Source organism: Erythrolamprus reginae, chromosome 1 (genome assembly GCF_031021105.1).
Source record: "Erythrolamprus reginae isolate rEryReg1 chromosome 1, rEryReg1.hap1, whole genome shotgun sequence".
Lineage (NCBI taxonomy): Eukaryota > Metazoa > Chordata > Lepidosauria > Squamata > Dipsadidae > Erythrolamprus > Erythrolamprus reginae.
In genome coordinates, this window is record NC_091950.1 from 201,012,481 (window position 1) to 201,138,018 (window position 125,538).

Below are 125,538 nucleotides of genomic sequence, written 5' to 3' on the forward strand. Positions count from 1 at the left end.
GAAGTTTTGTAGTAGTGTGTAGTATGGTGCTAATTTTGCTGACCATTTGTTGTTGGATAAGGTCTTCCTATCCAGTTTTATGATTAAGTGTCATGGGTAACTTATTCATGTTGAGTGCACACACCAATCAGTTTAACTTCCAGTCAAGCTTGACCTCTACCAAATGTACGGCACACCTTCACAGCCAGTATTAATAGTTGTAGAATCTCCTCCAATGGCCTTCAAGCTTTTGTCAATGCCTTTCTTCTTCATGAAATACACCAGATTATCTACAAGTCCTTGAGCACGTTTTCCTTTTACAACTGGGGTGACAAAAGAACTGTTTGCTCATTCCCATTTTTTAAGCTCTTTTGGATATGTGTCTCTTGCAAGACAAGACTCAATGGTGGGTTGCTCCTGGTTCAGCCCAGTTCTAAAAATCAGTAGCATCAGTGGAGGGAGGCTCCATCCACCCATGATGTTTCTGTGCATGCAGAGAAGTGCCACGCATGAGCACAAACCAGTAGTAAAGGATTTTGGAATCCACTACAGGCAAGACGAACTGCGGTGTAGCTACTAGCATCATCACTACTTTGTTGTCGTAACAGTAGGTCATATCTGAGAATGTCTCATAGTGTTGGAAGCTCAGACAGAAGCAAGTCTCTGACAGCCCCAATTGGGTTGCTCATATGAATGAATGATCTCAGTCTTGTTCTTTTTTGAGAAGCCATTACAGATCAATTATCATACTCATAGGAAATGAGGCCAGCAGTATTAACACTCTCAGACAAAATATAATTTAACCAAAGGAGAAAGACAGTTGAACTTGTGAAATGAAAGAAACAAAATGTTTAAAAGTTATGATATTTATATAGTTATTTTCCAAGCATACCTAAATTATATTAAAGTAACCAAACTAACTTTACAATTCCCAACACATGTCATAACTTTTGAGCACCCCTAATATTTGGAAATTGAAAATTAGCAGTAGTCAAAATCTTAAATAGTTTCTTAGAAATTTAGTTATCTAGCTCACATTTTATCCTCATAGATCCAATCAGTTTTTGGTCATTTCATCAGGATAGAAAAATGATTTGACTTCTTTAAAAATCTTCTGGAAAAGGAAACCAGCCTGTTGTGAGCTATCTTAACTAAACTCTTTATTCACAGGAATTGATTATATATATATCGGATCACCATGGTATATTGAAGGAACGTCACAGCTCCTTTTTGCCTCTAGGCCCAACCCAGGACCATTTCAAGGCAGTTAATTTATTCATAGCCGACAACTATATTCTATATGTATCAAATGTTTTTAGCTGAATTTTTTAAAAAATTAAGGGAGACTAGAATGGTACCATTTCGGCCTTGTTCTGGCCTCATCAGCTAGCCACACCCTTCCTTACTGGGATTCGATCTGGCAGCCTCTGCCTTGTATACCAGGGTGATCTGACATAAAAAACAAAAAACAAAAAACATATAGCCCCTCCCTGGTACAGAGCTGGAGGGATCAGGTCTGGTGGCTCAACTGCTAATTCTCTGCCTTACAAGGCAGAGGCTGCCAGATCGAATCCCAGTAAGGAATGGTGTGGCTAGCTGATGAGGCCAGAACAAGGCCGAAATGGTACCATCCTAGTCTCCCTTAATTTTAAAAAATTTCAGCTAAAAACATACATACATACATACATACATACATACATACATACATACATACATACATATAAATATATGTATATAATGGTCTTGGTATATTCGGGTTTCTTCCCATGTAGAAGAAACCCGAATATACCAAGACCATTATATATATATATATTTGTATGTATGTATGTATGTATGTATGTATGTATGTATGTATGTGTGTATGTATGTATAGAAGAAACCCGAATATACCAAGACCATCATACCTGTACCCGTGAAAATCTACGAAAACAAAGATATATATATATGTGTGTGTGTGTGTGTGTGTGTGTGTGTGTGTCACATGTTTAAGCTGAATTTGAAAATTAAGGGAGACTAGGATAGATCTATTTCGGCCTTATTTTGGCCTCATCAGCTAGCCATACCCACTGGGACTTGAACCTGCAACCTTTGCCTTGTAAGGCAGAGAATTATCCTCTAGGCTACAGTATCCAATCCCTTCAGCTATATGTATATATATGTAGATTGTTCTGAGTTCGGGTTTTGCCCTGTGTAATATTTTGCATGTCTATGCGACGTTTCGGTGAAATCACATTCACCATCATCAGGCTGAAGTTTCAAGCTTCGTGCTGTTGTAACTTCAGCCTGATGATGGTGAATGTGATTTCACCGAAACGTCGCATAGACATGCAAAATATTACACAGGGCAAAACCCGAACTCAGAACAATCTACATACATATACCCGTGAAAATTTACGAAAACAAATTATATATATATATATATATATATATATATATATATATATATATATAGATAGATAGATAGATAGATAGATAGATAGAGAGAGAGAGAGAGAGAGAGAGAGAGAGAGAGAGAAATATTCATCAGCTCATCTTCTGCAGTTATAAGTAATATTTCTAATCAATGAAACATTAATTAATAGAGTTTTGCTCATCAATTTAGATTTATTTACAAATACACATTTGTAAGTGCATTTTCTTAATTTTTTAAAGTACACTTTGCTATGGCTTTTAAAGCAATAGTAACATTGCACAATGCAGGGAATGTGGCAATAACAAGTATTTTGATTTTCAGATTAATTCAAATATTGTGGATAAGATTGATCCCATTCAAAATACTGAACAAATGAAATCATTAAATATTGCTACTAAGCCAAGTGTGTATTCAACATATCCAATAATTGAAAGGTTGTACATTTTTCTCTAATGTAGCAAGTGGATTAGAGTGTTGGGAATATATTATGGATAGATAATGTGAATTGTAAACACCGCCTTATGAGTGGAGTATATAACTACATATATTTATTAAAATTCTTTTGCAAGTTTTGAACAATTTACAGATCAGAGCAAGGCCTTATAACCAACAAAGTAGGATACTAGAAGATTAGAGTTATCCTTTGAAATCAGATAGTTCTCAAATTTTTAGTGTAATAAGAAATAAGAATTTTACACAAAATTTATTTGTGTAAACTAAATAGTGATATTTAATCTTGATCATTTAAGCCATATCTACTACTGACCATAGTTTATCTATGATAATTTTGGGATCCAATATGATAGGATGATAGAAAAGCAGAATAAATTTGTAACAGCTACAAACATTCGTTGGAACTTTTCCAATTTCTGAATAATTCTGGTTCCTTCCCAGCTGTAATTCTACTGCAAATATACCACTTTGTAATCTGTGTTGCCAAAGCAACCAGTTTTTAAAATACATCTGGTTTGATTTAATCTGAAGTTCCAATTAGATCTGTTCAATCAGTTTAGAATTTTGTCAAGCAGCTCTTAGTAACACTCAAACTTTGTATAATATGACTATCCAATTATAGTCAAGGGAACAATTGAGTAAAATTGCAGGCTAATCCAAATGTTCCAGACCCTGTCCTGGAAGCCTTTCCTATCAGCAGCCATGCACAGCTACATCCTATTTAAACTTCAGCAGCTGTAGGATTCTTCAAACTGACATCCTCACATATCAGGAATGGATTCTGGTTTCCTTTACTGCCGGTTTGCTCAGGGATGCGCCAAGTGGGGGTGCACATGCGCATGCTCAGTACTTAAGAAAAGCTTCTGTGCATGCACAGCAAAAACCAAGATGACGATGCCATAGAGAACTGCCTTGGGGGCATGGCTGGCTCTAGTGACCTAGTCCATCAAGTTACTATCGGGTCCATAGAAATGGTCTGAACAGGGAGGAACCCACATCTATCACATACCAAGAATATTATGGGGATTGTGTTCTGTGTATGAGGAGAAATATTTCATCTATTTGCTGAATGCAGGACTAGTGAAGTGCAGGTCAAATACATTTCAGGGGCTGTGACTCTCTCTCTCTTATGCAATGACACATGTTGTAATTTAATTCTAACCATCTACTTCTTCAACTCAGACTCCAGCATAGTCAGAATTTTATTCTCATAGCTGTACCCATTCTGAAACCTCAAAGTGCTTGAGTAAAAAGATAATGAATGACTGTGAAGTTATTCAGAATTTGCAGTCCCCACCTTACCATTACAGATTTTGATGAAATTTAGCACATAGTTTCTTTATGATATAAAACTATGCTGTGCAAAAATTTTAGTTCAAAAGACTAAAAAATGGGAGTTCTAGTAGACTTCAAGTAAAGGGTTGCAAAATTCTGAGTCAGCAAAAATGACATTTTGGGCCAACTTACAGAAGTGCAGAAATCACAGGCTGCCCACAAACAGTTGAGGACATTTTTCCAATCTTTATATGAAGAGACACCAAAATTAAAACAATATATTCTTAAAGAAGAAAATCTGCTCTTTCTCATGGTGCTAAATGGAAGAGGATTGAAGCTGTCCCATAAGATCAAACAGGGCATCACAAACTTTGAATTCTTATATGTTTTCAACAACTTGAAGGAAAGTGCTGCAAATTGGAAATCCTCATTGGAGCTGTGTACTGAGCACACCTGACAAAAGATCAAGTAGTTTTGAAACTACAGCAGCCTGAAGATTGCTGTAAATTCATTTTTAGGGGGTTTTTTGCAAAGTTTGAGCCTGAACCATGTAAAAAGTAAGAGGACTAGGTATATGGGGTTTTGCCAGTTTATAAAACCATACAAGGTGTGCAGGTTCTCCAAATATCTCCAACATACTACTGAAACTGCCACGTTTACAGCTTCTGGAATTTGGCCCAAAATGTCATTTTTGCTGACTCAGCATTTTGCAACCCTTTAGAACTCCCAATTTTTAGTCTTTTTAACTAAAGACTTTTAGTTTTATATCATAAAGAAACTATGTGCCAAATTTCATCAAAATCTGATATGATGAGGTGGGAATGATCTTTAAAATTGGTCCACTTGACATGGAATGACTCTTTAGCTCCATCAGATCAACTTCCTCCTTGGGACTTTAGAGCAGCCTTTCGTAAGCTACTTAAAACCCACCTCTGCCGCCAGGCATGGGGGAATTGAGATACTCTTTCCCCCTAGGCCTTTACAATTTTATGCATGGTATGTCTGTATGCATGTTTGGTTTTTATATTAATGGGTTTTTAATCGTTTTTATTATTGGATTATTATTGTACGCTGTCTTATTATTGCTGTTAGCTGCCCCGAGTCTCCGGAGAGGGGCGGCATACAAATCCAATAAATAAAAATAAAATAAATAAATAAAAATATATCATCCTCTGATTAACTAATTTGGGGAAAGACTTCATATAACCCAAACCAATTTTTAATTTCTATATCTCTGTATTCTCTGCTTGGCTACCTATCTTTCTATCGTCTGACTCTCTATCTATTTCAGGGGTGTCAAACCAGATTTCTTTGAGGGCCATATCAGCATTGTAGTTCTCCTCTGTGAGCTGATCTGGTGGGGAGAGATAGGATGGCTACCTCCTGCAGCACTCTGCTGGCCAAAATGGGACAAAGGGGGTCATATGGCTTGCAGAGTGGTGCAGGAGGCCATCCAGGCTGAAAATGGGGTGCCTCATTTTGGCTACCAGAAGCACAGGGGACCAGTACTTTGCTATTTCCAGGCTGGCCCTGCAGGCCAGATTTAAGATCCTGTGGGGAAAATTCAACCCATGAGCCTTGAGTTTGACACCCCTGATCTACATTGTTTAATTAACATTGCCTATTATTCCCATAGTACAATCATTTCTGAAAATTGAAATGTAATTATCAAATCTTAAATGAGTTGACTATATAAATAAAAGGGAAATGCATGAGGCTGTTGTAGTTGTTAAAAAAAGAACCTTGAATTTACTCCAGCAAAATTTGATACAGTAATACCTCATGATACGAACATAATTGGTTCCAGGACGAAGTTCGTAAGGTGAAAAGTTTGTAAGATGAAACAATGTATACCATAGGAATCAATGGGAAAGCGAATAATGCGTGCAAGCATTATGCGTGGGGAGGGGGAGAAGTTTTAGCTGACGGCAAAGGAGAATCCCGGCGCTTCAGCTTCAGACAAGGCTCCCTTGACTAGATGCCCCCTTCCTTATCATCCTCTGGAGCCCGTGGGGACAGTCACATGCTCCCCTTTTTCTCCCCGGACAAGGAAGTGGCGCCCAATTGAAGTAATGATCCGGAGTCCTAATCCGGCTGCTGCTTCTCCTCCCTCTAATCCTGAGCAGCTCCGTCTAGGAGAAACCGTTCTGAGTCCTCTTCACCCTTCCTGCCCATCGGAAAGAGAAAGAAAAGGAGAAAGAGAGGAAGGGAAAAAGAGGTGTGTGTGTGTGTGAGAGAGAGAGAGAGAGAGAGAGAGAGAGAGAGTCTGACTGCCTCTCCGTTGCAATGACACCAGAAGCTGCCTGTCAGCTGTGCTGGGCTCGCCCCCTGCATGTGGCTTTGCCTGAGGACGAGAGAGCAGTGAACACGGGTTTCTTTATTTCTCCCCCTTTCAACCTTCTCCTCAGAGGCTTCCTCCCATATGTGCCTCATGCAGCTTCGCAGCCTCGTGTTTCCCTGGAGGGGTTTGTGTGTGGATGGGGGGGGCTTTCCTGTCTTTCCCGGAGCTGTTCGCCCCCCTCTGACTGAGCGTGTTTCCGTGGTGTGCTGGGCTGGCAATATGCTGGTCCTCACGAAACCCGGGTGGGGGCTTTCTTTCTTTCTTTCTTTCTTTTTCTTTCTATCTATCTATCTATCTATCTATCTATCTATTTACCTATCATCTCTTTCTTTCTTTCTTTCTTTCTATCCATCCATTATCTATCTATCTCTCTATCTCTATCAATATCTCTCTCTCTCTTTCTCTCTATCTATCTATCTATCTATCTATCTTTTTCTATCTATCTATCTATCTATCTATCTATCTATCTGTCTGTCTGTCTGTCTGTCTGTCTGTCTGTCTGTCTGTCTATCCATCCATCCATCCATCCATCCACCCATCTATTTATCCATCCATTTATTCATCCATCCAGGCTTGCCTGAGAAGAAAACTGAAACAGTTGCCAGTCCTGGATACCTAACGAAAATTGGGGGGGAGGACGAACTTTCACCTAGGCAGCTTACGCTACCATTGCAAAGGAGAGGCAGCCCAGCTGCCGAAGATCAAACTGTTTCTATTCCGTTCTAAGGCAAGGCTCAGGATTCCTTAAAGGGGCAGTGCTGGCAACTTTTCTTTTTAGCACTGGGGAGAAGCAGAAGGGCCGGCTTGCCTTCCTCCCCAGTGCTTTGCCCAGGGAGACAGGGACAGCAAAGGGGGGGGGGCGGGGGGGCGGCGCCCAGCGGAGTGCCATTTTGCGATCTCCGGTGGGTTCGTAAGGTGAAAAAAGTTCGTAAAAAGAGGCAAAATTTTTCTGAACCTCGGGTTCGTATCTCGAACTGTTCGTATCATGAGGGGTTCGAATCATAAGGTACCACTGTATTTTGGTCTGATTTCAAATTTATGGCTTTCATAAAGACTCAGAAGCAATTTTGCCAATGCTATGTCCTATCAACTTTTATGTTCATATCTCACAACAACATATCAGAAAGAATTTTATGATTGTATCTACATGGAGATACTCCTGGAATTCTAAATAGTGATCTTCCACCTACTTTTCAAAATACACAAATCTGGTAATCTGGGTTGTCTCATTGTCTCAATCACTGGAAAAATCATAACTAGGTTATAGCCGCCCTGAGTGCCTAGGGAGTTGGGCAGCATAGAAATAGAATAAATAAATAAATAAATAAATAAATAAATAAATAAATAAATAAATAAATAAATAAATAGCCTTCATGGATTCTGTACTCAGTCCATATGTTTTCAGCTCTCCCAGTTTTGTTAAAAGATATCAGAAGCTTAAGAAGTCTGAACAGCATTGGCCTTTAATGGCACCATTTTAGCTAACATGGATACTGAGGCACTATGCACCAGCATCCTATAAGCATGGATTTTAAGCAATCAGGAATATGACATGATGCCACCAAATTGTGATTTTGTATTCACACATAACTATTTTAATTCTTTACAACTCATATTTACAAGCCACATATATGCCAGCTTCTCCATGACTGACCTAGAACAATGTTTCCTCAACTCTTACTCCTTAGAACTGTTGCAACTGAATGAGTTCACCAGTTTCGGGAATGAAGACCACAAAGGGATGGAGCAACAGAGGTTTAATGTTGCACACAGGTTCAGAGTATTCTCAAGACAAAGTCTGAATGTTGGGTTACACCCAAAATAGTACTCTTATACCTTACACCAGCGTTTCCCAACCGGTGAGACACGGTCAGGTGTGCCGCGAAGCTCCTAGGGAAGCTCCAGCTGGACAGGGCACTGCCGGTGCCTCTGACCTGGAGCTCCCACTTGCAGCTGTCCCCCGGCTCCTGCCCGATGCCGCTGTTTTCGGTGCTCTCCTGTTGGGCCCCAAAGAAGGAAGGCGGGAAAAAGGAGAGCTTCATTCTTCGCGCCTCCTTTTTCCTGCCTTCCTTCTTTGGGGCCCAGCAGGAGAGCACCGAAAACAGCGGCATCGGACAGGAGCCAGGGGACAGCTGTGAGTGGGAGCTCCAGGTCGGAGGCACCAGCACCGGCAGCGCCCCAGCCAGTTGGAGCTTCCCTGGCGTCGGTGGGCAAAGTGTCCTTTGGGGCCCGGCGGGAGGGCACTGGCGGTGGGAGCGGGAGGGTGCCGGCTGCAGCGGCCCCAGGCAGTCGCAGGGAGATGGCGGCAGCGAGAGGGAGCTCCAGGGTGGGGCACCAACGGTAGCAGTTGGACGTGCTGCTGGAGACGTACATGCTGGCGCTGCGGGTCTGGCACTGGCTCGCTGGCTGGGCCGGAGGTGCCAGCCCCACGCCCATGCCCAACGCAGTGCCAGCATATACGGCGTCCAGCAGCACATCCAGCTGCCACCGTCTGGGCTCCTGCTCGCAGTCAGCCACTCTGCCGCCACCCTTGGCTACTGCCTGATGCCACTGTTGTTGGCGTGGTAGAAAGAGACAGAGAGAGAGAGAGAGAAAGAAAGAAAGAAAGAAAGAAAGAAAGAGAGACATAGCAAGAGAGAGAGAGAAAGAGAAAGAAAGAGAGATAGCAAGAGAGAGAGAGAGAGAAAGAAAGAGATAGCAAGAGAGAGAGAGAGAGAAAGAGATAGCAAGAGAGAGAGAGAAAGAAAGAAAAAGATAGCAACAGAGAGAGAGAGAGAGAGAGAAAGAGACATAGCAAGAGAGACACAGAGAGAGAGAGAGAGAGAAAGAGACAGAAAGAGAAAGAGAGACATAGCAAGAGAGGCAAAGAGAGAGAGAGAGAGAGAAAGAAAGCGGGATAGCAAGAGAGAGAGAGAGAAAGAAAGAAAGAGAGACAGAGAGAAAGAGAAAGAGATTTCAAGAGAGACAGACAGAGAGAGAGAGAGAGAGACATAGCAAGAGAGACAGAGAGAAAGAAAGATAACAAGAGAGACACAGAGAGAGAGAAAGAAAGAGACAGCAAGAGAGACAGAGAGAGAGAGAGAGAAAGAAAGAAAGAGACATAGCAAGAGAGGCAGAGAGAGAGAGAAATAGAGAGATAGCAAGAGACAGAGAAAGAGAGAGAAAGAGAGATAGCAAGAGAGACACAGACAGAGAGAGCAAGAGAGAGGAAAAAAAGCAGAGAGAACATTTTGGACAGAGAGGACCACTGGTTTGGAAGAAGGGTCAGAGTCCATCTATGTCAACAGAGAGTGGGGGATACAACATCATCTATCTCCAGTCTACAATACAGTCCTTTCAACAGTTCCAAGAAGCCTCCACACCCATTTATACTACTCAGAGGATCCTGAGAATATAAAGAAACTTCCAAATAGCCTCAACAATTCTATAAAAGAATGCAATTGATCAGCTGTCATTGCCCACCATCCAGTCAGAGCTGAAGAAGCTTCTTGGATGAGGAACCTTTAAAAAACACTCACCAGAAAGTCCAGTTGCCTCTTGAAAAAGCACCTATAGGGGAACCTGGATGACTGAGAGTCTCCATAGATGTAGATTTTTTAAAGTTGTAATACCATATGCAGCTATTAATATAATTTGATATTAATATCAAATATATCAGGTATAAGTTCATATTCAAATTCTACGCAGATATAAATTGCCTCTGACTTCTGTTTGCTATGTTAAAATGTAAGCTTTTTATCTGCCATGCTATTAATAGACCTGCAGATGAGATACCACATATTCAATATTGAATTGAATTCATAATGTTCTTTCTAGCAGTATTCTGTATGACTGATACCCCAACCATCAGATTATTCCAAACCAATAGCTTCAAACAGCTCAAACCAAAAATGCTGATTTCTGCAAAAAATCTTGAGGTTGCAATTTTCTCCCAAAGGCTGCATATAATTAGAATGTTTGTCTTTCTTCTTTTCTTTTGGTTCATTAAAATTTTGGGGTCTTTCTTAACTTACCTTATAATTTAAAATCATTCAGAGATGATTCAAACGGAATGTATCCAAAATTGTCCATAGCCAAAACCAATCTTGGCGCTTATGTTAAAAATACAGACTCAGGATTTTTGCTATTAGATAAATTATTTAAAATAGAATCCTGTCCTCTGTTCTGCTGAGACCAACTTTGTCTTTTCAGTCATTTGTGTTCTCAGTACAAGAACGCAACGCAGTTGAGGACTGCATGGCCAACTCCAAAGAAAAATAATATTTTTAAAAGTGGGTTTTGTTCATTTATAAAAGTCTTACATTGGATTTACCAGGATAGAACTCAGCTGAGTGTTGGGCAGCAGTGCGGTGGCCAGAGTATTCAGCTGGGAACTGCAGAAGGCTCAAGTCACATCCCAGCACACCCACACCCACAGATACGGTGAGCCCATGGAACGAGCTTGACAGAAGGCAGCTTTATTTCGCTGCATGCCTGAACTCAGAATAGGAAAGACTAGAGTAGGCCAGGCCTCTGTTGGTTGAAAATGAGTAAATGGAACAGTAAATGTAGGAGAACAATTTGAGAGAAGGGAGCAGTATGAGTTATCAGAGATGGGATGATGGAAATTTTCATCTAATGGCATTTAGAAAGTAGTAAGTTCGTTATCTTGGCCTCGGTTTTTTCATATTTTATAAAATATGCTCTCTGTTCTTCATCTGCATACTTGTTATTGCTCAGTTGTTACATTCCCAAGCACTGTTGTAAAACAGTAGGGCTGCATACTCAGTAGGGGTGCTCAGATGATGAAATCTCCCACCCTTGGGCAGGCTATATCACTGCCTCCCTCCTGTATCTTGTTGCAGATCCAGAGTGTATCAGAGTAATGGAGATCATAACCAAACGCTGGTTCTTAATAGCAAGAAAAGAAATTGTCTTTTTGGAGTTAATAGGAAGACAGGAAAGCAAATGACCTACGTATTTTTTACAAAAAGGAAAAACTCTACAGAAGGACTTAACAAAGATCATACATACAAGATTACACCTGGACATACAAAAGAATTTAAAAGGATAAGGCTACTAGGTGGAGGAAAATTGGGACAATTGAAGATAGAAAAGATGACTTAGATAATGATAAAATTATAAAAGGATAATTGGTTTTACTTCTTGCTTCTGAAGATTTGATACTCATTTTGAATTATTGTTTTTTAATTACTTTTTGTTTTTGTATTATTTGAAAGAAAAGAAGGGGGAAAGAAACAGAAGGAGGGTGAAGTAGTAGTTAAACTGGGAAATAGTAGATCAGGCAATATAAATTGATTCATAAATTTTAAATAATCCTAAGCATTTAAAATAAAATAAAAGAGTATCGAAAAAATTAATAAATAGAGTAAGATCATAAATAATATATTTATTGATGATGATGGAATATTAAGGTACAGCAATAATGAATAATAAAGGGATTTGGAAAATAAATAGGGTCAGATGAATGCACACTGAAAATATAAATAGATTAGGGATGATTACACTGGGTATACAATGATGATTACACTGGGTTTGCAGAGAAAAGTTATTAATATAGGGTATTATATTGTAACAGTGTGAGAACAGATTGATTCATAGATAAATTGGGAACAATTATGGTAAGAAATAAAAACCTATATGGATAATATATTTCTAATTATAAATTAAATGATGTGATTTTAAGCTGATTATTTTAAGATTTCCTAAATACCGTGTTTCCACGAAAGTAAGACAGTGTCTTACTTTCTTTTTATCCCCAAAAGCCCCACTACGTCTTACTTTCGGGGTATGTCTTATATTGGAAAAAAATTGAAAGGGTCGCGTTCCCGAAGGCGGCATCTCCCCAGAGTCCAGAAGGGCAGCCGCGGGACAGGAGCCTCGTGAGCCCTTTTCCAAGTTCAACCTCAGGGCTCCAGGGCAGCCTCCTCAAGGGCGACAGCCGCCCTCGTTCTCCTCCTCTTCCTCCTCCTCCATCACCGCCGCCACGCCGTGCTGCTCACCCAGAGCGAGGGGAGGAGGATCTGAAGAGAGCGCCAATGGGAAGGAAGCGCCCCGACCTCCTCTCAGGTGACAAGGGGTGGAAAGGGGGGGTCCTTTCAAGGGCTCCGAGAGCCTGTCCCCTGCTTCTCCCCCAGGAGGGACTGTTATTTCCCTCAAAAGCCCCATGGAAGTGAAGGAGACAAGCGGTTTCGAGTCTTCCTCACTTATCTCGCACCCCCCCAACACCATCACCACAGTCCCTTCTCTTCCCCTCTTCGAGACGTGGGCAAAGGATGGGTGGGGACTTTCCTACCTCTGGCCGGGTGGCTTCCCTTGCAGGGCCGTTTCTGAGGAGCCCGCCGGGTTCATAACGGTGGCAACCCGCGGCCGCCAAGGCAGGGCCCTCGCCCACCTCGACTGCCGCGGAGAGGCTGCGCCGTGACCCCTCGACGCCACCTCTTTCCTCCCTGCGGTTAACTCGGCTCCGCCAGCAAGTTTCACTGGCTCTCGAGGAGGCGAAAGCGAAGGCAGGAGCAGGTCGCTTGCTGCAGCAAGCCCCGCCGTCTCCGGCCGACAGCTCCCTCTAACGAGCCAAAGCTTAGCAGTCTGGCTTCGTCCCTCCGTCAGCCAAACTCCCCAGCGGGCTGGGCCTCAGCAGGCCGCCTCCCTCACAGCTCCCCTCCCCGGTCCCGGAAGAAGGCAGCGAAAGCGCGCCCTTCTTCCTGCTTAAAAAAGGAAGGCAGCTAGATGAGAGGGAGGCAGCAATACCCCTGTGTTTCCCCGAAAGTAAGACATATGTCTTACTTTCGGGGTACGGCTTATATTAGCCGACCCCCCTGAAACCCCCGATACGTCTTACAATCGGGGGTGTCTTACTATCGGGAAAACACGGTAAGACTATAAAAATGAATTTATTGATGGCCATGAAAGATTAAGCCACCATATTGAAATAAAGGGACTAGGAAAAGATAAATATGATGAGATTGATTACATACTGAAAATATAAATAGATTAGGGATGATTACACTGGGAATACAGTGAAGATTACACTGGGTTTGTAGTGAAAGACTATTAGTATAGGATATTACAATATAACAGTGTGAAAATAGATTGAATGAAGGATGAATAGGGAATTATTATGGTAAAGATCTTTCTACATAAAAAAACTTATATTGATACTATTTTTTTATTGTTGATTAAATGATCTGGTTGTAAATTGACTAGACTATTAATATGTAATAATATAAATTTGAATTGATTGATGTTTAAGGATCTGTTATGGTTTGGTCTTCACTCTTCAGTAAGGTTATACTTATGAAGATACTTTGCAAGATTTAGTTGATATGAATGGATGATATATGCTTAGGAACAAGTAATTTGTTTTTTTCTTTTTTCTTTTTTATGTTAATGTTTTTTTTTCTGTTAAAAAGAGCAATTAAGCTAAGAAAATAATTTAGAGATGTACATGAAACAAACAAGGATATATGAAAATTGAAAATTATCATTATTAAATGTCTTTTTTGCCCCAAATTTACTAGATGTGTAAAAGTGGTTGATGAGATGTATAGTAGTACCTTTACTTACGAACTTAATTCATTCCATGACCAGGTTCTTAAGTAGAAAAGTTTGTAAGAAATAGCAATTTTTCCCATAGGAATCAATGTAAAAGCAAATAATGCATGCAATTGGGGAAACCCTGTTTCCTCCCAGGAGATTCCTAGACAGGCTCCACAGCGGCTTCTCCCCTCCTTTTCCGGTTACAGTTTCGGAGGCTCAGGTTTGTAAGTGGAAAATCGTTCTTGAAAAGAGGCAAAAAATCTTGAAGACACAGTTCTTATCTAGAAAAATTTGTAAGTTGAGGTGTTTGTAGGTAGACGTACCACTGTTAACTGGCATCACAGATTTTAATAAAGATATTGGAAAATTTTATGTTTGATTTTTTTAGATGACAAAAGAAACGGAGGGAGCATTTATGAGAAGATAAATACCAAAAGTAAATGGATAATTATTGTATTGTAATACAGATGGAAGGTATATGTTATTATTGAGTGGGGGAAAAAAAACCTTAATCCCAAAATACTTCTTTAGATGGCTGAATTTCAGAGAACAATGGAACATATTCATCTCTATGTGTATACCTTCAAATTTTCTAATACCAGAGGTGACAGGTTTTCCCACCTGTGTGTCTTCATTCAGATTCATCAGACTCCTTTCATTTGCAATTACAGGTTCATCAAACTTCTTTCATTTTTTTTTAAAAAAAATTGCAGCAAGCCCCCTATCTTGGTCTTTTCATATTTTATAAAATATTGTCTCTGTTCTTTATTGGCATGCTTGTTATTGCTCAACTGTTGCATTCCTCAGCACTGTTGTAAAAACATTCTCAGTATGGGTGCTCAGATAATGAAATCTTCCTGCTTTGGGCAGGAGATATCACTGCCTCCCACATGTATCTTGTGACAGATCCAAAACAGAACTTTAACCCATTGGGATATTGATAATTAAATATGCATATTTGATTTGATCTCTTCTTTGGCTTTTGCACCTGACTTATGTTTGCTTTGGAAAGATGCTTTAACAAAAAGAGGGGATAAAAATTAAAATGTATTATTACTATTGCTGTTATTCTATGAACATTGTTTGGACATTCTATAACTAAAATGGGCATCAAAATAAAATATGAGATGCCAACAACGACATAAAGAGAGTACTGCGGGTACAAGGCATTTAGCCATTAGCCCTGTTCTCTCTCAATTAATTGCCTATTTGACCAGGAATGTTTCTTTCTGCTGTATTTATTTATTTATTTATTTATTTGTTTGTTTGTTTGTTTGTTTGTTTATTATTATTATTTTATTATTTTATTATTTTATTTTATTTGACTTCTATGCCAGAATAAGATGTTTCACTGAATAAGAATAAGGTTATTTTATTTCCCTGATTGTTCAGTCTCAGTTGAAACAGGATAGCCATCACTGTATATTCTTTGAATTGCAGATTGAGCCTACACCCTATATCCCCACCCTCTCAGAAGGTGGTGTGCATGTAGATAGAGTAAATATGACTTTTATTCACCACCATTTCTTTGCCTTCTGTGGTAGCTGCACCCATTCATGGATTGGCATGACCTAGTAATCATAATGGATTACTGTACTGTAATGTGCTCCATATGGGGCTGCCTTGAAGAGTATCTGGAAGCTTCCGCTGGTACAGAATGCAGTAATAGAAACATAGAAACATAGAAGACTGACGGCAGAAAAAGACCCCATGGTCCATCTAGTCTGCCCTTTTACTATTTCCTGTATTTTATCTTACAATGGATATATGTTTATCCCAGGCATGTTTAAATTTGGTTACTGTGGATTTACCAACCACGTCTGCTGGAAGTTTGTTCCAAGGATCTACTATTCTTTCATTAAAATAATACTTTCTCATGTTGCCTTTGATCTTTCCCCCAACTAACTTCAGATTGTGTCCCCTTTGTGGGCGGTTACAGAAACATAGAAACATAGAAGACTGATGGCAAAAAAAGACCTCATGGTCCATCTAGTCTGCCCTTATACTATTTCCTGTCATTTGTGCATGCCCCTAAGGCAGCTTATGTTCCATAAGCTGCACTGTTTGCCAATTTGCTTCTGGTTCCCATTGAAAGTAACAATTTTAATCTTTTAAGCCCCTCATGGCATAGAATTCAGCTACCTAAGGGACTGCCTTACTCAGTTACATTACCTCTCCCCCTTAAATCTCAAGATAAGGCATGTTGTAGGTACTATCAGTTAGGGACCTACATCTCTTGGGTCACAGGAGATATGTTTTCTCTGCTGTGGTGCCCACTTTATGGAACATTTCCCCTGGCAATAGATTTTTTTCCTCATCCCTTTTCACTTCTCAAAAGGCCCTCAATGTATGGCTATGGTGCCAGGCCTGGAGCTTCCAGGGAACCATTTGTCTCAGTAGCTCCATTGCTGAGTGGGGGTGGGTATTTTTATCCTCGCTTCCCCCATGCTAGTACGCTTGCTTATATGTTATTTATTACTATGAGGCTTTCTTTTATATTTTACCCCTTTTATATTGCCTATTTTATTTATCATTGTGCATCACTCAGAATCATCTTTGGTAGGAAAAGAGAGACTGCATGAATGTGTATACATTAATAAATAAATAAATAAATATCTTTTATAGGTTGAACTGAGTTGAACACAAATAGCCTCATTAAATGTTTCTTTCCATTTGAAGAAAAACTTAATGTATGGCTTCTCTGCATTTCTCCATGGAAAAGAGAAAAAAAATCCAGCAACTTCTCAAGGGAAGAGCTCTTTTACAATGTCGAGAGTAACACCATTGCTTGCTTCCAAGCCTGAGAGGAGAAATTTCTCTATAATGGTGGGAAGCTGGGGAGACTGTATACTGTTGGAGAGATCACTGTATAATAGAAGGTAAGACATTTACTTACAGTATATCTTTCATCCAGCTTCTAACTAAATAAGAAAAAGAACAGCACATTACATGCTTTACTTTTGAACAAGGTTTTAAAGCAAATTCTTGTTCTTCAGGATGAAAGAAGACTAGTAGAAAAAGAAATACAGGAAAATTTGTGCTGAAAGGTCTATGCTGAACTTAAGGATGGGAATATGCTTCTCAGAAAAATCTATCAGTGGTAAAAGCCTGGCACAGAACACACTAGTATCAAGGTCAGAGAGGTGATTGGTTGGTTGATGTGCCATCTGGATAATATAAACTATTAGCAACCACATAGCTAGATTTTCTTCAGGATGAACTATCCCCAATCTGGTCATTCAAGTACTCCAATAGTGACTCACTCCATCACTTCTGTAACTGACTCTGCTCATCCTTTTCCCAGCGCTATAGACTTTTCCAGAGGTCTAGACTTTTATATAATGCATCCAAAATCTAATTTTCTCAAAAATTGGTCAGATTTCATATCAATAATTAAAAAAATACTGGCAAAACACAAGAAGTGAAATGTTGGAACTCCTATTTTTTAAATCTGTTTTCCATGGCACACATTTCCAGTTTAATTCCAGGGATATTATCAAAACTAAACTGAAGCCAAGTAGAAGAAACATTGGAAAATTATTCTCCAAGGATCCATTTTTTTATTTTGAGTGAAGAATAATTTTGACAAACAAGTAAGATAATTTTGATTGAAATGATTATTTATTTTTCCTTGCTTATTCCATTCTGTTAAGACAGCTTGAGACATATATTCAATGTTGTTAAGGCAATTCAGGACACATCCCAACATAGAATCTGAAAATAATATTTGTTGGCAGTAGAGTTGGCCAATCTGGGGGATTCCATAGCCACACACAAATCTCCAGATTCCTTATTATGGTCTCTGGAGCTGTCATCCCTCCCAGGCAAACCAGACAGGAAATATGACAAGATAAACTAATTCTACTTAATTAACAGAGTTTTACAAGTCTGAAACCGCAAACATCCCACCACCCTTTTAAATGTTTGATCCATTAGAGCAGGTCTTTTCTAGATTTATTTCTCTGATCAATAAGCCAATGGAATCTCCTGCCTCTCTTGTCTGATTGTTTCCTATCCAACATCTCTTCCCTGCTTCTCCAATGTGTATCCACACATTCCTTTACATCAGCCCTAATGACCAAATTGTTTAATTTCAGTGGCACAGCTGCAGAAAACTATCAGAACTTAAATTCATAATCTCTAAAGAGATAATAAATTCCAAATACTGGATATATAGTTGAAGAACAGATCTATTTTAATCTGCAACAATTGTTTCAGTAATCTTAACTACTTTATTGATACAATCCAAAACAAAGAAATAATATAACAAAGTGGCACAAAACTGATTTATACCTGTAGAAACAAGACAGTTAAGAAACACACTCTGGGGAACTCATTTTCTTCAAAAGAAGCTTATTTGATGTATTATTGATGCTTTTGAACTTTGGTATTGGAAAAGACTCTTCAGAATATCATGGATAGCAAAAAAATGAACAAATGAATTGTTGAACAAATCAATCCATAGTCAATCAAGTAAAGGCATAAATTATCAAGTTTTGAACATATTATATGAGAATATTTTGGTGTCTGGATAATGTCTGCTGCCAAAAGAAGCTACTTAATATTCTATAGATTTCTGTGAATTATAAGAAGGAGCTCACTGTTGCTATTCATTCTCTTCATGGATATTCTCATGAAAGAACTGCAACAAGACATCCCCTGGACTATACCATTAATGCCATACACAACTGCCATAAAAGAAGAACTGCAGCAATATGTACAAACATGGAACAACCACCTTTGCCAATTTGGCCTACACCTCAACATGAGCACCTCCACCATGCAAGTCAGCAATGAAGATCTAATGAAGACCAATACCTTTGGCTACTTAGGATGCGATCTACAAAGGGATGCCAGCATTAAGGTTGCAGTGTACGCAAAAGTGAATAAAGCATGGCTAGGATGGAAGGAGATCACTAAAGTGTTCTGCAATCAACATATGCCAGTCTATCTAAAATCAAAGGTGTATAAAACCATGGTAGCTTTATATGGTGTTGAGTGCTGGCCAACCATCAAATGCACTGAACGCTCTTTATATGCCATGGAGATGCACTTGCTTCATTACTTTGGGTGTGTCTTGTCTTGAACATGTCAGTAATGTATGGCAGTAATGTAGGATGCGATCTACAAAGTGATGCCAGCATTAAGGTTGCAGTGTACGCAAAAGTGAATAAAGCATGGCTAGGATGGAAGGAGATCACTAAAGTGTTCTGCAATCAACATATGCCAGTCTATCTAAAATCAAAGGTGTATAAAACCATGGTAGCTTTATATGGTGTTGAGTGCTGGCCAACCATCAAATGCACTGAACGCTCTTTATATGCCATGGAGATGCACTTGCTTCATTACTTTGGGTGTGTCTTGTCTTGAACATGTCAGTAATGTATGGCAGCAAATGGGCATTGCACCAATACCTGAAAAAATGCAGGAAAATGCCTAGAGTGGTATAGCAATGTCCTATAAGCAGCATCTCACACCATTGTCTGTACTTACTTTGATTTTAACACAGAAGTAAGCACTCACATAGAAGACCAAAACAAAGATGACAAGAAACAATAAATACAGAAATGAAAATTGCCAGCTGGACATGGATGCTTCATTTGATTATGCAAGATGGCATCCATCAATCTGAAAAGTAGATCCTGCATCTGATTTGTTTACAAATCGTGATGAATGATTTGCAAAATAAGCAGTATCTAATGTTTCCCTTCCAATTTGTAATAATAATAGATTCCAATACCAAATTAAACAACAACAACAAAAATAGGTAGTATATAGGTACATTTGTTGTTAGTTGTGAAGTCATGTCCAACTCATCACAACCCCATGCACAACATTTCTCCAGGCCTTCCTGCCCTCTACCATTCCCTGGAGTCCATTTTAGCTTATGCAGACTACTTCAGTGACTCCACCCAACCACCTCATTCTCTATCTTCCCAGTCTTCTTTTGCCCTCCATCTTTCCCAACATTAGACTTTTTTCCAGTGAATCCTTACTTCTCATTAGGTGGCCAAAGTAATTGAGCTTCATCTTCAGGATCTGGCCTTCTAAAGAGCAGTCAAGGTTGATCTCCTCTAGGACTGACTAGTTTGATAGTCTTGCAGTCCAAGGGACTTGCAGGAGTCTTCTCCAGCATCAAAGTTCAAAGACCTCAAATCTTTGGCACTCAGCCATTCTTAAGGTCCAACTTTCAAAGCCATACACTTGGCATATACTATTACATTAATTTAACTAAGTCAAACACATACCATAAGTATTTACATGTGATTTAGTTGTTAAATAAAGCATGTCAGAAGAGAGTCAACCCAATGAATCAAAATCTACTTCCAAAGAAACTATGTTACCATTCCAAAGAAACTATGTTACCATCTAAAGTGATACGCTCTGTCCTCAATTCTATCTATGCTAAATTAAAGGAAGCACTAAATCAAAATGTTAATATTTTCAAAATCTTGATGGCCTCTTATAAATCTATCAGGAGATTTTATTTGTAAAACTTTTAAAATCCTAGCAGCCTTGTTTATCAACAAGATAGCATTATAATTGTAACCCAAAGTAACCCTGATCAAATTTCAGTCTTCCCCCTTGTGTTGCTCTGCCTCAGATCTAATGAATATAGTGCAGCTCTTCTAAAGTTATATGGAAATCTGGTCCAAAGTTCCAGACAATGACTTTGGGTTAATATTAGCAATATTGTATTATGTGGTGGAGATAATTTTGAATATTGAAAGTTCTCAATCTCTAAGGAACTCTCTTACTTTTCCCTTTTACTACTCAGAAATGGGAAAAGAAGTAGTCAGAACATAGACTCAAAGAGTTGGTAGATCTTCTTGAAGATCTTTTAATACAACCCTATGATCATGCAGGTATTGAATTATGGGTGTGGGCACTCGTGCATGCATGATAGTATGCACGATAGCATGCACAGATGCTCTTTCGGCACCCAAGGGGAAAAAAAGGTTCACCATCACTGCACTATACCATTCTGGACAAATGGTTATCCAATCTTTTCTTGAAAACTTCCAGTGAATCCCTGGCCTTTCTTACTGTCAGGAAATTTCTCCTTAATTCTATTAATTTCCATTTGTTGCTCCTTGTCCTGACTTTGTAGAACTGCCCTCTTCTTTGCGATAGCCCGTCAAATATTGGAAGGCTGCTATCATGTTGCCCTGAGTCCTTCTCTTCAGGCTAATTGTACCTAACTGTTCATTGTATGGTTTACAGAACAACATAGTTTGAAGTTTTTAGTCCATATTAAGCAAGAGAAAAAACTCTGCCATCTAACCTACTTTATACATGGTTGGAACAGCAGCAATAAAAGTATCCAAACACATGAATATTTATCCAAAGCACTTAAAACAAGGCAGGAGGTTCTCAGCAAGGAGATTGCAACAGTAACAACAGTATCTTGTATTGTTTATTGGGCTTTAAAGTAATACAAATATACAAATACAATATTTAAGATGTTCTTTTCACTGTTGTGGCTGTTATTTCAATCTGCTAGGTAAATATTCAGACTAGGAACTTGTTCTTTTGATTGGAGGCCCTTTATTTTTTAAAAAAATGACCATAGAAGCATAGTGATGTTGCACAACTGTCTTTGGAATGAATAGGTTTGACTTATATTGTATGGTGGGAAGTTTTCTGAGGGTAAAAATCAATCAAAATCGATCATAGATCAGCAGATTAAGATTTTTAAAAAATGGATCTGTGACTGCCTAGAAACCTTGGACAATCGCTTACCCTCTCTCTCCCCCTCACCCAATTAAATTTTCAACAGTTTCTATACTAAAGTCATAATAATAAGTATAAAGGAATTAAAACAGGGCCTTGATTCCTATGTCCTGGATTAACTTGGTTGGGAATGGGACTGTGATTACAATAACTGTACCCAAGATCCCTGAATAGGATGTAAAATTTGGATTCTTATTAAAGTTTCTCAGTAGCCTTAACTAATGTTATTTCCTGTTTTGCTCAAATCGAAGGTTGTGCCTTACAATTAATAATATGCTACAAAGAAAGCTTGCAACAATTCATTGAAATATACTAACATTTTATTGCCATTTTCATCTCTCAGTATAATACTTTTTCATATTTTAAATGATTAGCAAGTGACGAGAGAAATGTGCTGAGTAATAACTTTTGATTAAGAGGTGATTTATGCATTAAGCAGCTGCAGACTCTTTATTTATAATAGTATCTGAAATCATGTGAGGTTCCTCTTTTTTAAAAAAAAAAAAATCCATTTTATTTCAGTGCAAGGGGAAAGCAAAATGGCCAAATTAATGGAATCTGAATACCTTGGCTGCATTAACAATCTAGAGCAGGGGTATCAAACTGGATTTCTTCAATGTCTGGATCAGCGTTGTAGTTCTCTTCTATGAGCCAGCTGGTGGGGGAAATGGGAGTGACACTTCCTGCAGCACCCTGCCAGCCAAAAATGAGGTGTAGGGTGTATGTGGCCTCCCTCTGCTCCATTTTGGCTGCCAGATGCACTGTGGGCCATTTCTTGTTATTTCCAGGCCTATGGGCCAAATTTAAGCACCCCATAGAATAGATCTGACACATGGGCCTTGAGTTTGGCTGCTGGGATCTACAGCATTTGCTCATCACATGAAGGGTCTTTCCAGAGGTGCTTTTTGGGCCAATTCAAACAAACTGATACTGGCAATTTTAACTTGTTCACCAAACTGGCAAATACCACTTCTGTTCGCCTGCCCACCCACTTGCCACTCACTCACCCAGAGCTGCCACCTCTTCGCTGCCCACCTCGGCCAGGTTGGGGAATGCACCATTCCCTGGCTCCAGCCTTGCCTCAGAGCTTCCGCCTGCTCACCATCCACCTTGGTCAGATTGGGGAATGTGGCATTCCCCAGCTCCAGCCTTCTTGTTGACCATGCATGTGCATCATAGAACAGGGTAACAACAGTGGCGATGACTGAAGCTCTTTTTTGGCATGTTTGAGAAGCAGAGGCCAGTAGTTATGACTATGAGACAAGAAGCCTGCAGCCGCCACCTCTTTTTTGGCTTCTTGCAACAAAGTGGGCGAAAAAATATGGACTGGCGGGGAGCCCAGCAGTGACATTTCAACCCTGGCTTGCCTTCCCTGGCAATTAGCTGCAGGAGTAAAATAAGGTCATGGGATGAAGAAAGAAGCAGGGAGATTGAGTAAACGCTGGGGGCTCTGAAGAAGGAGAAATGATGTGACATATGGCAAAGGGAGAGCAGGTGGCATGCAGGAGGAGACTATTGACAGAGTCTGAATGTAGCCACCTCAGACCCTGGGCAGAAAATAATAGGTAGAAAAAGGCTGCAATAGCTGTAAGTTCAATTATTATTATTATTATTATTATTATTATTATTATTATTATTATTATTATTATTTACTATCAGGTTCTGTGACAGTGGCTTGGTGGGGGTCATATGACTGAACGGACATGGCCAACTCAATGTCATTCATTGCAAGGTGCCGCCCCACCAAGCCACACTCATTTAAACGTAAAACTATTTTGCTTCTCATCCTTTTTGGCCAATGGCATCTGCAGTTATCAAAGAATGATTTGCCATTAGCTTCTTCTTAGAACTGAGAGTGACTCAGGATCACCAGTAGGCTATGTGCTTCACTGTCTCCTGGTTTCTACCCTAGTGCATTAACCACCGCATCATGCTGGCTTATGGATATATTCAAATACTCTGGTTGTATTTATAAAAGTGCTCTGGTCCTGAAGAGTTGATATGATTGGAAGAGAGAAGGAACGGACTCCTTGTTCGCCCTTTCTTCTTCAGCTGCTGACACATATCTTGAGCTGCAGACTAGAGAGAGGATCAATCAAACTTCTTCCCTTCCCATTAAGAACAATTGCTGAATAAGATATTACAGCATGCAAATCACTAACATAAATTTAATCAGCCCAGTGCTTTTGATATATTTTTTTTTACTAAAACCCCATTCATGCAAAATGGGAAATTGACTGCAACACTTCTATTTTTAAAAAGTGTGTGGTTATGTTGATGATGATTGGAAACATATTTGAAGATTAAAAATAACTTGAGAAAACTCACATATTAATGAAATTAAAACAAAGTATTTTTCGGAAGTGATTTTTTTAAAGTGAATCACATGAATAGCCAAATGCAGTAATAAAATTAATGAAATCTGAGAAAATCCAAGTTGACACATTTTTCCTGCATTTATTCATTTCTCTCTGCACCTTCCCCAAAATTAAAAGTGCTGAAACATGCTCACGTCAAGTTAAATTATAGTAAAAATTAGGAAAAGAAGGCCAAAGAAAATGAATTCATCCTATTCAGAATGGTATAATTACAAGTTGGCTTCAGCTACTTCACTAACTCTCCTGGTACGAACAATAGTTTTATAATTTTAAAAACATCTTTTATGTTTGTTAGTTAATCCATCAGCTTAACTGCTTCTTGGATAACTTGACATTTTTGAATAATTATTCCAACAGTCTTTAAGGTTTTTCTTGAGCTTTTAAATATAAAATATGTCTTTAAATCATTTTTACAGGCAAAAAGTGTACTCTTTTTACTAAATATTAATTCTATTATGGGTTAAAACAGTCAAAAGTCATGTAAAAAGATTACGAAGCTACCATACCATAGTGTCACTTTCTTTTTTTAATAGATCACTCCTTTTTATAATATAATATAAAATACAACAATACAAAAACAAATAATAGGAAAAATAAGGGGAGAAAGAGGAAGAGAAAAGTGTAGAGAAGAAGGGAAAAAGAAAGAAAAAGCATTGACTTTCAACACCCTTTGGTATAGTAGAATAACATCAAAACTTTTTACTTTTACCTAATAGTATAAACTAGTTATTTTATAACAATAGATCTAGTTAATCAGTAAAATCCAAAATCAAAGTTTCATATTCTTTCCGCCTCAAGCAGAAAGTCCAGAAATGGTTTCCAAGTAGAAACAAAAGTGTGTGTGTGTGTGTGTGTGTGTGTGTGTGTTTAAATCAAAGCAGTCAATTTAGCCATCTCTACTAACTCCTCCAGCTTTTGCAAACCATTCATCTATTTTGGGGATTAAAGTGTCCTTTCATTTTTGTGCATAAAGTAATCTTGCTGCCGTCAACATATATAACATCAAAGTTCCAAGTCTTTTTCCCTTAAACCCACAAGAAAAGTTTCTGATTTTATCTTTATGTTCTCTTTGAGAATCTTCTGTATTAGAATATAAATCCTACTCCAATATTTCTTTCCTTAACCATGATGTCACTTCCAAGTAACATTTCAAAAGCTTGTAAAGTATATTGCCTAACAAGTGTATCTACATCTGAAGTATATTGCCTAACAAGTGTATCTACATGAACTACTGAGGTGTCCCTTTCAAATAAACTAAATGGTCTTCAACGTGAGTTCTTTTAATCTAATACTGTATTTAATTGATTGGTCATTGATCATGTTTTTTAGGTATTGTATCAGATTATCTGGACTTAAATACTTGACAAACATGGTATACTGTATAAACAATATTATTTTCTTGCCTAAATTGTTAAATACAGTTTTGTCAAACATTTTATCATCTAAAACACGATCTAAGTATTGCCCACAAGATCATATGCTGCAACGTTCTACCTGTCAGTGACTACTCCAGTTTCAATCTCAACAACACAAGAGCACGCAACAGATTCAAACTTAATATTAACCGCTCCAAACTTGACTGTAAAAAATATGACTTCAGCAACCGAGTTGTCGAATCGTGGAACTCATTACCTGACTCAGTAGTGTCAACCCCTAACCCCAAACATTTTTCCCTTAGACTATCCACAATTGACCTCTCCAGGTTCCTTAGAGGTCAGTAAGGGGCGAGCATAAGTGTGCCTTCCGTCCCCTGTCCAATTGTCTCTCCTTATCTCATTTATCTTTTCTTCCTTTCAAATATGTTCACCTATACTTTTATATCTTTTCTTCTATTCTTTTCTTTACTTATATTATTACATATCTTTCTCTTCAATGTGTATTATGTATTGGACAAAATAAATGAATGAATGAATGAATGAATGAATGAATGAATGAATGAATGAATGTATTTCCATGAGTTAGTTTTACATGGATTTAACCATACATCTTATACTTGTGCAAAGTATTTTCTAATACATCTTTAGTTTCTTAGCTGATTTAGAGTGGGCACTTTAAATCAGATGATTATGAAATATAATATGCTATATTCTCAAGAGCAGGATCGTGGCTTATATCAGATACTACCGGAAATGCTTTTCTAAGCATAGGAAATATGTAAATAAATAGAATTCTTTATTGGCCAAGTGTGATTGGACACACAAGGAATTTGTCATTGGTGCATTTTCTCCTAGTGTACATAAAAGATACATTTATCAAGAATCAAGAGGTAAAATACTTAATGATTGTTATAGGATACATAAAAGCAATCAGGAAACAATATTAATATAAATTGTAAGGATACAAGCAACAAGTTAGTCATACAGTCATAAGTGGAAGGAGATGAGTGATAGGAATCATGAGAAGACTAATAGTAATAGTAATGCAGCTTTAGTGAATAGTTTGACAGTGGTGAGGGAATTATTTGTTTAGCAGAGTAATGCCATTTGGGAAAAAACTGTTCTTGTATCTATAGATAGATACAGCATAGATACGGAATAGTGTTATATATTTAATGTTTTAGATCAGACAGCTTTCAGAAGAAAAATAAAATAAACAGCCCAATCCAACTGTAGTTATACATAACTAAATCTTCACCATGTCATTTGTCCAAATATCCCCTTTTGGCTAGACATGGTTTGGCGAGCAAGAAATACAATGCACCATCATGTAGTGATAGGCAAATCAGGCCAGATTGTGACTTTACTCACAATTGCAATCAATTGCAATCTCCTCACCTTCACAATTTGCTTGCAATTGCAATCTCCTCACCTTCCTCTGGCTTATTCAGCACATCATAGGGGTTCCACTTTGGTAACCAAGCCAATAGACACTGCTCTTATCAATGGCAGCTGATGATGATCAAACACATTACCCCAATTGCGATTGATGCACATGAATTTTCATGGAGGCTCTCATGACAGAATAGAGGCTCTAGATCCGGAGTGTCAAACTCACATAATCATGGTATTATCATGTGACTTATTGGAACTCCCCTCCCCCTTTGCTAAACTGGACATGGGCATGGCCAGAGGATGAGTTTGAAAGCCCTGCTCTAGTTGTACAGCTGTTTTCACTGGATGGGCCAACCCTTCCTCATGGCTATAGCTTAAACTTCACTAGAGCAACTTATACAATCAAAAGTTCTCTAATCCTTGAACCCATATGGGCTGGTAAGCATGAATGCCTTCTGGGAAACCAGATGTTTAAGCTGTTGCATGACCCCAATGCAAAGTTGGGCTGTTTTCCTCAGAGTCCAGCTTCTTTTGGAGTTCATCTAAGGAATTTACTAAGAAAAGAACCAAGAGTAAAAATGGGCTCACAGTGATTATTTCTGCATGCAAGAAATTCATTATAAAGAATGACTTGTGCAAATCCTGCCTCAACATGCAGTTAAATGTCTTTACCATGCCACACATAACTATTAGATATTTGAGCAGCTGCACTATTGTTTATCATCACAAATCCTTAGCTGACACATGATTTGCAAAACACAAGGATAGGATCGATATATTCTATGTTCTGATCTGCAGGTAGATCATATTCCTTTAATTGTACATGTGGGGCTGGTTTATTGAAGTCATCATTCTAGCTCAATTTATTAGATGCAGTCTCATCTGCTTGCTCATCAGCCCTCCACCATACCATTGTTTGACTTTTCTGGAGAACTATGAGGCTATAAGAGTTTATGTTGACACCCCTACACTTTTTTCATACGTCAATGGTAGCCTAACACCTACTTACTAGATTCCTAACCAAGTTCTTTATGTATCTCACTTCTGAACTAATGTGGCATTACATGTTCCACAAAAGGGGAGGGAGTTAATCAGTTGTAAGTGATTAAAGGTAAACACAAAATACAGAAATAAAGATATATTAATGTATTCATACCTGCTCTTCTTCAATCTGATAACTAAGCCATCTTGGTAGAGCAGATTGACATCCTTTGATCTTTTGAAGATGCAAACCCGGAATGCCATCATCAGAGTTTCAGCTTCTCTTTATTGTTATCAGCCTTCCATACCTCATTCCTGTTTGAGTCAGTGGATATTATCTTTTCCAAGGCCAGTTCCCGTGAGCAGGCTGGGGTAATTAGTTCTGTAGCACATTTTTTCCACACTTCACTTTTTCTCTCCATTATCATAATCTGATGTCATTTCATCTCATCCCATCATCTTCCTTCCTTCCTTCCTTCCTTTTCCTTCCTTCTTCAAAAAAATTCTTCCCTTTGCACCTTTTAAGCATTCATTCTGAAAAAAAATAATGTCTGGTGATATGGCTTATTTCCAAGGAAGCTAAGGTTATTCCTTTACCAGAATTGTACAAAAAATATTTTGCACTAATGTCAATATCTCTACTCATACTCCTGTACCATAGTATTTTTAGGTTCTAATATTTCTTCCTAATATTTTAAACAGAAAAGTCATATTTTTACAAGGGATATTTTCACCATGTTAATACAACATAATTTTTAGGTTTAAAGGTTTATTTCCAAAATAGTCTTATCTGCTTATGTTAATTCCAAGCTGCTTATAAAAGATTATTAGGACTCTGAGAAAGAAGAAGGAACCCAAGACAGAAATTGTCAGCAGATGGGATAAAACATTATCAGTAGCTTATAAATGGCAAGTCAGTCCAAGTTACCCCCTTCCTTCCCCAAAAAGTCTTACATTAAATAAATAAATAAATAATATCAGGAAGACATTCAAACAGATTTCACCTTAATGAACTTGGTAATTAAAGACAGGTGAAAATTCCAGCAGTAGTTTTCAAGATTCTGTAGTTTTCAGGATTAATGTTTCCAGGCGTTGCATTATTTTTTTTAATCGAAGTCTCTGTAATTAGTGTTTCTTTGATTGTATAAAGATTTTGACATTATTATACTATACACTGACTTGTATTCTAATTATTTGATTCATAGATTATTCTTAGTGGTGGTAACAAGTAAAAGGTAATTTTGATTAATGCTTCTCTCTTTGCAGGTCTCCAATTTGGTCTGAAGAACCAACAGGCTGAAGAGCTGTACATTTTCAGAAAATGAAAATCAACATCTTGCTTTTTTCTGTCTATAGGATCAGAACTCAATTCAGATGGCCAATACAGGTGGCCACACAGAATTTTGGATCAATTCCTACAGCTGAACTACAATTCAAAAATACCTCTTAGTTTCTGTAGAAACTGAATTGTCAACTATTTTTGCAGAACAAAAAATAACTTGACAATGGGCAATTCTAAATGAAGAACAAAGTTAGCACAACATGTTAATTTGAAAAGATGTGCATTCTTTAGAACAGCAGTCTGGTTCCATTTGCCAATTTCTCTGATTCATCTCTGGCTAATAACGGGCTTGCAAACAAATGGGACCCCACCCTGCTTATTTCTTTGTGTCCCAGGGGTCAAGAATATGTATTCTTACCAAAAGCCCTTCCAAGTGCAACTTTTCTATTTTTCTGCAGATCTGTGATTGCTGGTCTTCTTTGGTTAATCCACTTACAGTCATAAGCTTGGCTGTGCTTTAGGAGAAGTCACAGCTGTGTTGGACACTAACGGCCAAAGTGTGAATCAGATGAATAACCGCATTCCATATTATCTTCATTTCCATCTTTTTTTGCTTCTTCTCAAGTGGCAGTTCTTATAAATGTCAAGTCTTGGCCCCGGAGTTTAGGAGTCGGGGAAACCATTGTTCTTCTTATGGGTGCAATGTAAAGGATTCCTGTCAGACACAACTGACCTGATTTCCCCCATTGCTTCAAGAACACACATGCAGGCAGTGTGCCAAGCTATTACAAAGGGACAAGAGTCCTAACAACATTTTCCCCATCCAGTCCGTGGTCTCCCCCTGGTCCATGAAACACTGCCTTTCGTTCTTTGACCAAGTGAAGAATAGGAAGATCAGTCCAAAAAATGTATCTGATATGAAGATTTGCAAGTACAGATTTTCATGTTGACTGAAAAATTCAAAGGCATTGCCAATTATCTGCTGGCATTTTTTCCAGAGTGTTAATTTGCAAGACCTGCCTGGAAAGGTTACGTATTCATGAAAAGTATTGTTTCTGATTGCTGTTTAGGCTTCGTGTACACTTGATTAATTCAAGTGCAGTGAACATATTTGTATGTATGACACTAACCTGAAATGTATTATAGAAACAAATTAAACATCATTTATTGAATCCTTAAGCTTCTGCTCTGCATTGGAGGCAAACAGTCATGGGAAGGACTGTCCCATTCAAACATAGTCAAAGCATAATAGTGGTTCATCGCATATATACTGAAGCTGACTGTCCTTGAATCCAACTATATATCAGCACCTGCTATAAGTATATCACAAAAAAAATTAAGCATGTCATCATAAGGAAATAAGAGACACTAGTTGAGGTGGCTGTTATAGAAATTAATTAATTAAATGAATGAATAAAATTCCTTCCATTAGGTTTTTTTTCAGACTAAGAAGCAAAGAAATTTAAACTGTAGAGCAATAGGACATATTCTCAGCTATCCCCATGCTATTTAATATCTACATGAAACCGCTGGGTGAGATCATCCAAGGGCATGGGGTGAGGTATCATCAATATGCCGATGATACCCAGTTATACATCTCCACCCCATGTCCAGTCAACGAAACAGTGGAAGTGATGTGCCGGTGCCTGGAGGCTGTTGGGGCCTGGAAGGGTGTCAACAAACTCAAACTCAATCCAGACAAGACAGAGTGGCTGTGGGTCTTGCCTCCCAAGGACAATCTCATCTGTCCATCCATTACCCTGGGGGGAGAATCATTGACTCCCTCAGAGAGGGTCCACAACTTGGGCGTCCTCCTTGATCCACAACTCTCATTAGAGAAACATCTTTCAGCTGTGGCGAGGGGGCGTTTGCCCAGGTTCGCCTGGTGCACCAATTGCAGCCATATTTGGACCAGGAGTCACTGCTCACAGTCACTCATGCCCTCATCACCTTGAGGCTCGACTACTGTAGCGCTCTCTACATGGGGCTACCTTTGAAAAGTATTCGGAAACTTCAGATCGTGCACAATGCAGCTGCGAGAGCAATCATGGGCTTTCCCAAATATGCCCATGTTACACCAACACTCCGCAGTCTGCATTGGTTGCCGATCAATTTCCGGTCACAATTCAAAGTGTTGGTTATGACCTATAAAGCCCTTCATGGCACCGGACCAGATTATCTCAGGGACCGCCTTCTGCTGCACGAATCCCAGTGACCAGTTAGGTCCCACAGAGTGGGTCTTCTCCAGGTCCCGTCAACTAAACAATGTCGTTTGGCGGGACCCAGGGGAAGAGCCTTCTCTGTTGTGGCCCCAACCCTCTGGAACCAGCTCCCCTCAGAGATTAGAATTGCCCCCACCCTCCTTGCCTTTTGTAAGCTGTTAAAATCCACCTCTGCCGCCAGGCATGGGGGAACTGAGATACTCTTTCCCCCTAGGCCTTTACAATTTTATGCATGGTATATCTGTATGTATGTTTGGTTTTTATAATAATGGGTTTTTAACTGTTTTTAGTATTGGATTATTATTATTATTATATGCTGTTTTATTACTGTTAGCCACCCCAAGTCTGCGGAGAGGGGCGGCATACAAATACAATAAATAAATAAATAAAATAAATAAATTCTCTTTAGTTTATCCTACACAACAAAAAAGAAAAATTCAAGAAAATGAAATGCTAATGTTCACCAGCATCCTGACAATGAGGTCAAAAAATAGAAATCTTTTTCATTAGTTAGTTTGTTTGTTTAACATATTTATATGCCGCCCAACTCCCAAAGGACTTGGGAGGCTTCCAGAAAATAAAAATAATTTCTAAAACAGATTCTAAAATAATAAAAACATTCACTAATAACCCCAATTAAAACAAACATACTCATTCAACAATCCCAGGTCTGCCAGAACAGCCAAGTCTTTACAGATTTGCGGAAGACTGGCAAGGTGGGGAGAATACGAATCTCTGGAGGAAGTTGGTTCTTTATGGTAGGGGCCACCACCAAGAAGGCTCTTCCCTGGAGACCCCCCAGTTGACATTGTTTGGCTGACAGGACCCAGAGAAGGCCAACCCTGTGAGGTCTGTAGAGTGAGCTATTATTTCTTCTTCCCAGGACCAAAGTTGGACAGTTGGTGTAGTCCTTTAGAGGCATTACTCACAGCCACTCAATCGTGTTGGGGTTGAGCTTGAGTCTGTTAACTCCCATCCAGACCCTTACAGCCTCCAGGCAGCAGCACATCGCATCTACCGTATCACTGAACTGGCATGGGGTGGAGATGTAAAGTTGAGTATCATAAGCATATTGCTGATACCTCACCCCCTGCCAGCAGATGATCTCACCCACTGGTTACATGTAGATATTGAATAGGAGAGGCAAGAGCACTGACCACTGTGGCACCTCACAAAGCAGGGGCCTATGGGTCGACCTCTGTCTCCCCACTAACACCAACTTTGAATGACCAGAGAGGTAGAAGGAGAAACACTGTAAAATGGTGCCTCTTACTCCCAAATTCCCTAGCTGCCACAGAAGGATGCCATTTCGATATTATCAAAAGCTTCTGAGAGGTCAAGTAGCACCAGGATGAGGAATAGCCCTCTAGATCAATCAATCTATTCTCACCTTGGACTAGAATATATATTTTACATGAAATGCTATTTTAGCTAATTATAAGACCTTGGGGATTCATGAACCTTTATTGGATTTTAATGTGCTGAGGTCATATGACTCTTTCAAACCCAAAGTGTTAAATCTAGAAAGGTTCTACACTGACAATTAATAGCATGTCAGTATGATTGATTATTATTGCTGATACATTTATGTAAGTAGGGTTCAAAGTGAATTGCAACCAAGCAATCAATCATATAAAAAGAAATGTGAAGAGAGAAAACATTTTGCTCTGAATGGATGGAATTCCATTAAGGATGAGTAATCCACCATTTCTAAGTGAGCTAAATCTCCCACCCTTCAACATCCCTCTAAGCCAATTATAAAAAACATTCACTTTATCTTGAGTGCAACTCAATGATCAATAGCCAAAGCAGACATCTATGGCCAAGAGTCCATAAGGTCCCAGACTTTCCTTGGCAACCTTTTTTCCCCCTGCCTCCATCCAACGCAAATTTGGTGATACATCTTTGATAAATATTTAAAACAAACCAATCAACAATATCCCCCACCCCCACCCAAAAAAGTAGGAGGGTGAAGAAGAAAAAAATGTCCTCCAAATTAACTTTATTTTCTCCAGTGACATCACCTAATCACCACTGTAGCCTTGTGGCCCACAAAGGTCCTTTTTATTAACATTCTCTTCAGCTTTAAAACTAGTTAGCCCCTCTCATATATGAATGGCGTTTTGTTATATCTGAGTATTAGGGTTAGAAATAGATTAGGAGGATTCAAGGGATGATGGGTGCTGATTTTATTAAGCATTGTTCAAAAGCACTGAAAAACCTACCAAAATATAGCATACTGAATTGAACTTGCATTGAATTCATCAACTCTCTAAGGAAAAAATTTCTCCCCTTTTACATGGTGGCTCTGATCCTGAGGGACATACACAGTAGAATGAAATAATGGGAATCTGTTGCAATCTCTGATCCGGTAAATGCCGGGGCAGGAATGTCACTGCTACCCTCCTCATCCTCATCCTCATCACCATCACCATCACCATCACCATTGTCATCATAGATAAAACCATAAAAATGACATCCTTAGTATGATACAAAAGATCTCATTGCTAGGATAATTTTCCCTTGCAGGAAGCTAAGAATCTTTCATTACATCCTTTATTTGATTAGATATATTTTAAAAAGTAGCCTCTTCAATTGCCATAGAACATTGGCAGTCTTGCAGGACAGATGTGTCACGCACAGACCATGCCCACCTTAGCTCTGTGAATAGAAAAAAGTCATGAAACATTACATGATTGCAATGTGACACCACGAGTTTGATACCTGTGTGTTAGCGCTTGGAAACCCCAGATCACAGATGTCTGAAAATAAGAATCTCACTTACTCAGCTATCCTAAGATATGATTACAATCATAGTTCAGCACAAGATAAGGTTGTTGCTTCAACCACTCATTGTCTTGCTCTCTGGGCTTCTTGTTTAAGTGAAACATAGAAACATAGAAGAATGACGGCAGAAAAAGACCTCATGGTCCATCTAGTCTGCCCTTATACTATTTCCTGTGTTTTATCTTAGGATGGATATATGTTTATCCCATGCATGTTTAAATTCAGTTACTGTGGATGGCACTGAAGGTTGGCTGGTTTCTGCCATGAGTCTGTACATTTTCTAAACTACCCAACCAACTACCCAACCAAACTCATCCTGCTTATCAATGCTGTACGTACTCTAGAAGGTCCCTTTTATGTGACTTCCCATTGGTACTAATATTCCTCTTGCACTGTGTGGGTCAGATTGAGGAATCTTTGATACTTTTGATATTGCTGAACTACAGTTCTAGGCAGCTCCAGGCAAATGGCCAATTGGGAAGCCTAAAGGAAGCTGTAGTTCAGCAACATCTTCAAGGAGCACCAGTTTCCATCCTTCCTAGACCTTTCGGTGATCCTGCTTATTGTATTTATAAAACAAACAGAAATATTGCGCATGTAAATAAACCAGATCCTACTACTACAAAGAAAAAAGTTAAAATCCCCCATTCCATATTCATCCCCTCGACCCCCACCCGTCTTCCGGAAGCTAAAACCTCCATCCCTCGCACCTCCACTTCATAGCCTTCATCTCCTATCTGAACCTGCAGAGGCTAAAAGCTTTTCAGATGCAGGGACTCCAGATGTGTTATGTATCTACTTCATTTTGGCTGCTCCTTACTGCAAGGCCAAAAGAAATATTAATCACTTGAATTCATGGGAAAGGGATGGGACCTCCTCTCAAATTTCAGAAAGGGGCTGGCAAGTAGAGGAAGCCAAAGCTTTCCCTATTTAAGGGCAAGGCACAAGAATGCCTGTGGCTGAGTTCTCTGCAGGCCCGGTGGTTGACGGGGCAGGAAGCAATTGATGGTGATCTTTTGATTTTTTTCTCCCCCCCTTTTTTTTACCCTCTTTTGCACATAGAGTCTCATGTTTAAAATTATTTAAACATGATGAGCTGTGTGCAGAGAGCCGTTTTGTTCTTCTTTTTTGTGTCACAAGCCTCCGTCATTTTGGCACAAGATCAAGATGGTAAGTAGTCTCACTTAAGAATTGAGAATTGTCTTAGTTATTTTATCTATAAATATATAAATATTCCCTTCTATGCAACTTTGCCAGATGTCAAGCGTTTCTCAAGTTACTTGTTCTCCTCTTGCTTTGAGCTGGGTTGGGAGCCTGCATCTGAAGCAAGAAGGCTAACTTTAAAAGGGGGAAAAATTAGAGGCTTAACTATATTCTGTGCCTTTCCCCCCCCTAAACTTTATCTCTTGATGTTTCTAGATTCATTTTGCCTCTAGAAAAATGTTGTTATTATTTTCTTTTTGCTTTTTGAATAAACTTCTTGATTACAGAGTTCAGGAAAGTCTGAACTTCATCTTCAATGTAAAGGAAGGTTGTATTGTATTTAGCCATTTGAGGGGGTAGGGTTTGTAAGAAACACTGCTTTGGGGGGTCTTGCTGGCATATGTTTCTTTTTAAATGTAGGCTTGCGTATAAAGTCATTTATACCATTTAAAGAACTGCTTTTGTGAACCAGGTTGGTTGGCTGAGCTCTGGGGAAAATTTTTTCCAGGTGTGGGTATGAGTGTATTCTTCTGAGACATAAACAGGAAAGGAGAGGGATGTATCACATCTCAAACTTATTTCATCACTCATCAGAGAATTCTTTCATGCCCATTGCTCTCCTAACAATAAATAACCTTAGGCTATACATACATCCCTGAAAGTACATCTGATTGTGAACAGTCAAAGGATTTTCAGGAAATGATCACTTGCAAGCACATTTGGTAATTAAATTTCAGGATATTTTAATAAAGGATATTTTTGGAGCCTGATGTGTAGTGATGGTGATGTGCACTGTGTTGAATTGCAGATTTGTTGAATTGTGTGATCGGTGTCTTTAATGCACAATTTGATTGATACAACTGATTAATAACAAGCTTTACATCACAATTTACCCCAATTAAATATAGAAGAATAACTTTATTGTCACTTTGAATGTACACCAGTATACACTACATAAACATAACAGAATAAACAAACAAACAAATACAAAATTATGCATATATTCATATATTATATGACACAGAGAAACAACGCAGTCTAGTTTGGATGTATACATATATATGATGAGAAAAATGTATCTTGCAAGTTTGCCAGAGGGATGACATAGGGAACAAAGCTGTTATAGAATCTGGTAGTTCTGGTACAAATAGTTTGAAACTTCCTCTCAGAGGGGAGCAACAGAAACAGACTGTAAAATGGGTGTATGGGGTCTCTAACAATGCTTTGAGTTCTAAGCCCATAGCACTTATAAGCAGTATCCTGAATGACAGGAAATGAGCTTCCTATAATCTTCTTGGCTGTCCTTATCTCTCTCTATACTCACATAGTTAATATGGATATCTAAAATTAGATGTTTCTTCATCAGTTTATCTAATAGAAAAGCTTTTCTTACAAATGATCCTATGAAAAAGGATATTTTATGTACAGTATTTTTAAAAAACATAAACTGCAAGGATTATGTAAATGAACTCATTCATTCATTCATTCATTCATCTTTATTTAGTGACTAAGGAAAAAAGGCAATCACTTTTTATAAAGTTCCTTTGTATTATTGATTCTGTATGGTTGATTTAAACTATACTGAAATTGCGTGTAGGAATTTTCTAGATTTTGTTTGCTTTCTACATTCCACTGTATCCAATTGCTTATATCCAGTAGATTTAAAGAATATGAAGCATTTATGGCTACACATTCAATGTATTTAACAGATGCAGTCTTGTTTCTAGTTGCAACATGCATTTTAGATAGATATAACAGAGAAATCAAATGCATGTTCAGAAATCTTATTTTTGTTCTACAGTTATATTTTCTGTGATTTTTATTTGGCTAGACTCTGTAAGATTGAAGGGGGGAAAAGAGAAAGAGAGAGAATGCAAAATCCCATATCATTGTCCTGCTTTTAAAAAAAACATGGAAAGGATACTACATGCTAAAATGGCTTTTCCCATAGGTGTATTATGGAAGAGTTCTTTTCCTTCCTTCTTTCCCTTCCTTTCCTTCCCTTCCCTTCCCTGCGCTTCCCTTCCTTCCTTCCTTCCTTCCTTCCTTCCTTCTTTCCTTCCTACCTGCTTACCAGAATAAAGATCATTCAGATTATAGCCAGCTATAACCCATAGATGAAATATGGTAAAACAGTAACCATTTAGGAAAATAATATTTACATATATAGGAAGATATTTTCTATATATGGTAAATTGTTCTGTATATACTAAAATTACATTTAAATGATGAGGGAGGGAGGAGGGAGGGGAGGGAGGGTGGGAGGGAGAGGATTAATGTTAAATGTTCAATTGTGCCAAAATATTATGGTAAAGAAGCTGATGATTATACTGTACATTGAGCATCAAATAATCACACTGTAAAACTCAACCATGAATTCCTTCTTTGCTATAATGACTAGAAAATGAGAATGAAGACAGATTTGCATTGTAAATTAATTAGGTTCATCACTGAAGCCAAGGTGGATAAAAAATCATTGCCGTGTACTTGCATACACACGGACTGTTTAGGTGTCCTATACTAGGGTCAGGGAACTTATGGCTGTTCAGAACTTGTTGCCAGAATTCTCTCCATTGGTCATATTAGTTGGGCCTCATAGGTTAATTATTTCATTCAGTATCTTTTGGAGGATCACTAGGTTCCCTCTCTCTGCCCTGGACCTCTGTTGATGCAATTCATCTTACACCAAAGCTCTAATTTCTTTCTTTTCTTTCCGATTCCTAGTTAGAAACATTAGAAAATGTTCCAATATGCCACATGTCTTTCTTCCTTGCAAACCTCGTTCAGTGGATTAATTTGATAATTAATTTATGTTCTTTTGAATAAAATATCTTCTCTTCGTATTCTATAACCTGACCAACTCCTGGAAGTACTAGTGATAATGAAAAGGCTATCTAGTGGATAATAATACTATTTAATTTTTGTTTGTTTGTATGATTGGTAGTGCCATACCATCTGATCCTCATCTGAATAGAATAGAATAGAATAGAATAATTTATTGGCCAAGGAATTTTTCATCGGGGCTTATGCTCTCAGTGTACATGAAAGAAAAGATTATTATATTATAAAATATTATTATTAATATAATTATTAACATTTCCATTATTAGAGAAATCCATAATGTCTTTACTGAAATGTACCACCCTTCTTAAGTTGATGAATAAATGACTTTATAACTTGTTTTCCTTGATACATCATAAGAATTCAAAGGAACAATCACTACAAGTTTTTAACCAAAAGTAAGACTTAAGATTTCCACATTTAATGTGTTGGATTGTAGCCATGATAAATGGGCGCTGGGATTTGTTGCACTCTTGCCTCTTCATGTTTCCCTCCTACAGTATAATGAAAACATGAACTGTTTGGAAATAGATTATATACAAAGGCTTTGCTTTCAAAAATGATGCATTTTCATGTAAAAACTTTCTAGACAGAATTAACAGCTTGAGCAATGCCAACATTTTTTTGTGTTTTTTTAAAGGGAGAAAGCCAGATCTAGAATATACTAGGCATGTAGAAGCATAATACAAGTACAGTCTTTAAGAAAACAATCTGTTAAAGTAGCTTTTAACATTAAAATAGAAGTATTTTTCTCCATTTACTTCCAAATATATGTATAGCAGTAATGTTTAAATTTGATAACCTTGTGGTATTAACTGAGCACATGGTTCGCTTTGGGATTAAAAACAGCAGATTCCATTCCATTCTTCTCATACTGTAATTATTCGACTGAGATGTCAAAACTGGTATCTATTCATGTTGAAGCAGCAGCCTCACATATTTAAGATTAGTGGGTTGTAAAATAAGCCAAGCCAAAATTTCCAGTCAGGATGCATGCAAATGAGATGCAGAAGAGATGCAGCATGAACTACAAATATGGGTTATATAACAGAACCTTTTGACAAGACTAATTCATACCTTACTATATGAGCTCAACTAATTCTATTCTTCCCAAAAGGACTGGGAAACCAGTGATATCCAACATTTTGACTTGCCTCGGACACCTTGAATGAAGACATATTATCTTGGGCCAAATATAAAATATATAATACAATTAATGTATATAAATAACATATGTTCTTTATTTGAGGGGGTATCTTATGGGACCACATTTCTGCTGTCTAGGGCTGCATGTGATCCAAAGGCTGTGGGTTGGACATGACTGTTCTAAACCATAGCTTATTGAAATTGCATTAAAAACCTCCATCATTTAGAAAGCATAATAGCTTGATGCATAATCAGAGTTTTATTTGTAGCATATAGTAGTGACAGTAAGAAATGGGGTCCTACGATCCTTCCATACCTAGATTCCACGTTGTGAAATAGTTCTAACAAAGAATAAGACTTGTCATAACTCTTTTGAACTTCCAGAATATAATTGATGTAGAATTCCCTTAGGACTCTTTTTTTAATGAATTAGTTGAGATATCATTGTCCATACAAAATCCTGTGCCTATTATAACCTTTGCTTGGCTTTAGCTTCCGTGTTAAATGGTACCCTCGAAATAGTTGTTGCCTCTGCCAATCTAATTTGTAAAATGTGCTTATCTTACATTCTACAGTATTCAGAAGTTTTTGATAGAAGTTCTCTGGATGTCATTCATCACTTTTTTCCTATAAAAATCTTACTGAAACTACCTCAGTTTAACTCTTAATGGCCAAAGTTAAATAAAACAAAGATAATAAATGTGAAATATGCTGACTGATCAAGCCAAGATGTGTGGCATGTGTTGTGTATCTGCATCTCACATGACGTTAAGGCTCAATGTGCTTTCACTCTTAGGATCCTGGTTTTTTGTGGGTCAAGAATACACAACTGGTAGGTCCTGGACTTATATTTGCAGCCTTCAGGGCCCACTTTGATTGCAAATCCTAAAAGCTGATGGCTGTTTTGAGAGAAACAATCAATAAAAATGATCATCTGGGTTATAAAATAGGTTTCACCTGGTTAGTGAAGGTTCCTTGGAGTAAGGAAATCCCTTAAAATCTATTCTGGGGTGAGGGGCGAATGCTGGCCTTCCCCAATTGGATTACCTAGTTTATATCTCACTCCCTCTCACCTTGGTCTGGGAGCATGAAGTGAGTTTTTTCAGCTATTAAAAAGTTGCCATGATGGACGTCCAACCCTTTTCAAACTGTTGTATAGTATAAACTTCATAAGTTTATAAAGTTTATACTTTAGTTATGAAGTTTACTTCATTTGCAATTCCTGGAACTAAGGAAAGCCCAAATCTTAATTAAGTTTTAAATGAGTAGGTGTTACTGAAATTAGGCCAGTTCCATAAACCGGAGGAGAATTGTGGTTTGATGAAAGCTAAATGGTTACCTCTGCCTTCTCTGCACTTTCCATGTGTGTGTTTTGACTTCAGACCAAGAGTCATCAAATGATTTCCTGCAGGAGGGGGCAGAACTGCAGAGAGGAGGAGGGTGGGAGGAGAAACACTGCTTTACTGCAGGGAGAAAGGAAGGAAGATGATGTTTCTTTTTCTCAGTCTTATTACACTGACTTTTAACAATGTTGAATTGATGCCATTTGCCAAGAAATCCAAAAGCAGTCAGCTTTAATCATTGCCATTTGAATTCAGTGGTTAATGCTGAACATGGAAAACAATCAGTCTGGTTCTGTTTTGTTTTTTATGAGTCTCACTTTTGTGGTCAGTCAGGATTTTTATTCTAATCTAGATCAGTTTCCTTCAACTACACGTCTGTTGGTCTTTGGCTATGGCAGAGATTCTGGAAGTTATAGTCACAAGACATTAGAAAAGCACCACATTTCAGGAAGCTTTATTTAGATCATTTATGTATTCATGACCCAGGTTAGGCTATGCAACTTGTGCAATGCTGACACAAGTCAGGAGCCCCACAACCACACTTTGCCAGGTGGGAATAGAATGATGAAAATGAAAAAAAGATACTTCTAAACAGATGGTGCTAGGTTTTTATTTTATTTTTTAACAAGACAGCTACAAGTGGATATTTGCAAAATCTTGAATCTCTGGAAACACAATCTGGATAACACATTCATCTTTAGGCATTGCTATTCAGGCTGCAAACCTGGTTTAAGACTTCTTGAACTCTGTGAACAGGGGTGAAATTCTCCCAATTCACTTGTGCCTGTCGGTCATCGCAGAGCCGCTCTTGAAGGTAGCATGAGGCTCTGCCTACCCACCTGGATGCTACCATTTGTGTTTTTTTACCTTCTGCACATGCATGCGCAGAGGGTAAAATAACCAAAATGGCAGCATCCGGGCAGGTGGGTGAAGACTCACAATGCCTTTGAGACAGGCTCTCCAATGACTGATAGGTACGAGCGAACCGGGAGCATTTCACCCCTGCTTGTGAAATATAGCTTAACAGCTCCTACTTTTCAAACTTGCTTCTATTTGAGTTGGCAGGTTTGTGCATGCAATAAAACAATGTGAATGATGGAAACCTTCTGTGGCCAAAATGTCACCAAGTGACTCTGAGCAGAACAGCGCAACATATGACTTGGTTCCATAACAAGGCCTTTTAAGGCTTAGGTTCTCCAATTCATTAACCAGGGCGGTCTCATTCTGTCTGAGAGATCTGGGAAGAACTGGAAGGACTTTGCAGGCATACATTCTCTTGCAAACAAACCTTGGAAAACCAACTATGGTCAACTGGATTTATTTCCAAATGAGTGTGACTATGATTTATATTGATTGTGTGAATGACTATGCTGATCATTGAATAATAGGTTCAATCTAGCTAGAAAGAAATACTCACTGATCCATCCTCATGATTAGTGATGGGCGAACCGAACTTGCACAATTCGGGTCCATACCGAATTTTGCAGTGTTCGGTATGCTGAACATGAACCCGAATTTTTTTGAAACTTCGGGCAAAGTTCGGGGTCATGTTCAGTGTTCGGAGCTTTGATGTCACCGGCAGGTTGCTAAGGACGCCAAGGTGATCACTTCCTGGATTCCATGGAATCCAGGAAGTGATCACCTTGGTGTCCTTAGCAACCTGCCGGTGATGTCAAAGCTACGCCCCCGGAATCTCTTCATGGGAGGGATTCCCAAGCTCCTTCAAAGGGAGGTCTTCACATAAAAATAAACATTGTTATTTTTATGAAAAAGGACGCCGCAGCGGCACTGCAAGCAAAGAGCGGTCCTTTTACCTAAAAATAAACATGTTTATTTTTACGTGAAGACCTCCCTTTGAAGGAGCTGGGGAATCCCTCCCACGAAGAGATTCCGGGGGCAGAGCTTTGACGTCACCGGCAGGTTGCTAAGGATGCCAAGGTGATCACTTCCTGGATTCCAACATGATGTCAAAGCTCCACCCCCAGAATCTCTTGCTGGGATTCCCCGTTTGGGTTCGAGTTCGGTTCGGGTTCGGCCAAATTTTGTGTAAAGTTTGTCCAAACTTGCCGAACCCGAACACCATGGGGTTCGCCCATCACTACTCATGATTCTATTAAATGGCCTCTTTTACTTTTGCAATCCAGCTAATGATAAATTAAAGAAATTCTTTGCATGTATTTTACTTGAGACTTTGAATAGCTATTATACGTAATGAAATATCTTGACCTATTTTTACAATTTTTGAGGGTGTCATTTTGTACATTGAGTTTAACAGTATGAACAGTCTCTCTTTCGTAGAGCATAATTTCTTCAATATCTATGTGAAATCAATTAATGATAGAGATAGACAGATAGGCAGGCAGGCAGACAGACAGACAGACAGACAGACAGATCTGATTAGGCTTTACAAAATGTTGCAAGCTTGGCTAGTCTAAAAGAGAATGAACTGGATAAAACCTGAATATGAAATATGAAATTAAATTTGAATTAATTACATATAATTAATAAGCTTACTCTTTTGTATTTGTTTCCTTCTTCTGTTATGATAAAAATTACAGTTCACCAGCAACTGATCTAATGCAATTCACCTCTTTCTCTTCTAAATACTGCTAATAAAAAAATTATATTGTTTTAAACACCTATTCTATATAACAGTACTAGCAATGTCTCTGTAAATAAATCTGACATCTTCCGCATCCTAATTCTATCTTTAAAAAAAAGTATGGTCAATTGTTTACATGTCATAATTCTTTCCAGCTGCATTTAGCCCCATTTATATTGCTAACATCAAATTGGCTCCATTTTCCAAGTTTTGTAAACTTTGCCTGTTTCATATTAGGATGACAATGGAAAACATGAAACATTTCTTTCAACAAGAGTCCCTTGTTAAATTTATTTTGGGTACGCATCAACCAACAGTGATTTTGGCTTCATTTATTGAAACACAACGGAGATGCCTTTTATATTAGCTAACAAACTGATTCCATTTCCCAAGATTTCATGTGGAAGGAGTGCAATAATATTGTTTGGATAAATCTAACAGAGAGACAGTTGGTGTAGTGGTTAAGGCAGCGTTTCCCAACCGGTGTGCCGCGAGACACAGCCAGGTGTGCCACCAAGCTCCTAGGGAAAAAGGAGAGCTTAAGGAGAGCCCTGCTCAGCTGGAGATTCCCTGGCAGCACCAGGTAGAAGCCGGCAATGCAGCACCCTTTTCCAGTGCCGCGCAAGGAGCTGGGCATTGGAGTTTGGGGTGGGGAGCGATGAAAGTGCGGAGGCCGGCGCCGCGGCTGCCCCCACCCCCCCAGTGCCTCCGTTCCCCTCGCGCCCCTGGCTTCTCGCCGCTGACACCTGCCTGCCCGCCCTCCCGCTCGATCTGCCCCTTTCTCCAGCTCCTCCGGCGAGCGCTCAGAGAAAACCTTCTCACAGCGGAGGTCGGAGAAGGTTCTTTGGAACGTCGGGGGTGCGTGTGCGCGCGCCCTATCCCCCAGCCAGCCTACCCAGAAAAGCTTTGCCGGCCTCCGCAGAGAAGGAAGAGAGAGAACAAGAGAGAGAAAGAAAGGAAGAGAGAGAAAGAGATAGCAAGAGAGACAGAATGAGAGAGAGAGAGAAAGAGAAAGAAAGAAAGAGACAGCAAGAGGGGGGAAGGAGGGAGAGAGAAAGAGCAAAAGAGAGAGGAAGGAAGAGAGAAAGAAAGAGATAGCAAGAGAGACAGAATGAGAGAGAGAAAGAAAGGAAAGAAAGAAAGAAAGACAGCAAGAGGGGGAAGGAGGGAGAGAGAAAGAGCAAAAGAGAGAGGAAGGAAGGGAGAAAGAAAGGGATGGAGAGAGAGAGAAAGAGGGAGGGAGAGAAAGAGGGAGGGAGAGAGAAATAGAGCGAAAGGGAGAAAGAAAGATTTTTTTTGTCCAAACTTTTTTGCGGCCCCTCAATGTTCCCCAGGATTTTGAAAATGTGAATAATGTGCCGCGGCTCAAAAAAGGTTTGGAAACACTGGGTTAAGGCACCAGGCTAAAAACCAGGAGATCATGAGTTCTAGTCGTGTCTCAAATGCAAAACCCTGGGTGACCTTGGGCCAGTCCCTCATTTCCTCAGTCTGGGAACCACGCAAGAGTAAACCACTTCTGGACTCTTTGCCAAGAAAACTGTAGGGACAGAAGTCACCAAGAATCATCCATTCAAGGGCATACATACATACATACAAACAAGAATTCCTCATTGTTTTCTCCTTGGTGAGTAAACCGTCATCTACATAAATGGGGAGTGGGGAAAAATATCAAGATCCCAGTCCTGATCTTACCAATGAAGCCACACCCCTTGAAAATGTGTGTGTAGAAGCATCTAGGTTTAAATTACAGCCACGGCTGTTGGCAGACAATATGAAAAAGAAAGGAAAGAAAGAAAACAATACAAAGCATCAAAAGAGTCACATCTGTTACCTTGATTCTTTCGGCCCTTTGCAGGGATGATCTTATCCACTGCCCAGCGGGTTATAACATAGAGTTGATTGAAGTATGTTTCATCAGGATCAAATAGCATCCAAATTGGAGGGAAACTTTGCAAGGGAGGAAAAATCAATATAAATGTATGTTCCCATATCACACTGAAATACAACCCTAAGTTAATAGAAAATCATGTGTTATATAGCTAAACTTTTTTTCAGGTTTGTGTTATTAGTACATAAACTTTTCTCTATCTTGTAACTCTACATTGCCAAGTTTCTAATGATGAAACTTGGCAATAGAGCTCTTGATCAATTGGAGACTGACCCTAACAATCAACAGAGAAGGCTGATTCAAGATGTTGAGAAGTCATGGAATATGAGTGTTCATGTCTTGAAAGAGAATTAGAATGTGTAGGTTCTTGACTGTGAAAAGAAAAGATGGCACTTCATGACTTCCAAAAATAAACAGATCAAAGTTTGCAGTGACATCTTTTGTATTGCCAAAACTTTCCATATACAGGCTTAAGGAGCAAGTCTGTATATGGAAAGTTTTGGCAATACAAAAGATGTCACTGCAACCTTTGATTCATTTACTTTTGGAAGTCATGAAGTGCCATGATATATCAAATTGGATTCAATGCAATTTCTTTGATGTCCTTGTTGTAGCATGGGGTCATAAACAAGTGAGCAAATTACCGTGTAATTTTCAACAGCATTGAATGTAATTGAGAAATTCTTAAGGAAAGTGTTTGGATTACTTTTGCAGCTAGTGCTATTAGCAGTCAAGGTATGGGGTGCTAATGTGGAAAATTAAAAAAATGCATCTCATCTTCCAGGAAAGCAACATAGGTTGCTTTTTGTGGTAGAATTTCTGTGTGCAGAAGATTCCAGGTTCGAATCCTGACATTACCAGTTTTAGAATGCTAATAAAGGTCTCTTACTCAGAGGTAAAATACTGGACTATGAGGCCAAATAAATCTGCAAATATTTCCACTTGAACCAGAAGCCATGTTAAGACACTGTGCGCTCATGCATAGGCCAGGCAGCTGAGATCAGCCTTCAAAACAGCCCCACAATCCCTCTGGTGCTATTTGAATGCTTCACTCCCCTAATATATTTTGCAAAATACCTTTCTTTGGTGCTTTGCACTCCTGGAAGCCCAGGAGTGTAGTTGTAGGATTACTAACAGGTAGTATATAGAAAGTAGCTTTTTCCTGATTGGCAGAAATGTATATTTATATTTTAATCCAGCTTTTCTGACAGCAGTCACTTTCACCTAGTTCTCCATTAATGAATTCCGTAATAAATATGTGAAGGTTTATGGGTCAGCAAATGTGTCTTCAATCAGAAAATGTTTATGTCCTTCATTTTATTTTGCAATCAATAATTTTAGATGGCTAGATTGCTTTATTATATACCAGAAATGGTTGCCTGAGTTTTTTCACTGACTTATAAGCTTTGGAATCATTAGGATCATTTATAAATTAGCCATAATTAGTCTTGGTCACTGATAAAGTTACTACTGGCAGCAGTCTGAGATAGACCATGAACAAATTTCTTTCCTTATCCGAAGATGGAGAGATAGACCAGTGTTTCCCAACCTTTTTTGAGCCGCGGCACATTATTCATATTTTCAAAATCCTGGGGAACACTGAACGGGGGTGTGTGGGGTGGCGGCTAAAGAAAAGTTTTGACAAAAAAAAATCTTCCTCCATTTCGCTCTATTTCTCCCTCACTCTTTCTCTCCCTTCCTTCCCTTCTTTCTCTCTCTCCATCCCTCTTTCTTTCTTCCTCTCTTTTTTGCTCTCTTTCTCTCTTCCTCCTTCCCTCCCTATATGTCTTTCTCTCTCCCTTGCTCTCTGCCTCTCTTGCTATCTCTTTCATTCTCTCTCTTTCTTTCTCTCTCTTTCTCTCTCTCTTGCTATCTCTTTCTCTCTCTGTCTCTCTTTCTCTGTCTCTCTTTCTCTCTCTCTTGCTAGCTCTCTTTCTTTCTTTCTCTTTCTCTTTCTCTGTCTCTCTCTCTCTGCCTCTCTTGCTATGTCTCTCTTGCTCTCTCTCTCTCTCTCTGCCTCTCTTGCTATGTCTCTCTTGCTCTCTCTCTCTTTCTCTCTCTTCCTTTCTTCTCTGCGGAGGCCGGCAAAGTTTTTTCTTATTTTAAATGTTCCGGGTGGCAGGGGCACGCACACACACCCGACATTCCAAATCCTGCCTCAGCTGTGAGAAGAACGCCTGCCCCGCCTGTCCTGCAGCCCTTTCGCTGACAGCCTGGGACAAAAGCGCTCGGTGAAGGGACTGCAAGAGGGACCGGGCGGGCGTTAGCAGCCGGATGAGGAGGACGAGAAGCCACCCCCAATCCCCCCCTTCCCTGGGTGCCTTCCAAAGGCCCCTGGAAAAAGGCAGGAGGTAGCAACGAGGCACGAGGACAAGCAGGCAGCTTGGCGGAGGGGAAGCGCTGACGGGCTCTCCTCCTTCCCCACCCCCGCGCTTCTCTCCCGCCCTGGCTTTTGCTTCGCCCGCAGATTTCCCCGCAGTTCAAAAGGAGGCAAGAGGTGGCCTGGATGAAATTGCGGGGAAATCATGGGGCGAAGCGAAAGCCATGGCGGGAGAGAAGCGCGGGGGTGGGGAAGGAGGAGAGCCCCTCAGCGCTTCCCCTCTGCCAAGCTGCCTGCTTGTCCTCGCGCCTCGTTGCTACCTCATGCTGCTCCCACCATGGCTGCGTGCGGTTCCGGTGCCCCTGGCTGAAGGTCGTCCTGTGGCTGGTCTTTGGCTTTACGGTTGCTTTCTGGTTCCCTCTCCTCCCTCCGCCTGTGTCTACCGCCAGCGCCTCATTCCTCGGAGCTGCCGCTTCCTTCCAGGCAGCCCAGCCACGCTGCCGTAGAAAGTGCAGAGGTTATTGCCGCCACCTCTGCCTCCACTCAGGGAGCCACCGTGGTTGAGCTGAGCGAGAGGAAAAGGCGCGGTGACCACGGTGGCTCCCTGAGTGGAGGCAGAAGCGGTGGCAATAACCTCTGTGCTTTCTACGGCAGCGTGGCTGAGCTGGACGGAGGGAAGCGGCAGCTCCCACTCGAGGAACCCACAGCAACGGGAGACGGCTTGGTGGGAGGCGACGGCGGGAGACACAGGCGGTGGGAGGAGAGGGAACCAGGAAGCGACTGTGAAGCCCAAGACCATCCACAGGATGACACTCAGGCAGGGGCGCCAGCAGCGCCCCGCCCAGCTGGAACTTCTCGCGGCACACCTGGCCATGTCTCGCGGCACACTACTGTGCCGCGGCACACCGGTTGGGAAACGCTGAGATAGACAATAGATTGTATGAATGAAGTAAAACAGCTCCATAAGAATCTATTCCATTAAAACATGTAAGCTTTTTCTTTTTCACAGAGAAAAATACCATTTACTACTCTATTTTTCCCATCGTTTTTCCTGCTGACTGGAAAATATATCTGGCCAAACCAGACATCAAACAGGTCATATTTCTTACTTGAGGCTTCAGATTTGAGTTTCTAGAGCCTCAAATTGGAAAGACATAAATCAATTAAGATTGGAAAGATATATCCCACATTACACCAGCAACTTTCTTCCAATCCTTCTTTCCTCTATACGTCTGAGAAAATTCCCCCAAATGTATTTCTGGAGCATCCCCATAAAAGATGTAGACATTGCTCAGGGTGGAAGGAATGTTTTTCATCACCTAGACTGTCAGCCAGTATGCAATGCAAATCATAAAAACACTGCACTGAATACAATCTAATTTAATCCAAGATTTTGGTTCGAGCAATTATCATAATATTTTCCCGGGAAATTTCAAAGCACAAATGTAAGATAGAGATTTCTTGCATATGTACTTATTCCTAGATTTGACTACTTCTAAATATGGGTTAGGAGGCTATCCTTTATAATTTATATTTATAATTTATAATTGCATGTGATGATGGTCATTAAGCAAGACAGCTTTGTTTAATGGCCCCCTAGAACTAGAGATAGAAGAATAGAACTGGAAGGGACCCTGGAGGTTTTCTAGTCCAGCCTTCTAACCCTCTGTTTTCCCTGATGCAGCCATTAAATGAAAGTCTTGGACCTCCCAAGGCCTCTCCTACTTCCTGAGATGCTCTGTTTCCTGCTCCTTGTCATCCCTCCCATCATTGGCTTTCTTCCCACCCAACTACTGAGTCACCCAAGGAAGCCTGCCCATCATAGCATCTGCATTGGTAGCATTGGGTGCTGCCCAAATTTAGGCTCCTTTAGGTGGCTGAGGGGCTGGAGGGAAAATAAGCCAAGAATTCAAGGAATTCAAAGGGATTGGTGGGAGGGGGGCTGCTGCAGCAGCTCTATGTTTAGTTGTAAACAACCACAAGGGTACTGTGATTGCTGTAATTTTGAAACCAGATCATAAGTAGCTTTGAGGGGAGGGGGTTGTAATTTCAAATGGTTGTTAAGCGACTGGTCACAAGTCAAACCTAGTCACCTATACTAAATTGCATAATATCATTACTTTTTAAAGTAATTCTGAATCATTCTTAGGGCTCAATGTGTTTTCTAAAGGAACTCCAATAATACTGAAGCAATGTTTAATGTACTTGCACATCTTAATCTTGATTTATGTGAGTTTCACTAAAAAGTTGTTTTATCTGGCATTTCCTCCTTTTATTGCTGTATTCAGTGCTTCAAAGTGCTTCAAAGAAGCAGATTTATAAATCTGTTCCATCTTTCCTCAAAAAGTGGAGGCAGCTAGAAAATAATCTTTGTCTTAATGTATAGTCAGCTCGTAATCAGTCCAATCAATTTGTCAAATTTTCAAACAGTCAGGTATCAACTGAAAGGCATATATCCATGATGGCGAACGTATTGCATGTGTGCCACAGGTAGCATGTGGCTACACATGCATATCTTAGTACACACAAAGATTTGTGCTATGCATGCTGGCCAGCTGATTTTCAGTCTTCTGGAGGGTGGGAGAGGGTGTTTTCACCTTCCTCAGGCTTTTGGAGCTTGTGGATGGTGAAAAACAGGTCCAATGGGCCTACCAAATTTGCAGTATGCTGGTTGGGCTGTTTTTTGCTCTCCCCAGGCTCTGGATGCTTTCCTGAAGTCTGGGGAGGCAAATAAATGGCCCAAAAGGCCTTCCGAAAGTCCAGAGGCTTCAGTGAGGCCTGCACACATGCGCAGTGGGGGCAGCACGGGTGGGGGGTTGTGCGTGCATGCATTGGGGGGAGGGCATTGTATATGGGTGTGGGCACACATACACATGCTATTGTGCATGCACAAGCCCTTTTGGCACCAGAGCAAAAAAAGGTTTGCCATCACTGGCATATATGTTCCTGCTTTCTTAGTGTAGAAAAGAATCATGATTGCCATCCTGACATTCATAAATTCATAGTTGTGTGAAGGCATCTACTTAACTCCGTAAAGATTAATTGCAAGTTAATAAACATAGAGGTGGAAGCTCCGAGTCTATTTATTCGAGACAATGGAATTTATCAAAATCTCCAAATCCCAATGATCACAGATTGATGATTCAAGCCACCTTCACATATTAGAAGTGCCATATTTGCAATGCCACAGCAGACTGTGAATGTATTATTGGGTATACTTGTTTCTTTAGCAGAAGAGAACCATTGCTTACAGAAGTAGGCTCCTGTTGACCCAGAGAGATCCTCCCTTAGATGCACTTCAAAAGTACATTAATTAGGAAATATTCCACATTTACCTGCACATCACTTCCCTTCAATGATAGTTGCAGTTTTCTGAAGTGTTGAGGAAAAGCCATGAAATATAATTGTCTCGTTTGCATGATACACTTTCCTTGACTTGAGCCATAGAGTAGAAGGACTCTGACTTTCTTCTTACAGGAGGTCTAAGATTCATCAGAGTAACTGATGGGAAGATGGAGATGTTTTCACTGATTTCTCCCATCTCAGTTTTCTGGGCCCGCCTCTCCTGGAAGGCTGTTCCAATGGACCTATGGAACATTGTGTCAGATGATGCTGGGGAGAAATAGAAAACAGTGAAACGTGTTCCTCTTTTTTGGAGTAGAGTGTCCTCTGACTTGAACTTTACCCATGGAAAATTTTAATAAGAAAATTTTCTCTTATGTTCTCAGACAGCTTTGTTGGACTTTGGGCACCACTATAATCACTGTAAAATGTATGTTGATGTTAAATATAAGTTTTGGATAAAAACCTAGGGTTACCTTTTTGTTTCTTTCCCATAAATGACAAATTTCTTTTTTATGTCATTAGCCTTTCAATCTTTTTGTAAGCACCCATTATTTCATTTGCTTTTACAAGCATGAAGCTAATCAGTATGAGAGCTGAAAGAATATAATTCTGTGAGCAGCCTACTAGAAAATTGGCGTCGCTCATATTTAGTCTAACTAATAAATCAAGCACAGAGCTGCATAACAGAGAAACATTTTTTAGATGTATGTTACTGAAAGCATAATTTGCGACCTGCATAGAACATGTTTCTGTCACAAATACTTAATGAATTGTTCCCAAAACAAGAAGGATCTAATCTTACTTATGTTTAAAATGAATTTGGAGTAATGCCCATTAACAAAAATATGTGAAGAAACAATTTAGTGTTAAATTATTTTCCTTTTTACATATTGATCAGCAGAAAGGGTTTCTTAAAATAATTCAATTATTTTAATGTATTTGTTCTTCTTTACCTTTGTGACCAGTCCAGTGCTAATTAAAAATGTTTTTCTTTTTACTAACAAAATAAAATAAACAGATTCTGCATCATGATTGCATTGTTCTTATGTTGACAGATGATGTATGATAAATCAGAATCAGAAGATTTCAATCATCCATTCTTCGGGGGGGGGGGGGCACTTGCCCCTAGAAGTAAATTTTACTGGAATCAACAGAAATTCCAGTTGATCATGTTTATCCAAGTGTTAGGCAGAAATCCAAGTGCCAGAATTTGTTTGAACTCTGGTATGCTGGCATAGTGGGTTAGGCCATAATGGAAAGTATGATGTCCAGCTGTGGGGGAAATGCCAGGCAAAATCTCAGAGATGTAAACTGTTTTATTAGAAATCTTGCAAACACCCTACAGTGATTTCTAAAGGATGAGATTTCTTTCTCAGTAAACACAGGCAGAATTTCAAATTAATCCCCATCAAGATCCCAGGTCAAATCAAAGACTAGTTGGTCCAACTTCCAGTATGTTGCAGCTGCCAATCATATTCTATATGCAGATGCTCATGAGGGCAAGATCTACTATTGGTCTCAATGTCACTGGTTTATAATATTTATTTAATTATTAATTTATCATATTTGCATGCTGTCTAACTTCCAGAAACTATGAAGAGATATGTGATTCCTGATCCTGGATTACCTTAGAGGCATTAGGACTAGGAACCTTTGCAATTCTTATCTAAACCAATGGCTATTATTACATTCTATATTGTGCTATCTATTTTTTGGCTATCTATTTATTGCATAAAATAAGTTAAGATAAAGGTAAGAAAAAGTAAAATAAGATGATGAAATGAGATGAGATGTGAATGGAAGTGAAGGGGAGAGGAGAGGAGAGGAGAGAACTTTATTGTCATTTCTTTTACCGTGAGCACACTGGTCCACATTAAAAATGAAATTCTGTTGCTTGCTCTCAAAAGAAAGTATATATCTACCCAAACGCATGTATAATACACAACATATATAACAACAGTGTTTGTGTGTGTGTGTAAAGTTATCTATATAGTTAAGATGAGATATTATATATCTCATTTTGATCAGTCTATCAATTATTCATTCATTCATTCATTCATTCATTCATTCATTCATTCATTCATTCATTCATTTGCCGCCCAAATCCCAAAGGACTCTGGGCAGCTTCCAACAAATAAAAACAAGGTATCAACTACAATTCCAAATAATACTACAACTTGTGGGTTCACTTTGGAAGGACTAGTTTTTCTACCTTTTTTAAAAAAACTAAATGATTCTAGTAAATGCAAATTGAAACCAGATAAGAGAGCATGTGGTGGGTGCCAAAAGAGACTCCACATTGCCTAGACCAGGGGTAGGCAAAGTTGGCTCTTCTATGACATATGGACTTCAACTCCCAGAATTCCTGAGCTAGCATGATTGCCTCAAGAATCCTGGGAGTTGAAGTCCACAAATCACAGAAGAGCCAACTTTGCCTACCCTTGGTCTAGACAATGTTTATCAGTTAAGTTCAGGCTTCTTGCCTGTTTTCTGACAGCTACTGTGATTTGCTGAATTCTCTGTATCTAATTTTTTTCATTTGCTAGCTATCATTTCCACTTATCTGTTGGCAGCTCAGAAGGATGAAAAATCCCATCATGCATAACTTACCTATAGAATGGTAAAGAGGCATCAATTTATCATCTTGTGATAATACCTCCTCATGTCTCCTCCTAAGTCAGCATGAACAAAATGTTTCCAGTTTCCTGCACTCAGCGCTTACCTAATTGCCCCCAAATTGAAAACACTGAATTTTGGCTCAGCAACTCAGTGAGTTCATTTTGAGAGTATGCACTGTTCTATTTTGACTCTTAATATGGAACAAATGCAATAGCTTTACTTGTAAACATTGCCATAATAACTAACATAGGTCTTCTGCGGAAAACTCTGAAGGGACATATATTTTAATCTGATTGTTTTGCTTCATACATTAAATATTCTGCCATTAATAATATACACATAAACCTCTTCCAGGATTCAGAGGCAACTGACATAAATTGATGGGCAAATTTGAGATAGTTTCCAGGTATCCCAAAACTATAGATCCCTCTGTCCACACAATTCTGCTAATTTACTTCCTACCTCACATATGGTACATAAAATAACATTTTGGTGTTTGCCAAAGAAAACATACTTACTTATTTAAGCTTCTCTGCCACTCAATTCTAAATAGCTCTGACTATAATAAGCAACAAGACCCATATGGAAAATCACAGCTCCTAAACTGTTTCAGGACCCCTAGACTTCATTGTCTCCAAGTACCAGCCCAGAAAGCTGCAGCTTCATGATTTATTGGAAACCAAGAAAAAGTCAGGCAGTTCAAATATCAGTGGACAAGCTATTCCACAAAAAAAGCATCACTGAGAAGGCTCAACTGTGGATGCCATTACCTTGAGTGGGGAGCCTTTAACGTGTATTTCCAACCTCATACCAGACAGATGGGTTCAACCAGGGGAGACTTGAAGACCTCCAAGCCTTGAACCTTTAGAGCAGTGATGTCAAATTCAATTTCATTGAGGGCTACATCAGGGTTGTGTTTGATCTCGGGGCCCAGGTTGGATGTAGTCAGAATGGGCATAGCCAGCTTGACATCACTCATGTTGGGGCCACCTGTGAAGGCCAGAGAGCTCTGCCACAGAAAACAGACTCCCAAGGTCCATTTTTGGCTGTGATGTCTTCCTGCAATCCTCTGCCAGAAAAAATGGAGCTCGGGGGGGGGGGGGGGCTATGCGGCCCTCCCGAACTCATTTTTGCTGGCAGAGTCACCTGCCAGAGTCACCACAGGCTGGTTTATTGCTGTTTCCAGTGCAGCCTCATGGGCCAGATCTAAGCAACCCACAGACCAGATCCAACCCCTGGGCCTTGAGTTTGATACCCCTGCTTTAGAAGTGATTACTAGCACCTTCAGCTTTACCCAGAATTCTGTCTGGCTACTGTACTACACAGAGAAATATTTGACGAGGTGGTATATTTTTCCTCCAGCATTTACCTAAATCAGTTCCATTTTTCCTTCCAAAAGGAAAAACATTGAAGGAGACTCTAGTGATCAAGATGTGACCTTCCAAGATTTAATGCAGCCTTGGCTTTTGGCCAAGATCAAATGTAATATTTGTTCTTATCAGTTTCATGCTTCGTAAGTCCTTCATTTGCCTGCTCCTTCCTGCTGATATTACAGTTGTTGCTACTCGTTTCTTCAATTGTCTTGTTTCTGCCAAGCTCAGCAGCTGGTAGGTATACTAGCTTCCAAGCAGACATAAGTAAAACTAAGAGTAACCGCAGTACCTTAAATGGAAATCCCCTCATAGGTAAGGAACATGTCAGCCCCTCTGGCTGCTCCCCAGAAACTCCCTTTTAATGGAAAACTTCCAGACTCTGATTTTCCATCTCAGGGTTTTTAAATATTTAGACTAGATTGAAATGGACAAGGATTCAGATAGAGGAATGTAAAGCAGATGTGTGATTTCTCTGCATGAAAATGTCCAATTGATTTTGCTCCAGTCATTTCTCTCTAGAGCAATATGATAGTATTTGGAAAAAACGTGGGAGACAGAATGATGAGATATGTCCTAGGAAATGGTCAGATAAGAAACACTATAGCCCACAGCTGCACAATGGAAAAAACAAGAGGCCCCAAAAGATTAGATTAGATTAGATTTATTGGATTTATATGCCGCCCCTCTCCGCAAACTCGGGGCGGCTCACAACAATAATAAAAACAGTACATAATAAAAAATCCAATACCCACCAATCTAATTACAATTTTAAGTTAAAAAATTCATAAAACAATCCCAATATATATAAAAAACAGGCACACAGTCAATCAATCAAACGGCAAAACAACATGGGCAAGGGAGAGATGATTTAGTTCCCCCATGCCTGACGACAGAGGTGGGTTTTAAGGAGTTTATGAAAGGCAAGGAGGGTGGGGGCAATCCTAATCTCAGGGGGGAGCTGGTTCCAGAGGGTCGGAGCCCCCACAGAGAAGGCTTTTCCCCTGGGTCCCGCCAGACGACATTGTTTAGTCGACGGGACCCGAAGAAGGCCGACTCTGTGGGACCTAACCGGTCACTGGGATTCGTGCAGCAGGAGGCGGTCCCGAAGATATTCTGGTCCGGTGCCATGAAGGGCTTTATAGGTCATAACCAACACTTTGAATTGTGACCGGAAACTGATCGGCAGCCAAAAGGGCCCTTCCCAATGTTCATGGGATGTAAAAATGATGGCAGGATAATTTGATTTTATACTTATAAGATCTTGTTCATGTAGCCCTACAATTAATTTATCTGGTCGTGTTTCCTGTCTCATCTACCTGCTAAGGCTGACACTTAACCCATTTCACAATGGGGAAATGATCTAATTGGCCATCTCTAACTTGATGTTTCTGAGAAGGAGAATGCCTGATATTTAACAACATCCTTGTAAGAAAAAAATATATAGCTTTCTCTCTTCCTTTTGTTTCATGGGAATTTTGTGTTATTTCATTAATGAGCAAGCTAATATGTGGTTTTTCAAAAACAAACATTACTCTGTCACACTATAAATGTTTTGTCACAGTGTAAACTTCCTTTAGTGGCATGAAAAAAAGTGTTGGCACTGTATCAAGCATTACTCATCAGTAATGAAAGCATACTTCAGCAAGAAAGCATACTTCAGTTCTGATTTTCTTTGGTTTGATGTAAGGAGAGCAAGTCTTCCCTGGAGAAAACTGTCATTAAATTCTGGAAACTTAGAAATGCAATTTTAATATGCGACATAATTCTTCTGATGCTGAAAATAAAAACAAAAACCCTTCCCCTTCTTTATGTTTTGTGAAATGTCTTCCAGATGGTCAATAGCATATAATTTATTTATATAAAAGCTGGCAAACAATTCCCATCATTATTTAAAAAGAAAATTATATATAACAACTTGGGTGATACACAGTATGCCAGGAATAAAGCCATCCATCCTTGATTTCCCTGAAATTTCCAAATTAGAGCACACAAAGGCCCTATTCCAGCCCCCAAACTGGAAATTATTACCCTAAGTATAAATAGAGCAGACCCTGTATTGGTTTGTGGACAATGGTTTTTGATCTGTTTTGCTGATATTTATACTTCCCTGCCTAGGAGACTTGTACAACCTATGGTGATGCAAAAATGTTTTGATTGTTCTAAACTGTTGTACGCCGCCCAGAGTCAGCAAGGAGTTGGGCAGCTTAGAAATTTAAATACCAAACAAACAAATAAATAAATAAATAAATGAACGAACGAACAAACAAACAAACAAACAAACAAACAAACAAACAAACAAACAAACAAACAAACAAATAAATAAATAAATAAATAAATAAATAAATAAATAAATAAATACAAATGACCAAATGTGTGGCATGGCCTTATGATTCAAGTTCTACCCCTCATTTTTGTATGATATGGTGATACAAGCCTGAAAAGGATGGAATTTCACAAAGATAATGCACATTTTATTATCTGCTCTCCCACTCACCCTACCCAAATGCCTGGGGCTGCCCCTTTCCTTCATACAATGCAATAATTATAGTTAATAAATCAGGGAAGAACCCTTTACTAGTTAGGCTCCTGATTACTTCCTTCAGTCCCTGTGGGAGTTACTAAATCAGTCTCAAGGAGAAAGTTTAGATGGCCATCCAGATGTTGCTGATCTACAATTTCTAGAAGCCCACCAACTTGGTTCATGAGAAGGGAAATTTATAGTTGTTGAGAAGAGTTTTTCATCTCTCATGATTCAACTTTACAACCTGAAGAATTTCCAGATTTCTGATCCCACAACCATTTCTCACGTAATTTATCAGCCTCTAATTTAATCCTTCTTCCATGGTCACATGATAAAGCAGCCATTAAATACAAAGTATTTTCCTGTTATTTGAACACATTTTGAAATCACTACCTGCTTCTTACAACAGGAAACAGAATAAGCTGTTCTTTAAGTATAAGGTTCTTCTTTCATCTTTACAGCCACAAATCTGGAAACAAGAAACTCAGGTTGAAACCTATTGTTTCAAAAAAAACCTTTGTTGTCTTAGCAAAGAACAATACACAGGCCCTTACATTACAATGAAGCAACACAAAGATGTACATTTTAACTTAGCAGGGATTTTTTTCAGTGGGCAAAAAAACCAAAATGGAAGATTCTTCTGGAAAAAAGTACTTGATATGTCACTTTTTCCAAAAGTTTCAAAGATTTGTAGGTCAGCGCTTTCAGTTTAGTTCTTAACTAATATAACAAAATCCAGCCAGTTTGAAGAAAAGCTGTAAGTCATTACAACCAGATGTTTCTACAGTTATTTTCTATCTAGTCAATAGTGCCACCTCCTGGGCAGTAAGAGAATGACATTAAACATTATTGGATTCCTTCTTTTTCAGTAAAGGTAGTTTTTATTTAACTTTTTTTTTTTAGTTTACAGAAATAAATACATTCTCTGAGTCTGAAAATCTGATTTTTCCAAGAGTTTCTTACTGCAACATTCCTAAAGCTTTTATATCTAGGCTCTACATAAGTCTAATAGCCACTAGAATTAGAGCTTTATGTATCTACTGCCTTCGTCTGATAGTTATCTGGATTTTATATAGGCCAAGTTGGTAACATTTTCTTCTTTACCACCATGAAAAGAATCGGCAATATCTGTATGATCAAAGGACTTAACTTGTTTGGGAGGATGTTGCTTATTTCAAACCTATTTTTAAATAAGTATTTAGGAAGTATTCTTTATTTCCATGCCCCTTTTAACAAAGCAAGTTGAACCTGTTTATATTAAAATTCTATCTACTGAGTTCCAGTGACTTCTTTTATAGGAGCCAATGTAGTTTTGAGCTGCATCAACAGAGGGTCCTCCTCATAGCTTAGCTTTGCTGTTTGTTGATTTTCTTCTCTCCTATTATTATTCTTTTCTCTCATTCCCTTTTACAAATAAGAAATGGAAGTTATAAAAAACTATTTTAGTCATTTCCTGATTGGGGTCAAATGTTCAAGTTCAACATTCTCTCTGCCAGATAACTTGGACTACAGTAGAATTTAATCATAAATTTCTTAATTCTCCCTTGCTGGTCATAGAAACTATAATCAAACTATTGTTCTTATTTTAAAGATCATAAAATTGTTTGGAATAAGTTAAATATAAATCTTGGAGCTTATGTGTTAACCGTGTTAAACTACATTGACAATAAAGGATAATCATTAGATATAAGTATAATTAAATGTTAATTTTATACTACTTTCATTATTCATTGAACTACTTTCAATTTTAACACACACCTATTATCTCAAGCTCAGCGTATTTAACCACTGAGCCATCGTGCCCCCTTATTAGCATTAGAAATGACTAAAATCATTTGTTTCAAGATGGTTGAGCTGAAAGCCGCTAGTCTTCTCTGAAGGGTCACACACAAGATTAGCGCATCATTTCTATGTAAAAGTATTAAAGCAATAGTGTTAAAATCTGTATGCATGCATGTGGGCCAGTATTCATAGCTTTGCCCAGGCAAAGCTATTTTGATTTTGATCTTTAATCTTACAAACATCTTTTTTGATATTTGAGCTTCCCAGCTGTGTAATAGCTTTGTTATCTGATCATTTCCAGCAGCAAAGATCAGGCAAAGCATGTGATAAGGCAGCCATTGCAATCCACTTCAGATAGTTTATTCATTTTGTGGATGTTTTTATGGTTTACATCAGTGGTGGGCTGCTCCTGGTTTGGTCTGGTTTTGCAAACAGCTAGCTCCACCCTCCTGCCTGAAACACTTCTGGGCATGAACCAGTAGCAACGGGTTTTAGAACCCACTACTGGTTTTCATGTGTTTAAATTATTTTATAATTTTAGAATGGTAAACTGTTCAGAGTTACATGCTTTAATTGAGCAGTTATAGAAATTAGTTGGTTGGTTGGTTGAATATATGGGTGGGTGGCTGGGTGGCTGGCTGGGTGGATGGATGGATGGAGGAATGAATGAATGAGATTGCTATCACAAAATGATGAATTTCTCTCTGGTTTCTTCCTGAGGAAAGCTCATCTGTGGCCGCCCTGAGTCTACGGAGAGGGGCGGCATACAAATCTAATAAATAAATAAATAAAATAAGATTCAGAGATAAACCTTCTCGGATGGATTTCATTTTTGGGAAGGAGCATTCCAACCAACACCACTGACACCATCAGAGTAGAGAAGTTCCTTCCCTATTGATAGTCACAAATTCCCTATCAGAGCTGCACTTTCGGAAGCTAGCCAGCCCAAGCAGCAAACCAGCCCAACTAACTAAACAACCCAACTAGCCAGCCACAAACCAGTAGATATGAAGTTGAAATCTTCAATAAAACACAGCAGCAGTAGGAAGTCTTCGAAAAATATATTTACTTCTTATTTTTACTACTACTATATACTATCTATACATACATCACTAATATTTCACTAGTATCTCAGTACAACTATCTCAAGTACAATAACTCACAGGAACCAACGTATCAATACAGCAATTTCAGAGCATACTTCACGCACAGCAGGATCAAATATCAGAGAGAGAGCGAACAGTAGCAGCAAGCAGAGAGCTCCTGCATATTTAAATACTTATTTATTTTATTTATTTATTAGATTTGTATGCCACACCTCTCCAGAGACTCGGAGTGGCTCACAACACAAAACAATACAAATCCAAAGATTAAAACAATTTAAAACCCTTAATATAAAAAACAATCATACATCTCATATAAACCATACATAAAACAGAAAACAGTCCAGGGGAATCAATTTCCCCATGCCTGACGACAGAGGTGGGTTTTAAGGAGTTTGTGAAAAGCAAGGAGGGTGGGGGCAATCCTAAGCTCTGGGAGGAGTTGATTCCAGAGGATCAGGGCCACCACAGAGAAGGCTCTTCTCCTGGGTCCCACCAGATGACATTGTTTTGTCACCGGGACCTGGAGAAGGTCAACTCTGTGGGACCTAACTGGTCACTGGGATTCGTGCGGCAGAAGGCGGTCTCGGAGATATTCTGGTCCGATGCCATGAAGGGCTTTATAGGTCATAACCAACACTTTGAATTGTGACCAGAAACTGTTTGGCAACCAATGCAGACTGCGGAGTGTTGGTGTAACATGGGCATACCTGGGGAAGCCCATTATTGCTCTCACAGCTGCATTCTGCACAATCTGAAGTTTCCGAACACTCTTCAAAGATAGCCCCATGTAGAGAGCATTACAGTAGTCGAACCTCAAGGCGATGAGGGCATGAGTGACTCCCGGACCAGGTAGAGCCGCAACTGGTGCACCAGGCGAACCTGGGCAAACGCCTCCCTCGCCACAGCTGAAAGATGGTTCTCTAATATAAGCTGTGGGTTGAGGAGGACGCCCAAGTTGTAGACCCTCTCTGAGGGGGGTCAATAATTCCCCCCCAGGGTGATGGATGGACAGATGGAATTGTCCTTGGGAGGCAAAACCCACAGCCACTCCATCTTATCAGAGTTGAGTTTGAGCTTGTTGACACCCATCCAGACCCTAACAGCCTCCAGGCACTGGCACATCATTTCCACTGCTTCGTTAACTGGATATGGGGTAGAGATGTACAGCTGGGTATCATCGGCGTACTGATGAATCATCACCCCATGCCCCTGGATGATCTCACCCAGCAGTTTCATGTACATATTAAATAGCAGGGGGGAGAGGACCGACCCATGAGGCACCCCACAAGGGAGAAACCTAGAGGCCCACCTCTGACCCCCCACTAACACTGACTGCGGCTGACTGGAGAGGTAGGAGGAGAACCATTGAAGGACAGTGCCTCCCACTCCCAATCCCTCCAGCCGGTGCAGAAGGATACCATGGTCGATGGTATCGAAAGCCGCTAAGAGGTCAAGAAGCACCAGGACAGAGGATAAACCCCTGTCCCGGGCCTGCCAAAGATCATCCATCAATGTGACCAAAGCAGTTTCCATGCTGTAGCCAGGCCTGAAACCCGATTGCTGAGAGCCTAGATAATCGGCTTCTTCCAAGGACCGCTGGAGCTGGAGTGCCACCACCTTCTCAACAACCTTCCCCATAAAGGGAAGGTTGGAGACTGAACGATAGTTGCTGAGAATGGCTGGGTCCAGGGAAGGCTTCTTGAGGAGGGGGTGCACAAGTGCCTCCTTGTAGGGAGCCGGGAAGGCCCCCCTCCCCAAAGAAGTGTTGACAATCTCCTGGACCCAGCTCCATGTCATCTCCCTTCTGGCCGAAACCAGCCAGGAGGGACACGGATCCAATAAGCAGGTGGCGGAACTCACAGCTCCGATGGCCTTGTCCACTTCATCAGGTGTCACCAGATCAAACTCTTCCCAGACAGATGGATAAGTACAGGCCCCAGTCACACTCTGTTATCCAATCGGAGTCGAGGTCCACCCGGATCTGAGCGACTTTACCACCTAATTAGAATTGCTGGAAAGAGCACACACACATCCAGTAACACTATACTTTGGGGGCATTGATTATTACTTTTGTGTGAAGCGCATTGTAACTATAATTAGAACAAAGTTGTATAGGCCACTCAGAATCAGTTACATAGATTAAAGTAGCATATCCAACAAATAAATACACAAGTAAGGCAGAAAAAGTACTCTTTTGTTGATAAAGTATGACTCCAAAACCACAGCATGTTTAATTTACAGTATGCTTTGGAAGCACAGGCCATATTATATTTTCTCTATTATACATAAAGACTGAATAAGTGTGCATAATGAGATGGGCTAATATTCTACAATACAGAAATAGCCATTATAATAGCTCTGGGGCCCAAAAGCCTGTTTCTTTCCCCCAATAGAATGTTCTGCTGCTTTTCAGAAGAATAAATGCCACTAGAAGAATAAGTGTATTGCTAATTTTTTCTTAGGGGAAATGGATTTCATTTATAACTTTCTCTAAATGTGTGAAGGAGCAAAGATTGCAATGGGATAATTTCTTGATGCTTCCTGGTTGTCAGACATTGAAGGTGACACTGTCACTCTTCCTCCGTTGACAAGTGCAATCTGCCTGCCTGCCTATCTATCTATCTATCTATCTATCTATCTATCTATCTATCTATCTATCCATCCATCCATCCATCCATCCATCCATCCATCTATCTATCTATCTATCTATCTATCTATCTTTCATCTATCTATCATCTATCTATCCATCCATTATCTGTCTGTCTGTCTGTCTGTCTGTCTATCTATCCATTCATTATCTGTCTATCCATTATGTATTTGTGTGTGTGTGTATGTATGTGTGTATCTATCTATCTATCTATCTATCTATCTATCTATCTATCTATCACCAATTATCATCTATCCATCTAATTTAGAGACCACCAACAGAAAAACATGGGGTGGGTGAATCTTGAATGATCTGACCCTATTTAGCTAAATGGTATGAGTGACACTCTCATAATGGCACACAGTAACATGAGCAAATCTAATTCTAGCTAAATCTGCATGTTCTCTAAGAGTATATTTACTACTAGGGAGCCTGGCTGGCTCTCATTGCAATGACTAATAAAGTCTTCATAGACTCAAGCTGAATTCTTGGTGACTTCGTACATGCTCATATAGTTTTCTTGGCAATGTGGTAGACCTGATTTGCCTTTGCCTACTTCCAAGCCCTTTTTATATTCCCCAGTGTATCCCACAGGTCTGGCATTCTCTGGTGGTCCATCTTCCAAGTACTAACTAAACCCAGGCCTATTTCTTCTTCCAAGCCAAGGGTCAGCCAGGAGCTGCCACCAGCTTGAGCATTATAAGTGACAATGAATTTAATTTTATTCTCAAGGACTGACATGTTGAACACATTATAAATACAGCATTTAGCAAGGTCATACTTACAATTTGCTTATGTTTTATTAGTACTTGCTGTTATTATTTTTTTACTTTGATCAATGTAGTGAAATCCAAATAATTAATATTTCCTCTCTTCCCCCCCCCCCCATTTATGTTTTCCCCAGTTATTTTAGGAATAACATGCAACCACCTTGGCCAAGTATATTCTGACCGAGACGTATGGAAACCAGAACCATGTCAAATTTGTGTGTGTGATGCAGGAAGTGTTCTTTGTGATGAAATCATGTGTGAAGATAAGGAGTTACAATGCTCAAATCCAGAGATTCCATTTGGAGAATGTTGCGCTATTTGTCCAAATCCAACAGCATCACCTGTAAGTTCCACATTTGGATTTACTTAGTATTTTTATACCATTTGAGATCAACATCAATTCTGGCTCAGTGCTTAGATGTAAAAGGGTTCTATCCTCTTGATTTTACAAGGTATACTCAACTTAAAGTGTCAAATCTTTGGGGCTTGAGCAAGATTGTGCAGAAGCAGAGTGCCATTGTTTTTGAGCTTAGCTGCCCTAAATATTTTGGTGCTCTTTTCAAAAGATTAGTACAGTGAGTTAAAGAATGAGCTATTAATGTAGGAAAGAGCTAAATAATCTGAGCTACAGGAGAACAAAATCTCAAGGGTGCTTTTTTCCTATAGGTCTACAATCTATATAACAGGGAACAAATGTCACAATAAACAGACACAACAGAAAAATTGCTTTTTCTGCTATTCTCCTCCTCCCCGTCTCTCTTCCATCTTTTTTCTCCCCATCCCAACATCCCTATCTATATCTCTATGTCTCTTCCAGTTAAGCAGATTGCCAAGGGAGGGACACACTGATTTTGCCAAAAATCTGAACTGCTGGAAGACTTTTCAAAATTAGACCAACATCTGCATGCAATCTATTTTTGAAGACTGCAGGTTGCCCATCCCTGCTCCAAAGCCACACCTCACAATCCAACAGACCATTTCATGGAGGCCCAGGAAGGTTTACATCCTTCCTTTTTGTATGTAACAGAGACCTCTGTTCTTCCTGAAGAGAATGCAAGTGCCAAAACATCCTGCAGAAAAGTGTTTTTGCAACCCTTTCCAACTAGGGATCAACCAAGGAAGTCTCACAGCAATCTCTCAAGAATTGCTCTTTCTACTTTCCCAATGGAAAGATGCTGCTAATGGTTGAGCATTTCTAAATTGGCTTGGACTTATTATTTAGTTGAATGCCTGGCATGTATTATGAATATTTGTTCCAGACAAAAGACATGGATCCAAAGAATACCAAACTCAGCCCCAAGAGAAAGCCCAGCTTGTCCACAATTGATTTGCCAAAAGTGAAATTCAGCTGGAACTCTCCTATAATTCCTGGATGGTTGGAAAGAAGTTCACACAGAACATTTGGTTTCTGCTAGTTAAACATGTTCTAAATGTTTGAGTCAGATGTGAGTCAAGATGGAAGCTTTTGTAAAATGGAGTATCTCTTACCCATTTTAGCTTTACATGCATACTTTTAACTTAGCTTAATTTAACTAACTTAACAACTCTCTTTTATATATCAAGATGTCTCACTGCTTCTTTCCTCACAATAGTTTGAAAGTCCTGTCTTAATTTTATTCAACTATTAAAATAAAAGTAAAGTTCTATGGCCAGGATAACGTATATGGGAGTAGATTTCTCTGAATATAATGCATCTTACTTCTCAGTAGATATATAAAGAAATGAACTATATAGGCTTCCCCAATCAAGTATTTCTCCTTTTTAAAAAAAAAATCATTATAAAATATAAATACAGAAAAATCTTAGAAAACCAAGGAAAAGGAAAGTGATAAATGCAAAAGAAAGTGATGACTTCTGACTTTTTTCAGCATAGCAAAATTTTAAAAAATCAAGCTTTTGTTTTAGATTTCACAACATTTCTAGTCATTTCTGTAATAAAATCAAAACCTAAAGTCAAAGATTTATCTTTTTTAGTTCTACAACAATGTTTCCAAATACAACATAACTAAGTAAATTCTTCCCTTTAAAAAAAAAGTCAGTTTGCCATCTCTGTGAATTTCATCATCATTCACTTTTTCATTCTGGGAATTAGTATGTCTTTCCAAAAGTCTTTTTTTTCAAGTTCTCTATCCATCAAACCTAAAGGAAAACATTCAGTGTCAATTTTATATTTATTTGAATGATCTTCTGAATTGAAGTAAAAATCTGATTCCAGTATTTTTTTTCTTATTTTTTTCCTTTGTCAGAAGTTTACCAAATATGGTAAAAAAAAATACTTTCTTTGTGGTTACATTTCCAACATATATTTAAAACTCCTTTATACATTTTTGACAATTTCCAATGTCCAGGTTGAGGGAAGTCCATATTCTTCAGATAAGACATTACGGATTAGATTTCAATTGTTAACTTCTATAAATTGACAGAATACACTGTTGTTTGTCATGCTTTGCATATGTTCATGAATTTTTCACACAAAACTGTCCTGAAAGAAGTGTAACGCTTTTATACAAATGCCATATAATCAATATTTTATTTGAGTATAAATAACAGAAGGTCCAAGTGTGAGAAAGGCTTTTTACAAAAATTTTTTAACAGGCCTGCCTCAAAGCTTCAAAGTAGACACAAATGGCTGAGTGTGAGAAAGCATCACACTAGGACAACAGGAGCAAATAAAATTCCAGCTGCTCACTAAGGGAGACTTCTAGATGTCTGGCAGCATCCAATTACAGACAATCTGAAATGATACCAAACCTTTAACCAAGGCCAGGCCTTCTTTGTTAAGCTGACAAAAGTTTCTTATATTCCAGGGGCCATTGAAGCATTGCATTTTAAAAATAAGCATAGTGTCAGTATGCTAAATTACTAATTTCTGCATTAAATCGGCAAAACCTGCCTTGACTCTTCCCACTCATCCCAATCTCCAGCCAAGTATCTGAATCAGAGATTTGTTGCTTGAACTTGAGTATATAGTTTTTCACACAATCTATGATCTTCATAAATGAGGGTGCTGGATCACATGGAAAGTTGTAACTCATCCTCATGCAAATGCAATCAAGTTCAAATTACCTACAGACCTCCAGTCATGTGTTATTGGGGAAAGAACAGACTGAAGCTATGTGTACTGCCTCATGCTCTCTCCACTCTTTCCCTATAGATTATTCAGATTATGATAAGGCATTTAAAATAAAACTTCAGGCCTTTTCAAGTTGATTAAAAGTATGGGTAAAAAAAACCCCTCAGGATTCAACAGGTAACAGAAGTTGTGTATGAGGGAATAGTTATCTCTTTTTCTGTACACCAGATGCCCAACCAAACCAGTACAAGTTATTCCTGTACTTTTAGAAAATGATATTCCATGTTCATGGATTATATTAGAGTTTAAACACACACTTCACCCCAAATGCTATCATTCTCAGTAATGGAAATATAGAGCAGAAAAGGAGAAGGAAAAGGAAAGTCATCACAAAGATGAAAAAGGTGATAAACTTCAGTACTGATTCATTATATTCCTGGGATTAAATTTACTTACTTTATAAAATATAAAGTATATAAGGTAAGGTAATATTAGGAGCGGGCAACAGCTATTGGGTTTGTAAGCCATACATGAAACATGATCTTCCCTATGTTGTTGTACTCCAACACATCACCCCGGCCACTGTGGTTCCATGTCCTATCTGCCCTAGCTACCATGGCCAAATGATTGGCATGATGGGAGGAGTGATCCAGATCTGGAGGGTGTAAATTATCCCTGCTTACCCTTAATCGTGTACCAGTATATCCATATCATTTCACTCATTTGATTACATCCTTTGTTTTATTTGAAATTCTGGTTAATTGCTTTCATTTGCATTTGTGTTATTTTTATTGCTCAGCCTGACAGTGTTTTGTTTTCCCTTCTAGCCTGATAAGACAGGACCCAAAGGTCCAAAGGGAGATCCCGTAAGTTCAATTAATATATTCATTTGCTTGAAATTAGAAATGTTTGATAATACAGTTAAGGCTGGAGAGTTCAATCTGCCCTATTTATGCAAGATATATCTGTAACATTGCATTAAAAACAACATGCATTTTAAAAGATTTTTTTTATTGCAGAAAAGGCATGTTTTAGTATGTGCTTCAATCTAATATACTCATTTGTCTGGATTGAAACACATACTGAAAAATGTGTTGTTCTAATATGTGTTGTTTTGTATTTTGTTCAAATCTGCTTGTATTTTAAAGACACAAAGAAGGCTGAGTTTTATTTTTCCACTTACCAGTTTGTTGTGGAGGTCCTGGGGTTTTTCCATATCATACTATCTTCATCACAGGGCACTGAATTTGACTACTTAGGAGATGTGAAATAAGGCAAGTAGCATGGACATAACATCAAGTGTAGCTGAAGTAGAAGTACTGATAATCTATCAATTTCAAGGCAACAAGTTAGAAACATAGAAACATAGAAGACTGACGGCAGAAAAAGACTTCATGGTCCATCTAGTCTGCCCTTATACTATTTCCTGTATTTTATCTTAGGATGGATATATGTTTATCTCAGGCATGTTATATGCCTTTCTATTCTACTCTACTCAAGGTATTGTAATCAAGAGGTAGCACTACCCTTGATCTTTCATTGTAGCCAGTACATCTCTGCTGCAAAATTGTAACCATCACAGTACAAGTTACCCAGCTTTCTATCTCTCCTAGTAACATAAAGTTTGAATTACCACTACAATGTAAACTGATGCCATACACCATAAATCCTTTTTTTTTTAATGATTTCTAATCTGACTTGGGTAGAAGATGTTTTTGGACTTCCTTATGGTCCTGAAGAAGCTGGCTTTTATTGGTCCAAGTTTATTGGTCCCATTGAATTCACTACCCGAGACAAGCACTGATTTCTTACTTTTTCACCAGATCCCTTTGGGAAAGAATCTGAACAACATCTTTGAAAGGACATTGTAGCTGTGGTTCCCCAACTTCCTGGGGACCCACAGTGTCATCAGAGGGAGTCCATGAAGGCTTGAAGAAATGTTATGATTTAAATTCTGAGTTACGTCTTGGGGGCCCAGTGCCAAAACCAACTGAAACATATCCAGAATATGAATGGATTTGATTTGTCAGTACATATGAGCTGATATAAAAGACAGGGCAGCTGTAGCATCCTATTATTAAAATGATTGCATTGATCCACTATAAAGGATCTTAGCTCCCCAATTACCTATAGTTAATATAACTATATTATTAGGTGGGTGTGCACATATGCATATAAATAAGACTTCAGTGTTGCAAAATTCCTTTTGTTTAGCACTCCATGCATTGCCTAAATAAGAAACCATTTGAAGGTGCATGATATTCATTTTTTTCCCATTTCCCTCCTAAAATTATATTTAGGGTTCTCCTGGTTCTCCTGGAAGAAATGGATCCCCTGGTATCCCCGGCCTGCCAGGAGACCCTGGTCAACCTGGCCCCCCTGGAGTCTGCCAAAATTGCCCAAGTTTCAATGGAAATGTAAGTAACATTCTCTCTGTCATCTTTTACTTGTGTGTAAAAGGTAATTTTCAATGCTTGGCATGCCATTGGTTCAGAAACACAAAGGGATTTTAAAAAAGTTAAAAGATGAATTAGATCAATGTTTTTGAATCTCAGCAACTTTAAGATGCATGGACGTCAACTCCTAGCATTACTCAGCCAGCATGGCATAGGGAATAATTAGATGAATTATTTCTATGGCATCCCTGCCAAAATTGGAATGAACAAGGCAAGAATCATAAATGTTACGTGTTTGCAGCATATATAGCTTGGCAACCAGGTTACTCTCACACATTCTGTAGATAATGCCATATGTTACTGCAATTGTCTGCAGTTTACTAAAGAGCTAGTTAATATAAGATATAAATAAATTTCCAAATTTATGAAGATGTAGAAAGCGGTGTTCATAGCAAATCTAAATTAAAGGAGATAATCAAAGAGATATTAGAGAATTAGAGAGGCAGTCAACCTGCATGTACTCTGTACTTCCAACTTTGGGAAATCTGTGCTTCTGGCCTCTCGTTGATTTTGAACCAATGTCATTACCATGTGATAACTATTATGAAATATTAAAAAGTAGCTAAAACAAATTCAATTAACATTTTTCATTAAAAACAGATTGATATTGTATCAATAAACCTGAAATGGTATCTCCAATTAACAGGCTGTGAAAGACTAAAGAGTCTGAGAATGAAATAGAAAATTTTAGCAAGATCCAATCAGGGTTGGTCATTGGGTGTTGTTTCCTTGTGCTGTCAAGACCTTGCCTTCTAAGTACTTGATAAGCTGGTGGTAAATCAGCACTCCTGAGGACAAATTAGGGGCCATTTCCCAGGCTTCAATCACTTCCCTTACTGTATTTGTGCCGGCCTATCCAACAATTGTAGGGTCTGCAAAATTGAAAATATGCCCTTGTTCATTGCAGTGTGAGACTGCCAATGAGTTCGGGTCTCCTCATCTGACCACTTGCTTATGTTCTTGCAATCTAGTGGTCAGCTTCCTCTCCATCTGTCCTACAAAGGCAATCCATGCAGGGGATCCAGTTAATTATATTGGAAATATCTCCCACTTCAAAGCAACCTTTACAACGCATCATTTCTCCTCATATTGTAGCCTGTGGGTGGTATGCGATGCCCACTTGCCAATCTCAGAAGCTGCATTCTATTGCTTCCAAAATGTTTTTGATGTTTGTGTGCCATTTAGTTGGTCTTGTACCTTGTTTTTTCCTCCCTTTCTCTTCCCATCATTTTATGCTGACATCTTGTAACAAATGCTTGTGGGTACCCATTCTGCCTGAATTGTTCACATAGTACCTGCTTAGCTTGCTGGGTACAGCAGTAGGTTCTCACCCTGCCATTCCATTTTCTTGTCTATTGACAAGCATGTCTAAAAATGATAATTGTCTAGCTCTTTTGTCCTCTGCGGGGAACTGTATGTTTCTGAAGATTGAGTTCAATATGGCAACTTTAGCCATAAACAGCTAATGAATGAGAGAGGAGTTAATCAGTAGCTTACCTCATAAATGGCAGCTCAGCTTGTGTTGTAAAAGGCTTGGGGAGATTTTAAAATACCGGTATTGAAAGAGATCCCACCTGAATGAACTCACTAATAAATAATGGCTTGGAGTTCCTATTACAATTTCCAGCATGCTGTATCTCACCACAATTCTTCCATTAAAACTCCATGTTGAAGTTAATATGACTTTTGCTTTCTAGAACATGTACTGAGATGCAAGACTTGACACCGACTGAGTTGGAATTGGAAAAATTCTACCTATCCCCATAACTGGATTTCTAGCCAACCAATTTTTCACATTTCTTCTGATTGTACTTTTGGGCCTCCTCAAACATTATTTTTCTAAGCAAAGTTTGATGTCAATCCTGGTGGAATCAAGTGGAAGCCTTTGGTCACCCAGGAACAATTTCCAGCATCCCCAGCCACTGTATTAGTGGTGGGTTGCTCTCGGTTCTGCAGACTGGTAGCGGTGATGGTGGTAGGCTCCTCCCACCCACCCAGGATGCTTCTGCATATGTGCAGAAGTGTTGTGACCAAGCGCAAAATGGTACTAACCCAGTACTGCACTGTATCTAATAAATGCTTTGGTTCAGCAATAACTGGAATTATTACTCACAGATTTTTCACCCACTGCTCTATCTCTTCTGTAACTTTCCAAACTGTTGGGATGTAACATGCTGGGGCTTATGTTCCCTTCAATTGCTGACATGTCCATTTATAACAATTACTTCTCTTTTCAATTTGTTTTCTACTGCAGACCTATTCTCCTCAGTATGACTATGATGTCAAAGCTGGACCAGGAAAAGTTTCAAATGTAAGATAGTAGCATGACCTTTATGCTGCTTAAATGGTTTTTCCCCCCTTTTCTTTTTAGGTTATCTAGCAAACAAATACTGATTTATGATTGCCTAAAACATAACTGGATTAAAGCAGTATTCTCTCTCTCGGAATTCTGATTAGAGGCACTCCTTGAAACCTCTTATCAAACCAAAGATTTACTTGATGTTTCTGCCTCACATTTTTGTTTCTTTTCCTTTCTACATTTTATAGCACCACCTCAGCTGTTTTCATCACCTGCTTTTTTGTTCCTTTGTGTTTCCTGCAATGTTTCTTCTTCCCATTCTTTTTGTCTAGATCTTTCTCTTCATTTTTCTCCACTATAACAATTTTCAGAGCTATTTATTGGACAGTATTTGCTATTTCCAGAATGCAGATATGAGTGGGTAATAAATCAACTTACTAATTGTTTAGCATTCTTTTCACATAGGATAGTTTCTTGACTTTTTAAAAATTTGCAGCCTCTCTTAATATACTCGGATCAATCATTCCACATGATGTTCCAAAGTAAAGCTATGCTCTAACTTGGTTGCAAACACTAAATCAAGATTAAATGAGGCAATTTTGGATTTAAAAAAAATTCAATTAACTAGGGATGGTGCTCCCTCTTATATATCTAGGCACAGGCTTTGAGATGGATTAGGATGTTGTAGAACAGGGATGTCAAACTCAAGTAATCACAGCAGCATCACATATCATATCCCCCCCTTTGTTAAATTGGGTGTCGGTGTGGGTAGTGTGTGACACATTGGGCCTACAAGCCAGAAATTTAACACCTTGTTGTAGAAGGTAAAGAGAAGGATTGTGTGGTGGTGTTTCAGTGTTTAGAAAAATCACACAACTTATCCTCAAGTAAATGCCTAAAAAGTAGAGAGATCACAGGTTTATACCAATGGACATTAGGCACCTACATTTTTTCATAGTGATATCTGTTAATCACCTGGACCTTGAGTAAGCTGCTGAGTTTTTCTACAAAAATAAAAAGCAGCATATAAATTCTGTGCACAAACAAAAATCAAAGAAAGCAAATATTTTGACAAAACGTAAAAATGTGTGTGTATATATACTGTATATGGATGTATGATATCAGCATAATCTCTGAAAAGAACAATTGACCCCATGCTGGGCTATTAAAAGTACTCTCAACAGACTTTCCTGGTTGTCTACTTCTCTCCTGTGTTGTCCGTTTGCTACCATGTTACAAATCATGAAATTCATTTGTCTTCTGTTCCTCACAGAGTTTTTCTACTTTCAGTCCGTTCGTTCGTTCATCCATCCATCCATCTATCCATCCGTCCGTCTGTCATAATTCATTCATCTGTTTCCAATTGCTCACCATTTTTTCCTTCTCACAGCTTCCGTTGTTTGTAGTTTATTGCTGGCTTCTGCATCTAAAATGTATGGACCAGAAATGTCTTCTTCTTTCATGTCTTTGGTTGATAAAGTATCTGAGAGGTCCTGTTTTTTTTCACGGAAGAGGTTTTTGGGAATGCATAGCCCGAAGGACAACAGAAACTAGAGACCTTTCATATAAATTGGACTGCAACTCTTTTAATTTCCAGATAGCAGTGAAGTTATTCAATTTTATATTAAATATCACTGCAGAGCACCTAGCAGAGGAAGACTTCTATGGTCATATCCTACCAATGGGACTGTATTTTTTTTAAAAAAAATTAAAGGCCCCAATATTGATCCCTGTTTATATTTTCGATAGCATTTTTAATGGATCCAAGAATGGGTAACTGCAATCAAAGATCCTTTCCCTGCATTTCCCCCTTTATAAATCATTTCCATTGGAATTAATGGAATTAATGGAAAACATTCTATTTGCAAAACTTCCTACTACCTTACCTGAGTTGTTGGGCTATAGGTCTCTGGTTGGGCTTGAGTGTATGAAGCCCTGCATATCAGAGGTCTCCAACCTTAGCAACTTTGTGGACTTCAACTCCCATAATTCCTCAGCCAGTCATGCTGGCTGAGGAATTATAGGAGTTAAAGTTGACAAGTCTCACATTTCTGAAAGTTAAAGACCCCTGTCGTAGATGGTTCAACAGAGTTACACCAAAATTCTAAGGCAAGCTATGGTATTTTAATATTTCATTGCTTACCAAGATACAGTTGCATACTTACTGCTTAACAAGAAGAAATGACAGGCCAATCATCCAATAAATCCTAATGAGTTATAAAGCCACCTTACAAAATAAAATTAGCCCATTTTGTTTCACCATAGCAGTTCACTGGAAGAAACATTTTTTGCCCTTACATCTCTTATGTCACCAATGTCTTTCTTTATTATTTTTAACTAAATTGTAATTCATATAAACTATTTCCAGCTCTCAAAAATATGTATTGTTTGTACTATAAGCAGCCAACAAGTTTTAATCATTTTTCCCCTGAAACAATTATAAATAATGAATTATCTGTTAGTAGACTACTTAAAGTATAACTACATAAGCATTTGGTGACAAGCTGTAGGTTTAGGGCTAAATATCATGTATCTGCCCTACACATCCTGATTTCTATTAAGATTGTATGTTCTCAATAAAGGATATAAAGAGTTGGATAAGAGTGAACACCTTCCAATCTAATTCAGCAAACCATACAACCTCCCTGTAGAGAAGTTGGATATGCATTTTTAAAACCATATAATGGGAAATAATATGTACAGAAAGCCAAATGGCCATGTTACTACCATTCAGGGAAAGAGAGGGAGAGAGACATCAAATAACTCATGTACCTTTTTCCTGGTGCTCAAAGTTCATAGCCTTATTTCTTTCCCATGTTTTTCCATGATACAAGCACAGTCCCCAGGTGAGGAACTGGTAATATTACTCAGGTCAACCAGGGATGTGGTACCTATGTCTCACTTCCCAGAATCCATTATTAATCACAGACAGTACTCAAATAAACTTGGCTGCCTTGTTCATTGCTTTGTGTGGAATGAGTTTATTTATTTTATTATTTATTATTTATTATTTAGATTTGTATGCCGCCCCTCTCCGAAGAGTTATTTTTGCCTAACACTAGCCTAGGAAGTGAAACCAATTGAAACTGAGCTGAAATGTTGGTTTAATACTAGGGTGGTTCAAGTTAAAAGCATTTCCAATTTTCACATAGCTAGCTTTTGTTACAGTATACACACACTGCCCTTTGCACTCTGTTTCAATATAGAATTAAAAATCCATTTCATCTGTAATTCATTGCATGGTTTTTCAATTTTCAATCTTTTCAATCTTCAATAGGGTGGTGGTGGTATTGGCTTTCCTGGCCCATCTGGTCCTCCTGGTCCTCCTGGTCCTCCTGGTCAGCCAGGTTCACCTGTAAGTATCTGTCATTTCTTTTTCTGCTTCTAGTTATATTTTATACTGTTGGTTAATTGTGCTAACCAGGCAAGAATGTGCATTAAACTCTAAGGAATATAGTTTGAGCACAGCAAAGAACAATAAATTATGTAGCCTTCTGCTATTTAGTAGGGCTGCTAAAGATATTTTGAACCAATACATTTGTTTAAAGATTGTCTTGTAGTATAACTATTGAAGCACCAGCGTTTTTAAGAAATAACGAGGAAAAATATAATACCTAGTTTGAGATTTGAAAAGATGTTGGACATTTCAAGTTTTCAAAAATGCCTTAACACCAAGGTACAAATGTTATTTATCCTCAGCTGAGTAATGCCGAAGGATTAACTCTTTGTGATAGAGGACTAGAAAATAGTTTGGCACTATACAAATTAGTAAACATTGTTCCATTGACCTCCCTAGTGAAGAAGCAAAGTGGATGCATCTCCAGCAAATGTTGAGGAATCTCCAGTGTTTAAAACAAAATAGGGTATCACATCTGGCTCACAGCCAAACTATAGACTTTGTTTAAGATAAGCAGGATTTGGACATTGGGAGGGGTGGCTGCCTTTGAATCAATCTTGGCTTCTAGCCTGAACACATTTTCTTGGTAAAATTTCAGAAGGGGCTTGCCATTGCCTGCTTCCTAGGCCAAAGAGAAAGTGAGTGGTCCAAGGCCATCCAGCTGGCTTTTTTGTGCCTAAGGCAGGACTAGAAATCACAGTCTCCTGTTTTCTAGCCTGTTGCTATATCAAGCTGGCTTTCATCATATTCAATTTAGATATAATGAGAAGCAATTCCCATGCAGCCCACAGGATAGGGATATGGGGGGAAGGCTGATTGCATAGTTGTGGCTACTATCTTGAGTTTTACTACTATCACCCTAGGGCAGTGATGGCAAACCTTTTTTTCCTCGGGTGCTGAAAGAGTGTGTGTGCGTGCTATCACACAAGCATGAATGCACACACCCATAACTTAATGCCTGGGGAAGGCGAAAACAGCTTCACGCACCCCTCTGGAGGCCAGAAACAGCCTGTTTCTTCTGGTGGGTCCAGTAGGCTCGTGATTTGCCCTCCCCAGGCCCCAAAGGCTTCCCTGGAGCTTGGGGAGGGTAAAAACACTCTCCCCATCCCCCAGAGTCTCTCTGGAAGCCAATAATGTCGCCCCAGTGCCTCTGTGTGAGCCAAAAATCAGTTGGCTGGCACAAACATGCATGTTGGAGCTGAGCTAGGGCAATGGCTCACGTGCCAGCAGATATGGCTCTGTGTGCCACCTGTGGCATCTGTGCCATAGGTTCGCCATCACTGCCCTAGGGAAACCCCTTTCATAAGAGGAAGGAGCAGGACAAAATAAACATAGAAAGCTAATATTTTGGTTTTATAGAAAAAAAGCTTTGTACAAAAAAGCAATTACTTATAAGACACATTAGATTATTATGTACCCAAATGAAATAGTATGGATTTGTCTGGTCCAATTCCCTGAAGTTCCTAAGGATCTGATTATTCAGATAATGGATATTTGTTCAATTTGATTGTGGATATTGTATTCAGTGATTTAATGAAAGCAACTTGTCTTTTCTTCATTAGGGATCTCATGGATACCAAGGTTCACCCGGTGAACCTGGGCAAGCTGGAGCTCCTGTAAGTATCAATATTCATTTCTGAAGATCTCCTACTCTACAGTATATCATATTATAAGATGGACTTGTTTGAGTTAATGAAATCATATGCCTCTTGGATTATTGTGTTGTTTAGAGGTCATTGACAACCACCCACACATATACACAACTGTGTTTTAAAAGCTGCAGTTGTGTGTGCAGTGAACTTTCTAACAATAGGCAAGAGCTTTTCAGTGCTATACTTTTAAAGGCAATACCAGAGTGAGAGCAGAAGTGGCCTACAGTGATTTGCATCTAAATGTGACTGGACAAAATTATGTAAACTCAATGATTCCAGAAAAAAAAAAAGGATGAATATCTAGTTCCATCCACTCTACGATCCTGTTTCTGAAAATATGTCCTGGTAGATTGGAGAATTTTCCAAAAGGCTATGGTGCTGAGTACAACTGGAGGAAGGATGATTTGATGAAAATCAGCTCCTCTATAAGTAGAACATTTTGCTAGATATCAACTATGATGAGGAATAAACCAAATTACTACCGTTTTTTTAGAAAGTGTAACATATACCTTTTTAGATATATGTCCCCATAAAAAAGGAAATCATTGTGTAACAGAATATTGTGTTATTCTATACTTAATTGAATGGAGCTATGATGAGACGAAGGTGCCTCCTAAGCAGGGCCCATAGCATTGTGATAACATATTTAGTATTCAATGGCTGAACCAATTTATTTTCAAGAATTTAAAATATGGCTAAACATGAAATTATTTCCAGTATTTGGCTATAGTAAAACTAGTTTCTCTTCTGAGATAGTTTCATTTTTCATGGCTGATTCCACATTCTACAGGCATTAGTAGGTGTTTTAAGAGGAATGGCTGTTTAAGAATCTGAAGTTTTCAGATCTCTCCACATAGAAGCACTTGGATTTTTTTTCCAGACAGTCAAATAAATAAATACAATATAAAATAAAGATGAGAATAAGGAGTGGGGCTGGGGTGAGTAGGCTGTTTTATTTTGTTAATAGGGCCTGTTATAATTCATCCTAGGATGGGACAGTAATTTTTATTCCTACTCACCATTTCTCAAGCAAGAAGTGAAGATGTCTGTAACATACATAATTTTGTTCGCCAAATCCTCAAAAATCGTTTGAAGAGAAACTGTGATCACTTTTCAAATTTGGGGGAATGAAGCGGATAGAAGTATAGAAATAGCTTATCCTTGAAATACTACCAAAGCTATTATGTTACACAATTATCAAAATATTTGGCATGCTTGTAAAATCTCATGTATACAGAGAAAGTGATGTATAACTTACAGTCACCTGGTGTCCCTGAGAGCTAGTTTGGTGCTTTAACCACTGCATCAAATTAGCTCCCATATTTTATATAAAAAGAAGCACACAAAAAAGAAAGCATCTGTTTACTTTTGGCTTTTATTTAACTTTATTTTACTTTCTAGGGTCCTCCTGGACCCCCAGGAATGATAGGACCCTCTGGGCCTTCAGGAAAAGATGTAAGTTTTTTTATTATCAATACTTTCATAAAAGTGCTAGATAATGTTATGGTCAATTTTCCAACTAAAAATGGTTCAGGAGATAAACAACTACCAGTAAATCCTTTCATTATCAGTCAAAAGACATGCCAGATTACCTATGCCAGTGATTCTCAACCTTTCTAATGCTGTGACCCCTTAATACAGTTCCTCATGTTGTGATGACCCCAACCATAAGTCTAGTGCCAATTTAAGCTGATTGTCAGGAAGGTCAGAAGGACAGCCCCATTGTAAATGCCTAATTGGTCGGATTATAAAAATATGTTCCAATGTGCCAGAATAGAAGCTTTAGTTCCCAACATCATGGAAAATTTGTCTTTTCCCATGGCCTTGGGTGAGCCCTATGAAACGGTTGTTCAACCCCCAAAGGGGTCCCAACCCCCAGGTTGAGAACCATTGGCCAATACACTGAAAAAAAAAATATTTTGTCTGGAGATTTACTGAAGATAGCTTGGCTGTGGGGAGGAAATATTCCAGTTGCTCTAATTCTTGTAAGGCAGGCTGCAGTACAGCACAAATAAATAGCCAAAGCTTCTTTTCATCGTTATGTGTTCTTATTTTCTAGTCCTTCCCAGAGTGACTATAGGATATGTCTGTTGGTGTCTATGTGTAGTAATTGTATGTTGTGCCTTCAGGGAGAAGCTGGAAGACCTGGAAGACCTGGAGAACGTGGCTTGCCTGGCCTTCCTGTAAGTAAACACATTGTTTTCATTTAGGATATGTTAGAAACTAACCCTAAAAGGTATTAAGCCTTTTGACAAACTCCAGTGTATGTATAGCTCAGTCGTCCCCATTTCAATCACTTGTGTGATGTAATTATGTCATTGTCCTCCTACGGCATCCTTCAGCCCCCGCTATCATCAAACTAAGCCCTATTTTTTTTACCCTTAATGGAACATGGTATGTTTTGGCATCCATCTCCACCCAGGCATAGTCCCATCAATCACCCCCTCCCCAATTAAGAAATGCACAAATAAGTACCAAAAATGCCTTTCCATCTGTGTGATCTGACAATGAGGTTGCAAATAAGATATTTTGTGTTGTTGAATTTACTCAGCCACTTCCAGATCTCCTATATTCTTGCTCCACTTTATGTTTGTTTATCAATGATATTGATTGCTGTTGCTAGTTCTATGGCTATGAGAAAGTTGTAGGTTTTATTCCCAGTTATAAAAATAGCCATACTGTTACAGTCTTTCTTCACTTACAACTTTCTTACATGGCTTCCCTGCCATTTCATTTAGATAGAGAGTGAAAACCTAACTGAGGGTGCTACAGCAATAACATCTGAAAGTTATAAATCAAAAGCAAGCAATCAAATTAAGCATCACTGACAGAAGATGTAAGTTGCCCATGGCAACTTCTTATCAAAAAACAAAATCATAGAAAATGTAGTGACATTCATATTTTGTGAAAAGAGCACTTTCTTTCTGCAATCAAAGCTGAGGAATATTGTTTTTAGATCTATAACAGCAGAAAGTCATGGTATGTCATCTAACTACATTAGGGATCTTTCTTCCTTTTGGCTTTCTCTGGTTTGATTCCCTTGATAATTCTTCAGTTATTTCATTAGACACGTTTCTTAAACTTTTAGCCTGTTTATCATTTCCTGATCATCATAACCTTCTTATGCAATTCTTCTAATATTCACTCTCGCTCTCCCTCTCCCTCCCTCCTCCCTCTCTCTCTCTCTCTTTCTGTCAACTTAGGGCCACAAAGGTCCTCCTGGATTGCCTGGAGCGCATGGAATGAAAGGTCACAGGGTAAGTGCTCAACATCAAATATTCTACAATTTAAAAATTGGGGGTTGATATCAACACAGCTAGTTCTGCTTCAGATTTCCCCAACTTAATGCTCTCCAGATTATTTTGATTTCAGCAATTTCTAAGGATTTCTGGTGGGCATTTATCAGAGTTGAGATACAGTTCATCAGGATGTCACCATGTTGGAGAAAACTACAATAGTTGATGAAACATACATGTTACAGTTAGCTACTTACTACTTACTATGAATTACTGAAGCAGATGCAACAAACTTTAGCTGAATGGGTTGGGGGAGATGAAGGAGTGTAGATAGAAAAATCAGGGGTCATCCTCCTTTTATAAGCTTTAGATATAGCTAGGGAGACATATAAACATTCCAAGTTCAGTATTTTGATTTAGGAGATTTCCCATGTGTCATTCATATATTATTTCTTTTTTTCTTTGTATAAAGGGTTTTGATGGAAGAGATGGTAGCAAAGGTGATCCAGGTGCTCCTGGTCTAAAGGTACTATTTGCATTTAGTACTTGTGCACAATAAGACTGACTTAGTTGGATAAAATTCTTGTTTAGAAGATGTTAAACAGTGCAGCCTCTTGGGCTTCTTAGTATATTTACCTGTTGGTCATATCCAAACCCACGTGAATCTGCATTTTTCCCCCTGGTAATGGGTCTCTCATTATGTTAATGCCTCACTTGCAATCCCCACTTCCCTTTCTTTCTTTTTCCTAGACAAGGGTGAAAAGGTTTTTGCCATGGACATCTGAATTTGGGAGTGTGTTGGGAGGTTACTAACTGTGAGGTCAAAACTTTTCTTCCAATATGAGACACCTAAATCTGATTAATCCAATTACTGCTGAAATATCAGGATTATATTCTAAGTTCAGTTCACAAAATTTAAAAATATATGATTTTTTTTTTTACATTTTATTTTGCCCATTTATGTTCTCTGATAGTCAATTTTTCTGAAGACTTCCTTATACCGATCTGTGAACAGTGAGAAGAAAGTAGTTAGAGATAAGAGTTTAGATTCCCTTACCTTCTTAAAGTAAATTAACCATGTCCCATCCCAAAAAGTTGATTTAAAAGAAATCAATGAAATATTTATTCACTTAGAACAACTATGAAAACAAGACTAATTAAACTGATCCATTAGGATCCAATCACAATGGCCATATAGTACCTCTAATCATGATTTCACTCTGCTTTTGATGGCTAGTTGTTGGAAATCTTACATTCTTATTAAATTGAATTTCATAGAGAATTATATTTACCATTGCATATTGAGCTGTCCTAAAAAAAATCATGTACATACCATTTTTTTCTTCTCATGCGGTTACTCTATAGACAGATGCAATAACATCATCCTAATCATTTGATGAAGCAAAATAGGGTTTTTTTTCAATTACTTTGTCTCTTCACTGCCCGTCACATTATTTCCAAAAAGAAATTGGTAGTTTGGTAGTTTGCTTGTTTATTCATTTCTAAAGTTTGCATGCCACATTTTCATTGATAAAAATGATCTTTGTAAATAGAATTATATAGTATGCATAGGTTCAGCTGGTACAAACTGACCCTTCTTCTTTGTACTGAATTGGTCTGATCCAGAAAGAGATCCATATATGGAAAATTGCTTTAGAGTACTTAGGTTCTTGCTTGATTAGGAATGGGAATATTCATTATTAGTCAAGTGTGATTGGACATGCAAAGAATTTGTTTCCGGTGCATAAACTCTCAGTGTACATACAAACAACAAAGTGATAAATTGTATCTTATGATTATATCTTATGATTATGAATCATAATATATAATCATTAATCATAAGATATAAACAACAAGTGATAAATCATAAAATACCAATAGGGGGAGGTAGTAGGAATGATGAGAATATGAGAAAGATGGGATTAGGACAATGATGTAAAGGAGGTTTGCTCAAATGTGGAATTATTGACAATGTATTGACCAATATTCCCTTTATCACATAGGGTGAAAATGGCCTTCCTGGAGAAAATGGATCCCCAGGACCAATGGTAACTTTTTGAACAGTATTGTAGAAAGTAGAAGGGAGAAAACAACAACAGAATTATCAATAAATCTGGGATCTTTTTACTCATCCATATGGAGAAAAACCTAAAGAACTCTGTAATAATATAGTAAGTAGAAGGCAATAAGACAGGTTTACATTTGTATTCTGATTGGAGAAGGACATGAAGTTTATCACATATTTGGTAGCAATTAAGCTTAGCAATAATAAAAGTATGACTGAGTTGAGTTTCAAAGATAAGATCATGGACACCTGAGGCAATTATATGTATATATTTGCCTAATTCACACATAATACCAGAATGGCAATGTGAAGCCTGAAACAGATCCCATCTTACCTTATTGAACTTCCTGGTTTTAAATTAATCTTCCTTGCCTAAATTACTTCTGATTTGAGGAATTATAGAAAGAATTTTTAAAAAATAAGAGAAAAGGAAAAAAATAATGTTACATATGAAACATTCATTTCCTCAAATGCCCAATTTAAAGTATGGTTGATCCAAATCTTATTATTTATCTGTAATGTTTTCTATAATGAAGGTTTTACAGCTGTCCCTTCAGTGATGAATTTTTTGAGTTGCCCTTCGTTCTCTAAAAGTCTTGTATGTTTCTTAGGGACCCAGAGGTCTGCCTGGTGAAAGAGGACGATCTGGGCCTCCAGGAACTGCAGTAAGTAGCTGGATGAAAGTTTAATATAAACTCTTATTATCATTTCCAATTTTGATCCCCTGGTGTAGATTATAGACTCTAAGAGTCCTGAAAGTCAAATTTGTTGTATTCTCTTTGATTTCTGTAGGTTGCTTGGACAAAATTAGTCTTTTTGGAGACATTTTACAACTCACTACAGAGACACAACTTTGCCATTTCTGATTCTACTGTTTTCTAGCAGTGTGTTTCCCATATTTATAATTCGGTGTATAAAAATGGGAAATTTTTGTTTTCTATTTTTGGCTCTTATGTGTTCCTCCTTTGCCCAATTTTGGCTTCCATGTTCAAGTTAAATAAAGACTATTAGGATATAAACCAAATTGGAGAGATTTAGTGGTACAATATGGAATCCTTTTCACAGAACAGTTCTTTTTATTTAAAAAATGCAGTTAGATACTGAATATATAATTAGATGAAATCAAGTTTTTTCCATATACAGTGGTACCTCTACTTAAGAACTTTTCTAGATAAGAACCGGGTGTTCAAGATTTTTTTGCCTCTACTTAAGAACCATTTTCTACTTAAGAACCTGAGGCCAGAAATATTTCCCAGGAAATTTGAGAATGGCACGAAGGCCCGGCCAGTTTCCTGCCCTTCCCCCTTTAATCCCGGCCATCTTGGACTTTTCTGGGCTGCCAGAGGAGCCTTTCAGTGGTGCTTAAAGAGGCTTTGGCAGCCCAGAGCAAATGCAGCATTTTCTTTTCTCTGGGTGTTTGGAGAGGGAATAAATCCCTTTGCTGTGGTGGCTCCCTCATACTGCCTCTCATACACCCGGCGTGAGGTTGCCTCCTGGAGTGTCTGGGCACGGAAAGGCAAAATGAGATGCTTTGTCCCAGCTGGATCCAACTCGGCTCAGAGTCCCTCTTTTTTTTTTAAAGACTTAAAGTTTTGGATTTTTTAATTTTCCCTAATCTCACCTTCTTCCTTCAGCAGCAACTGTTCTCCTCTTCCTCTTCCTCCTCCTCATCCCACCCATATTCCAAGCTTTCATTTCTTTCCTAATGAGTTTGCATGCATTATTTGCTTTTACATTGACTACTATGGAAAAAATTGCTTCTACTTACAAACTTTTCTATTTAAGAACCTGGTCATGGAATGAATTAAGTTCTTAAGTAAAGGTACCACTGTATTGCACATTTTATTATGTACATTTAAGATGTTACGGCTCCATATTTAATTATCAAAGAACTGTAATACCTATAAATAAATGAATTAAAGACAGTTATAAAAGGGTATAGATAATTCATTATTGTAAGTTTTGTGATAGAGCTTAGTTATTTTTAAAACACCACAAGTAACATTCATTTGTTTCTAATCAATTCCTTCATATTTTTAGGGTTCTCGTGGTAATGATGGTAGTCCTGGAGCAGCTGGCCAGCCTGTAAGTATATCTCTTCTTTCTTTCTCAGGTATTTTCCATCCCTTTTCTGATTTCCCATACTGAAATTCTTGGCTGAAGTACAAATTATGGTCCTTGGATCTCCAAAATCCCATTTGAAACTTTATACTTGTTATATTTTATACTACCACCACAACATCTCAATCCATGGTGAATTGGACTGAGAAAGAGTTACTGGCTCAGTTACCCAGCTGGTTTTCAGGCCTAAAGTAGAATTAGAAGTCCCAGTCTTTTGATTTCTAACTGGCACTTTAATTGAGTCTCAAATAATATTTAAAATAAAATAATATCTCAAATATTATTTCTCCCATCTTTCCATTAAAAAGATCAAGGTTGCAAACTCTTGAGGCCTGGACAGTAGATAAAATTATAATGTACACTAAAATTTGAAAATAAAGCAGAGAAAATGAAAATCCAGGTCTTTTGAAAAAAAAAGAACTATAATAAATTAGCAGCTAATTAGATTTGGATGGAGGTTCAAGAACTTTGTCATTGGTCACCCTAAGAACAGCAAGAAATATAACTAGAGATACCTTTCCCCCACATATATTCCATGTATTATAGATGTCTGTTTTACAACACAATTTTACATTGATTGCTCAATTACATTTTAATTACATCTGAATTTTCCCCTCATTCATATATGATGTAATACCAAACAACATTTTTTTCTTTAAATAAATCATTGTTAATTTTGCTCAAATAATCATCTCTCTCGTCTATTTTCTTCAGGGTCCACCAGGCCCTTCTGGACCTACAGGATTTCCTGGTACTCCAGGTTTTAAGGTATATACTACTACATGTATAAAAAGAGACAGATATTGAATACTCAAAAAAAATATTTCATATATTAGCCTATGTTTTGTATATATTCCTTCAAAAGGAGGGAGGGAAGCCATTGTGGGATATTGTGGGATATTAATGAGCCCGGCTGATAATGATACATGCTTAATTCTTTCTACCTTCTACTATTCTACTCTCTGCTAGATACCATTCTATGCACAGTGTACCAGCAAGATCATTTGAGAATTCATTGGGATAATGCTTATTCTAAAGAATATTCATCCACACATTGTCAACTCCTTCCTCCCACAAGGGATAAACCATTAGTACCATAAAGTTGTTTTGCTGCCACTTTTAATTTGATTGATCGATCTAACTCTCTCTCTCTCTCTCTCTCTCTTTCTCTCTGCTTCCCAGGGTGAATCAGGTCCTCCCGGTCCCTCAGGCCCTAGTGGATCTCCTGGACCAAAAGGAGATGCTGGTCCGGCAGGCCAACCTGGCGGTTCTGGCCCTCCTGTAAGTATATGTTCTTTATAAAATGATGTGCCAAGTCTATTTCAAATTTTAGTAAAGTGTATTTTAGTAAAATCATAGTATTTCAAAGAAATGCATAACTTAATAAAAGCTATTATCTTTTGTCAATAGGGTCCCGGAGGACGTGATGGGAATCCTGGTGCCAAAGGTCTTCCAGTAAGTGTCCCAAGCAGAGTGGTATATGCCACTGCATTTTCCTAAAGTAATGTGCACATTGACTCAAATCATTCCATGGTATCTTTCTTGAGCACATGTTATTTTTATCCAGGGTCTTCCTGGAACTCCTGCTCCTCCTGGTCTAATTGGAGCTCGTGGTCCTCCTGGTCCTTCTGGTACTAATGGAGTCCCTGGACAAAGAGGTCCATCTGTAAGTCATCAGCATGCTATTTTTTTTATGCCACGGTTACATGAAAAATGAATTCAGATACGGCCAAAATATGCCACGGCATAGAAATCTGAACAATGTTTTTTGATAGTAGGACGTGATTTGGGTAGAGAGAAATACCAGTAACTCCTGAATTTCAATTTTTTTTCATCATTTTCAATATGTGGAGACAGTCAAATTCTACCCAAGCCTCAGCAAACTAGACACAAATTTCATAAATTAAATCCAGCAAAAGGCTTTCTACCTTTTTTGCTAGCTAAAAATAATATAAAATGGCCTGCTACGCTGGCAATAGAGAACAACAAACAAAGAACAGTTTATCATCTTTAGATTTTAAATACACATTTCTATTATGGACTGATTCTGTAATAGCTGTCTCAAAACTTCTTACATACCAGTATTTGTATGCCTAGCCTTTCATCTTCATCACCATATCAATATCCTCAATGCTCAGTGATACCCCACTGTGAGAAATCTACCTAGTGCTTGCAGAAAAATTCACAGAATATTGATAATGCACATTCTCTTTGTGCACGTGATTCTTTGGATCCAATTCCAAATAAACTCTTGTTTTTAATTTTAAGCAAAATTCTAATCTACTACCAAGATCTGTGTTTGAACAAATCAGATTTGACAAGACAACTCATCAGTCTTGTGTTCTTTTCAGGGTGAACCTGGTAAAAATGGTGCTAAAGGAGAGCCAGGAGCAAGAGGCGAACGTGTAAGTATTGATTTTAGCCATAGTAGATCTGGAGTGGGACAGGCTTGCCCTTTTTACTAAAATAGAATAAACCTTAATTTGAAAAGCTGTATTATTCTGGTAAAAGTTTATCTCGAATGGCACTAGCTTTTTCAATGACCGTTTGGTGGCATTTTGTTATAAGGGTGAAAATGGCACACCTGGTAGTCCTGGTTCTCCAGGAGAAGAAGGCAAGGCAGGGGCACCTGGTCAACCTGGCACCAACGGCATACCTGGAGCTGCAGGAGAACGGGCAAGTATTGTAATGAGTTCATTTTAGACAATGAACTCATCAGAAGGCAACCTATGGTAGTCGGCACACCATTTCCAGATATTTTTGTGCCTAAATGAGATGAAAGTGGTGAGGTTGTGCACTATTTGTTTGCATCAGTTGCGGCTAAGTTGCTAATCAAACCAATGGAATTAAAAACAGAATGATGGTTGCTTACCAGAGAAATAGCAATGGGATTGTTAATGTTGATAGAGAAAATTCTCATTATCATTATTATTTTTCTGCTACATTCTAGAAACAAAATTTCAGTTTGTTAATAAGGATATATTCTTCAGTTATTCTTGTCATTAGATCTCAGAATAATCAGACATAAGAACACAAACTAAAAATACGCATTGATTTCTCAACTTCTTTACTATGTGATATACCTATCTACCTTTGGAAATTCCTTCATGATTTTTTAAATAAAATGTCTGTGTTTCTATTTTTCAGGGTAATCCGGGATTCCGCGGTGCCCCTGGTAATAATGGACTCCCAGGTGAAAAGGTGAAGAATATGTTTCTTAGAGTTTTTGGTTTCCAAATAAATTTACTATTTTTTGTTCAGATCACATTATGATTTATAATTCCCCTTTCCTTCATGCCTTTGTATGATCATATTGTTCAATGTTATTTAAGGGGGCACCTGGTGAGCGAGGTGGTCCAGGTAGTACCGGTCCAAGAGGATCTCCTGGAGAACCAGGACGAGATGGCAGCCCTGGCCTTCCAGGAATGAGAGTAAGTAGAAATCTCCTGGCTGTGGCATATAAAACTCAGAGACATTATTAGGAAAGATGCTACAAGAACAAAAAAGACCAACACGTTATCTTATTAATGATTAGATGCCATATTTCCAGATTGTAAATACTTGTTACATTCAAATATCTGGAAAGCACTTCTGAGAATCAGTTATATCTAAAAGATACCTGGCTTTCTTTATAGATAATATTTCACAGTTCCCTTAAGAATGTAACACTAGAAAGTTTGAGGTATAGCTCTCAGAGAATTTGACAGGCTGTGAAGGAAAGGTAACAATATTAAATATATGACCAGGCCATCAATTTTTGAAATCGTTTTAATTTTAATGAAATGTCAGTGCTAGTCAATAGGTTTAATTAATAGCTCACTCATTATTTCTGGGTAGAAAGGTCCCAGTATATCTCTAAAAGGCAAAGTCTTTAACACAATATACACTGTGAAGCCCTGCTAGATAGATTTTGAAGCTTGTAAAGAACTGTACCATACTGTGGTATAGTGTAGCGATAAAATGGTCAGCTATGTTGCACCACTTCTTTCTTTTGTAGGAAGAAAAATAATCTCTCTACTGAGAAAAAACTATTCTCTAACCAGTTTTATATCCCCATATGTATTGTAAATTCCTATTTATGTAATAAAGTAGGGTTAGAAAAGCTATTGCTTTGAACATGCACTTATTACTTTTTTTTTTCTTACTCAGGGCTTAACAGGAAGTCCAGGTGGTCCAGGAGTAGATGGAAAACCAGGCCCGGCGGTACATAACAATATTCAGTCTTTTTACCTGATATTACTTTGTTACTGTGCCTTACCTTGATGTCACTTTATGAGCATTTGATTTAGTTGCTTACTTCATTTCATGAGAAATTATTTAGAAGTATTTCATTGACCATTTTATTTAATGGCTCTGTAAGCCTTTTTACATAGTCTCTGTATTAACATCCATTATTAATAGTAGAAGTGCATTAATTTCTGGGGAGGGATCAATTATATTTTAAGTGAGCAAATAGTATAGATTGATTGATTGATTGATTGATTGATTGATTGATTGATTGGTTGGTTGGTTGGTTATTTGTTCGTTCGTTCGTTCTTTCATTTGTTCATACATTCATACATTCAGGCATTCATTCAATTGTATATACATTTATTCATTTCTTATTCATTCATTCATTTGATATGTCACACATTTCATTGGGAAAGTAATTCTGAGTGGGTTACAAAATGGATGGTAACATGCGCCGTATTTTCCAGAGTATAAGACACACCTTTTTCTTCCCTAAAACAGGCTGAAAATTTGGGTGTGTCTTTTACTTCAAATGTAGCTTTTTTGAAGCATTATTTTTTCCAACCCTAACTATGTGCTAACGATCTTCCCAGCTTCCTATTCCCTCCGAAGAAGGTGTTTTTCCAGCCCTTTCCAGGCTTGTTTTCATTCCTACTCCTTCTGAAAAAGGCTTTTACAGCCCTAATGTGGTGCTGACAATCTTTCTGGCTTGCAACATTTTTTTTATTCCTACTCCCTCCAAAGCAGCTTTTCCTGCCCTAAGTCTTTGCAGGCTTGTGTTCATTCCTACTCCCTCTGAAAAGGGCTTTTTCAGCCTTAACCAGGTGATAAAATAATGTGCTGAAGCTGAACAGACTAAGGATGCTAGCCAGATGAATACCTTTTAGGTAAATATCCTGATTTTCCTTCCCCAAAACTAAGGTGTGTCTTATACTCGTTTGTGTCTTATACTCTGAAAAATACAGTAAATTTAAAAATTTTATTAAAATTAATAGATTTTAAATAAAAACTAAAAGGGGATGGATGGCAGGGGGAAGGGTTTTCTCTTTTACCCCATCAGGACATCAAACCTGTGGGCAAATCCGTATTTTAAGGTCCTTCTGGAAAGTTGGGAGGGTGGGGGCAGATCTCATCTCTGGCAGCAGAATTCTGGGCAGAGGCCACAGTGGAAAAGTCTCTTCTCTTTGACCTCTACAAGCTGAAATTCCTTGTCAGACAGCTGAAATTCCTTGTTAGGCTGAAAGGGGTGGGCTGATCCCATTGTTTAAACATGTTTTTGAATGTTTAATCTCAGTGATCTTCCAGTGTTTTCTTATGTTTCTTCCTCTCTTCACCTCTATTACTTTCAGGGTTCACCAGGAGAATCAGGGCGCAGCGGTCCCCCAGGCCCAGCAGGTCCACGAGGTCAACCAGGTGTGATGGGCTTCCCTGGTCCAAAAGGCAACGATGTCAGTATAACCTCATTATTATTCAAACTACCTTTGGCTTTAGAATGACATTTTTTTAAATTTCTCTTTGAGATGTCAACTCTTTGTTTATCAAAAGTAAACCTAAACAAAGAAATAATCTCTCAAGAGTGTAATATTCACAGAAATGAAACTAGTAAGAAAGTATCCAAACATGTTGCCACAAGCATGTAAAACTGAAATCACATTTGAATCCTTATAATTTTTGATGTATAATAATTGGTAAGATATTAAACTGCATCTTTTGTATTTTTAGGGTGCACCAGGTAAAAATGGGGAAAGAGGAGGTTCTGGATCCCCCGGTGGACCGGTTAGTAAATTCAATATTTTAATAATTTCTTTCACTCTTTCCACATGCATGTATCCATATATACAATTCTGTTGACCCTGTAAGCTAATCACTATACCATTGTCTAACAGGGGATACCTGGAAAGGATGGTGATGCAGGAGCACAGGGACCCCCAGGACCTGCTGTAAGTAATAGAAATATAAAAGTCATGTGTTAATACTAACTTACTACATATGTATATCTTCTGTATTACTAAAGAGTAATGGATGCAAGCAATGAATAAGACAATTTTTCATTAACTATTCATCATATTGGAAAGATTGAGGGGAAAAGGGAAAAGGGACAACAGAGAGTGAGGTGGCTGGATGGAGTCAGTAGGCATGAGCTTAAATGGACTCTAGAGGATGGTAGAGGACAGGAAGGCATGGGGGAATGTGGTCCATGGGGTCACGCTGGGTCGAACACAATTTCGCAACTAACATCATTATCATATTATATATTGCGATGGGAAGAATTATTTGAGCCCATCCTTTGATCAGAGGCTCTGTTGGAAAGCAATACTTTTCAAATAGTGGATTAGCCTAAATTCTTGAAAATGAGATTGAGTGGAATGGACCACTGACTATTGTAACCCTACAATAGCACATTAATTTTTATTTTCTTTGTTATGGTTTAATTAATACTGCATAGACTGATGTTACCCCTTTAAGGTTTTTGAAAGCTTCATATCCAGGAACAGAAAATTATTACCGCTCAGCACAAACAACCTAGGGAAAAGGTTGTTGGGGGCAGGGGGATGGAAAATCATGAATGATATTCTTCTTTTCCCAGGGTGGTCCTGGTGAAAGAGGCGAACAAGGAGCAACAGGTCCACCTGGATTTCAGGTATGCTGATATTCTTCAATCTTTGCTTTCTAAACAATGCATTCAAACCGGAATCAAGAAATTAGTGAATAGAAGTAGAAGCTTACAATTGGCTAATTTTTTCCATCAATTATTTTATGTTTTGGGTTTTTTAAAAAAAATTATATTTAATGTGTATGGTGGTTCACAAGAAAAAGTGGTGACACTGAATGCTATAATCACAAGAATGGCATACATGATGTTATTGGCCTGACTGCGCTATTTCAAATTTTTATAAAAATTAATCAGGTACAATAAATCTCTATTTCTGATATTTTTAAATTTTAAATGTAATCTTTAAAGAAGAGAGGAATATGTATTAAACAACAATTGTATTTCCCCTAGGGTCTACCTGGTCCTTCAGGACCTCCTGGAGAGAGTGGAAAACCTGGTGATCCAGTAAGTTGTCCTTTTGTCTCTCCCAAATATGAGTAAAAAGTATATGTAATGCTACTTAAGGGTGGAGAATTTATGATTCCAGAATTATGACCTTGTTCTGAAACATTCTCTCTTTTCCACAAAAACCAGCCTCTACAACTTTATCCCAAAATTCAGCTTTTAAGAAAGTTCATTACCTATTATTTAGATATAATTCCAGCAATTTTTTTATAATGTCTTACACAAATCAAACATATACTTCCAAAGCCTTCCTATCCTGTCTTTTTTTCTCTTCCTCTCTCCCCCTTTCTCTCCTCCTTCTTCAGAAGTAGCTATTATTTTGTGTAGAAGAAAAAAGCCCAGGAATTTTTTAAAATATTTTTTTAAAAAATATATATTTAAAAATGATGGCGGCACCCATGGACCAGCACCAATCGAATCGGTCCCATGACATAATCATGGGCAAACCAGTCCTAACCAGAAGGAAGCCACCTCTGCTCAGGTGGAATAGTTTGGCTGCATCTTGAATATTAATGAAGTTGTCACTCATTAAAACATAATAAATAATAATCAAATTACCTTTGTTTCACAACAGGGCACAAAAGGTGAAAGTGGACTTCCAGGAATTCCAGGAGGCAAGGTAAATTTGGCTACTAATCTGGTCACATAAAAACGTGAAAACAAAGATCTCAAACAAAACTAAATGGTCTTATTTCTATTAGGGTGAAAATGGCATCCCAGGTGAACGAGGCACACCAGGAAGTGCAGGTCCTTCTGGAGCTAGAGGTGGTCCTGGCCCTGCTGGCCCTGAAGGTGGAAAAGTAAGCTGAAATCATTGTACTTTGTATAGCTAAATTACGCTCCAGGTACGTTTTTCCCAGGTGTCCTAATAACTGTTCTGGAAAATATGATTTTAGGGCCCTGCTGGTCCTCCTGGTCCTCCTGGTGGTTCGGGACCTCCAGGATTGCAAGGAATGCCAGGGGAGAGAGGAGGTTCTGGAAATCCTGGACCTAAGGGAGAAAAGGTACATTCTTTTATATTTCCCTTAATAATCAGATAATGCCATCCAAAATTATGAAGAGCAGCCAAACTAGGGTTTATTATCAAGCATTAATAAGCTTAACCAAGTTGATCTAAACTTTTGAGATTGATATCACTTGTTCATAAAACATGATGCAGGGCAATATGTGCAAGTACTAAACTAAATTTCCAGGGGACATAAAGCCTATCTTCTATATATTGAGAAGAGTAACTCCAACTGAAGTTAATGGATTTAGGGAAGAGTGTTTTGAATAAGGCTTGTGAATAATTAAGTCCGCCTACTTCAGAAGCGGAAGTTGATAATGCTTTACTTTTTGTCCACTAAGTCAATATTCTGTTTCCCTGTCTCCGTGCTGACTATATTTGTTTAATACTCTGTATTATATAATTTTAAATAAAGACTTAAACATTGCTTTTTACTTTGGGAAAAGTTTATGAACTGCATGGTACAACAGGTTGCTGTTGATTAGCTTATTCACAATGTATCTGCTCTTTTCTTTCATTTGGATAGGGAGAGCCTGGAAGCAGAGGAGGAGATGGTTTACCTGGAAAAGATGGAGTACGAGTAAGTAGATTCTGCCATATCATGGACAATTTGTTTGCTTCATCTAATTTACACAGAACAAAATTGGTTCCAGCAGAGCATATAGCTTTTTAAAGGTTTTTGCATTTAATATTATAGCCTCGATATTTTTAGGCAGGCAAGAACTTCTAATGCTGAGGAGGAATTTAGGAAATGTAGTTGATTGATTAGTTGCATCTATTTCCAGATTATTTGTAGCAACTCCTTCCTTATCTAACCAAGGTTAAGAGAGAGGCACAGCAAAATACTTCTCTGTAGAGATGCTTGAGTCTGAAAATTCAGTTTTTGCCTCAACCCTTGCTTAGCCTTCCAACAAGACACATGTATTTTATAGTCATTTTCAGGAGCTCTTCTCTTAATGTGTGTAATTTTGTAAATATTATGATAAGCATTTTTCTACAGTAATAGAAATAAAATTTAAAATAATCTAGTTGATTTAAAATTTAAAATAATCTAGGTTCTCATCTTTCAAAGAGCTAGAATTAGAATCCCTGAAACATAGAGGTGGGTGGGAATATAAAAATATTTGTTAACAAAAATAGATTTTGTTCTATGCAATGGCAAATTGGTTGACACAAGTTAAAGAATCCTCTACAATAAACATCATCGGGCTCTATATCTAGTTAATTTGATAATTCTTATGAATGGTCTCTCTGCCTATGAAACTTTAGCATAACAGGAGACAGACTGGATTAGGAAGACAAAACTAAAATGAGCAGAGGTTTTCAGTGCAAGGAAGAGTATTCTGAATGTTTTTGCATTTCTATACTTGTTGATGGATGAGCCCATACTTCCAACTGATTTTTACTTTTAACATTGTAGGGGCCTGTAGGATCCATTGGACCTCCTGGTCCATCTGGCCAATCTGGTGATAAGGTATCCATTTCATTGATACGTTAATGTAAATTAAATTCATTTTGAATAAAACGGTTCTGAAATAAAAGCTCCCTTTCTTTCTTTCTTTCTTTCTTTCTTTCTTTCTTTCTTTCCTTCCCTTCTAGGGAGAACCTGGACCTGCTGGACCCCATGGCCCATCAGGTCCCCGTGGTGGTCCGGTAAGAAATTCTTTCAAATACATAAAGGGTTTTTGTTTGAATAATTGTAATTGGTTTGTAATTTACATTACTTTCTTGATAAGAGTCATATGATAAGAGTCATATAGCTTCTTTTCAACCTATATAGGTTCTTTTCAACCCATCTAGAAATTATATTTCAATGTAAAACATCTATACATTTCATATTATAGATAATTTAGAGTAAATATCTAGAATTAAGAATATTAATTCATATCTCAAAACAGTATCTTCAGTTAACAGTATAAAATTCATTATAACCAATGTTAATTAGGTGGAAAAAAGTCAAGCTCTTCCTCTCCTGCCTTCCTAAGAGTGTTTGACTTCTTCCAAGGGATGATACACTGTCACTCTTCCATTAAGGTCATAGAAGAGCAAATGGACAAGTAAATCCATAAATAAAAATAACATAGGGAGTAGAAAGGGAGGTCATCAGCAGGTGAATTAGGAGCAGTGATAGACTGCAATCATCTGGCTTATATCCTAAGGCAGAGGTCTCTAGCCTTTCTGGGGAGGTTTCATGCACACATGCACACAAAGAGCTACCCACTCTTTTCACAACTCGGTTCAGAAAGGGCTGTGGCCTGGCACTTGGTCATGGAGCAGGGTTTGGGGATCCCTGTCCTAAGGAATACTGTCTTCAGAAAATATTAACCCACTTCTTGTTCTTAGTTGCCAATTTTGCTTTCACAAGAATTAGAAAACTCAAATGCAGCTTTCATTGGATTAATAGAGGCTGACAGACCTGTATTGGTCCCCTTTGATTCTGCCTGCAAAGCCAAATGGAATACTGTAATCCTTCTCTGCCCCAGAATGGAGGTTCCAGCTATCTAGTTGCTTCTCTGAAGCTCTCTGGGGGGAATTAGCAGTTCTTCACAAAGCCCTTGTGTTGAATAAAAGTGCAGGAATAAAAGTGCAGGAATCTCCCACTTCATCTGAAAAAGTCACACAATAACAAAGACCTTTGAATAACTTTATGATAAAGGTTTTGCTGGAAAAGAAAAAAGAAGTATTTTAGCTGAATGAGTCAAAGGATAGCAATAGCAATAGCACTTAGCAAAGCACTTAGACTTATATACCACTTTACAGTGCTTTACAATCCTCTGTAACCAATTTACAGTCAGAATATTGTCCCCAACAATTTGAATTCTCATTTTACCCACCTCAGGAGGATGGAAGGCTGAGTCAACTTTGAGCCAAGTGAGATTTGAACTTCCAAATTGCAGGCGGCTGGCAGTCAGACGAAGTAGCCTGCAGTACTGTACTCTAGCCCACTGCGCCACCGCAGCTCATAGCATAGTGTTAGCATAGTGGAATCACTTTCCTTGTAGGGTTAGTTATGCTTCTTCTCTATTCCTTTGTCACCTGCAGGGTGATCGTGGTGAACAAGGGCCACCTGGTCCTGCTGGCTTCCCTGGAGGTCCTGTAAGTATGAAAATATTTTTGCATAAAGGGTGGTAAAGATGTGTTCTACTGGATTGAGATGAGTTGAAGAAAAATAAGTAAATAGCAGAGCAACCCATAGCAAATATCAACCAGCATGTTTAGTTGGAAATTTGAAATCAGGAGAAAGAAAAGTGGAATATATACATATATATGTGTTGTGGTTCCGTCTGAGGCCCCTCAGGGAACGGCTGATCTTCTGTCGGTTTCCAGCTCAGAGAGGGAGGATGAGGAACAGGAGGGGCAGGCAGACGAGGAGGAGGAATCCCAGGCTGAGGAGGAGGGAGGACAGCCAGAGTCCCCCCAGAGGGAGCTCTCCCCAGCAAGCAGCCTGGATTCCTTAGAGGAAAATGCACAAGCCATAATTGATCTGCGACAGAGAAGAGCTACACAGCGAAGGGACCAATTGGCTAGGTACTTTCAGCACTAAAGAGGCAACAGCTGGGTTTGGGTGTGGTGCTCTCTGGAAAGGCTAAAAGGCAGACCCACCCTTCCTGGCTTGTGGAGTATTATCTTTGGGAGTCCTGGGACCTGGCTGTGAACTTTGGCGTCCTGGAATCCTGGTTTGTGCCTTTGACTACTGAAACCTTGGGGTGGGTGTGCCAGCAAGAAGCTTGCTGTATTGTCTGGACATCAAGACTCTGCTGTAAAGTCTTATAGCCTGTCTGTTGGGAAAAACAGGTTTGCCTCTGTGTTTATTTTGTAAGCTATAAAGTACTTTTGCTTTTACCAGAGTGTCTGGCTGTTTTTTCCAGTTGGTGTTGAGGTCTGGGGGAACCCAGACAGAACATATATGTCTGGATTAAATTTTAGCAGGCAGCTGATAAGAGGCCTATTATTTCACTTCTACTATGTCTTAGTAAGTATTATTAACCATTAAGGTTTAACACTCACAATAACTAATCTTTATATAGGGACAAAATGGAGAACCTGGCGGAAAAGGAGAGAGAGGCCTTCCTGGTGAACGAGGTGAATCTGGACCCCCAGGAATTGCAGGTCCATCAGGAGGCCCTGGTACAACAGTAAGTATGCTGTAATCTATATATTCTATGTGTTCTCTATTATTTTTGTAACTTGATTTATCCTGTATCTTTTGTAAGGGAAACCATCTAATACAAACTCAAGGCCCTGGGGCCAGCCAGGCCCGCAGGGTGCTTAGAGCTGGCCCACGGGGCCATCCTGGAAACAGTGAAGGACCAGCCTGCAGTGCCTCTTCCGGTGAAAATGGAGCCTGGAAAGGCTGTGCACAGCCATCCTGAGCTCTGTCTTTGCTGGCAGAGAATGTGAAGAGGCTGTCGTAGCTGAAAACAGAGCTCAGGAGTCTATTTTCACTGGCAGAGTGCTTGGGCCAACACACAGGTGCCCCCAACTCAAGTGATGTCAAGCTGTTCACACCCACATCCCCACACCCATCCACCCCCCCAAGGTCAAACACAATCCTGATGCAGCCCTCAATGGAATTGAGTTTGACAACCCTGAGCTAATATATTGATTCCATTGAAATTAATGTATTGATTTATCTCTTCTTTTCTTTAGTGTTATGATGCTAATTCTCATATCTTATTTAGGGTCCATCTGGACCAGCGGGAGCTAAAGGAGAACGTGGCGGTCCAGGTCCTGCAGTAAGTATTGGTTTTTCTTAAATGTTTAGTAAACTAGTTGATCTTTTCATCCAAACTCTTAGGGCTTCTAAAAGATGGTCTAAAGCAGGGATGGGCTACTGCCCAGATGGGGGGGAATGCAGTGGGGTAGCAAAAATGGAGTTCCACCCCAGAGCACCTAATTTGCAATGAAATATGTTGAAAGAAAATGCAGGGCGTCCTGCATAAGCCACGCCCACAGTATGGTAATAAAAATTTTGGTAGCCCTTCACTGGTCTAAAGACAACACACTAATTTCTTTGAGAAGAAACATAAATAAAGTAGAAATGTCCTTTTCATATGGTGTGTTCCAGTTCACCTGGAATTTCAGTTCCAAAATGTTCTCAGTGGTTCAGCAGTGATCCATGAGCTTAGCACAATCATACTTTCCCATTTGAATCTTATACACATTTACTGTACATGCATTTTCCCCCTCCCCCCCCAAAAAATAGCTATGTAAAGGATGGGGGGGGTTAGGTTGGAGCTGGGAAAAGTGCAGTATGACAGCTGTTTGTAGCCTATCAGTTTTTCTTGAGATCCATTTATTTAGAATCATGTTACAGCAAGCTATCGTACAAAAGATGTAATTGCCTTCACCCAATTTGTCAAATCTAAATAGTCTCCTTAGAGAGCCAGCTTGGTCTGGTGATTAGAATACCAGGCTAGAGACTGGGAGTTCTAGCCCCATCTTGGGCACAAAGCTAACTAGGTAGTCTTGGTCCAATCACTATCTTTCAACCCCAGGAAAGAAGGTAATGGGAAATCACTTCTAAAAAACCTTGACAAGGCAGCCATTAAGAGACAAGACAAAAGATATATAAGTGGGTTATTTATTGTATGCGATAAAAGAGTATATCATTTTTTTAATTTGATTTTTTCATCTGTTGAGCAGTAGTTGGTAACTTGTTAATGTCATCTATGCTCTTTTGTTTCAGGGTTCACCTGGCTTTCCTGGAGGTCGAGGCCTACCCGGCCCTCCTGGCAACAATGTAAGGATTTTAACACTTACTATTCTCTGCTTTCAGATCCTTTTCTCTGCTCCAGTATTGTAGCTGAAAATCAGTAGAGAAATCAAACTGTAGAACAATTCCGTTTGCACATTCAATCACAGGTGTTGTGCTTCGATCACAGATGTTCCATTTATAAATGGAAGCACCTCTTAAGCATATCTTTGATGGGCAATATTTAAACCAGACTACTTCATGCCCATGATTGCTAACTGGAAGTCTTCTAAGGAATACCTCTTTTCCAAAATACATCTTTCCTTCTTTTCTTAAAACAAAGTAAGCAACAATGCTCTATCTTGAGCATGGTTTGTAGAAATGGAAAGCTAGAGAAATCACTTTGGAGTTTGAAAGATTCAGCTAGTCCAAGAGCAGGATCAATGGAAGAGTTGCAATGCAGTCATGGAATTGCATAAGGTCTCATGGAGATGTCATTTAGGCATGAACTATCCTTCAGTTTTCAATTCATGATAGAAGCTGGTTAGTCCTGACCTACCTAAAGTAAGGAAGTGGGAGAGTGGACTATGTTATATACTGTGAGATACAGGCCAGATAAGACTAGCCATCACTATTGCAACTACAGCATCTTCATTTCCTTAAGATAACTTTTAAAAGAAAAAAATATAGTATGCATGCAAATTGGAAAATTGATATACAGTGTTCCCTCGATTTTCGTGGGGGATGCATTCCGAGACCATCTGCGTAAGTCGAATTTCCACGAAGTAGAGATGCGGAAGTAAATACACTATTTTTGGCTATGAACAGTATCACAAGCCTTCCCTTAACACTTTAAACCCCTAAAGTGCAATTTCCCATTCCCTTAGCAACCATTTAGATCATTACTCACCATGTTTATTTATTAAAGTTTATTAAAAAAATATTTATTAAAGTCGGATTAAAGTTTGGCGATGACATATGACATCATCGGGCGGGAAAAACCGTGGTATAGGGAAAAACCCCGCAAAATATTTTTTAATTAATATTTTTGAAAAACCGTGGTATAGACTTTTTGCGAAGTTCAAACCCGCGAAAATTGAGGGAACACTGTATTCATTTTTATTGGTAGTGAATATGAGGTACTTAAAAATTTAGTTGTCCTTTATACCTATATCATTCTCCATTTTCTGATGTCCTGGTAGCATTAAGTCAAGAACTATCTTATATTCCTCTCTCTCAAATATCACATTCTAGGGAGCACCAGGATCACCTGGCAATTCTGGCCCACCAGGCAAAGATGGACATTCTGGCCCAGCTGGTTCCACTGGCCCAGCTGGTCCCCCAGGTGGCCCTGGTCCAAAAGGTGAGCCAGGTGTACCTGGAGAAAAAGGCCCAGCAGGACCAAAAGGAAATGATGTAAGTACCTTCTTAAAAATTGCATGTTTTAAAAAATAATCAATATTCAGGAATGATTACAGACAATATCTTTCTAAATACTTCAGGTCAGCAAATACTGCAAATCACACTCAACTATCCTGCATGGCGATCAACCAATATAAATAAGTCCAGAAATTTAAAAATCCATCCAAACATTATATCCTGCCTACAGAAGAAATGTTACTAATATAACATTTACTTGTTTTGATTTTCCAGGGTGGTATAGACATTTGAAGGGGTTGCTGAATTTCACAAATCTCTGACTAAAGCACCCCCTTGAAATCAAAGGTGAAATCAAAATCGCCTTTTCAAGGGCCAGGTAAAGAAGTCTCACATTTCAGTCCTATTGCTGAAGGGGACATCTACACATATCCCTGCTCCACCAGAGTGAAGTGGCCAGTAGAATCAGATTGCCATACTTCAGTGCTGCTAAATGTCTTAATATTCTGGATGATGGCTCACCTCAGATAGCTGCAGGAGTTTGGGTTGAAATCATGTCTTGATGTGGTACAGAGCTGCTTCAAATGTCTATTATAACAAGAGGCTTATTTATCTTTATTTGTCTCTAATATTGCTAACTTTATTCAGATCCCATTTATAAGAACAATACCACCTGAAATGAGCCTATACAAAGAAAGGATGGAATCCTTTACGCTCAAATTATCTTGAGCACATTGTCAGGATACCAGTCAAAATTACTTTACATGATAAGGGCTTGTCTACTCATATATATGTAAAGGACAGTTTGAAAGTCTGAATGGAGTTGGAAAGAGATCAATCCAATTTACCTAATAACAGCAATAGCATGACAAATGAAAACTGTGTAGATTAAATAAGGGTTTGAAGTGATCTGTATAACATCTAAGAGGAAAGGTGTGGAGGGGGGGATTGTAAATATCTTACCTGTTGAAAAGAAGGTTGGAAACAACATGTTTTTCTTGGTTTCGGTTTCTTTTCCTATTTTTTGCTGTTTTTTGTTCTTTTTGTTTTGTTTTGTTTTAGTTTTAGTTTTCTCTATCTTTTTTTCTTTCTAGTTTGTTCTTTAATATATGGAAAAATACTTAATAATAATACAATAATTATAGATATCCATTTGTATCCATTGATATTTAGTTAATTATAGTCTTGATTGATCTCCCCTAGGGACCAATAGGTCCTTCAGGAATCAGTGGCATACCCGGACAACGTGGTATTGTAGGATTGCCAGGATCAAGGGGACCATCAGGGCCTTCTGGTGCATCTGGTCCCAAGGTAAGTCATCATCCCAAAGATTTCATGGAAGAAGGATTTTGCTGAAAGTAGAGATTGTTTGGTTTGGGATTTGAACTGGTTTGTGCATGTGAGAGGTGGGAACAATTGGGGGGGGGATATTTTTTTAATTGTTTTGCTCAGATGCTTACCATCAGAACAACAGCACCATCTGCTAATTTTGTTGCCATAATTATATTGGGGTGTGGGGGAGACAAATGCTGTTTTCCAAGGGGATTTTTTTTCCTGACAATGCTTTTAAAAATGTCCCCTCATCTTTCTAAACTAGACAAGATTTCCCCACCCCCATTCCATAATTCCATGGTATCGTCTCCTACTTTAATGTTTATTCATTCATTAATACTGTTGTGCCCCCAAATTAATATTAATTAATGTTCCAATACTGGTTTATGTTTTTGCATTTTTTTTATTTTTCTCCTCTACATCACATGCAGGTTAATGTACTTTAAAATATTAAATATAAGACATAGTTGCATAATAATATTCATGGTAATTTTCAATATATTTATCAGCATAGTCATTAATCTTCATTTCATTTCCAGTATTCTTTTCCTCTTCACTGCTGTATATCTCAGTATTTTCATTAATTGTCTCCTCCTCTACTGTCTCATCCTCTACATTTCTCCCTCTTGTATTTCATTCTTAACATCTTCCTTTGCTTCAATTCCCCAGTTTCTTCTACAGTCCTGAAGCAGATCTTTTAAAAAATCCAAACAGTTCTGCATAATTCATTTCCTCCATGTCTACGAGATCACAACCCTCCAATCCCAAAGTTCAATAAACTTCAGTTATAATAGAAAGTCTGCCTTCACCAAGTCTAAAAGCCTTTCCGTGTATGCCACCAGTCCTTAAGAATTGCTTACCTCCAATTCTCAAGATCACAAATTGTCCATTTTAAAAGTTGTCCAGCTGCTAAACACAAGCATATTCCACAGCCTTCCTGACTGATACTCTGCCCAACAGATGGTGTTCTGGGTTCAATCATCTGACACTATCTTTTCCATTTTTAAAAATCTAATTCTACTTTGCAAAATATTATCCTCAACTTATTATCTTCTCTATTTCTTGTATCTTCACCAGGTCATTTAAAGCAAAACTTCGCTCCTTAGCCATTAGTTACAGTTCTTTTTTTTTAAATGGGGGGCTTATATTTTTTTATTATTTTTCTTCCATACACAACACAAGGGGGGATGGGAGGGGTAGTGAGTAGTCATAGGGGAAAGTTACTAGACACAACCAAAGTTTCCTTTCTCCAAGCCAAGGCCACCGTTTGTTCTGCCTCAACTGAAGAGAAGAGGAAGTTGATAAGCCCCTGCACACAGACTGGCTCTCGTGATGAACTTGTGGGTGTGGGGGATGTAAGATGAACCTTAACCTAGATGGGATTCTGGGAAGTACTCAGAATCGGAATGACAATGGCGTAGCTAACATGGTTCTGTTAATAAATCAAGCTCTGATTGAGAGAATTGGACTGGGACTTGTTTTATTTCTCAGATGCTATTTAGAACGGTGACATACAAATTCCGATTCTGAGTACTTACAGGGTGGTTCTGACCTAGTTCTAGCTAAACCGTGTCTGCTTGCAGCACCGATATTGGGGTTTCCCAATGGGGCGCAGGGAACTCCATAGTGCCACAGCATTGGCCATGCCCTTGATGATCCATTATTGGTACTACTAGTGTCCTCAGCATGTGTCCTTATATAATTAACCTAAGACATGGTTAACCTACTGATCAATCAGAATAGAGCCGGAAAGGACCTTGGAGATCTTCAAGCAGGACATCCTATACTATTTCAGTTAATTGGCTGTCCAATCTTTTTTTAAAAAAACACCTCCATTGATGAAGGACCCACAACTTCTGAAGGGAAGCTGTTCCATTGGTTAATCATCTCACTGTTAGGAAGTTTTTCCTTAGTTCTAGTTTGCTTTTCTCCTTGATTACTTTCCATTCATTGCTTCTTGTCCTGCCCTCAGGTGCTTTGGAAAATAAGATGACACCCCCCCCTTTCTTTGTGGCAGGCAGTCCCTCAAATATTTAATACTGCTATCATGTCACACTCCTAGTCTAGACTGATCATATCTACTTCCTGCAACTATGTTTTTGTCACCAAGTCCTTAATCATCTTAGTTGCTCTTATTTGCACTTTATCCAAACTCAAAATCTTATTTATTTATTTATTCATTCATTCATTCATTTTATTTATTTATTTATTTATGGAATTTATATTGTCATCTATTCACATATGGCGACTCAAGACAGCTCACAGAATATAAAACTCCATAAAACAATAAAACTAATAAAGTCTTTTTTGTAAAGTGGTGACCAAAACTGGATAGAGTGTTCCAGCTATGATCTTACTAACGATTTATAAAGCGGCATTAATACTTCATGTGATAACAATTGAGTTTTTGATCTGCCTAGTAAATTTAAAAAAACAATAAAAAATAAAAATGAATATTTTATTGAATGAATTGTGGTTAACAATGAAAGTCATGTGACACCCAGAGACCAGTCCCTCCACACATAACAATCAGAAAAAAATCCCTCCCCAATTCACCACCTATGATTAGCCATAATATCACCTACCATGGTTATTTTTCTCTCAGGTTTATTATCCATTTATCACAAGACCAGGGAAAATGCAATTACATTCTATTTTTATTATATATTTTAAAAAGAGTCAATAACAATAATTATATACATTTAGTCAAAGATCTGAATATTTGTTAAAAGTTGTCATCTGATATTGTGAGTACAAAAATATCAATAATTTGCGAGATTAATGGAATTTTGAGAGCTACATTTTGTATAATTCTCTGGACTTGTATTACTATAAAGGGAAAAGTCCTCCATTTTCCATGATCAGATGAACAAAGGCATAATTTGAACAATATATCTGTAAGCATATATTATTTGTGTTTATTATTCATATTAACTGCTTTTTTAAAAAGTTAGGCATGAATTTTACAAAATCTAAACATTTCAGCTCACGATCAGTTTTTTTCTTATTGCAATGTAGGGTGAAGATGGTAAACCAGGAAACAATGGAAGTCCAGGGGAACGAGGACCTCCAGGGCCAGTAGGTCCTTCTGGCATCAATGGGGCACCAGGAGAACCAGGCAGAGATGTAATCATATTTTTAATTTGGTTGTTTTGATTGATGATTGATGCAAATAGAACAGCTAAATGGCATAAATCCCAAAATGAGAAAAAGGGACCTCATGCAGCTATCTTGTTCAGACATGCAATCTAATCAACTTAACATAGTGTGAAAGTGAAAGCTGGTTTATACAAGGGACCGCACTACTTAATTTCCATATACTTGACAATCGTACATAAGACCAAAATCCCACATGATTTGGGGATGAAATTTGCAGAAGGTTTGAGAAAGCTGGTAGATCTTTTCCTAGTAAAGATAAGTACAGTGGTACCTCGAGATACGAGTTTAATTCGTTCCGGACCTGGGCTCTTAAGTCGAGCAGCTCTTATCTCGAACGACTTTTCCCCATAGGAATTAATGTAAATAATTTTAATTGGTTCCAGCCCTCAAAAAACTCACAAAGTTAGTCTAAATAATGCAGAAAGACATGTTTTTAATGAAGAAATGTACATGTACATATAAATGAATAATGAAGTTTCTTTCACTTAACTTGTAAACTTTCTTAAACTTTTAAATTTACATATGTTCAACTTCTCTGCCACCCAATCCTGTAGGACAGAGATCCCCAACCCTTTTTGCACCAGGGACCGGCTTTAAGCGATCAAGAGAGGAATGGGTGAATGAATGGACGGAGGGTGGGAAGGAAGGAAGGAAAGAGGGAAGGGACAGGAACAGAGGAAGGAAGCAAGGAAACTTATGAAAGGGGAGAGTAAGAGAGGAATGAGTGAAGGGAGGGAGGGAGGGAAGAAGGTGGGAAGGAGAAAGAAAAGAAGAAATAGAGGAAGGGAAGGTAAAAGAGAGAAAGAAAAAGAGCAAGAAAGAAAGAAAGAAAGAAAGAAAGAAAGAAAGAAAGAAAGAAAGAAAGAAAGGGGGAAGGGACAGGAACAGAGGAAGGAAGCAAGGAAACTTATGAAAGGGGAGAGTAAGAGAGGAATGAGTGAAGGGAGGGAGGGAGGGAAGAAGGTGGGAAGGAGAAAGAAAAGAAGAAATAGAGGAAGGGAAGGTAAAAGAGAGAAAGAAAAAGAGCAAGAAAGAAAGCTGCAAGCACCCCCCCGACCCCCCAGGCCGGCTGCAACCTTTTAAAACACGCGCGCCGCTTCGCAGCTGTCTCCTGAAGCCGAACGCGGAAGTTAGCGTTTGGCTTCAGGAGACAGCTCCTTGGCGCTTGTATCTCGAATTTGGGCTTGTAAGTAGAACAAAAATATCTCTCCCCTCCCAGCTCTTATCTCGAGTTGCTCTTAAGTAGAGCAGCTCTTATGTCGGGGTTCCACTGTGGTCAAGGTGATCCATTACTAAGCTGATTATGTGTAAATGATTCTCTTGAAAAACATTTTCTGGGTTAATATGAATATTCTATTTGCAATACTGTATATCTATTTGACCTTATATATATATATATACAATCATCACTTGATGCTTCCTTAAACTAGAAGAATGTATATGAATCATCAGTCTTATAAATGCAATGACCACATGATTGATATGCTCTTTAGAACACCGCTGTTTAACAGAGAGATATTGTGAGGAAAAAAGCTGTTCCTGGATTAATGCTTTTTAAAAGTTTTGGGATTGTTGTTTTTTTTCTTCCTATTCTTTCTCCCTACCCCCACCACCAAAAATCTAAATACTTATAATTCTGTATTTGTAAGGGTAATCCTGGATCAGATGGTCTGCCAGGTCGTGATGGTTCTGCAGGACCAAAGGTGAGATTCAATAATATTATCATTTAGTTATGGTTGCTTCTGCTGAATCTTTATACATCCTCCTGCATATCTGTGCATTTATTTCATATGTTATATAATAAATTAAAGCTTCATTTTCTTTTCATTTCAGGGTGATCGTGGTGAAAATGGTTCTCCTGGTGCTCCTGGATCTCCAGGTCATATGGGCCCCCCTGGTAATCCTGGTTCTCCTGGAAAAACTGGTGAAAGAGGACATGCGGTAAGGATGAAAATTATGCTGAATACTACATTTCTTATCTTTACATTAGGAAAAAGTTTGCCAAAAAAAGCCAGCACAGTCCTATCCTATGGTATAGAATCAAGATCACATGAAATGTTAATATCACTTTATAATGTCTTGGTAGGGCCACACTTGGAAATTGCATCCAATTTTGGTCATTACAATATTAAAAAGATGCTGAGACTCTGGAAACAGTGTAGAGAAGAGCAACAAAGATGATTAGAGGATGCTAAAAACATAAAGAATGGTGCAGGATTTGCATATATCTGGTTTAATAAAAAGGAGGACTGGAGTGATATGATAGCAATTTTCCAATATGTGAGAGGCTGTCATAAAGAAGAGGAGGTCAACCTATTTTCCAAAGCATTGGAAGGCATGACAAGAAGCAATGGATGACAACTGATCAAGGAAAGAAACAAACTAGAATTAAGGAGAAATTTGCTGATAGTGAAAACAATCAGTGGAACAATATTCCTCCAGATGATGTGAATGCTCCAACACTGGAAATTTTAAAGAAGAGATTGGACAATTATTCGTGTGAAATATTATAAGGTCTTCTGCTTGAGCAGGAAGTTAGACTAGAAGACCTCCAAGTTCTATTCCAACTCTGTTATGTGCATGGCAGATAAGCAGCATGGATCTGCTCAGGATTCAAGGCAGCATATTTGGAGAACCACCTCTTTCTCTGCTCTTGCTTACTCTTAAGTCTGAAGAACAAGATTTCTTACATCTAACAATTGGAAAGTCAAAATGGTGTGATTGCTTTTGTGCATAGTTAAGGCGTTTCAATTATTATAGATGGCCAACTCTTAGGTAATAATTGTATATTATATGCAATGATATGCTTGGGGTCCATACCACAATAACTGTTGACAATTATTCTTTTTATTGTGTCATAATGTATCTATTTATTGGTACAGAATGATGCATTCAATGCTAATTTCTATTTGTTTTTGTTCTCATGTAGGGTCCTGGTGGTCCTGCTGGTCCTGCAGGTCCAGCTGGTCCTCGTGGTGGTCCTGTAAGTCCTTGCTTCAGACTAATATCTCATTGTATGCTTCAGCTAGTAATCTTTCATCTGTGAGCGTTTTTGAAACTCATCCTCACAATGTTTTTTAAAGGGCATTGCTGGACCACGTGGTGATAAAGGGGAAGCTGGAGAACGGGGTAACAATGGACTCAAAGGTCACCGAGGATTTCCTGGTAACCCCGGATCCCCTGGTCCAATAGTAAGTTTGGCATCTTTTTGTTGACTTCTTTAAGAAAGAGGGAGGAGGGAAATGGGACTAAAAGAAACAACCCTAAGATGATGGGTCACTATGAGAATAGCACCGCTGTATTTAAAATGGCTGCATCTCTTTCCTTATGGTCTATTTCCATTTTAAAGACATAATGTTTTAGGAATAGGCATCATTGGATACCTGCAAGTCCATTTAAGTCATTCCCAATGTGAAGATTCTTCCAGTGCAATTTATTTATTTATTTATTTATTATTAATTGGACTTGTATGCCGCCCCTCTCTGCGGACTCAGGGCAGCATGCAATTTTTCTTCTGACAATCACTACTTGCTCTCCTGCCCTTTTCAGTTGTGGTTGGAGAAACAGCAGTGAAGGACGCAGCTTCCTTCATTCCCCTGGGGTTTTTGTTTGAGTAAATGGGGGCCCAAAGGGAAGGCAAAGCAATAGGTAAACATCTATAGAGTCTCAGTCATCTAGGTCATTATTGTCCCAAAGGTGCTTTTTCCAAAGGCAACTGGACTTTGTTTTTCCTTGAAGAAATTTCACTTCTGAAGAACTGAAGAAGCTTCTTGGATGAGAAGCTAAATTTCTTCAAATAAAAACAAAGTCCAGTTGCTTTTTGAAAAAGCAAATTTTTGGAAAAAAATACATAGTAGAGATAGAATCAAGAAGGGCATGGATCTATTTAGGTAGGCATCTGGTTTGCCCAATTCTCTCTCCAAACCTGGAGCTAGAGAAAGCCGGAGATTCTGAAGCTCTTCACAATCGCAAAAAGATAATATTATTTCAGGAGATATTATTAGCTTAATTTTTATGGACCACCAGAAGATTAATGTTTCTTTTCCATGAGTGCAAAGAATTTTTTTTTAATTATCCACAAATCCTTAGAAATCATGTATAGAAGGGGGGACCACCACCACCCCAAAAAAGATCAATTTTCTGACCCATCAGTGCTCAGGAATGTAAAGAATTTTGGGGTTCAATTCAACAACTTTAGCATTTCTGAAGTCAAAATAGTTAAAATATTTTAAATGAGCAGTTTAATTTGTGCTAAAAACATCAGTGGTTGCTCACTCAGAGGTTGTTGATAAAAATAGCATTCAATCGAAATACAGCTACTTATTTTTATTAAAACTGTTTCACATACTTAACAAAAGTAAGCCTGAAAAATAATGGTTTCCCTCAATTAAAGTGAGTTTATGTTGAGTGAAAAATTCATAATGGGGATGTTTTACTTATAGCCTGGTTTCCTAGCCTTAATTAATTTCTAATCCAGAATTTGTGTACAAAACTAAGTTTCTATGAAGTTTATCCTATTGTTTTTCCTAATTCATATACTGATTTTCCTTTTCAATTGAATTTCAATTTACTTACCCTCATCAGCTTTTTAAAACACATGGCTTACATTAATAGTGATTATCAACATCATGATAATCAACAGTGATTATCAAACTTTATAATAGATACAACCATCTTAATTTCATTCTTCTCTTTGTAGGGTCCACTGGGTCCTCCAGGGCAAAGTGGAGGTCCAGGACCTGCAGGTGCTAGAGTAAGTATCTTTTTAAAGCATGCTTAAATTATATCTAGCTGTTTTAAAAGATAATACTTTACAATACATGAATGACACTGTTTTCTGGTATGTTTTAGGGTCCTCCTGGACCAGGTGGCCCACCTGGCAAAGATGGGAGAGTTGGTTATGCAGGCCCCATTGGCCCTCCAGGTCCTCGTGGAAACAGAGGTGAAACTGGACCATCGGTATGATAAACCAAGTTTTCATTTTGAAGTTTCCATCTTGCATTTTATGAAAGAACGTGTCCATTTTATGAAGGAACATGCAACAACATGACAGGAATGTCAGCAAAATTAACACAGAATAGGAGAAGCAAATTAGTCATAAGCTGCCCACTTTCCAGAAGTTTAAAGTTATGCTTCAAAGGATCGTGGTGGTGCATGAGCCACGTTGACGTAATGGTTAGAGTATAGTACTGCAGGCTACTTCTGCTGTCAACCTGCAATTTGGCAGTTCAAATCTCATTGGGCTCAAAGTTGACTCAGCCTTCCATCTTTCTGAGGTCAGTAAAATGAGTACCCAGATTGTTTGGAGTAATGTGTTGACTGTGTAAACCTCTTAGAGAGGGCTGTAAAGTACCATGAAGTGGTATATAAGTCTAAGTGCTATTACTATCTGAATAAAAATGTTCCAATAAAATTTGCCACAGTCTGCCTGGCACATACGAAATGCATACTTAGCACCTTCCCATATATAAAGATAGTCCTTGACTTGTCACTTAGATCATTTAGTGATTGATCTAAGTGACCAGTTTGTTAACTACAACCAACTCAAAAAGGGGAACTTTCTTCCCAAATTGAGGTCCAATGGTCAGGCTCACTTCCAAATCACTTTGTTTACAGCCATTTGCAGCACCCAATAGTCATATGATCCCAATTTACAGTGCTTTGATCAAAACTCAGCACCTGCAGTTTTCAGCAAACAGCGAGCCATGACTTTAATGAGCATAGCATTAACCTAACAAAACACTGCAAACAGTCATAAAATCAAATCAGACACATGGTTAACCTGTTGCATCAGTGCCATCATGGCAGACTCCATAATGGTTTTATATCAAAGACAATCTATACTGAAAAATGCTAATTTTTTTGCCAATTTTAATCTAAATGTTTTTATAAAATACAGGTAAATCCAAGTTACTAACATATAAATGTTAGAATAGCCAGACATTTCCCTTCTTTGTGCAAATTCCAATGGCCATTGAAGCACATAGGTCAGGGAATAGATCTCTCTCTCTCCATTAGGCTCAATTGTACTTGATTCAGACTCATCATCCACCTTATCTTCAAGTTTGAATAGCAATGTGTTGTTGATTAACTCAACTTGTGTGATTAGAATCACTATTACCATGTTTACTTGAAAATAAGACCCTATCTTATATTTTTGAACCCTGAAATAAGTGCTTTGCCTTATTACCATGCATTCAAAAGCTTGATTGAGCTTATTATCAGGGGATGTCTTATTTTGGGGGAACAGGGTATTACCCTAAATGTTGGCCATTTCTACTACACAACACTGAACAAGTTACAAACTTGTATATACGATTACATGTTTTTGCTGAAAGAAGGGACAATAAAAATCTCTGATTAATACTTATGTATTATGTGATGGGAGTACAATGGTTCAGTGATTAAGATGCTGAACTTAAGCCAACAGCCCAAGTTTGAGATCCAAGTGCCACACAACATGGTGAGCTCCCATCACTCGACCCAGTTCCTGACAACCTAACAGTTCGAAAGCTTGCAGATGTGAGTAGATGAATATGTACTGATTTAGCAAGAAAGATTACTACATTCTGTAATGTCAGGCCATGGTGGAAACATCTCTTAGATGACACAGGATCTTTAGGCTGAATATTGGAGATGAGAGCTACCCTCTTGAGTTGGACACAACTGGATAGGGGAAACCTTTAATCAGTTTATTTATTTTATTTATTTATTTATTATTTGGATTTGTATGCCGCCCCTCTCCGAAGACTCGGGGCGGCTCACAGCAAGTAGTACAAATCATAAATAATCCAATCAGTTAAAATATTTAAAGCTTTTTAAAAAAAACCATATACTAACAGACACACACACAAGCATACCATGTATAAATTAAACATGCCCAGGGGGAGATGTTTCAATTCCCCCATGCCTGACGGCAAAGGTGGGTTTTAAGGAGTTTACAGAAGGCAGGAAGAGTAGGGGCAGTTCTAATCTCCGGGGGGAGTTGGTTCCAGAGAGCTGGTGCCGCCACAGAGAAGGCTCTTCCCCTGGGGCCCGCCAACCGACATTGTTTAGTTGACAGGACCCGGAGAAGGCCCACTCTGTGTGAACATGAGTTTACAGTGAACATGAGAAAAAAAACACTAACATCCAGTTTATGGGATGTAGTATATACTAAATTGTTGTGTGGGGGGGGAAGGTTAAATGTACAACATGTGAACATTATTTCTCTTAATGCATCCCCATGGATGGATATTTGATGGGCATTCTTATTTGTATTTCAAAGGGTTCACCCGGTCACAGTGGGCCTCCTGGGCCTCCTGGTGAACCTGGATCACCTGGTCCATGCTGCAATGGTCCTCCTCCTCCTCCTCCTCTTGAAAAGGGATTTAATTACTATGGAGATCAGTCATCTGATGGCAAAATTGACGTAGGTGAGATTTTAGCTTCACTGAAATCTGTCAACAGCCAGATCGAAAACATCATTAGCCCTGATGGTTCACGAAAGAATCCTGCCCGTAACTGCAGAGATCTCAAGTTCTGCCATCCTGAACTTCCAAGTGGTATGTTCCATTCCTTTCTTATCTGGGCTAGCAAGCAATGTGGGATTCTCAAGAAATATGATTCTTTCTGTTCTTTTTTCTATCAATACAAATATATAATTTGCAATATAAAGTAATGAGTTCTTTAACTATTTGCAAAATATGACAAATATGTCTACATAAAGAAAATATTGAATATTCCTGGAAACAAACAACTAAAAAAGAAAATATCTTTGGGAGTTACTATTTATATAGTAACTATAGTAATTTGTTTATGGAAACAGTTTTAAAATAACATGCAAAGAGTGGAGTATATATTATTAGAGAGGATTGCCTTCTTCCCCAAATGCTGACCATTTAAGTGGAGTCTATCATCATCCAACTGAACTAAATAAGGCTTTTTTTATTTGCTTGCTTACTTCCTTGCTTCGGTTTTCTTTTTGTAGGAGAGTATTGGATCGATCCTAACCAAGGTTGCAAACTGGATGCCATCAAAGTATTCTGCAAAATGGAAACTGGGGAAACATGTATCAATGCCAATCCCTCAAGTGTTCCAAAGAAAAACTGGTGGACAAGCTCAGGTCCTGAAAAGAAGCATGTTTGGTTTGGAGAGACTATGAACGGAGGCTTCCAGGTAAAGATGGCACTGTTTGCAGGAGTGGGTTCCTCTTATCTTTTCCTACCAGTGTGCTGCGTGTGCATCAGCATATTTCTGCGTGTGATTTCACGCCTGCTATGCACATGTGTCCCCAGCACAATTTTGCTTCCTTGCATGCGCAGAGGGACAATTTTCCTTCTGCGTATGCTCAGAGAATTGAAAATCGCCAAAAATTAGGGTGGGGAGAGATGGTGGCGCACACAGACTGGCAAAGACAGATCGGAGCCATCGCACCAAATTTGCCCAAACAGAGTGGCGCGCCAGATTGCAATGATGGGAACCCACCTCTGATTGCTTGATACTTGATGAAAGTGTTTATAATTCTCAAACTTTAAGCAATAAACAGATCTGAATGAAAGGCCTGTGTCAAACAAACACCAACCTTTTTATGTTCTCACCACAGTTCAGCTATGGAGATCCAGATCTTCCAGAAGAAGTGGCAGATGTCCAGCTGGCATTCCTCAGAATCCTTTCGAGCCGAGCCTCTCAAAACATCACGTATCACTGCAAAAACAGCATTGCCTATATGGATGAAGCCAGTGGGAATGTCAAGAGAGCACTCAAGTTCATGAGTTCTACTGATAGTGAAATCAAGGCAGAAGGAAACAATAAATTCACATACACAGTTCTGGAAGATGGCTGTACTGTAAGTAAACAAAACGCCCCCGTTACATTAAAAAAAAAAAGACATTCAGTATTTTTGGTCATTACAGAAAGTTAAATGCAAATACATACAAAATTGTAAAAAAACAGAACTTTCAAATGGCCGCATCTTCATATTAAACTTCAGTGCAGTTCTGTTTTATTTGAATTCCTTAAAAACTACACTTATGTACTGTTATCTAGAGCAGTGTTTCCCAACCTTGGCAACTTGAAGATATCTGGACTTCAACTCCCAGAATTCCCCAGCCAGCCTTCGCTGGCTTGGGAATTCTGGGAGTTGAAGTCCAAATATCTTCAAGTTGCCATGGTTGGGAAACAATGATCTAGAGCCATAGCCACATAGTGGTTAGAATGCAGTACTGCAGGCTACTTCTGCTGACTGCCACCTGCCAGCAGTTTGGCAGTTTGACTCAACCTTCCATCATTCTGATGTTGGTAAAATGAGGACCCAGATTGTTGGGGGAAATATGTTGATACCATAAACTGTTTAGAGAGGGCTGTAAAGCACTATGAGGTAGTATATAAGTCTAAGTGCTATTGCTATTTCATTCTGCCACATATCTCAAGAGGACACAAGATTAGAAAGATATGATGGCTACAGATGACGACTGTATTTCAGTCCCACTAAAATCAATGGGAATAATACATTTCCATGACTCATTTAGATTGCTTATATTTGCCTGGATCTAATCTGTAAGAACTATAAAAGTTATTTTTCATGAATTTCTTTAGAGAAAGAAATATTGAAGTATCAGAATAAGTAATATTTTAATATATCATCTGCAAGAAACAGCTGACAGCAATTTACTCATCTCTGTCCACATCAATGAAAGGAAATCCTTCAAAGCATTCCAATTTTTTAATCTATCTAATGGGTGGGGATGTAAGATATCAATATTAATGTTTTCTCATTTCCTTTGGTTACATTTGCTAGTAGAAGCCCAGCAAGTTAGTGGGCTTCTCAAACGTTCTGAAATCAGGATATGCAGAAGAGCAAGTATGACAGCTCTACCTGGGTATATTTTAACATAGCTGTTGGTTTTTTACATTTCACAGAAACATACTGACGAATGGGGTAAAACCGTCTTTGAATACAGAACACGCAAGACGATGAGGTTGCCGGTGGTAGATATTGCACCTTTCGACATTGGCGCTTCCAATCAAGAATTTGGTGTGGACATTGGCCCAGTTTGCTACTTATAAATCATGAGTAATACTCATTTTGAACCCTAGAAAGCAAATTCACACTCCATCTTTGCTCTTGTTTTAATCTTGGCAACTATTAGAGTAAAATCAACAGTACCCCAGTTATTTATTTGCAAAAATTCTGGAAAGAGGGGGGAGGAAAAAAAGATAAATTCACATAAAGGGTTACCATTTTCTTATTTTGCTCTCACACAGAATACAACAAAAATGTCTTTTGCTCTTTTTCCTTTCACCAAACTCCCATGTTCAACAATACTATCATGGTGCTACATTGCAACTTCAACACTCAGTAAAATTCAAAACTGTAATTTTAGTTGAATGCTTGCCCAATCAATCAATCAATCAATCAAGCACTGACGGATTCCAGCATCCAAGTTTACTTTCAATTATAAGATGCAGTTCATAAAGCTAGAGAAAATTCCCTGTTTCAACTACCTCAACATGGACAGAAACCGGGATAGATTTGATGATTCCCATCAAGAAAGGAGAAAGGAAAATGTATTGGAACCAAGGAATACATCTGGTCGTTTTTATTTGTTAGTTTCTTCCTTTGCCAGATTGAGCTGAACAGAGTATAAGTCCATCAGAAGAAAAGAATGCCTTGATACCAACAGACTTGAGTTATTTTATTTCTGGACTGCATTATATGTTTTAAGGGTGCTCCAAAACTTTCCTGTCATTGCTGGTCAACCACTAAAATTAGGGAAGTGTAAAAAAGATACATATGATGGTGCTAGTTGTGTATGTTTTCCCTTCTCAATCTGCAAGCCAGATTTTATTGACTTGCCTAGAAATACCAAAACTTGACAACAGTCATAAATGTCTCTTGTTGGAGGTCATATGGTTGGTAGGCCATATCTGAAGGGCTTTTCTTCCTCCACTCTGTAAAAGTCAATAAAGGTGCAGAATCATGAGTTTCTCTTGTCACATTCACACATGTATAGTGTTGGAGGTTAACCATCTTTGTAAGCTTTTATACGGTTGTTGGTCTTTTCTTTACAGAGACACATAATAAAATATTGTAATAAAACTTTATGGTGTCCTTTCTGTGTTGCTTTACTCTTCTGGAGGTTTCATAAATGATCTTTAATATAATTTTACTCATTGAGAAAATGCAAGGCCTTCCCAACTGAAAAACCATCTGATTCTACTGTCTGTTTATTTTTCTTAATTCCATTGAGCTGAAGAGTTCCAGCAATGGTTTAATCTTTCTTCTCATTCACATTGCCAGGCCAACTGAGTAACATTATTGTACAAAATTAGGAAATTATAGATGTGAAGAATATCTGCCCATAGCAACACACAAGAAACCTGCCTTATATAGATCAGGCTCAGGCTCAAATCCCAGGACTCTTCTTCCTATCTTTCCAAATCAATGAGTTTTGTCCTTTCTTTCTTTTTCGACCTTGAGGCTGTATTCCATGTTGCTTAGATGACTGGCTATGATAGTCAAAGATTGAAATTTCAGCCCATCAACTTCGTCCCCTTTTACAAAGCTGCTCCCCAGACTTCCGTCATTTCCCTTGGTATGGCTATTTTATAGAGACTGTAGCAAATCTTGGTGACTATTAAATGTGGCAAGAAAGAAACATGTGGCCATCTAAATTTTTGCAGTCCAGATTTGACAACCTTATTTCTTATAATAGACAATCTATTTCTCCCATTGTCCTTCTTATTTTTCTATCTCCTGCTCATCACCCCATCTGAAAATTGAAATAAACCACATTTTCACTTTCTTCCATGCTGTTTGTATTTCTTCTCTTTCAATGTTGTTTTATTCCTCCCTTTCTCACTCTCAGCATAGCTTGATAAAACAGAAAATAAAATTACCACTATAAAATTGTTATGAGATTAACCATTTCCAGCATGTATTAAAAAAATGGAACCATGCAAAATGACGTCCAGGTTTTTAGGGGAAGAATGGAAAACAAGGAGCAGATGGCCATATTTAATAATATTAGCCCTCTGATGGCACTACGTCTTCTTTCTTTCCATTATGGTAAGGAGTTACCAAAATCTCATTTTTTGTTTTAAAGGAGAAGTGCTAGCCTTATGCCCCACTGAATTTTCATTTCACCTCAATTTCCATTTAAAACTGTGTTTCATGAAGATAACTTGCGCAGGTTATTTTATTTATTTATTTATTTATTTATTAGATTTGTATGCCGTCCCTCTCCATAGACTCGGGGCGGCTCACAACAGCAATAGAACAATTCATAACAAATCTAATAATTTAAAAAACATTTTAAAAACCCCATTATTAATCAAACATACATACAAACATACCATACATAAATTGTATAGGCCCTGGGGAGATATCTCTATTCCTCCATGCCTGGCGGCAAAGGTGGGTTTTAAGGAGTTTACGGAAGGCAAGGAGGGTGGGGGCAGATCTAATCTCCGGGGGGAGCTGGTTCCAGAGAGTGGGGCTGCCACAGAGTACTCTTCCCCTGGGACCCGCCAAACGACATTGTTTAGTCGATGGGACCCGGAGAAGGCCAACTCTGTGGGACCTAATCGGTCGCTGGGATTCGTGCGGCAGAAGGCGGTCCCAGAGATATTCTGGTCCGATGCCATGAAGGGCCTTATAGGTCATAATCAACACTTGTGACCGGAAATTTATTGGCAACCAATGCAGACTGCAGAATGTTGGTGTGACATGGGCATACCTGGGGAAGCCCATGATTGCTCTCACAGCTTCATTCTGCATGATCTGAAGTTTCCGAACACTTTTCAAAGGTAGCCCCATGTAGAGAGCATTACACTAGTCAAATCTCGAAGTGATGAGGGCATGAGTGACTGTGATCAGTGAGTCCCGGTCCAGATAGGGCTGCAACTGGTGCACCAGAAGAACCTGGGCAAACGTCCCCCTCGCCACAGCTGAAAGATGGTTCTCTAATGTGAGCTGTGGATTGAGGAGGATGCCCAAGTTGTGGACCCTCTCTAAGGGATTGTCCTTGGGAGGCAGAAACCACAGCCACTCCGTCTTATCTGGGTTGAGTTTGAGTCTGTTGGCACCCATCCAGACACCAACAGCCTCCAGCCACTGGCACATCACTTCCACTGCTTTGTTGACTGGACATGGGATGGAGATGTACAGCTGGATATCATCTGCATATTGATGATACCTCACCCCATGCCCTTGGATGATCTCACCCAGCGGTTTCATGTAGATATTGAACAGCAGGAGGGAGAGGACCGACCCCTGAGGCACACCACAAGGGAGTGACCTTGAGGTCAACCTCTGACCCCCCACTAACAGCAACTATGACTGACCGGAGAGGTAGGAGGAGAACCACTGAAGAACAGTGCCTTCCACTCCCAACCCCTCCAGCCGGCACAGAAGGATACCATGGTCAATGGTATCGAAAGCCGCTGAGAGATCAAGAAGCACCAGGACAGAGGATAAACCCCTGTCCCGGGCCCGCCAGAGATCATCCATCAACGCGACCAAAGCAGTTTCCGTGCTGTAGCCGGGCCTGAATCCTGACTGTTGGGGGCCTAGATAATCGGCTTCTTCCAAGGACTGTTGGAGTTGGAGCGCCACCACCTTCTCAACAACCTTCCCCATAAAGGGAAGGTTGGAGACTGGCCGATAGTTATAGAAACATAGAAACATAGAAGACTGACGGCAGAAAAAGACCTCATGGTCCATCTAGTCTGCCCTTATACTATTTCCTGTATTTTATCTTACAATGGATATATGTTTATCCCAGGCATGTTTAAATTCAGTTACTGTGGATTTACCAACCACGTCTGCTGGAAGTTTGTTCCAAGGATCTACTACTCTTTCAGTAAAATAATATTTTCTCATGTTGCCTTTGATCTTTCCCCCAACTAACTTCAGATTGTGTCCCCTTGTTCTTGTGTTCACTTTCCTATTAAAAACACTTCCCTCCTGAACCCTATTTAACCCTTTAACATATTTATTAAGAATGGCTGGGTCCAAGAAAGGCTTCTTGAGGAGGGGGCGCACAAGTGCCTCCTTGTAGGAATCCGGGAAGGACCCCCTCCCCAAAGAATTGACAATTTACAATCTCCTGGACCCAGCTCCATGTCACCTCTCTGCTGGCGGAGACCAGCCAGGAGGGACACGGATCCAATAAGCAGGTGGCGGAACTCACAGCTCCGATGGCCTTGTCCACTTCATCAGGTGTCACCAAATCAAACTCTTCCCAGACAGGTGGACACGTACGGGCCCCAGTCACCTCAACTGACTGGGTCCTCCTCACTTTAGGATAGCTGAACAGTTGAACCCAACATACATTAGATCGGTGTCAACTATGAAAAATCTAACATGCAGTTAGATTGGACAGTAGTTTCACTTACTTTCATAATCCATTGACTCTCATCATCAGATTTTACATCCATTTTTAGATTGCAATATCATTCTATGTAGGTCTTGTGATATGTATAGAATATAATGGAAATTTAATTTAATTTAGGGGGCATATGACTTTTTTATCTTTACACCAAAAATATCCTTACTTGACCAGGCAATTTCTATTATGTTCAATTGTGTCCTGTTAAAATTATCAGTTGTTACAACTAAGATTGATCCTGTTTCTTGAGATAGTATTTAAGCCTATCACTGTTAAAAGACCCTTTTTTAAAAAAAAATAAATAAATTAAAAGATACAATACACATTTGGCCAATTGCAGCAACTTTGAAGAGTAATCTTCTTCAGAATCACCAGCATAAGAAACCTTATGAATATCAAGGCCACCCTAAGACATGCCAATTATTGCAAGACATTGATTGAGTTCACAAAACCATGAAAATTGATTGCTATGAATTGCAGCTGAACATTGATGAGGCATATTTCTTTAAGAATATCACCTAAATAAACATTTCAAAAGATGCCACCATCCTTTAATGAAAACTGAAGAAAGTGATACATGTCAACCAAAACAAGATACTGTATTAGAACAAACTTTCTAAGTAAGCCAAAGGATTTATTTATTTATTTATTCATTCATTCATTCATTCATCCATCCACCCATTTGTTTGTTTGCTTATTTATTTATTTGTTTGTTTGTTTGTTTGTTTGTTTGTTTGTTTTCTATGCCGCCCCTCTCCGAAGAGTCAGGGCGGCTTACAACATATAAAAATAGCAAGTTACAATGAAAATCAGTCCAATTAAATTAAAAATTATATAACTATTTTTAAATTCTTAGCTATATTAAAATCACCCATTCGTACAACAACCATACAATCATTTGTTGGCCAGTGGCCAAGATCTAATCAGCCCAAGCCTGGCGACATAAATGAGTCTTAAGACTTACAAAAGGCAAAGAGGGTGGGAGCAATATGAATCCATACTGGTTCCAGAGGGCCGGGGCCCCAACAGAGAAGACTCTTCCCCTAGATTATTAATTATGATAAATTTCCTGGATAATAACATGCAAGTAAGGGTCTAACACAGTGATGGAGGCCAGAAATTATTTACCCCCGGAAGCCAAGTAACGACGCTGAGACATGTTGTGGATTAAATATGGGTCATTTTATTGAATTAACATAAATTTAAATAAATTCGAATATGTCAATTTACCAACAACCCGGGGGCTCTCTCGGATCGGCACCGGCCAAAAACAGGGGGGAGGAGCCCAACCCAGCGCAGGCCCCTGCAACCCGTCCGGACGACTTCCATCTTCCAGCCCAGGGCAGCTGCGATCCAATGGAAGCCTCGGAGCAAAACATCCAGCCCAAAATGCAAAACTGTGACCCCCGAGTCAACCACGGGCCGGGAAACAGAAACGGCTGAAAGACAAAACAAAGAATTAAACCGGCCGATACGGGGACCCCCTTTGGGGTGGGGCTTACGTAGAGCGGAAGGCCGCAGACGCCAGCGGCCGACAGCCCTGGTGTGGTGGTCTGCCAAAAAACAACAGTTGCAGCTGCAGTAGCCGCAATACAAAAAAGAGTGTGTGCAGGACCTGGAAGAATCTGCACAAATTTGCTCTAGGGCCCCAGACGTGACAGCTGAAAACTGATACCTAGCCCAGGGGCCCCATTACCGTGCCAAAGAAATATCCAGAGCCTTCACCGCAGTATATGCGGAAGGCAGCCAAAGCTGTCACTGGGCATATTGCCCTGACCTACATTGGGGCTAACCTAATTTGCCGGAATTTACATGAGGTACGTCCGCAAGAGCCCTTGGCACTGAACTCAAAACAGGTTTGGGTGACTCAAACACCCTGCCCCGCGCCATGCAGGGTGCAGCCGGCTCCTCCTTCTACATCAGATGACCGCTATCGGCCCGTTGTCCTGTCCTTCTCTGCCTTGTCATTTGGAACCAGGGTCGGGCACCTCTCGGTCCCAGGGCAGGGAAGAATCGTAGGCCACCAGCATCCAGAATGCGGCACACATTTTTGCCAGGCATCCCACTTTGACCTCAAAATAAGCCATGGCAATAGGGTTGATAATTCAAGTAAAGCCGTGGCCCTGGCCATGTTCTTCGTATTCTGGTGGCAAAGGTCAGGAAGGCGTAAAGCGAAAACCTCGGCACCTTCCTTTTGGCCCGGTCAGTTCGGGCCTCCTCGTCCCTCCCCTTCTTGGGGACTTCCCTATTCAACAGGGTATAGAGGTCTATGTATTACCTCACCATGTCCTATCCCTGATCGAGGGGTGACGATGATACCCTAAGGGAGTGGAAGGAAGGCCCACAGGGACCGCCCCCATGGCCACTGCCATGGGGTCAGTTGAGGTGGCCACGCTGTTACTGGCCATCACTGCAGAAAAGGCAGCCCGAGGGGGCCAAATCCCGGCGCCGCCACCGCCCCCGCCCCCCCCGCCCCCCCGCCATTGCAGGAGCCGCCTGTGTCCCCGCACTGCTTGCCGTGCTATGCGATGGCACCACTTGACCTACGGGACCGGCAGTGTTGGGAGCCAAAGCGTAGGAGCACTACCGCCCCGGCTCCCCCCTTGCCAAATCACTGTGCTCACCAATGTCGCCCCGGTTGGGACACAGCCGGTTGGACGGTAGTACCCCAACATGGGAGCACACCGTCTGAGTACTGGACCCCAAAGGGGGGGTCCAGACCGGATGGCCCCGCTGGGGGGTTACGGTGGGTAACCCCTGTAAAACCGGTTTGGGTGCGTTGGCGATTGACTCACCCCTGCCATCCAATGGGCCCCCGGGGGCCCCAGCCGTCACCCTGGAAACCCCCGATGTATGGCCGCTATGGTCCAAAGACAGGTCCAGACCGCTTCGTTGCCTGGAGGGGCCCCCACGCCGCTGAGGGCCCAGATCCTCCGCGTGTCCCAAAGATGGCTTCCCAGCGGGCATCCATGCTGTCTGGGCGATCTAAGAGGGGAGAAAAGGATTGAGCCGATACGCTTGGCTCTGGCCCCATGGCGGCCTGGTTGTCCGGATGGGGCTGCACGCTGGGGCTGGGGCCGCCACTCTAGCCACCCTGGCCCTCCTCAAGGAACCCTGCCCTCCGAGGGGACAGACCCTAGCAACCCTATAAAGAGGCTTGCTGCTTGGGGGCCATGCCTGTGCAGGCCCCGAAAACAAAATTCCAAGAATATAACTAAAAGGAGGCCCGAAGAACGGGCCCCGAGCCCATCAGCCCCCAAACAGGAGGGCATGGGGCCCTAAAAAGGGGAAAAACTATGCAACCTGGGTAAACTCCAGTAATCGAAACCAAAACCTTAGGAGAACCTTGGGGGCCCTGCCTAAATCCTGAGAAGAGCCTGCTCCCTTAAGGGGACGGCTTTAAGGCAACCAAAGCTTAGTTACCTTTCAAACCAAAACTAAAATATAATAATGTAAAATTAAAGTAGGCCCAAAAGCCGGGCCCGAAAACACTCCCAGCCACCCGGATGGGAGGGCGTGGGAGCCCCAAAGGGGGAAAAAACCCTAAAGGCAACAAATAAAAAAGAGGCCTGAAGAACGGGCCCCGAACACCCCAGCCACCCGGACGGGAGGGCATGGGGGCCCCAAAAAGGGGGGGGAACCCAATCAACCTGAGTAAGCCCCAGTAATTAAAACCAAAAACTTTTGGGAGGACCCTGGGTCGGTGGTTAAATCCTAAGAAAAGCCTGCTCCCTTTAAGGGGATGGCTTTAAGGAAACAAAGGCTTTGTTGCCTTCCAAACCAAACTAATATAATAATGTAAAATTAAAGAGGCCCCACACCGGGCCTGAAACACTCCCAGCCACCCGGTTGGGAGGGCGTGGGAGCCGCTAAAGGGGGGGGGAAACATAAAGGTAAACAATGAAAAGAAAACCTCCTACCCAATGGGCGAGAAGGGGGGTCAAGGCCCCTTGCCCCTGCCTTGCCTACCAGCACCAACCGATCCCACTAAAAATTGGGGGGGGAAGTCCCACCCTTCAGGAAGGGAAAAACTAAACCCCCACAATCCCCTTTACTGCTAAATGAAGAATCAGAGGCCAAGGCCTCCGATCCAACAGAAATTACCCCGGTCGGGCGAGGCCTGGTAGGCCTCACCACGTGGTCAACATCACCCCCCTTTGTAATGGAGAGTAGGCTATCCTATTCCCAAAAATAACCCCAAAACAAAACCCCAGCTGAGGGGGAAGGGGGGGTGCATGAGGGGGGGGTCACGTGGGGGGTCACATGGGGGGTTGCGGGGGGGTTGGACCACCTACCCCTCCCAGTTAAAATAGACTCCAACCCCTACCAACTCCCTTCCCTCCAAGCAAAGCCAAAGGCAAGCCTCTGACTTCGCCCTTGAAGCAAAACAACGGATCCGAGGCTTGTAGCCTCGGATCCAGCCACCTGTGCGAGGCCGGATAGGCCCTGCCACATGCATCATCCAAAAGGCGAACAGACCGATGTCTGTTCGCCTGAAGAGGGAGCCAAAGCAAGGGAGAGGTCCTGTCCGGATCGCCCTTAAATAGGGCGACCCAGGACCTCCCCCAGGACCCAATAGGCAGCGCGCCACCTTGGCGCGCTGCCAAAAGCCAAACTTCCAGGTTCCAAGGAACCTGGAAGTATGGAGCTTAGAAGAGCTGCCGGCAGCATCTCCCTGGCTCCTGAGGTAATTTCGACTGGCGGTTTTTAAGCCGCCGGTCGTGCATTTCTGTGCATTGCTGCTAGCATTTAAGTTGATACTTTTCACCTTAGAATAATTCCATAGAATCGTTTAGTTACTTCAAGTTTAGAATAACTCTGCCCCTATTTTTTTATGGAACCTAAAAAGAAATGTTGATTCCCAAGCTTATCTCCCAATGCAGGTAATCTTTGAGTTACATAAGTAATGGTGCATACTAATTACATTCATAGGAGAGGATTCATAGGAGTAAATCACATAACTAACGGGATCATGCCTTGCTTTTGCCCATGCATTTGTTAATTGAATGTGCAAGTCATTAAGTACATAAGATATCTCAGGGTGAGGAAGGGTGTGGGGGTGAGGGGCTAGTACTTCTGGCCATTCAAGTCTCCCTAACACACTAAGACATCTCATGCTTCCCCTCCCATCCTGCCCAACTGAGTCACTTATCTCTCAATGATCAAAGGAGCTGTTTTCTCTCCAGCCTCTCTGCCATGATTTTGCCTTGAGCAAAGGCTTGCCGAGGCCTGCAGGAATGAGAGGTTGTATCCCTATAGGCTTTGGTCATCTTTGCAAAAAGCCTTTGCTGGAGAGAACAGAGACCAGGAGGGAATTGGACATCCTTCTGCACCCCTATTTATCCTCAAGGCCTTTGCCACTGGGAAATGAGCCCTGAAGGGATTCATGCGACAAAGGCTTTTTGTAAAGTTGGCAAAAGAATTTGCAAATGGAGGGAAGATTTTAGTACTTCAAAAGCCTTTTGCCACAGATCTCATCCATTTGAAGAGAACGGAGGCCTAATGATGCAAGGTAAGAAGTGTGAGACAGCAGTGTGTGTGTGTGTGTGTGTGTGTGTGTGTGTTTGTGTGTAATGCTGTACCTGATGGCTCTTAGAAAGTTGCTAAGAAACAAACTATTCCAGAAGGTATGTTCTTAGTTTCATTATGCCATTTTAATTATTGTATTTGTTTTTTGTTATTTATGTTGCTATTGTATGTTTTAATGTTGATTGCCCTAAATGTTATGTGAGGTATACCTGTGGAGATTTGGTTGTGGCAGGGTATAATTTCAATAACTAAAAAACACAAGGGCTAAGCTTTCATTGTAATGACGCAATGCTGCTTTCATTATATTGTTGAAAATGCAGGATCCTGTGAACACTTCCACAAAAGGCATTTTGTTCCCATTTGTATTTTTATACTTGCTGAACATGTTGCTGAAAAGAAAATTAGATGGAGAGGATTGGTCGCACTTTTAGTAAGACTTTAAATAGGAGTGTAGGGTGGTCTTCCTCTGAATAATTTAACTTCTATAGAGTTTGGAATAAATACACCAAATCCCATAAGTAATCACTGTTTCTGTCCGTCATAAATCTGTCACCAAGCTGAATCGCATCCAGTGAAGAGTCTGAAAGGAGTTTGTTGACCAAAACATGATCTAAGTATTGCCCATAAGATCATATGCTGCAACGTTCTACCTGTCAATGACTTCTTCAGCTTCAATCGCAACAACACAAGAGCACGCAACAGATTCAAACTTAATATTAACCACTCCAAACTTGACTGTAAAAAATATGACTTCAGCAACCGAGTTGTCGAAGCGTGGAACTCATTACCCGACTCAGTAGTGTCAACCCCTAACCCCCAATATTTTTCCCTTAGACTATCCACAATTGACCTCTCCAGGTTCCTTAGAGTTCAGTAAGGGGCTTGCATAAGTGCACCAGGGTGCCTTCCATCCCCTATCCAATTGTCTCTCCTTATCTCATTTATCTTTTCTTCCTTTCAGATATATTCACCTGTACTTTTATATCTTTTTTCTATTCTTTTCTTTATTTATATTACTACATATCTATTCTCTTCAATGTGTATTATGTATTGGACAAAAATAAATAAACAAACAAACAAATAAATAAATAAATAAATAAATAAATAAATAAATAAATAAATAAATAAATAAATCTATGGGGAATCTGGTATTTGCTGGAATGGCTTGTTCTCCTTTTTGCACTAGTTAAAAATCATAGGAAAAACTAGCACATGAAGTAAGATGAACCAACCAGAGAATCATTCCTACCTGATGAGAGTTGCCCACTTTTATTTCTTTGGCGTCTAGCCAGTGGCAGGATTCAGCTGGTCCTAGCTGTTTTGGGCAAACCGGTAATAGGAATTCTGGCTGGCCATGCCCACTCTGCCCCGCTCTACCCAGCCAGGGCCGCCAATAGGGCGGTACTACTGAGAGTGGTGTCACGGGCCCGGGCAAATTGGAAAATGGGGGGGCCCGGCGCCCGCCAAAAACTCCCTAACCCAGATTGCGATGGGGAAAAGCGCACCAAGGAAGGCAAAAGGACCAGAGACACCTCGCCAAACTTCGCCTCTGCGGAGCTTCTCTGACCGCGGCCCGCACCTTCTTCCCACCCCCGCGAGGAAAGAAGGCAGGGAGGCCGGCAGGCAGGCAGGGAGCCCCGATTGCAGCCGCGGAAGAAAGCGCGGGGGTGACTTGGCCCTCCGGAAGCCAAGCCGCGCTGCTGGGGAAGCTGGGAGAGGACTGAGCCTGGCCGGCTTCTCCGCCGACCTTGTGTGTCCCCCAAGGATTGCGAGGGCAAGAGAGCAGCACCTTTCGGCCTCCGGAGGTGCTGGGCCGGGGA

General features: G+C 39.3%; 1 protein-coding gene across 1 annotated transcript; it reads left to right on the top strand.

The window, feature by feature from the left end:
- Window positions 1-35,108: 35,108 nt before the first annotated feature.
- On the top strand, window positions 35,109-114,897 carry COL3A1 (collagen type III alpha 1 chain). The gene is made up of 51 exons (XM_070731916.1): window positions 35,109-35,325; window positions 63,796-64,004; window positions 67,562-67,600; window positions 69,035-69,151; window positions 71,445-71,501; window positions 74,767-74,844; window positions 76,449-76,502; window positions 77,940-77,993; window positions 78,668-78,721; window positions 79,742-79,795; window positions 80,247-80,300; window positions 81,778-81,822; window positions 82,451-82,504; window positions 83,880-83,924; window positions 84,675-84,728; window positions 85,143-85,241; window positions 85,371-85,415; window positions 85,528-85,626; window positions 86,312-86,365; window positions 86,529-86,636; window positions 87,108-87,161; window positions 87,293-87,391; window positions 88,110-88,163; window positions 89,540-89,638; window positions 89,913-89,966; window positions 90,077-90,130; window positions 90,778-90,831; window positions 91,195-91,248; window positions 91,823-91,867; window positions 91,950-92,048; window positions 92,145-92,252; window positions 92,781-92,834; window positions 93,675-93,728; window positions 93,854-93,907; window positions 95,297-95,350; window positions 96,283-96,390; window positions 96,937-96,990; window positions 97,944-97,997; window positions 99,204-99,365; window positions 100,530-100,637; window positions 103,677-103,784; window positions 105,467-105,520; window positions 105,651-105,758; window positions 106,747-106,800; window positions 106,901-107,008; window positions 108,517-108,570; window positions 108,669-108,776; window positions 111,085-111,361; window positions 111,787-111,974; window positions 112,402-112,644; window positions 113,718-114,897. The coding sequence occupies exons 1-51, from the start codon at window positions 35,244-35,246 to the stop codon at window positions 113,862-113,864; spliced, it is 4,380 nt and encodes a 1,459-aa protein (XP_070588017.1). The 5' UTR covers window positions 35,109-35,243; the 3' UTR covers window positions 113,865-114,897.
- Window positions 114,898-125,538: the final 10,641 nt, after the last annotated feature.

What these genes read in the sequence shown, in the direction of transcription:
- COL3A1 (XM_070731916.1), top strand. Translation starts at nt 35,244, where the DNA reads ATGATGAGCTGTGTGCAGAGAGCCGTTTTGTTCTTCTTTTTTGTGTCA. An exon ending in CTGGAAAAGATGGAGTACGA is followed by an intron (nt 92,835 to 93,674) that starts GTAAGTAGATTC and finishes TTAACATTGTAG; the next exon opens with GGGCCTGTAGGATCCATTGG. An exon ending in CTGGCCAATCTGGTGATAAG is followed by an intron (nt 93,729 to 93,853) that starts GTATCCATTTCA and finishes CTTCCCTTCTAG; the next exon opens with GGAGAACCTGGACCTGCTGG.